General features: G+C 39.7%; 5 protein-coding genes across 6 annotated transcripts in view; 3 read left to right on the top strand and 2 right to left on the bottom strand.

Moving 5' to 3' along the window:
* LOC113162385 (SRY-box transcription factor 8) overlaps positions 1 to 2,172 on the top strand; it is a 2,732-nt gene extending 560 nt beyond the window's left edge. Inside the window, exons 2-3 of the mRNA XM_026360478.1 lie at positions 246 to 481; positions 625 to 2,172. Of these exons, the coding sequence (XP_026216263.1) occupies positions 246 to 481; positions 625 to 1,379 (991 nt within the window). The 3' untranslated portion in view covers positions 1,380 to 2,172. The remainder of the gene's footprint in view (positions 1 to 245; positions 482 to 624) is intronic.
* A 34,644-nt stretch (positions 2,173 to 36,816) lies between these two features.
* LOC113170250 (dexamethasone-induced Ras-related protein 1-like) lies at positions 36,817 to 38,172 on the top strand. The gene is made up of 2 exons (XM_026372305.1): positions 36,817 to 37,165; positions 37,287 to 38,172. Exons 1-2 carry the CDS (start codon positions 36,895 to 36,897, stop codon positions 37,808 to 37,810), a joined length of 795 nt encoding a protein of 264 aa, XP_026228090.1. The 5' UTR covers positions 36,817 to 36,894; the 3' UTR covers positions 37,811 to 38,172.
* A 410-nt stretch (positions 38,173 to 38,582) lies between these two features.
* On the bottom strand, positions 38,583 to 39,369 carry med9 (mediator complex subunit 9). Its single transcript, XM_026372429.1, has 2 exons — positions 39,260 to 39,369; positions 38,583 to 39,046 (listed from the first exon to the last, which is right to left on the bottom strand). Exons 1-2 carry the CDS (start codon positions 39,337 to 39,339, stop codon positions 38,827 to 38,829), a joined length of 300 nt encoding a protein of 99 aa, XP_026228214.1. The 5' UTR covers positions 39,340 to 39,369; the 3' UTR covers positions 38,583 to 38,826.
* Positions 39,370 to 44,607: 5,238 nt separating this feature from the next.
* On the top strand, positions 44,608 to 69,350 carry LOC113161253 (ubiquitin carboxyl-terminal hydrolase 22-like). Of its 2 annotated transcripts, XM_026358748.1 has the most exons (13): positions 44,609 to 45,059; positions 56,412 to 56,544; positions 58,121 to 58,234; positions 58,325 to 58,426; positions 59,604 to 59,770; positions 61,375 to 61,534; positions 62,567 to 62,672; positions 63,841 to 63,999; positions 65,056 to 65,182; positions 65,777 to 65,868; positions 66,351 to 66,413; positions 66,906 to 67,055; positions 67,418 to 69,350. In XM_026358748.1, exons 1-13 carry the CDS (start codon positions 44,940 to 44,942, stop codon positions 67,458 to 67,460), a joined length of 1,536 nt encoding a protein of 511 aa, XP_026214533.1. In that variant the 5' UTR covers positions 44,609 to 44,939; the 3' UTR covers positions 67,461 to 69,350. The 2 variants fall into 2 exon arrangements, with proteins under 2 accessions (XP_026214524.1, XP_026214533.1); XM_026358739.1 differs by having other exon boundaries at positions 44,608 to 45,059; positions 58,121 to 58,426.
* Positions 69,351 to 71,895: 2,545 nt separating this feature from the next.
* On the bottom strand, positions 71,896 to 75,398 carry LOC113160025 (somatostatin receptor type 2-like). The gene is made up of 2 exons (XM_026357050.1): positions 75,153 to 75,398; positions 71,896 to 73,329 (listed from the first exon to the last, which is right to left on the bottom strand). Exon 2 carries the CDS (start codon positions 73,284 to 73,286, stop codon positions 72,174 to 72,176), a length of 1,113 nt encoding a protein of 370 aa, XP_026212835.1. The 5' UTR covers positions 73,287 to 73,329; positions 75,153 to 75,398; the 3' UTR covers positions 71,896 to 72,173.
* Between the last annotated feature and the right edge of the window lie 45,341 nt (positions 75,399 to 120,739).

Here is a 120,739-nt window from a genome sequence, read left to right as displayed (position 1 = left end):
ACAATTGAACAAAAATGTAAAATTTACATAATAAAAATGTATTTGCTTTTTGAATGTAAATGATGGAGTATTGAAATAAAAAAATTGGGTTAATAAACTTTTTATTTTTTTTAGATTTTTTCCTAACCCTTTGACAAATTAATAAAGAGTTCCCTCTTAAAATGATCATCAGTTTTATCTTATTGTAGCTTAGTTTGATTATTTTTTCATACGTTGTGACATTAAATATGTATTTCGCACTAAAGCTTGCTCTCAGAGAGTGAAAAGAGGCCATTTGTGGATGAAGCAGAGAGGCTTCGGGTTCAGCACAAGAAAGATCATCCAGACTACAAGTACCAGCCTCGGCGACGGAAGAATGTTAAACCAGGTCAGAGCGACTCAGACTCAGGAGCAGAACTGGCACATCATATGTATAAAGCCGAACCAGGGATGGGAGGACTGGCAGGGATGACTGATGGACACCACCACCCTGAACATGCAGGTATGTTGTCACATGTTCTACAAGTATCAATGTGTCAAACACAACTTGTTTTTGTAGAATTACTTTTAGGCTATAAATAGTTTGACTCATTTTATATTTCAAGGGATGAATCTTAATGCTTATTTCTTAAACTTTCTTTCCAGGGCAACCCCATGGCCCTCCTACCCCACCCACTACTCCCAAAACAGACCTGCACCACGGGGTGAAGCAGGATCTGAAGCATGAAAGCCGTCGTCTTGTTGACAGCAACAGGCAAAACATCGACTTCAGCAACGTAGACATCTCTGAACTCAGCACTGATGTCATCAGCAACATAGAGACCTTCGATGTGCACGAGTTTGATCAGTACCTCCCGCTCAACGGCCACGCCTCAGGCTCTTCCACCCTGCCCTCAGACCACAGCCACGGGCAGGCTCCAGCACCCGGCAGCTCCTACACTTCCTCATACAGCCACGGAGGTGCCAACGGGCCAGCGTGGAGCCGCAAGAGCGCCATATCCTCCCCCTCTTCCTCTGCCAGCGAGGTGGCCCAGCATCGGCTCCATATCAAAACAGAGCAACTGAGCCCTAGCCACTACAGCGAGCACTCCCATGGGTCACCCTCACATTCAGATTACAGCTCCTACAATAGCCAGGCCTGTGTCACGTCGGCCACGTCATCTGCCTCGGCAGCGGCCTCTTTCTCGAGCTCTCAGTGTGACTATACTGACCTCCAGAGCTCCAATTATTACAACCCTTACTCTGGCTACCCTTCTAGCCTCTACCAGTACCCTTATTTCCACTCATCCAGGCGACCCTACGGAAGCCCGATCCTCAACAGCCTGTCAATGGCTCCTGCCCACAGCCCCACTGCCTCCAGCTGGGACCAGCCCGTGTATACCACATTGTCTCGACCTTAAGGGGACAACATACAGTCAGTTCAAACCAGAGACTCATTCAGATTGATGCACTACTAATGAAGGACAAAATGAGCAGGTGGAGAAGTGTGAGTAGGGGGTAGTAGGACACCTGTGACCATTTGAACGTGAAACAAATAAAAGAAAAAGTGCCTGCTGATTTTATACAGTTATATCGTCACAAAGAAAACACACTTAAGACTTTTTACACAAAGACAAATTATGTTGTTGGTGAGCCAAACTCCTCTGTGAGGACATGTCGCATACACCTACATCCTGTGCATCCCCCGTCTTTCCAGATTGCACGTGAGGTAAAGCAAAGGCCTCCAACCGAGTCGTGTAGGAGAGAAGAGGTTTGGCCCAATTCTGTAATGCAGAGGGAGCAGCAGATACATTGGAGAATATTAATGGGACCAGTTATGTGAATTTGCAGTAAAATTAACATTAATAGCCTGAGCTGTATTGCAGCACATCGGTGGATCAGTCTTAAGTACATGGCTCACGAATCTTATGGTGTCATTTTGGCATAAAAGTCTTATATGTATTTATGTTGATGCATTACTGGTTTCTTTTTGTTGTTGTTTTAAGTAGATAAACACATGTAATGTGGGTTTTAATAATTTACAGTACTGTCTGGCTTTTATTGAAAACAAGGTAAATGAAGTTAAGGACGGTTTAGTGCATTTAATATCCATTCCGTTGACGACTGATTCTCAGTAACATCTCCATTCCAAGTTGACAAAAAAAAAAAACCAAAAAAAAAAAAAAAAATGGTGCAGGACCAGCAGACTCGCACAAGACAGAACAGGTGTCTGAAAGCTATGCTTGGCAAATTGCAATTAGTCATGATCTAGGGTTAAAGGAAATGGGGTAAAATAACACCGCACACTCTGATTGACATGTCAGCTGGATCTCCTGCATACGCGGATGGACAACACATGGATATGTGTATGTACATGCATCTGTGTGTGTGTATGTGTGTGTGGAAGATAAAGTGTATCTGTATGCTTGAGCCATTCCTTTGGACAAGAGATACATATCCCATGGTATAATACACTCCAATGATATGTTAAACAACTAAATTTTCACTAAAATATTCTCTTTGAACATCATCTCCTACTCAGTGAAGAGTATCTAGGGTTTTAGAAAGAGAAAAATGATATTTGCCCATATTTATCTCATCAACCATCAAGTGCCAACTCTCTGCTGTAGTCTTGTGCAAAAATGTTCTTGTGCCTTCTAATGCTTATTGTCAGTATTTCAATATGAAATTGAATTATTAACAAACTTCAGGCAGCACACAATCAGTTATCCACAGCAGAAACTCCTACAGTTAACCTGCTCCTGATTATATCCTTAATTTGATATCATTCCTTTCAGCCTTGGTTTGTAATGTTCTGTGAGATGCCGTATGAGAAATGAAAGTGTCACGCTATACGTTTTGTCCACAGAACTGTGTTTTGTATATTATCCTGGTGTAAACTTTTGGGAAAGGCTGTGAAAACGATTGTTCTATTAACTAGAGTTTCATTCTCACATGCACAGCTAACCCATTCACTGGCCATTTTTTTAAAAAAATAAAAAAATACCTTTTCTTGATATTTGTCCTTGTCGTTCTTGTCTTCGTGCAACTCCTTCAAATACGTTTGGAGTATTTTGTTACATGATAATTAATTAAAATAAAATGAGCAGTGTTTATGGGTTTGTCTGTATGCTGAACATCAGCTGTTCCCATCAGCCTTGTTGTCCAGCATCTGTACTGTCAGCTACAGCTGTGCTCAAATCAGATGGATGAGGAAGTCTATCAACAAATGTTAACTACATGTTAAATTATTCTTTCGCTGCAGACATACGCTTTTCTTCTGATGTCTACAGCAAAACTACAAGCTGTTGCAGTAAATATGAAATAAATTAATTAACTTCTGAAGCAGCAGGGCCTTGATTTGACACTTAATGTCAGTATAAATTTTTACATGTTATCCTTTTACTTTATAAATATTTATATATATATATATACAGAACCACCTTCCACCTTATGTCCTCTAATAATATTTGACAGAATGAAAATGTGGTTTTCACAAAAAACAAAAATGTTCTAATGAAAATCAATGTTACCTACAGATTTCTGGACCAGAGGAACATCAGTAGCTCACAATTATGCTTGTTGAGGAGTAAATTGAAAACTTTACTAATAAGCAGCAGCAGAAATCAATAGAAAATCTTTGTAAAAGCTGAAAATAATTTTATGAAAGATATACTAAAACCCTGAACTGAAAAATGAAAACATCCCTTCATCTTTCTCTTTCAGATGTATCAAATTGTAGAGATGCGTTTTCTTTCAGGAAGCCTGAAACATGTGGCAGCAGTGTTCCCAGTGCCACAACACAACAGACGGTAAGACTTCAAGCTTCCTTGCTCCAGTCAAACATTTTTAACCATAGACGGTTTAAATCAGCTATGACTCCTTTAATGTTGTTTACATGTTGTACTGTTCTTGTTAACATATCTATCCACGTTAATGCAACAAAAAACTGCAATCAAAACCAAAAATAAGAAGAGATAATATAATATAATATAATATAATATATATAAAATATACCACAGTCAAATCATCTACTGTACATTTGCTTGTTGACATAGAGCAGGTGTGACTCATTCACGGTGCACCATTTCAAAGTGTCATGTTCTGGATGTATCCACATAATATAAAGATGTTCTGATGATTCATTCTCAATTTAGTCTTTCCCTTATTGTCTTGTGTGTTTGTTTCTGTCAGCTCCCAGCAATATGCATAAGTAGTGGTTGTTTTCTGTAGGTGAGGGTGAATATACTATTTACTATATCAATTTAAATCACTTCAAACCTTTATGCAATCATTCTCATGTTTTTGAAAAGTTTTCCAAAGTAACAGTAATTAAACATTTACAGCAGTTTTAAGTAGAGTGCATAAGCTGCTCGAATGATAGGTCTGTCAACATGTTCTGCCAAATAAATGCGAAATGCTTTTCTTTTTGGGCATTTTCAATTCATTTTCAAATATACAGGTGTCTAAAACAAACTACACCATGTTTCTGTAAATAATGTATCCATTTTTTATGACACTCTCTGAAACTTTAGACCTCACAGCGCCTTGATTTGACACTGTCTGTGGACATATCTTCCAAAATAGTAAAGTTAAGATTTTTTTTTTTGATAAACCACCAACATGAGAGGAACGATGAGAGAGCATATCTGCTCTCGTCCAGTGGATAGAATGCTCAAGTTGGCCTTGGCATGCATGCCAAGCAGCCGTCCTTAACCAGCCCAGGGAGAAGCCAAGTGCCAGGGCCGCGCTGCTGAATTTTAATGATTCATTATGCTGTGGAGGGGCCCCATTGTGTCCTTTTATCCGGAGAGCTAGAAAGGAATTAATTGGACAGAAAATGGAAGGGCAAGGGGAACTGACAAGCCATTAAGAGGGTCCTGAATGGATTAGATGCACATGGGGGAGGATTTCCCCCCTCCTCGCTGTCTCATATCACAGCGCTCCACAAACAAAAAATAACAAGAACAACAACCACAATGACCACCAGACCAAACTGTAGAAATCATATCAGCGCACATAATCTGTAGATAATAAAAGAAGATAATACCACAGCAGATGGGGTGTGGGTGGCTCAAGAACGACTTGTTGTTTTTCTTCCCTCAAAGTCTTTTTTTTTTCCACCAGTGTTTGCCAAATACTTTCAGGAGGAACTCTTGAGAAAGAACAGGAGTGAATAAAAGTGAGGCAAAAAGGCTCTTCAGGGTGCTTGGGTCCTGTTTCCCTGGAACTTGTCCACAGTTTCTGATTGGGCATCTTGAAAGCCCTACTGTAAATAGCTGAAAAAATAAACTGGAATGGGGGAATAGGGGTGGTCGGGTGAGTGGGTGGGGGGTGTTCATTGTGAGTTACATCAGCACATTACGATGAATGAATGAACATTTTTACAGTGCATCTGCAACTTTATCTGACAAAGACAGTTCATGTATGAGCTTACACTCAAATCGCTAATGTGGCCTTAAAGACACTGGCAGCACATACAGTTACAGAAGACACTCACATCCAGAGGCTGGAAATAAAAATAAAAATACAATTTACAAGAATTCGAATGCTGTTACTGCTGCTGAGGCCATGCTACATTCCAGCTGTCACACTTATTGTTGATGGAGGGAAGGGCGTTATTGGCTGGACTGGGAGTCGCGGTCTTGGACCCATAGGACATGAGAAGCGAAGCGAGATGAACCCAGTGAAACTAGTGCTTCCACCACCTGACCACATCCCATTGTTAGGAGCAGGATAACTCGTCTGGTAATAGTCTCATCCCGTCTAATGAGCCTGGCTGACTCAGGGCATGTTTCGGGGAAAAAAAGAGGGAGCTGGGAACTGTGAAAACTCTGAGAATGCGAGGCTGATTTGCAAGGGAAATGAACTGGACTTAAAGCATGGTTATTGCCTGTCACTGAACCAGCCCAGCTTGATTCCACTCTGGTGCTCTGAGTCTCTCAAGTTCTCTGAATCTGCATCCTGCAAACAGCTAGTGGCTGTAACATGAATTGTCACTTCATACTGCAATAAAAATAAAAAAAAATTAAACTGAAACTGATTAAATAAATAAAGATCTGTGACCAATCAACTTTTATTGTTGTGTATCTTTAACCTCTATCATTATTTGTTGCATCTATCACAAGTAGAATTTTTTTTAATACCATTTGGTGACGCACATTAGCAATTCCATAAATTTATTTAGCTGTGACATTTCTGTTACATGAGTATATGCAGATAAATAATTTCAAAGGTTTCTGGCAATGTATAGTACAAACTCAATCCAAAAGGCATGTATTCTAAAAAAAAAACAAACTCTGCCTCCTTTTCCTATAGTATCTCACACGGGTTCCAAAGCAAACACGTTCAAATAAGTCGTAGCCACTCCACCCAAGTAAATGACTTCCTGAGGCTTAGTTTGCATCGTCTCCTTGTTCTTCTCACTAAATAAAGGCGTCTATTTTATTATTGGTGTCTCCTGTCTTTGCTGGCATGACCAGGCCAAGCAAAACAGGGTGGCAGACAGAACCAACATTGACTTCCTCAGTTCCTCGTGGACTGGCCAACACAGAGAAGAAGTAAGGGAAGCCGAGTGCCAACACTCGGGCTTTCAAGAAGCCACTAAATTGGTGCCGGCTCCACCAAGGTCACATACGATTGGCCAGCGATGCATACATCCACCAGTTCCTGTGACGACCTGATGCTAACTTAGCTAAATGGAAATTAAACGCTTGAGCAAAAAATAAAGAACTTCTTTCAAAGTGTCGGGAGGTACAAATCCCAACCATAATGGTTTTATACTGTTTATAAAGTTTCAGTTTCTGTGTACTTCAAGGATTGAAACATTTCTTGATAAATCTAGAGGGATCATCGTAAAATGTAAAATCTGGTGCTTCAATCAGGCGTGAAATGTCAAAAAAATAAATAAAACTGAAGTAATCTGTCCCAGTGGAGCAAATGATTAGCATTGTTTACTGAAAAGATATTCAGACCTGGGTGTAAAACTATTTGCAAATAATTCTCAGTGTCTGTCTCAACCTGCTAGGAATGCCAGATGGAGACGGATTACTAGACCAGGGAAAGTCACAGAGTGTCAGGTTACTTTTACTACTTTACAGATTAATGAAACTTTTTGTTACTCACAAATGTAATTTAGGAAAATTCACATTTTTCTACTGAAAAACAAAGGTTGGGCATCATTTTAAAACAAACAATTATTTTGTCTACACGGGAGTTTATGAGCGCTGTAAAATAGTGCTAGTGTTAAAGAGAAACTGTCACTGCAGGTTTTACAAAGGAAGAAATGAAATAAAGAAATAATAACAAAAAAATACAGCAACAATTTGACATCTGGTCATGTTCTGTTCTCTTCTCTGAACAGTTGTCCACAGTCTTTCACTTTGTTTTTTCATTTGTTCTCTCGTTTTCACTTTTTCTTGGCACATCCCAATTGTGAATAGGGTGGCAGCATAACTGCTCATCTTCTTTCCACAGCTTTAAGACTTGTTGATTAGTAACTATGGCTGTGTTTTCATTGTCACAGCTTTCTGCTTTCGCTGAACTGTTGCACATGTACTTTCTCCTTCTTTACTTGAAGAGTTATCTGATCTCAACCTTTTTCTCGTCACACTTCAGGTGCCTCTGCTCATCAGAGTCACGTTACTGAGGCTATTAATGATTGACAGTAGTATAATATATGTAATATATTATTTTCTCATCTGACATTGAAACTTAATTTGGTTTTTAAGGTTTTTAAAAGCATGTTATTAGTGCTATAATGTGCTGATCACTAAAAATGAGAAGAAGCAATGAAGACCTACTCACAGTTTTAACATCATTTAAAGCAACGTTAGTGGATACTTGACGATTTTTGAGACCCACAGTCATTAATTGCAAATGTCTATGTCAATAATGGAATGTTGCTTCTAATTAAGAATGATGAATTAGCATATTACAACCCCCCTTTCTTCCTACACACATGCATTGTTACGCTGCCCCACTCCCTACACCCAAACAAGTTGCACTTCTCTGTCAGCAATGAGTCTGGGGAGAAAGAGACAGAGCCACCAGCATGTGGGATCCTGTAAGACCCTGGAATGTGGAGTGTGGGAGGAACATTCATCACAAAATTTTCATGCTACTGATGCACAGAGGTATTAGAGGTACAGGCAAAGCGAGAGGAGAGAATGTAAGAGACAAAAACATGTCAGCTAAATGTAATAGAGAAAGAGGAAAGACAAGAGGAAACGGTCAGAAGGCGAGAAAAGCTCAGGTAGAAAGAAAAGAAACAAATGTCTCTCCCTCGTTTCTCGTGTTTGTGGAGCTGCTTGGCAGAAAGTACGACAGGGACAGCAGGACCAGAGTTTTAAATGTAGCTCAGTGTTGGCAGAGCTGTGTGTGAGTGCACTCTGTGGGAGCACCAAATCTTGTCGCCCAGTGCAACATGGCGATTCAGACAAAACAGCAGAGCCCATCAAATTCTATTTACCCTGCTAGTGAATACATATCCCACAAGCCTGTGGTCGAATTTTCTATACTCTCTAGCTGTAATTCTCACAAACCTATGTACTGTAGTGCCATGAGGAACGTATTTTAAAACCATGTCTGGGATGCCACACTTTCTCTGGTTTCTAGGCCATACATAAAGGACAGTACACCGCAACATATTAGGTAACCATTGCAATATTTGTTTAATACACATATGATCAGCAACACATGACATCCTCTCACACTTGATATCTTCTGTGGTATGACAAAGAGCAGCGTAGAGTGGGAGAGGGGAAAAATAGGGAAGAGTTTGTTCTCCCATGTGGTTTTGGTCCAATCTGAGGGTCTTGGAGCCATGCCAGCCTGTCCATGGTCCAGCCTTTGATATAGATGGGGTTCATTATGTAACTGAATCTATTGTTAAAAAAATACAGCAATATGGGGCCTAGCAGCAGAGGTGTGTTTTGTATGTGTGTTTGGAGGCCACAGAAGACTTCAGCTGCAAGTGGCTGAAGGAGTATTGACACGACCCTCTTCTCTTATCAGACTCCTGCACCATACTGCTTGCAGTGAGATCCACATTGTATTAACAGCGGTGACCTAAAGGCTTCTCGCTTTGCAGTTGCTGGAATCTTTCAGAGCATTTAGCAACAAATCATCTCTCATTTTTTGCATTCCCACACCTGCAAAGAATGAGCATAACGCCTGAGCTAAATTATAGCAGTCATTACCACCTCCCAAGAACTGCATCAAACACATTCTCTCTGATATATGAACCTGCTTACCTCCTCCCTGCTGTTTCCTCTTACACAACTCACAACTATCAAGAGTTTAGACTCAACATTAAATCCAAGAATTTCATCAGCTGCACAGACTATCCCGACAGGACCACAGAAAACACAAACAGGGGTAAAACAACTATAACATTAGCTTTCATCCGTGTCCTCTCCTGCTACCCTAAGACCACTTTTTCCTGGTACTGTGGCCTCAGCAAGGCTGGGGAGCAGGGACTGAGCATGGGTAGTGAGAAAAACCTTAGTCTTTTAGTGGTCTGCTGAGTTCATTACAACCGAGCTATGGTTAGAGCAACAAACCTCAGCGTGGTTGCAGAGGTCACCCACTTCACAATCCTTTGGCACCTCTAGCCTGACACTGTGTCTCTGACCAATGCTTTCCCTCACAAAAAAAGTAGGCAGAATTGGACATACAGGCCCTGAACTGTGGTTTAGGGTGTTGGAACTGTGTCTGAGAGAGAGCAGCAGTCTGATTTGACTGCAGCAGCAAAAATGCTGTTCAATGCAAATGTTTGCAATAAGTTATATTTGGAACAGCAGAGGCTGCTGGTGATTTGAATGAATGAAAATGAGCCTCAGCGTATTTGCAGTTTGAGAACAAGATAGGGTAAAAGAGGGGGTAAAAGATAAAACATACAAACTTTGGAGTTACATCAGCTTGTTGCCACTCCTAACTTGGTGCTCTGCGATGTCAGTGGCGCGAGATGACTCAGTGTATGTAAATGGTGAAAGGTGGTGTGCCACAGAGGGTTAATCATGACCATAAAACTGTCAGTAATACTAGACTGGACTGAGGCTGGAGCCTGTGGTTGGCAGTCTTCTTCTCTCCCTTCTAGTCTTCCGTAAGGTAATGTTTGGTTTGCTTATGCTCTGTCGTTTTCAACATGGTAGAATTACATTCATCATATTTCTTAGAGAAGCAACGACATTTAACGGCACCATGTTGACTTTTCAGATATGCCAGCATTAAGTCTTGACCACCAGGTGGTTTATTTTTGGTGGTTGTGGACCCACAGCCACAACCACCAAAAATAAACCACACTTCCCTCACTATTAAATTTCTCAAAAGTCTTTTCTCTGTTCTTCTGCCAAAAGTAAAATCAAATTTAATTAAATTTCCCCTACTAACCTTCCATTGTCCAAGTTGTCTTAGGTCCCACTTTAATTCACATGTTGCAACAAAGCTAGATGCATCACTCCAGAGTAGGAAATATGTAAACTTGCCATTTGTCTTAATGATAGAGCTATGATGTCACATGGTTATGAAGTAATGGCAGTGTCGAATTTTAAAGACCTGACATGCGAGGGAAGGACAGAAGAAAAGAGTCAGCTGACTCCTGGCACACTGCAGAAAAGGTTACATATCAAACTCTTCTGCCACAAAGACGAATTATTCGCTATAGCAGCTAATGAGCTTGAACTTTGACCCCTTTGGCTAGACAAGGGAACCTATAGTGCTGCCCGGCCCTTGGTGCTCCCTAACTGTTGTTATTGTTGCATGGAGTGAGAAGACAAACGGTGAAGAGCTCCATGTTCATGCAGACACCACAAGTGCTTTTAAAATCTAGTTCAGTGCCTACAGTAGTGTGTAGCTGACATTATCTGAGCAGACACATTTACCTACTGGCTAATTTTGTACTTTTACATTGACTCAAACAAAATCATTAACTCTCTTTAAAGTTAAAACACAGACATCAGAAATTTTGAATGAAATTTTACATCCCAAATACACACAAACTACACACACACATCCAACCAGGTAGGTAGCGTTTCACTTCATGGCAGCACTGAAATGGGGGAGGTGTGCAGAGATTATATAATCAAATGTGAAAGGTGATCTGTAGTTTGGGAGGATGGCTTTTTTAATAAAACAGACCTTTCACTGCTTCGCGGTGTGATATCCCTGAGAAGAGGTGCTTTCATTGCTGCAGGGGAGGGATATGAGACACAGCACAAGGCAACCAGATGGGTTGGCTAACTGGCGAAGGTTATTAGAGGTTAGAAATCCACACAATATCTCATGAAATGGAGTGGGCAGTGATTTTTTTAGATTATTGATTAATTGATAGATCGAATTGTTTGATCAGCAGAAATAATTAAGGTTGTCATAAAACATCATTATTTAAAATACTCTCAAAGGTAAGTATAGTTGGATTAAAGTTGGATCCACAGGTTGCAGTAGGACTCACTCTTAGTGTCTGTAATGTGCTGCATGCCTGCACCATCTTTCTTACCGATACTTCCATCACTCTGTTTGTCATTTTGACCTGCAGCTTTGCATTTTAAGTGTGCCGCAGCCAAGAAATCCATTGTTCTAAATGGCCACCTTCATTAAAATCGTTAATGTAACATGTTTAAGTGTTTTTAAAGTCTACACACTTGATAGCCTCACACTGGGTAGCTGTAATATTATTTATGCTGCTAGTTGCAGTTACTCAGTGATTCTTATTTCTGATTTTATCATCATACTTGACACTTTCCTGTCTTTCTTTTTCTCTTCCCAATCATAGGGGCACATATTGTGTAAAGCGTCTGTGTATATGTGTGCACATGCCTGTCCACACACATGTAAACGTAGCTGTTCTCCCAGGATGGGACTAATCCCAGGGTGGCAAAAGTGGAGGGAGAACCAGCACATGTGCAAATCTTTCAACTGTGGTTTGCGATGTTTAGTCTTGCCTTGTCAGCATTTCTTGAACCCAGTCCAGAAAAGCTTTCATTCGGCCATAATTCTAGACTCCCTGTGCATCCTGAAGCCCAATCACCCTCCATGGGTGGAGAGGGTGATTGCCTTCTTCTCCATCACTAGACAAAGAAAATGATTATATATGATTATATATATGTCTAATCATATATAATCTAAAATAAATTAATAAATATAACTAAATCATCATTTTCAATCTAGGTAAACAAGGAGTGCCTTTGGTCTGCAGGGACTTTCCAAGTATCACTCATAAGCCTTCATCAAAAGTTAGGCTGACACTGCCATGACTAAGGTATCTCTTGCTTTTAAACTCAAAATTTCAACCCCCATCCCCACCTCCCTCCCTCATGTCCTGAGTTCTCCTCTGCAATATCTCCAGGGCAGCTGATCTGACTCGCAAAACAAGCCACATTCTGGCAAAAGGTTGATGGGGGTTTCCCCTAAATTTGTGGGCTACAGTTCATCTCAGGCTTTCCTATCAAAATGCAACCCGCAGTTAAGTAATAACATAAAATGCATTTGACAGGAGGGGAAGGTGCATTCATATCACATGTTTGTTTAATCAGATATGTAAAGTTAATGTGTTTAGCTTAGCAACGCAAATCTAATTTCAGTGAAGTTGCATAATGTGTGAAAGCTAGGTTTTGTATTTGGACAAGAGATTTTTTTGTCTTGTTTGAATCTAAATTATGCATTTGGCGTGTCTGTGTGTGTTTCTGTGCGTGTGTGATTATTCGAGCCTATCCTCAATCCACAAGTATAAACAAGAACAGATAATGGATGAAATAGTGTGTGTGTGTGTGTGTGTGTGTGTGTGTGTGTGTGTGTGTGTGTGTGTTATATGTTCTGTATATACAGCTCACTGCGCACTCACTTTCATTGTGTGATCTGCACTTCAGACAACACTCAGTGGCCAAATAGGGGACAACTGCTCAGCACAGTAACTTTTGCTTTCTTGGCCTTTGCAGCTGTCCGGTCACCCAGGTCTTCAGTTCATAACAACAGCTGAGGCTCAGCCTCTTTACTTGCAGCAACCTCTGTGTCACGAGTGGCAACACAACTTCAAATACAAACTCTCTTCTAACATGAAGCCTTTCCACTGTATATCCCCTAAATATTTAACTGTCCTACCACTATAATATCCACTATTTATAATTTATTTCACTGATTCAGGTTTCACAAGCATCATCTCAATTCCTTCTCATCAACCCAACTCAGCCAACAACTCCACCCTAACACAACTCAATAAAAGCAGAGCCTCTTACAACAGCTACACACCTAACGCTCAGTGTAGCTCTGACAGCTCATGACCCATCTCCTGCATATGCACATCCGTTCACTTGAGAGGGCGGAAGAAGAATCTAACAGACAAAATGATCAACTTACAGCTCAACATGGGGGATTTGTTTGTCATCTTCACTTTCTCTGGGAAAATATAAGACCCACAGGTGGTTAACTCTGCTCTGGAGGAAGAGATTTCCCCATAGAAATTGCAGAGTTCCACCTGTTCTCCTAGTTACCACTAAAACTAGCTCAGTAATTTGACCCTCTTAAACATGTACAGTATTACAGCAGTAGTAGAAGTAGTAGTAGTAGTAGTATATATATATATATATTAAGTCATATATGTATGTATGTATACATATATATATATATATAAACGTTGGCTTAATTACACTAACACTTACACAACACGCACTAATGGTATAGAATCTAAATTGGTATTTTATACAATTTAGATTCTACATAATTCATAATTCTAATCATTTTCAATAAAGATTAATTGTGTCATTCCACGAGTCAGGGGACATAATGCTTGGTTTACCACAAGATGGCACAGTAACACTTCTGATCAATTTTTTTTAAAATCTAGGATCTATTGCTCCACCTAGTGTCCAGAAGAACGTTCGTCACAATCTCCCTTATTTCCCTTTCACTCTTTTTTCTATGAATCTGCAGAAACAAAATCTGTTCAGTGTTATCCGGTCCAGTTTTCTTTTCCGTGTGTTTGTGTGTGTGTGTGTGTGTGTGTATTTTTCAGCCTCACATTGTCACTGAAAATTGTAATGAAACTCGGTTTCATTATAAAAAGTGGAACTGAAAAAGCAATTTCCACCTGAGTTGATGCAGCAGAGATAACCACATCAGCATCAAAAGGAGGTGAGACACAGCAGGCTGATTCATACAGAGCTCAGCTCATTTATTTTACAATGTAAGCAGCAGACAAATGACCACACTCCCTTTTACATCATTTGTAATACACCGTGCAGTGTATGTGCGTGTAAATTGTATCCATAGGGATTGTTCTTGATGTACTACATACATAAGCTAAGCTGACTGCTTATTCATTAAAATCTGATTTAATGTCAAATGACTTAATGTTATTGAGACTAGTGTTAAAGTTACAGAGCACATTACCAGCAGCAGAGCTTCCTCAAATCAGTTATGGGATGGCAATCATACCTAATGGCAATCATTGGAGGATTGAGTTGAGAACAGAGCTCAACATATTGGGCTTCATTCAAAGTGTTCTTTCTTCTTTTATCCCACATTCACCAATGTTTTCTTTCTTGGATTTGTTCTTATCTAAGAACAATGTCTATGCAAACTTGAGACCAGCACATTTCAACTAACTGAGCTTTTTGCACTTTCAACAGTTGTATAAAGTTAGATTTAAATTACAATCATTATTTTACCATTCATTTTTTCCTTCTTGTCAAAACCTGCGGTCTACATTACTCACAACTCGGTGAGATGTGCTTCTAAACTAGAAACTTTGTGAACAGACTTTGATGTGTAAAATGAAAAATCTTGTCATATCTTGTCTTACTGATGGGTTTCCAGCTGCACCATCAAACCAGACGATCCAAAACACAGCAGCACGTTTCATTTTTGATCAGCCAAAAAGAACATGCTACACCACATTTCAGATCTCTGCACTGGCTTCCTGTAGCTGCCCGCATCAGGTTCAAAGCCTCGACCGTTGCCTACAAAGTGGTCATCTTAACAGCTCTGGCCTACCTGAACTCCCTCATCCTGGTCTATAATTCCTCCCTAGCTCAGTGTGCTCGCAAGCAAACGTTTTGTGGTCCCTTCACCTCACCTCACCTCAAAAGATCCCAGGTAACAAAATATTTTCAGCTCAAAGTGTCACTTCCTTATATGACAAGTTTTGTTCCAAAAGACAATTAAATGAAAGGTATAGTTAGAGAATACCTGGTATATACGTAGGAAACAGATCCTATTATAAATTACTTAAAGCCCAGTATATAGCCTATGTAGCCTATAGCTTGTCTGCATGACACAAGAACTTAAATTTGTTTATTTTGAAAGAAAATTGGCTTTTACCCTTTATTTTTATTCTATAAAGGGTATTATTATCTAACAAACTACCCAGAATCCAATGTCTTGCAATAGCTCTAGTGTTTCAGACTCACAGTTGTTGTTCAGTGACTGAAATAGCAATTCATTTATTGTTTTTTTTTAATTCAGTGTATCAATATCACTAGTCACCATAAATCAACCATAAAAACAGTATCAATTGAAGAACGACTGTGGACTATGTGACGGAAACCAGACTCCCTCTAGGTCTGGCTCTGCAGTCTTAAAGAAATGTAACCATCGGTTTGAGACTGCAAATTTACTTAACAATGTTAACAACAATGTTAACATTGTTAAGTAAGCAGGTGTAATTCACATTGACCTAAATCTCATACTTTCCTTTCACAATTTGCCAAGTCAGCTAGTTCTGCACTTTATGTCATTTTGGCAATAAGCTAAATCACAAATAGAAAAATCTGTTTGAGCATATTGACCACACTGCTGTTTTTATATCACTTTTAGAATCTCTTTGATTTCACTTCACCCACTACTGTTGTTAAATTAGGACAATTGCATGTTGGCAAGCCGATGCCCCATTTTCATGTCTGTTCAGTGGTTTTTGTTTCGGAGCCCTGGCGTTAGGCTGTTTGTTAGGCAGCCATTTGCACGTGTAAATGCTCTGTTCCCACTAGGTAATGCAGGATTCTGGTGTAAATCCACAAATCCACACAATGCTGGTGGCTGATAGCATGTTTATCTGCCTTCCCCTGTCACTGTGATTGTGTACTGCCTCAGTCTGGATTTAGAAAAGTGGGTTAATTTGATATAAGTTGGACTGTGTGGAGGACGAGCTGGCATTTTGTGGACATAATAGAATCACAGGACTATAATGATGCCTTTGCTGCTCTGTGTGTGTTTGTACTAGAAACACCATTGCAATTGTTGAGTAGGAAAGAGTGAACAAATTAGGCAATTGCTTTAATGCTGTTACAACAATGATTTTGTGTAAGTGACCACAAGTCAGAGCAAAATCTATATTTTACATGGTAGAATATCCAAAATGGCCTTCGTCACTATTTAAACCAAGGTGAGATACATTATAAGAAGACATTTTTGATGCTTATGCTTTGAAATTCAATTCATGAACAATATACGATATGCACTTACAGCTCTGATGATATAGTTACTTTTATACTCAGTAGTCAGTCCTGAAGTATACATAAGCATCGATCCATGCCAAATGTAGATATGAATAATAATAAAAAAACAAAATAGCAATCAGGCGTGACCATCAGTTTCATAACTAAAAAGAGATTTCATTTCCGAATTCATATAATTCATATTTTATTTATACCATTTGAAATGAGGAAATGAATGATGCCAGATCATTTTGCCTTGGAGAGAGGCTTGTTCACTTTTGTAAACAACTGTGAAGAAAATGGGCAGCCTTATTGAGTGGGAGCTGAGTCACGAGTGCACTTGTTGATGTGGTTGCTCCATAATAATGGGCTGGCAATGCACAGCAGATGGCTGTTATTAGGCAGTGGATCAAGGAGATATGTGAAACCTAAAAGGAAAATTTACAATCGCAGAAAAACGTGCGCAGATAACTAACTTTAGTCATTAATATACAGTACAAAAGTCTGGAAGTTGAGTTGGAAGTGATTCTAAATTGGACGTTACCAGCTGCTTGTCACAAACGCAAATACAAGGTTGGTGTTGTAAATATCCAAGCTTAATTACTGACCCTGTCTGTTCCCAGCTTGTGCAGGATGAGATTTGAGTTTTATTGCCAGAAAAAAAGGTCAGCAGGAAAAACCGAGGAAGAGAAGGTGACAAAGATGAGGAGAAAAGCTCGAGGTGAACAGTAGTGGTTTCTTTCAACACGTAGGCCACTGTATACTGAAATCAGTGCTTAGCAACAGCTTCCAACTGAGTCCCTGTTGTCATGGAGACAGGCAGAGGATGCAAAAATGTGAGTATTTACCAGTAATCTGAACCCTCAAATCAGCATTTGTAGAGAAACAAGTTATCGGTCATCAAAACAGTTATGTCAGAGTTCAACGCTATGCACCTACAGTAGGTGAAAGAAAGTTAGGAAAGTAGCTCTTAAAGAAGTACCTCTGTGTTGACTCTGTGTTTTGAGAAGCACTTACTTATTTGTGTATGTCAGTGTTGAAAATATTCAATCATGAAAGCAACAGGTCATAATGTCGACCAGACCAGTCCTCGTGATGCCCAATTTGCCAACCTCTGCTTCTGTCAGGAAGATCTTCAATGAAGCAGCACATGAATGACCTCCACACGAATGTCAAGAGAATCCACAATGCTCAAAGACTGTTAATCAGCACGTGACTGCTGCCCCCTGTAGTGTTGACACATGCACACTCACACACACAACACAATCTTGTTTAAGCACACTGCTGAAGCATCTGTATGCCAATGCTGACATGAATGCCCCTGAATCACTACTACAGTAAATTCTGTGGTCACTGACGTGAGGGATTAATGCTTTAATCCTCTTCTGTCTTAACGTACACTTCTTTACATGACCAGATTTATTAGGTATTCGTGGTTTGCCACCAGAGGTACTTACTGTAACACCACAGCATTAACACTACAGTAGCTCTTGATGTAAAGCAGCGTTCATAAAGTTTTTTGTTAAACTGAACTTTGCTTCGTGAGGGTTAACGCGTGATCACCACCATCACCCAACATTGTGTTCTCAATATAACTACGTGGATGCATCTTCTTTGCCCTTTCCAGTTTCATTTTCTCAGACAGAGGGCTCTGGTTACAGAGAAATGAGTCACCTTGTACATTTACCCTCTTTTCCAGTTACAGGAAAAATTTAATTGTTCTGCTTCAGCAGTTTTATCTGTTGTGGATGAGCCTAGAGCAAAGTGAGTCACAGTGACAGACAGACAGACACCTGACGCTCAAATAGAACCATCCAGTGAAACGAGAAGCAGAGGATTCAGATTGAGTTCTTTGTTTAAAGAAGAAAGATAGTCATACTGAGTGAGCATGTGAGGGGCCACAAAGGCATAATTAATAACACTCAAGAGATTATTTCATCACATCGTACTGTCAGCACATGCACACCGTATAGTTAATTTGTTTCATCAAGATCTCAAACAAGTGTGCCCTTCATTTTACAATTACAATTCAAGATACAGTTGTCTCTCAATAATTGTTTTCATTGTACTGGCAGGTGATGTACAGCAGGCAGAGGTTTTCTTTTTTAATGCTCCTTATCTTTTGTTACCACCACATTTCCAACATTCTGCTTCCACATTTAAGAGTAAACTTTTTTTTTTTTTCCATTGAATTCATTTACTCTCTCTTCAAAATAGCTTATAGCATTAGCTGTGACCTACTGCCTGGAGCTGCAAGTCCAAAACAAGTTACAGCACACAGAAAATTAGCTATCACCGAGTGCCACAAACACAATCAGAGCAACGCATTAGAGCTCTCGGGCACCTAGTAACAGTTTTTTCAGTTTCAGCATTACATGTATTGGATGAATCAGTCTAATTGTGGTATATTTAGGGCAACACCTCTTCCCACTGAACTGAGGAGAAGCTAATACTAATTGATTTAATTGGACTTTAATACTGGCAACATTTTTCTCAACAAAAATTCTCTGCAGTTTTTGGTTTTCGTGCTTTTTACAAAAGGACATAAGTGCTTACACTTTAAAAATGAGTCATCAAGAAAACTGCATAGTTGCATTTTGTCTAAACCAAATTCATTTCCTTTTAAAACATCAGTAAAACAACCACAATGTGTTGAATTAATAGATTCTGCCAGACACAAACAAGTGCCAGTGGATGACAGTGGGAGCAGTGTGCAAAAGCATGGTTTGTGTGTTCTGATGGAGCAGGAAGAAAAATACTAAGAGCGTAATAAAAGGAAACAATGTGGCTTTATGTCTTGGCCAGTAAGGAGTCTACCTTTTAATAGCAAATGGAAATATAATAAAATATAATAAATGCAAGCCTAACAGCAGCCCACAGGTACTTACGTATGCAACTGAATGACTAGGTAAAAGCAAAGGAGAAAGTCTGGTATGAAGATTACAGGAAGAAAATGCATGCAGAGGAGGCTGAGTGCAGGACATGGGAGACTGTTGTTTGTTTCTTGTTTCTTTTGTCAGTTTAATAACCTCAACTGTGTGTTCTGTGACAACAGTGACCCTATTTTATCCCAAACCATGATCTTTCTCTGAGCCTAACCTGACCTAATTGTGACTGTCCAGTTACTCTGTTTTGTGTAAGTAATGAATAAAGGTTGCAACGACTCTGAGGTGAAATTAATGTTGTTGTTTCCCACACACAAACACACTGCCTTCCAGGTGCTAGTCATTGGTCTAAAAACTGTACAAATGGAGGAACTCTTAGAGCCATAGAAACCTCTTTGTTAGCTAAAGATTCAGACAGAACATCTAAATGCTTTTCCATGTGCAGGGTGATGAATTCCTCCTTCTTTCTCTAATCTCAGTGTTCTCAGTTTGGCACGTGATACCTTTAAAATGGTATGCACATGTATTAACACCTTCCTTGCACGTGCAAGTCCTATTAGGACTTTCATTATTTACTCACACCTCATCATTGATCTCATTTACTTCTGTGGTTCTGTTTTTGTGAAATGATACTTCCATTTTTAAATGATCTTGATTCACAAGTCTCAGCCTGAGGCTCTCCATTAAAAGATACACTGCCTGCCCACAAACAAAACAAAACGAACAAACAAACAAAAAAAACCTTAAATGATGCAAAGAGTAGCTTCTTATTTCTTAAACAACCGTGTCTGAAGACACATCCTGTGGTCGAGGAAAAGATGTTAATCTGTTTCAGAAGGGTCAAATTTTTGGCAAAGAAAACATCTAAGGAGATTTTTGAAAGTACTAAAGCTGGGTTAAGAACTGTGCAGGGGAAGAAGGTCATGTGGTCTGATGAGTCCAGATTTACCCTGTTCCAGAGTGATGGGAGCATCAGGGTAAGAAGAGAGGCGGGTGAAGTGATGCACCCATCGTGCAGGAAGTGTATAAAAGAGATCTTATCATTCTATAATTGTTTCTGTGTTTTCATACATGTGTGCTAATGGTAAGCTTTAGCCCATTATCTGTTTTTACCATATTGATTAATGTAATTTAAAGATGCACAGTGCAGGAACATGCAGGCACACAAACAACGTACCTTCACTGTTACAAATACCTACTAATACAACCTAATTAGCTCATATGAAAGAAACAGGGTTATATACACACATTTACATATAGAACTGTATATGCATGCACACCTGAAGTCCTGCTACGACCACTAGCTCGGCACGTGGCATACTTGTTTCTTCATGTGCCGCAGCTCTAGCTCTTGTCTAGTGACTGCCTGAGCTAGTGACTTGACCCACCTGGATCCACCTACTTGTACTCCTGTACTTGTGTGTGTCAGTGTATTGCAGACATTTGAGCTTGCATGCACGTGGTAATGTGTTCTCTGTGTACGGAACTGAGTGTGTCTTTTATCGAGAGCGATTTTGAGTTTGTTTTATTAGTGTGTCACCGAGACTGAGCAGACACACATGCCTGTGACGAATAGGACAGTCTCTGCTGCAGATGTCTGGCAACTTAACACTTTGTTAAAAGAGATTTAATCAGGCTGATAAAATGACCCATTTGTGTCAAGGCTGTAATTCTGAATTCATTATGCAACCTGAAACTCAAAGTTGCTGTGGAAAGAATGCAGTCACACAAGAAGTAATTTGTATGTGTTTAATTGTGGCTCTGTACACACTAGACTACCGTTTATTATATTTTACATAACAACACTGTCAGGACTGTGGTTGTACCGTCACCATGGGACTTCAAGCTGCACTTGTTATTCTTATTGTCATTTTCTGTGTATCATCTGTCTTTGCTGAACTGCCTTAAACTACTGGAAATCTGAATCACAGAGGTCATCTGTTGCTAGTGAAAAGCGTATTCTAAGTGAAACTGATCTGCACCTTAAAATCGGAATATTTAAATAAATTAATCACAGTGACGCTCAAGTCAGAGACCTTCTGAAGTTCACGAATAATCTGTTCAGGCTGAGTTACATTTTAACACCGCTTTATAAAAAGCAGCACTTATATAAGAAGTGATTGAAAAGATGTTTTTTTCTGTGGCAGCAGGGTGGACATTTCCCTCCAGGTCTACATGTTCTCATCCTGCTGAGGTGTCCTATTAGACATATTCTTTCATGACAGACAGTTAATGCACAAATGTTGAGTGGAAACCCACATGATATCTGAGTCTTTTAAAATAACATTTTAAAAGAGGGAAGAGAATAATCTATTCCAGTTATGTTTTCTTTGATGCACTGTTGAAAGAAATACTTCTGTGTAAAGGCCCTTGGGTTAATTTAGGATGGATTTTATATCTCTTTTTGAATTATTTAACAGAATTTGAGGAATGGTCAGAGATTCAAATCTGTGGTCAAATGTCAGCCACTTTTACATAATGGTTCGCGGCTCATAAATGCAAAACGTTGGCCTTTATGTCATAGTAATTGTGTGAAATACATGATGCATTTTCTGGATGAAATTAAGCTTGGGATGTTAAAAATTAATTTTGAATCATACTTCGTTCCCCAAGTTGCTGACTCGCTCATGCAGGGTAGGTCGAAAGTCATGAACCCATGAGATGATAATTAGCAGTCTCCACTCATCCCCTGATAATCCTGATTCTGTTGGGAGAAGTAATGCGTCTAATTATCAGGTCTTATTCCTTAAAGAGGATAAGCATGAGTTTCTCTTCCTCCCACTGCTGGTGCACACTGGGAGCTTTAAAGGATAATAAGCAGATGGCAGACCTGAATGGCAGCCATCACACCTGTGGTAATTAACTTCAAATCGGAGAGTAAAATTAGAAGACTAAAACCAACCAAATGAATCATTAGAGAACAAAAGTTAGTATTATAGTATATACAACTGTGGCAACTACAGAGGAATAAAACTGATGAGCTATAGAATGAAGCTGTGGGAAAGAGTAGTGGAACCCAGGCTAAGGGCAGAGGTGAGGATTTGAGAGCAACAACATGGTTTCATGCCTATAAAGAGCAGATGCAGCATTTGCTCTGAGGATGCTAATGAATAAGATGAGCAAATGGAGTTGAGCTGGAGGATGGATAGGAGCAGGAATGAATTCATCAGAGGGACAGAAGAGGATAAAAGGAACATGTGTTATGAATTTATATATATATATTGAATATATATTCAAATCAAATATTATGTATTTTCTGAAATGAGCTGCCTCTCTATTTCATGTCACCCACCCCTAACTAATCTACACTTCAACAGGATTAGCCAATGTGTCCAACACAGAGGCAAAGGAATAGCGTGTTCTCATACATAGACATACGGTTTTATCATCTGTCTTCCTCTGCCCAATGTGAGTGACAGAAACCACGTTCAAGATGTTACCTGTCCTTGCATATTAGTGATGGGGATTATAAGAGGTCTGACTGTGACTGTGCAGTCTGGGGAGGTGGGTGTCCCTAGCAATGAGTGGGAGTAAGATTACAGATTTCTTTTTTGTCTAAGCGAAAAAAGGGATTCTGCCTGTGATGATTGCAAACAAGAACATAATGTGTATGTTGTCTGTGTGTGTGTGTGTGTGTGTGTGTGTGTGTGTGTGAGTGTGTGTCGCTCAGCTGTTCTGACAGGGAGACAACATAGGAAAAAACAAAAAAAGAAAAACTAATCTGGAAACAGGAATCGGAAAGTGTAAAGATGTGCACAACATGCGTGCATGCACCTACACAGGTCAGACTCTGCTTGGCCCGCTGAGTCCGGAGAGAGAACAGTTTGTCCAGTATGTGTGTGTATGCATGTGTGTGTGTGTTTGTGTGTGAGTGTGTGCATTTGTTTGTGCGAGTCAGAGCTAGGCGTCCTATCCTCTTAACCTTTTCCACCACAGGTTCTACTTTCGGGCCAGGCCGTGCTAAGCGCCAGGGATAATGTTCTGCTCTGTTAATTATGCTTTGGCTGTGATGGCCTTAGCATTAAGGTCTTGTGATACTGCCACCCAGCTTATGACAGTCAGCACTTATCTCATTTGTTCATGTCTTTCTATCCTTCGCTCCATGTCCTCTCGAAAGAACAGGTTGTTATGGTCAAGCTCACTGCTATTTACATTGAATTTTTCTCTCTACTTCACGCTTCCTGAAAAGAGATTTGTTATGAGTGTCTGCTTAAAACTGTTTCATCCTGTGGGAGCTCTTTTTAGGAGTAAATAACCTTGTATTATAATGAGAAGTGAGAACAGTGACGTCAGGGAGCCTGTACACATGTTATGTCTAGTTTTTATATTTAATGTTGTTACACACTGGCACAACTTATTTTATTAATTTCTTATTTTTTTGTGGCAACAGTTTTTTCTCCACACTTTGGGCAACTATCATGTTAGCCCATAGCTTTGTAAGAAGTACATGTCTGGCTTTAACTACAGATATACATAAAACTACTACTAATCCTTTCCACTTTAGAGAACTTGCCTATATGCAATTGTTATAGGTCACTGAATCCAACTACAACATATACACCAGGGGAGGCCTACGTGAGGGCAGGTGTGTCCTTGTACTGTGTGAGCACATCTCTTGGATAACGGCCCTCCCTCCCAGCTGCTGCTGCTGCTGCTGCTGCCTTTGAAACTCAATGTTCAGTGCTGTCCGCTTCCTGTCTGTGTTCCAGCCACTGCATTGTCCTGTTTAGTCCTTGTTAATGGTAATAACAACACCAAAATGTTGTGTTCTTGTCCATGTAAATAGCTTGAACGATGGGCATTGTTTCAAGGTGTGAATTGGACAAAATGAGAACCTGCACATTTGTAGACAGTTATAAATAAAATTAATTAACAGGAGATACCAGGAGTAACGAATTCTATTCTGATTTTTTTTTCTAATTAGATGACATTAGGACACGTGTGTGCACATTAAAACTAATTTTGCTCATGCAACATATAAAGTTTAATCTTAAACTGAATCAAATGTAAAATCTATGAATGTTCCTAATAACACCAAGACATTTGCATGTGACAAATCATTTTATTGTTTGTATGGCTTTAAACTGAATGTAGTTGTCTGTCTAAATGTCTGAAGTAGATGTGAACTGAGAATGACACATTTAGCTAAGTGCTCTTGCGGGTTTAATTACAACCTCTCATGATTTAAATGCTCACATTATCTGCAGATGTGCCAAAAACACAGTTTGTGGTTAAACTGTGATAACGCATTTCATTACGGTAATTAAAACAGTAACTCGTTGCATATATGGTGCATAATTATAGCTCATAATAAACCTAGACTGCTGATTGGCATGGTACATTTTGTACATATGTGAAAGAACACATTTTAACTTGAATGCCTCTGATACAGACTGAGGTGAACAGTGGTTTGTATTAGAGATGAACACAACTAATTTATTTCCACCAACTCACACCTTCCTCATTCAGCACAGTGCCTCGAAGAGATTTTATTTAACCTGAGCATTCGTTCCAGCTGCAGACAGAGAAAACAACCGAGTTCACACTGTTTCTGTGTCTTCTTGTCCACCGCTGCTCCTGACAAGATTTTGTTTGTCCAAAGGAGAAAAAAGGGAGGGGGGGGTGCACTGTCTGTGTTTAAAATCTGAACATGAAACCAGGTTTTGTGTGATGTGTGTTATGTTTCATTCTTATTTGTGGTTTGAGATATTTTAGTACATGTGTGCAAACCAGAAGACCTCAAGGTCTTAAGCCCAAAGCTTCCTGAACTACATATGTTTACATTCAAGCGACAAAGCAGTCTAGATATCACAGCCAAGCCAGGAAAGATAAAGGTGTTGTAGAAAGACAAAGTCCGTGTAGGGTGGAGGTGTGGGGTAGTTCAACAAAACCACAGATTGAAAACACAGCAGGCTGGTGTTCATTTCCAAATGTCCTACTAAATGTGAAATCAATTCACTCTGCTGCGTCCAGCCTTCCCCTCTCCTTGCTCTGCTACACTCACTAATTATGAAATGGGAGTAAATCAAAATGTTGCAAAGACCACTAATCGAGCAGATGCTGTTGAAATCCTCTAACTGATCATAAGGACAAGCCTCCAAATTCTTCAGAAGCAAATATCTCTGCAGTGCTGTCAGATACGGGCTGCCACATATTTATAACAAAACTCGAGGGGGCTTAGAAGATGCTTTACTCTTTATTATGAAGGACTTTGGATCATCTACAGCTGGACTTCTTAATGCCTCCAGGTAGCAAGGATGATTCAGTTACAGTAGCTATCAACAGAGATCTAAACTGCACATTGGTAACAGGGGTTGATATATACTTAGTTGATAAATCCAGGGCCACTCTCATTTCATCTGTCCTTGCTTAGCAGCGTACAGACAATCCCTGGAAATAGTTTCAACTCAGGGTCACAGCAACAAACTGTTACTACTGGTGGTAGCTATGTTACCAGAGATGCATACAGCAGTGGACAGATATAAAGTACAATGTGTGTTTCTACAAAATGATCACAAGACTGTGAACAAGCCCACTTGCAAGAGAGAAAAAAGAGTGTTGATGACTTGTTACATTTAAAAATGTTCTTTATTGGATATTATAGCATTAGGAGTTGTGTATTTAATAGTTATGTAATCGTCTTTTTCCATGTCACTAATGACAAAATGTCATAGACCACACTCCTGTTTGATCTTCAAAGGCTCCAAGAAGATCCATGAAAAACGACAGCAGATGAAGGTGTGTCACGGCTAATTTTGATTAACCATCACAGGACAGCCACAGCGATAAGTGTAGCATCAAACACACTTTATAGCTCCTAACACCTCTTCTTCTGTTACATAACATCCACAACAGCTATCGTTAAACCATTAAGCTGTTAAAGGTGACTGTGGGAGGCTTATTCCTTGCTATATACATTCAGTCCTCTGTCCATTTACGCTGTACATACAAACTGCTCTTAGCCATAATGAAGAGTCAACAAGGTGACCTCATTCAACAGAGGGACTGAATGGGAGAACAGGGGATAATTCAGAATGCTCTATCTGCCCTCCATCACCTGACTGTCTGTTGGCGTTTGTATCCAGGGATCTTGTGAGTGCACATGTTACAATTTTACAGAACATACTGTGTGAAAAGTTTGTCCTATGAAAAGGAAAAAACACACAAACTGAAATGAAGTTTTACAAATTACTTTCAACACTACGTTCAGCAAAGTGCCCCTAAAAGATCTCTGCGCCTCTTTGTGCCTGAGTGAATTTTAATTGTTCCAACCAATTAATCCCATAAAACAACAAGGTATTCCCAGGTAACACAAATGTAGCCAGATACACAACCGGTACAGTTTGTACTCGGTAAGGCTTAAATAGCAGGTTTCCTGAGGCCAGAGAAACACTGGGTGCACAGACTTGTTCATCATGGATGTTGATCACTATCATGCTCCATAAACATTGTTAGTTAATTTAAGATATGAAGACAACGGTTGCCATGGCATAGCGTGAACTCAGGTGGCTCAGAGGTTGTGGAGAGACTTCAGGTAAGACAGTGACCTGATTTTCACTATTTGCATGTGATTAAGAGTCCATAAAAAACCATAGACTGTAAAATATAACTCAAAATTACATGTGACAGAGCTGGACTAATAATTTATGCTATGTACAAACATGCAATTTGAGTTAAATGTAATTTGTTGAACTCCTTAGTCACATATTGAGCATATTGATTTGGTTCCTTTTCTTAAGTTCATATTAAATTGTTTGCAGTGATGCTGTGAATATTTAAGTACACAAATTTAGGGAAGAAAGTTAAGAGTGTCAATGTCATTAGCGTTAACTTGCATCATTATCACGAATCGAAACCATCATGACGTTTCTTAATATGCATTAACACAGCAAGCAACTTGTTTGTTTACTTCAAACTATCATAAAGGAGAATTTATAGTGGTCTGAAAATAAAAAGTTCAAAGATAAATTAAATAAACTAACTAAAAACTAATTCCTTAATGATGAAGTATTTGTGCATTCTGCATCTGCTTGTGCGGTACGTGCCGTATTTGCACCTGTTCACCTCTCCATCCAGTTTCACTTTAGAGAGCATCAGTTCATCAGATTCATCCCTGGAGTTATCATAGACTCTGAGTCACTAATGCACTCAGAGAAACACTGGGACCAATTATACATAATTAGCTTGGTGCTGTGGCTAGGCTAAGAGGCAGCTAGTATTGACCCAATCTGTCATTTAGTCAGCACACTGTGTGCTCTCGCTGATGCTAATGGCTGTTTGGGGGCCCACAGTTCCAGGTAGGCAGTGACACAGACTGTAGGACGTGGCCTGGTGTTCACCTGCTTCGTCAAATGGTCCAGTACCCTACAGACATTACCGCCTGTCTATTTTAGGAACAGGAATGTGTGAGGAAGGTCTATTTTTGTTATTTCCGTGTGGACTATTAGATCATTTTAACCTATCCAAGCAACGGTAACCTCATTGCAATTTCTTTTCTCTCTCCTTAAATATGCCTCGATGTGTGCCTTTGTTCACTCATTGGTATTTACGTTCAGTTCTCCTTGCATTCATCAGCACACTGAGCAAGTCAGATGAGGTAGAGATGACCTCATCTGCTTATCACTGCACCTTACTTAGTTATCCCCTCTTCCCTTCAGCATCTTGCACTTACCTACTTGTATTTAAAAATATCACCTACTGAAAAATATCAGTAGGTGAAACAACAATCTTTTAGATTAATGGTCTACAGGCTTATTGTGCCAAACTGGAGAGACCAGGCAGACCCTTTCGTGGAAACAGTAACCTATATAGTTTTATACAATTAGCGAAAAATATTACATGTACTCAGTGAACCCTGGATAGGTTAATAAAGTACTGTATCTGACTGACAGATGCACAATAGAAACAGTAATGGTCTTTTCTCATCATGTCTGCTCATGAACAGCATGTCTTTCTATTTTCCAAATTATACTGAGGGCACATACACTCACTGACCTCTTTATTAGGTACACCAGTACAATCCAATCCAATCCAATACAGCAGCTCTGTCATGAATTCTACTTTTTGAAGGTTATAATTTCTCTTTTGAAACTGTCAGAATAGAGATGAATGTGCTATATGTTTATTTTTGAAGGCACACGGACTGACAGTGCTGAAGTTGTACTGGAGTTCATTATATTGTACACCTTAAGAAGTGTGTCTAATGTTGTGTTATTTACCTAAACAAAAGGGGCCAAAATATTAAAAGCATATCCAACTAGCCTGACTATTTGTGCATTGTTTAAATATTTTTACATGAATATTTCCTGAGATCAGACATTTTCTGCATGTCTGTAAAGCAGTTAGTTAGTGTCACCAGTCACTAGCCCTTGTTCTCAAGACTGAGGGAATGGCATCTGGATCCTAACATTGTTGAGCAATGATATTAATTCAACAATATTGCAACCAGGTAGAAATTAAGAATAGTCGTAGTAATTGGCATGGTTAGATTTGTAATTTGTTTATTTTTTTTATTAGTTTTTCTTTTGTAAAATATCATGTTGACATATTTAGCATTACAAACTAAAGAAAGAAAAAAGAACAAAAACTACTTACTCCATTAGCTTTGCACCTTCTGTGTACAGGTAAAGTGTACGTGAGTACATAGCCACAGAGATTAGTACAGCTGCAGTTATACAGGTGGGAAAATGAATAAATATTCATTATTCTCGCTGTAATCAGACAAAATGCCAGGTCCTGGGGGACAAACTGTATCTTGGATGCTCTCAATGGAAAATGTCAACATTCATGTACAACAACTAAGGTTCGACTTTTTATAGGAGTTTTGCAACGAAGGGAAACTCATGTTACACAAACTGAGCGAACATGAAATCATTTGTTGAATGTAATTTGACATTAACCCAGTGGCTGGATTGAGAAAAGACTGAATCGGATAAGGAAGCAATGGTGCCTCAGTGGACGCCTGCCACTGCCAGAGGTACAAAGGGAAGTATAAAGGTGAAGAGTCTGACTGTGAACAGCGGGACACAAGCTTTTCTTGCTGTGGACTAATTAGCTGTCTGGCAACTGAGAGGTGAGGATAAGTCTTCCTGTAAGCATTTCCCCATTGACCTTCTGTCAGCAGCTGAGGAACTGTTTAAAAGGATTCTGAATGTCTGCTATAATAATATATTATTATTACTATTGTAATAGTGATAACAGTGATTATTTCACACACCTTCCATTATAAATAGTGGTTGGTGATATTACATCTCAAGCTGCTGTATCCATAGTAGGTGTTAGTTAAATAAAAATGAAAGCATAAAGTCTGAATAAGTGGCCTGAATAATTTCTAACTATATATTTTTTTAAATATTCCCCAGGATTAATGTGTTGTGCCAATCACCTCAACATTGGAGCACACAGTGCATGAAAACAGAATTACCTGAGACTCCATCAGCTTAATGTTTGTCCACTCAGGTCGGAACCTCCTGAAAGGGCTTAAGAAATCAAACTAATATCCTGTAGCTTTCACAATCCACTGTGATTATTTAGAATTTAGGATCAGCTTTTCAAACACTTTCCATGATGCAAGGTTTTTCCAAAGGTCAAAATGTTTTTTTTTTTTAAAAGTCACTTCTTCATAAGCATTTTCTCCAAACGTTGTCACCTCCCTGTCATTTTATATAAATTGTCTTTTTACATTTTCACATAAATACTGTGGCATTAGTTTTTTTTTTTATTTCTGTGAGTGTGTTGTGTAATTGTGTTTGTTTCTAGTCAAACCTATGTGTGCCTTGTGATCCATGTGACAGCTTCCTGTTTACACTGTGTCTGATCAAACATAAAACTTGTCACAACGGATCAAAACAGAGACACAAACACACAGATATCCGAGCTGATTAGAAAGGCTGAATCATGTGTCCAACTTGAAGCCCACTGCACCGGTGTAGTGAGCATGCCTGTGCATGCTGCCTATGTAATTATATGAAAAGAACGTGCATATATGCCTTATTAGCCGAACAGTAGGAATGTCCGTGTTAAGCGCTGGGCACTAACCCTCTCAGCAGTTGGTGGGATTGGCATCACACTGAGTGAGACTGGACGCTGGTTACACAGCATAGAGGTAAACAAAAACAGAGAAAATGGGTGGTACAGGCCATGTACATGATGTGGCCCAACTTATGTTACGAAATCCTGCTTTGCTGATCTGGCTGGAGAGTTGTTGTCTCAACAAGAATTGAATGCAAGATTTTGCAAGGGAACTCAGACATCACGTTATTGCTGTCCAATGTAATCAACACCCCTCCGAGTCCGATGATTTCTAATTATTCAGAGGAACGGAAACATTAATAAGTTAAAACAGAACCTTTTGAAGCTATATGGTGTTAACATTGTCTTTTTGCTATGCTTCAACATAATGATGCAAATGTAATATTGGATACAGTAAGTTTTTAGTTGGATTACCCACTCTCTATTCCACAATTATCAGAAGCCTCCTATCAGCTAATTAAGAATTTCAGCAAATCTAATTGTCTTACACTTCAGATAGGAGTTAAATGTTGAGTCCTAAACTATTCTACAATTTTACACAGCCCATGTATCTTAAACGTTTCATACACCCTCTGAGGTCCCTGGTGGAGGAGTTTATGTAATATTAGTTGGTGGGTGGGAAGGGGATTTGGGGGAATGTTGACATATCAGCCTGGACAGTGGTTCAACCCATGTTATTAATATTTGGTATTAAAGGTGTGTGCGTGTATGTGCGTGTATGTGCGTGCGTGTGTGTGTGCGCGCGTGTTTGTGAGGTGGAATTAAATTAATCAATCCTCGCCAAAGACTTTCCTTTGCCTTTCCTCCCTGCCTCTCTTTTTTGTCTCTGCGTGAAGCCATTAGAGTTACGCAAACAGGGCTGCAAAGGGCAGCAGCTCACTGACTGACGTCTAAGGTTAAGTATTTATAAGATCACTCAGAGGTAGTCACATTTCCCAACTACACTGCTTGTTGAAGAAACACAGGTAAGTCTGCAAAATGCCTCATGGAAACAGTAAAGCACCTATGGCCAATTTTCCGAGAGCGCTGTTCACTGAGCTCCTTTGTCTGCAGCCTCCCAGTGAAACAAACGAACACACTTCTCAAACAGATAAACAGCTCGAGGTGTAGATAGTAAAACTACATTAACTGTGTCTTATGAAACATTACCTTGACTCAATGTCAAACTGTGGCAAGATAATCAATATAGTTATACGGCAACCTAAATGTACACTTACCAATTCAAGTGTCCCAGTGTGGTGCCTTTGTTAACTATGCTGACTTTTAAGCAAGCACAACAGCACAAGACTTCAGCAACAGCTAATAAGGTTTAATTTACAACAAAAACAACATGTCAGCATCTTTTTTTTTTTTGCTCATTCTCACTTCCTGACCTTGACTTCTAGGGAAACTAGAATTATTACAATAATCACAGGGCTGGTGGTTAGATCGTGGTTCCCGCTGGCTCCGCAGACCAGCACTTTACATGGTAGCTTTGCCATTGTTGGTGTGTGAATGAAAGGCAAATCGAGAGGCAGTCCGTTTACCATTAAAATATACTAGCAACTCTGCTCAGTAGCCACATACAGAATGCAGCTTTACCACATAACATTTCCGTCTGATGTCATTAACATGAGGCAGCGGTGACCCTTACAACACCATAGCATGGCTAACACATTGCTGGGATAATAAATAGGGCTTGCTCTGATTAAGCGGCTAAGCAGGTAGCATAAAGTGAGTTTATTAAAAAATGTTTTTCCTGCTGTCACCAAAATAGCAAAATCACAAAACAGTGAGAAACTCTTCATAAAGCTGAGGAGAACTGCAGAGAATTCAATGCTATAACGGGCCCCTTTCACACTAATTAGATCCTTTGTTAACTAAAATATAGATTAGATCAGCTTTAGAGTTGGCTTGCAGACAAAGATAAATGCTATTTTTGTTTGTCCTCGCATACTGTAGATAGTGTTAGTGATAGTGCGTCGTCCTTAAGTTTGTTTCAAGATGCAAGCATGTGGATCTGACTGATACCCTTCCAACATTGTGACTCAGGTCTCCAGGTTCACAGATCCACCTAGTCAGATGTGGCTGTTTGTTTGTTTATTCACTGCTCTTCAATCCATTATGAAAATAACCACCTGGCCAGAAGAGTTTTAGGTCAGACAGGTCAGACAAGGAGACCCACCATGTGTTCAGTATATGTGAGGTTATTAGCCAATGCCAAATAATGTTTGATATCATTATCTCTCAGACTGCTAAAATGACATGATACACTTCCTATTCTGTTTCCCTTAAGGTAAAATTAAATTGTAACCCAACACGGTCATATTTAGGTCATCTCCTCGTGCCACTTTACTACTGTATGACTGCCGTATAATCATACACAGGGATGTTTTGTTTTTATTTACAACCTTATGTTGTACGTCATGCCGTGAGTCCAACATGAGCTTGCATGTCACACATAAAAACACAGTTGACAGATGGTTGGTTTATCAAAACATACAGGTGGCCAGTAAACCAAACCTGGACTGCGGCCAGGGCTCTGATTGGCTCAGAAACCTGAGGCTTTTGTATTGGAAAGCAGGGAGTCATGCTTCATTCAACAGTTTCCCTGCAAGATGGCCCAGCCTGTCACGCAACAGCCCCAAGTCTCACGCCATATAAACACGGCATGATCCCCTCCTTCCCTCGGCCTACGAGATCAGGTGGCCTCTCTTGCACCAGGACAACCGAATTCATCAAGACTTGTCTCTCCACACTGGAAGATCGTATCTCACTAAATTCAGCTGAACAACAGTGACGCTTTAAAGAGAAAATTGATAGTTTAAACAAATTATGCCTCCATGGAACATAAGTTGTACTTCCCAGAATGTTCTTTTCTTGGTTTTCCAATAGCTGATTAGACTTGCATGTCTCTCAGAATTACACATAGGATCGAATAATTACTTTGAACCAGAATGATTCACTTGTTTTATTGCATTTTTCTATCTTGTCAGTTAAAAGCAAACTTGGTTAAGTAAACAAATCTCATGGATACAAACAGCTCAGTTATTTGGAGTCCTTCTGTGAGGTCAGAGGTTTTGAATGTTATGGAGACAAAAATAAATCCATATCATTGACTTAGTCTTTGACACAGTTTACCTTAACTTCATAGTTACACAAAGGAAGGTATCATACTGTGTGCTGCAGGTAAATAGTCCCCAGGTAGTGCAATCCTTCTTCAAGGCTGCATAAACCTTATTTATGTATTTTAAAAATAGCATAAGAAAAAAAGAACCTGCAAGCCCCACCATCAAGAACGTCAGCTTGTACCCAACTGATGTAACTCTGGGCTTGTTCTGGGACACACACCTGTGCTGAGTCATTTGCATTTTGCCAGTGCATTTGCTAGATTACTTGGATGTGCATAAAATACTGATACCATATATCATCACAAAACAGAGAATTTCCATTTACATCTACTGTTATGCTACATACAGGCATGTCTCCTTGTGCTGAGCTTTCCTTGCAGTGCATTTTGTGTTTAGCAAACCGTTGGGTGCAGTTGTCCACAATTAGTTTAAGAGTTATGGTCATTTTTGTCATTTCTCTATGTTTAGCAGAAAACACAATGGAAAGCTTTTTGAATAATACATAAAACAAAACACTATTTTACCTTTTTCAAGTTTGATTAAACACATTTTGTATAAACTTGGTGGACCATTGATTTAAGAAGTGGAAAAACTCTTAAGCAAAGAATGTGCAGTGGCTGCATTGTGAGGAACAGTTCGTCAGTGTGGGTCAGCTCTGTGTATCTCCACCCACATAAACAAAAACACAGTCACTCACAATTGGACACACTCACATGAACATATGCTGGCTGATTGTTAATTTGACATTTAATTTCAGATTACCACACCTGGTTGCTCGTGTGTGACCTGTCATCACACAGAACAGAAGGTGAGGACACAACACCACAAATTTTGCAGCTTTGATGACGTGTATGGTAGCACATGTGCTTTGATACAATACACGTCACCGCTTTTTGTGAAATTAAGTCAGTCGCAGTGTTTTTTCTGCTAGTTTTGTTCTTTAGCCACTTAATGCTTCGTCCGCGATACTGCAAATAGGTCACATTACAAAGCAGAATAAAAAAACATCTCTGTAGCTCTCAGAATAAAAGACTTTCAGCCTTATCTCCACTGTCTGCTGCATCTGTGTCACTAGACCTATTTAATTTTTTACAGGACCAGTTGTTTCACAATAAAACATGATTTTGTTTCGTCTATAATAAAACTGAAACATGTAATATGTAGGTTTATTGACACCAGTTCACTCAGTTCATCAGAGCAAAACGCACAATTTTGATTTCACATTAGCTGTGCATAGGGCTACAGTGTGTGTCTGTGTGTGTCTTTTATTTTTTATCTCTTCTGTCCTCTTTACTAATTGATGAAGGCAAACATGGCTGAGAAGGAAATTAGTCTAATGTGTATGAGTGGCCATGGCCTGGGTGGGATGCAGCTGGTGTGTTTACGCTGCTTGAGGGCCACGTTGCCAGGACAGTGCATGTGTCGAGGTCCAGTCATGTAACAGAACAGGCTGCAAACAGACTGGGACAGAAACATAGTTCAAGACAAGAGTTAAGATGCACATGGGCAATGATGATGTGCCTGAAAGACACATCACACTGTCTTTACAGGAACTTTATGCCCAGCAATAGCTGTGATTTCCTTTGTATGATAATATAATATTTTTATGCAGGCACTATTAACAACAGAGCCTTGTTGTACAAGCAAAATCGGCACGTGTGCTGCTGCACGCTTCACAAGAACATACTGGCTTAGTTACCGACCAAAAATGACCAATAGTAAAGGAGGTGTAGCATCGGTTCACTCCACCCAGATTACACAAGACTCGAACAACCAGGCTTAAGTACACCTATCTGATTTCTCATCCTTGACACCCTACAGAGGACTTAGAAAGGTTATCCACACACGTTTTAGGTTTCACATAAAACCAAGTCAAATACCAAAACTTATGACTGTGTGTCATTTAGAGCTGTTGTGGGCACTGTGTCGAACTTGATTTTTAAGTCTAGTTAAATTATAGAGGGAAGTAAAAAAGTAAAGAAAGAGCCGAATGACTTTTGACCTGTTTTAACTTGTAAACAAGTAGAAAAACAAACAAACAAACAAACAGAGCCCATGGACATAAACAACAGGTAAAGAGGAAGTCAGGTCAAGTGGTCGCCAAAGTTCCAAAAAGAGACAGACCCACTAAATTACAAAACAGATCGTTTATACCATAAACACTACAGTGGATGTTGCACTGACACTTGACAGCGGAGGTAACACGTGAATCATACACAGAAGACTTTTAGAAATAATCTTCTCTCTCTGCACTGATTCACAGGTTAGAAGACAGGTGAAGTAGGCTTGAGTCACGAACAGCAGACTCTATATTTAGACCCTCTGTGGTACTTTGATTAACACATAGGAGAAAGTCGATACAAACTGGATTGGCTGGCTTCCAGGCACCGGTTACACCCAACTGTTGTTCAGGGATAGTATTTTTTTGCTTTTCTTTTGACATTGTTGCTGTCTTCACTGGCAGAGATGATGAGCCTTTCTCAGATCAAAATCATCCTGAACCACCAGCATTTTACAGGATAATGATTATTTCATAAGATTTGGAAACTTTAGTCATTTAGTTCATCAGGACTGTATATAAATGTTTTCATTCTTATGTGATATGTGTCATATAGCTTCTTTATGAGGTTTCTATTGTATTTCTTGACATAACAAGATTCTTTCTGCTGGAGTAATGCTGTTAACCATAATGGATGACTGACAAACTGGTAAAAGAACAGACTAATGTACAAGAAAAAAAAAAAAGAAGAAAAAATTCAAATCCTTTTGGTTAGGTATGTAAAAATGTCAAACTCAGGCATGAAAACATTGTCAGCAAAAAGATTGTAGGAGCAAAAGACACACTTTCCCCCTTTGACATGACTTGTGCGCACAGCTGCGCCCCCCTCCGATTTCCTAACCTCAAAGAGCCAGCTCCAGCTGCTCGCTCTCCAGAGAAAGTCTAATTACTAGTGATTAGGAAACAAACGAAGCCTGTTACTGCAAGCAGTTTGACTTTTCTTTAAGCTGAGTAATGTGAAATACATGTGTGATTTTGTTTAATGCTATTAAAGCTCTTTGGTTTGATGTAATGAACTTGGGCAACTTTGTGCATTCTGACTAATCTAATAAATAGGATCTTAAACTTTCCACTGATAAGTTACCATTTTGTAAGTAGAGAAAGAGTAAGATGAAACAATCAAGCACTACATTTGAAAACAAGCCCGTTCGTATCGTTCCCGTTTACCGTGGATGAAGAGTGGACAGGGCTGACGCACAACAACAGCCATAGTAACATTATAATTTCGGGTCTTGCTCCAGCGCCCTAAGCTGGAGCGTAACGCATGACGCATTGGGGAGGCGCGACGAACTTCTCCCATAAATTCCCTGCCAGGTCTCATCTGGCTTCAAAGAGCCAGCCGAGGTTAGACCCCTCACATCACTGAAAGGATTTAATACTAACTGTCATAGCACCGCTGCTCACCGGCTGCAACCGCTGCAAACATGATTAAGAAAATGTCACCATCCGAGAACGAGTTCGACATACCGGCCAAGAACTGCCACAGGATGGTGATCCTGGGCTCCACTAAAGTTGGGAAGACTGCCATCATCTCTCGGTTTCTGAACGAGAAATTTGATGACCAGTACACACCGACTATTGAGGACTTTCATAGGAAATTATACAGCATCAGAGGAGACGTTTACCAGTTGGACATTTTGGACACATCTGGAAATCACCCCTTCCCTGCCATGAGAAGGCTTTCGATTCTCACTGGTGAGTTGAGCTTTAAAACCACTTTAAGCCTCCATCACGCTGCTCTCTGCAGAATTCATTGTCATTGGTTGTTTTTACTATTATATTCGGTACTGAACATATCTGCTCTTGTGTTTTTCAGGTGATGTGTTCATCCTGGTATTTAGCCTGGATAACAGAGACTCATTCCAGGAGGTGCAGCGCCTGAAACGTCAGATCTATGAGACAAAGTCCTGTCTGCGAAACAAAACCAAAGAGAACGTGGACGTCCCGCTGGTGATCTGCGGCAACAAGTGTGACCGGGACTTTTATCGTGAGGTGCAAGAGGACGAGATCGAGCAGTTGGTTGGCGGAGACGAGCAATGCGCTTACTTTGAAATCTCAGCAAAGAAGAACACCAACGTTGACCAGATGTTTCAGACTCTCTTCACTATGGCCAAACTGCCCAATGAAATGAGCCCCGACCGTCACTGCAAGGTTTCCCTGCAGTACTGCGAGGTTCTGCACAGAAAGTCATTCAGAAACAAGAAGTGCAAAGACGGTCACGCGTACGGGATTGTGGCTCCGTTTGCGCGGAGACCGAGCGTGCACAGTGACTTGATGTACATAAGAGAGAAAGCTGTAGGAGGCAGCCAGGCCAAAGAGAAAGGATGCATCATATGCTGAGAACTCATTTGCTATTATGCAAGAGACTTTCTGAGAAACTTTCCAGAGTTGCGTCCAGCCGTCCTGCAGACTTCAGCACCTGCAGAGACAGTGACACAGTGGGATCGAAAGGGACACAAGGCATGAGTGGCTCAGCTGATAGGCCAGTCCCTGTGTAGTGATGCAGTAGATGCTCTGAAAACAAGCTGTAAAATCTGCCTCTATATTAGCTTACCAAGAGAAAACGAATGTTTACATTTTGCTATTTTTTTAAACTTGGCGGAACTTGAATGCATCATGAACAAATATGATTCTGAATGTGTATTTATTACAGTATGTCTGTCAAATTTTCCATAAAAGAATAAAACCACTTGTTACATTCATAGTTTGTCCTACTCTTCTCTTTCCTTTCATAGAAAACATGGTAAAAACACTGCATAAATTGTACAATTTCCTGCACATTTCAGGTCACAGCTTCTGAATATCTTCCATTAGTTAAAATTCATGTCACCTCACCCTGTTGCCTCATACACACTCTACTGTTCAAACTATGACGCACTGAAGGGAGAGCTAGTTAGGGACCATAATCACTCAATTCACTCAGTTGCCATCAGCTGTGTACCAAATCACTGGATTACTAACTCTAATTCCTCTGTTTAAGTCTAAAAACAACCACAAAGGGATCAGTAATAGTGTAACTGAGTCCAAAAGATGCTTAATTAATGAAGGACATGAACGTGTACCTCTAGCCGAGTCAAAAAGACGTCAAGGCAGTTAGTTCTTAAGTAAGTCGTTTTTTTTTTTTTATTACAAAATAACAACATAACCCAGTAAGAAAATGACCGAACAATTAAATGTCATACAAATACCACAAAAGCCAGTCTTCATTCTCACAGAGACATTTGACTGTCAGTCTGTGTCCTTTCCATTTCCCTGAACGTAAGCGCCAAAAGGTTAGGATGGAAACAAGAGGTCCTCCTAGCACCTCGACTGTCTTTGAGCTTATTGCAGTCAGTGTAGTTCTCCATATTCCAGTGTCATGATGGCTTTGGCGCGTCAAACATGCACAGGCTTTTGTATTTCTGCAGCAGCTGGTTCTTGGTGCGGACCTGCTCCCGCAGCGTGGCGAGCTGCTGCTGCTGCTCCACCGGACTGCTATCTATCCCGGGCATGTTGGAGATCTGTTCCCGAGCCTCCTGGATCTTTGCCTTCAGTTTGGCCAGGTCTTGATGGACATCCTGGCTGTCCTTGTCCATGCTTAGAAACAAAGCCAAGTAAAATGAAAAGCAATTCTAGTATTTTGTTATGAGACTTTATTCATTTTGAGGCTATTCTGTCATTGCTAACGTTAGCATTAGCTAACACATCAACAAGCTCGGCCACACCACCAAATGATTGTTTACGTGTAAAGAAGGTGCTGCAGGGCCGCGAATAAACATCCCACGTAACATCAACTGTCAGACATCTTACCATTTGATAATATCATGAACTAGAGGCAACAAAGAGCAATCCTCGCTCTCTTTCTCCAGCTTCGGTTGAGCCTCCGCCATATCTCCGGTTCGCGTCGCAGACAGTTTACGTCATCCATAGGATGAAGACGTCATCACTCAGGAACTGTAACCTCATTATATGGGTGCGTTGTTGAATGGGGGCTACAGATTTACCAGTTATTCTCCTATTATAATTTCCAAATAACAGGCACAAGACAAGCTATAAACACAGATAAGCCACAGCTGACCTACAATGGCAAGAATTAAATCAATCAAGTTCCAATATCTTGGCACCTTAAACATCTGCATACAACTAATTAAATGATTTGAATTTAACCATCTCTGTCTACAAGATATACACAATGTGCAGCACGTCTGTACAGTGTATTGAAATAAGGTAACTGCTGTTAAGCATTTGTGTGCATGATGGCCCAAAATCTAATGTAATGGATGACAATGAAATGTCTGCCCTATAGATCTCAGAGATGTTGTATTCAGGTCATGCCTGTGTATCTGGGTGTCCCTCTTCGTATTTGCCTACATGCATGGCTACTTCATGTTGAAATTAGGTTAATGACACAGGATAAAAGAAAACCTTACATTTTATGGACAGGTTGTATCACTATAGCTTCCTGTCTAATGCATTTCGGAGCAATAACCTACTACCTCTCAAACACAGCTGATAACGCAAACAAATGCAGCAGTCCATCTCTGTCTGGGTATTACCATAATGTCAATAATAAAAGCAATACCTTAGCTTTGCAAATATTAACCTAGTTGATTCAATGTTTTCTCTCGCTTCTTTGACCCATTTTCATGAAGTCTCAAACTTTAGTCCGCCACAGATTTCCATCTTCTTAATGCCAGTTGCAAGCCTCATTTGTCTCGAAACTGAATTGATTAAACTGCTTCACGCATTGTTTGGTCATGCTGATAAGTCAGAGTTTATTAATACTGTTAAAGACCGTGTTCAGGGCAATATCTGTTGAGTCACTTATCATCTACCTCCAGACAGAGGGATTATGTAGACACCTGCAATAATCACTTACAGATTACAAACTGTGTTTATGATGTAGTTAACTGACCTATAAATTATGTAAGTTTATTGTCTTTTCAACCAAACTAGATGTTGACATTTTATGGATTCTTAATGAATTAGATTTTATCCCTTGATCTTTTAAACTCACAGACCTATATTTTATCTCACCCATGCATTATGTTCTTCTTCAAACATGACCCACTTCTGGTAAATAGTGGAGAGACACCTTCTCACAACAGAGACACTGCAGCCATGTCATCGTCACAGAAAATGAAATAAAGGGTAGCTTTAATGAGAATTAACCACACAATGAGATGTGAGGCTTTTTAAACCTTTTGTTTGGTGACACCTTAAACTACATGTGTTGATGATCATATTTTAAACAATCACACAGTCATCTCCAGTATCTTGAATGACCTTTAACATTACGACACACATAGTAGGGCTAAAACTTATATTTAGCAAATGTGACCCAGATCTGAGTTTGTAGGGCATTGTGCACCTCAAGTGTTTTGACATTTTGGGTCATGGGGAAAGCTTTCATACCTCATATTTATAAATTGTAAAAACTAGGCAATTTGCTAACCCACCGAACTCATCACACACAGCAATTGGACATATTGAGCTGGAATAACATGCACATTGTTACTGCGATTTGAATGATACTAGAAAATAACACGTGTGGCACAGAGTAAAATGATGTGGGTGGCAGTAGAAAAGCTAAAGATATATATTTTGTTTAATATTAAGAATTGCACCATGTCACTCATTCTGGTTTTTGAAACAAGGCTCAAAAGTCCAGTACAGCTCCATCTACAAGGGAACAATGATTCTGCCACTGAGTTTCATCACAAAACTAGCTTAAACAAAATGTAATTTACATTTAGTCTACAACTCTTTACACCCCCTGGCGTCCTCACAGTTCTCACAACTTTCCCTCATCTTGACAATTGGTAGAGGATCGCAGGTTGTTTTTATTGCACAGTTAATTTAGTGTGATATACCTCCTCTTAATTTAGTTTTTATGTTAATGTATGAGTAGCGTTCTTACAAGTGCATATATTCCTTCTACTTTTTTCATATTTCTTGTCCTTTTTTTATCCTGCATTACGCATCTGTCTTAAAATACTTTATTCCTTTGAAGAAATACAGCTAAAAACTTGTAAAATTAATTTAAAAGAAATACTGTGGACACATTTTTCTCAGTTTATATCATACCTCTCATGAAAATCACTTTATGTGAATGCAATGTCAACCAATAGTAACATGAGTGACGGTCAAAAATGTTGTGGTATGTTTGTATAAATTCTGGCCCCTCACAGAAATTCCCATGTAACCTCAGACGTGAAACATTAGCATCTTTCTGGAAAACATCGCGTGCATGCCTTAGAGTTAACTTTTGCTTTAAGACCTACTAGGGAATTGTACATATCCTTTGGGTCCTCAGTGACTTCAGGACACTTCCAGCTGAATCCCTCTGCAGCACATCCCAAGCGGCTAGCCTTGCCCCACCCAGCCACTGTGATGACGTGAAAGGATGGCTGACAGTTACCAGCAGATGTCTCACCTCTAGTCGTCTCTGGCAGAGAGATGGCAGGATGCAGATGCCCTGCCTGATGATCTCGGGTCTAATCTTAGCATTTTCTCCATGTAAAAGTTAACCTAACATAGTGAGTCACTGATGCTGTACATCATTTCATTTCATTACAACTGACATTTGAGACAAACTTTTTTTCATTACACACTGTGTTTATCATACGATAAATATAACAAATTAGGGAGCATCAGATTCATTTGGCAGGAAGTTGGGAGGAGCTTCTTGGAAACAATCTTTTATCGGTTGGCTTTATGGGAACCATAAACAAAGTAGCTTATCCGCTGCTCATCAGCTCTCTTCCAAAGGCACATTTAATTTAATAAATAATGCTTCAGAGTCTTGCATGTTTGGAGAAAATCAAGCATGAAATCTTCTACGTAGAGGAAATTGTTATACTGTCACAATAGGGTCCACTTTGCTAAACATTTATCCTCTATGTACTGTAAGCACATTATGTGATCAGTGAGTAACACCCCTCCTCTTCCCCCCACATTTTCCCATCTATTTGGAGAATTGAGGCACAATTTGAAAGTTTGCTCCAGCAGCTATCTATGTATCTTGGTCATCTTTAAGTAAATATAATAATTAACTGTAATATTAAACATTTCCCACAACTGTCTCATATTCATTAGTGTCTGTTTGGGCTTACAGTTTTTTTAGAAGCAAAGACTTCAATTCCATAGAGGCCTAGATAATCTGACGGTTTTATCAGGCCTCTAGTGCCATAATTCCATTATAGCTGGTGTTATTGCTGCACAGGAGCCTTGAAAGCTTTGAACAAACACTGTAGTTGTTTCCTGATCAAACAAATCTATTAAAGAAAGGCTATTACAGTACTGCAAAATAAGTACTTACTTTAGTGTGTTTATGTGAGTGAGTGTTTGTGTGTGCTTACATATGCCAAGAAAAGAAAATTTGTATTCTGTACTTATTCCATTAGTCATTTTGATATAATTTTCCTAAACACCACAGGCTTGATTAACACCAAACTGTAAACTGAGAGAAACAGACAACAACATGTGCTGTTCCTTTGCTGGGATGATCTTCTTTGGAAGATATCTACCTATATGTTTAGAGCCCATCCTTCAAACTTTTCCAACTGTCTAAGAAAAGAGCAAGCACCTTTTTTTTCAATCAGTGTATTACAAGCAGAATCATTTTAGTCTCTAGTTCAAGCCACCAAACATCCCAATGAAAGCTTGTTTTGAGGAATCATGAACATGCTTTGCGTTTTCCTGTTGTCACTGTCTAATTGCATAACGTTTAGCTTCCAATTATTTTCCCAAAAAAGTAATTAATGTTAATGAAATAAATGAAAAAAAAAAACTGAGAAAAGTGAGAGTTTTTTATAGCTATAATGTAAAGACTGCCTGACAGTATAAATTCAACCTATTCAGATAAGTAGACCTGCAGTGCCCCCAAGTGCAATTTCAAAGTAAGGTAATCAAAAGTAGACTAGTAATTTTTTAAACTTATCCTACAAACAAAGCACACACAATCACAAACATACACACAACCTTAGTTCCAACACAGTTGGGATGCTATATAAAATCTGCTAATCTCATAAACCCATATCTCATTCATAACAGAACACAGAAAATGTGAGATTCTACAAACTTTAACAAAATTAATGGCAGCAACGCATCTCAAAAAACATGGAGTGACATGGAATGGGCAACTTGCAAATCTCAAAAGGCACCATCAACACAGAAGCGTATTGTTTTATTTTAATAGATTTAAGTCCAGGTTTAAGTGCAGCATATTGTGTGTAGGCCAGCACCTGCGTGCAGTCACAACCTTTCACCAATTGAAAATATTCATTTACAGGCCGATTAAAAAATGGGGTTATAAGATTTCCAAATCATTGCAAACTGTTTTTATGTAGATTTTACATGGCGTCCTGACTTTTTTGTATTTAAAATTGGAATAGGGCATTCTCATGTTTTAGCATCCTCATTTGTGCAAATAAGGTGACGAAAACATTAGAAAGCAAAAAAACAGAGCTGCTATATTGAATTGCATTAGACTGTACAGGTGTACCAAATATAGTGGCCAGTGAGTTAATGAGGTTGTCATTAACAAAGAAGCCTGCAGGTCAGTCAACAAGGGCCGAGGCTGTGCATGTACATACATAATTTAACCACTAGATGACGGACTTTAATTGATGATACTGTAAAGTCTGAGCATATTGTCGATGTTTAAATGAAACTAAACTATCAATCATAGTTTACACTTTTTAACTGTAACACACTAATATAAATTGCAATAATAGAAACAGCATACAAAATACACTTTTGTATGCATGGTGAATACCTATCAAATACATAAAAAATGCATTACAAAAGTGATTAAATCTCTTAGAAATAACAGTCAACAATGATTTACATAAGGAAGAAGAAAAATCGACTGGGTTTCTCTTGGCACAAAATTGGAATCGGCTATTTATTTTTCGACAGCAGCAGAAATAGCAAGTGTGTGTTTTTTTTTTTTTTTTTTTTTTTTTTTTTTTAGAGGCAACGTCATCGATGCATCCTGTGGTTTAAATCCTGAACCTGCTCGGACGGGACACCCCTGGCTTCAAAACAAGCGCACCCAACGTGCTCCAAAGTCAACGTGATGACGTGAGCTCTTTGTCTCGGCAAATCACGGTGCACGCTGGGCGGGCATTGTGAAGCTGGAGTGGAGCGTTAGCAGGCTAACTAGAGAAAGAAAGCTAACTAATCGTGAGAGTGGAAGTGCCGCTAACGTTAAAGGAAAAGGCAACTGTCAAAACAGCAAGGAGAACAGGGATTTTAGTCAAATCCAAATTCTGTTAGATGATTACATGAAAAGAATTGTAGCTAGTTAATCAAAGACCGTGTTTGGCAGATGCCAGAGGAACATTTTGGATACTACACCGATTGTCCCATTTCTAAACGGAAACCATTTCTGGACAGAGAGTTCGTGCTAGCTAGCTAGCTAAGTGAATCATCCAGGAGACTTTTCATTGTCACCTAAAAACCCAAACTGAATGTTTTGTCTGTCATGAGTCCGGCCGGGTGCTCCCATGTGAACGGTTATAAGGTGGATAATTGGAAACAAAATCTTCGAGTCATATACCAATGCTTTGTTTGGAGTGGTACTGCTGAGACCAGGAGACGCAAGGTAAAAACACAGGAACTGCAACGTTAGCTTCAGAAAGTACAGTGAAATAATTTTAATGTGGCACAGACAGACACTAAAGTGGAGTGCAAACGGTGTCCCGCACAAGCACTGAACGGGTTGAACAAAATTAACTATGTTGTTACAGAAACAGTTCTCTTGCAGCAGTAAGGAGGCTAGTACTGTCGTTAGCCAGCTACGTTATTACCGGTAAGTTAGCTAGCAAGACTCTGGAGACCTGATAACACTGGTCGCTTCTTTGCAGTCGTTGCAACGCTTAATTTCACTTTACAAGATCAAGCCATGACTGTACACTGCTTCCATTCTGAGTCAGTGGGCTAGGTTAGCTGAGCGGCTTACAGATGCTGAACAGCTAGCTGTATGGCTAAACTTGGGCTTGATGAGAGTTGTGGCTAACATTGCCACACCAAATCGACCCATTGTGTCTCTACACACGCAGACTGCCTTCACAGATGATGTGGGTTTTCTCCTGGGCATCCCAGCTCCGTGTGTGTGTGTGTGTGTGTGTTTTTTTTTTTTCTGCACTGGTCTTTCTGTCACGAGTTTGTGTGCTGGGACGTCATGCCATGACTTTATTGCCCATTTCTTTTTTGGTTCACCACACACCTGCTCGGCCTACACTGCTGCGAATAGCTCTCAACAATGTGATGTCATCACTAGACTGGGCATTGCATTTTCTCTCACTTTGCCTCTGGTTCTCTTTTGTCAAGTGAAATCTCTTTTATGTTAACATTTATGAGCCATAATGTTCGTTTTGGGGGGGGGGGGATAAAGAAACAGAAGCACCAATTTTGATAGTGGTTAACAATAAATTGCACATTGTTTTAATATTATCCACAGAAATAGATGCTTCTCCTATGTACATGCTTATGCCATTGTGATAGAATAGGTTATAGGATGGACAGCTAGTGAGTTGATGCTCATCTTCACTGATATAGGTAGTTAAGATGCTTTCATTCTTCTCCCTGCCTTCCTTTGTGTCTCAGTGCATTTTCATTTAATATACTGGATTTTAGATTGAAGCCTACATAGTGGAGGAGGTACGCCTGTGTGTTGTCTTTCCTGTAGTGAACTGTTACAGCCAGCTAGCTAGATTACCTGGTGGAGGGCGGACTGTGAGTAAAAAGCAGAGCTTGGTTGCATTGCAGGCATGTCAAAGCAAATAACGAGTGCAAATTGGTCTATGACCCCACTTGTTTGTACAGTGTCATAGTGACATGCTTTGGTTTGAGCACTTTATTTTTATTGTCTTTATTAAGGCTTTATAAATTGTGAAGGAGGCCAGACTAGAAGCTGGAATAGAGCATCCAACGGTGTATGAGGCAGTCCTAAAAGGTTACCAGGCATGTATAGTGAGTTACAGTACAACGTGAATGAGTCCTAATTTCAACTGTCTAGTGTCTCTCACTCTACCTAAGGAATGTAATCAGTGGCAGCTCAGTCAGCACTATCTGTGCCAACCTCAGTCTGCTACCTTTTTTGCTAAGATGATGTCTTTCACAAGTGCGTCAGCAGCCATCAGCAATCTTTACCTTGGATTAACCTCTATCGAAAACTCTCATGTCTCTGCCTTGTTGGGGGAAACATGGGATATGCTGAAATGTTGTGGCAGTTCAACTTGTAGCTTGTGCTGCCATGAAATAGGCTTTTGCACCCTTTAAAGTTGGTGTTTGCACATTTAGACTTAATTGCATTGTATTGTTATGGTTTGTTCTCCATCAGTCGATGTCATCTGTCACTGCAGTTATTTTTTTATTGGAAAACGTACCATCCAAGTTTCTTTTGCATTTCACTGCATCACAATATGCCTCTGGCCTTGGACTGTTGAAGTAATCTTGCATAACTGACAGTAGCACTTGTTATTGAAATATTGCTGTATAATGCTGCCACTGTATCCATCTGGTGATGTTTAAGAGGTCGTATTACTTTTTGAATGGATATCTGCCTGTAATTCAAATGAAAAGAGAAGAATTGAGCCTCAGGAGTCGTTTAAATTTTAGATTTAAAGTTGGCTTAGCGTACAAGTTGTGTAACGGCTGTCTGACGCTGATGGTCCAGACCACTGATACAGAGAAAAAAGGCAGCTTTTACCTATTTTCATAATTGAACCTTGGGACAACTGTATGTTTTGTTCCCTACATCTTCTTTGTTGAGCGTCTTTAACCACCTAACTTCTCCGACATGCAGAACAGGTGTAGTGCTGCTTCAGTAGTAGACAGGCTGTGTATTCTCATGAGGTGAAGCAACAGTGTCTTTTGTTCGGCTTTGAAATATGAGTTAATTAGCTAACACTCTAGACTTTAATATTACAATCTGGTATCTGAATAATTTTGAATAATTCATGTAGAACTAATAAAAATATACAAACATGTCCATGCTACCTGTTTGGTGAAATGGTTATTTCCTTAAATAATGTGTGGGTTACGCTGAATGTTAGCATGGATGACAAAACAAGATTATAATCACACTGCTTACTGCATATTAACCTTACAACATTGTAAGATTAGGGTCTAGAGGGATTGCATTTTGATATTGTATTTAGACCTGGTTTCAGTAGCCAGTGCCTTTTATCCCAATTTTGTGTTTTTCATCTCCTCTTTTTTTTCTCAGTTTCTGTAGTTTGTCCTCAGCAGCCTCCCTTCAAGCTGTCATCCTCTCTACTGCAAGCTAAAATCAATTCCCAGACGATGTGCAATAACACTGGTGGAAAATCTGTCACCTGATCTGCATGCACCATCTAAAACCCATACAGGCAACAACAAATGGCAGAATGAATAACATAGTTGAGAATTTCCAGAGATAACACTGTAGCGCTGTGTAGCTTGGGAGCTCCCATGTTTTAGTATTATTTATTAGGACAATAATTCTTTTGCCATGTTGATGCTTGATGAAATACCCCATTAGTTGAGAGTGCATATGTAGTTCTACATAAGGGGTAGGTAACCCTGATGCTAGAGAGCCACAGCCATGCTTGTTTTCCAAGCAGGACATAAAGAAGCAACTGCCATGCTTCTTTATGTTCTGCTGTCTTTTGTAATGTAATGAGGATTGTTTGAGTAATAAGAATTTGTTTGTACACTATTCTGAAATTGAAATTTATGCATAGTATGCATGGCATACTTGCACAGAAGAATGTCAGCATTGCTCATGCGTAGAAACCTTTCTTTTCTTTTAACAGTTAAATTAATTCCCCTTAAGGCCCCAGCTCCTGCCATATTTATAATTTATATTTTGTGAATGGCTGTGGTGGGGAGATGTGAGAGTGTGAATATTTATGAAGTCCATGGTTATTTATTCTATGTGCTACTTCCAGCATCCATCCAGCAGGATCGACTGTATTTATCTCTAAAAGGGGTTTTTGTATCTACCATGAAGGAATCTACCATGCAGCTAAGGCAGAGCTATTATCTCAGGTCTAGTGGAAATTGGATGACATGAAAGTAGGGTGGGTGGGGCTGGCAGAAATTTACAGCCATAACTGCTTTGAAGAATTTGCTGTTACTTTAATTACAGGGATGAGGATTGTCATGAGACAGCTGACTGAACTCTCTTCTAGTTTTGATAAATCATATATGCTCAGAGGAATCATAACCCCACTTTCCCACAGGAGTAAATCCCCTTTCTGTCTGTGGTGAGAAAGGAATTGTGTTATTTTCAAGGGCGAAAAATATACTTCCGTCTGTCACCCTTTTCTCCCACTTCACATTTGCACACACTCGCATATAAAATGCACTGAAGCATGGCCTATCCCTGGGAGCAGCTGATTGTTGTGTTCTGAGCAGCTCTTTGTCAGATCGGTCTCCATCACATCACAGGCCTGTTCCCTGATTCATCAGCATACGTTTGTAGCATCAGGATCTATTCCTCCAGCCTCTTCATAGCCCTTGTTTGTTCCTCTTCTGCGCTGACTCCCACGCTGCTTCTTCCATTTGCTTGCTTTCACTTTTTTCTGTTCACAAACCTGCTTCAGCCCATGGTTCATGTTGCCTACAGAATATCTCATCACATCTATGATATAATATACATATTCTGTATAGGGATGAGATTTGATATCATTGTAATTAACAGTATTCAGAACCAGTTCCAAATCATCAAATTTGAACCCTTTTGAATCCCTTATCAAGTTTTTTTTGTGGTTGGAAATGAACACACATTGTTTTATTTCACTCAACGAGGCTCAGAATTTTTATGCAAAAAAATTATAAGATACAAGAACCTATAGCTTCTTATAATCAGATTAGTAACCAGACGAGCATGCCAGACACTAAGAGAAAGCTACTAGCTTACTACTGCCATTAAACCTTTTCATATTTTCTTATACTTACATCCTCACTGGTGGCTGCAGCTGTAGAAGACATACATACGTAAGACGTAACTGTGTGTTATTTAAAAGACTAACAATTCTCATATTCATATAGCCTTTTCTAATGTGGCTTTTGGTCTGTCAGTCACCGTAGCTGTAGCTCAGTGACTCAGACTAAAGAAATGGTACTGGGTTTGAAACCTCCTTTCACAGTAATTGTGGGCCTGGTGTGTCACAATGTGGTGTCCCTTTTGCATGCAGTTTCCTCCCAATTTCTGACTGCTGTGCCTCAGTGCCCTCTATAGGCTACCTGCTATTTATTTTTTGATCAACAGTACTAGGAAGTAGGCATTGCTTTGCTAAATGTTTTTCGTTGTCCAACCTCTTTGTCTATGCTTTTTATTATCTTTCACATGGTAACAATGCGGGAACAATTTGGTGGAGGTATACTGTTATTATAAGCCCAAATCGACAGTGTAAATTGAAAAATGTGCTGGCATGGTGAAAAGATGCAATGAGACTAAGTATGCTTTATAAAGTTTGTTGATGGTTAGTTTTAAATGTGTGACTGAGGACTATCATGACTTTGCATTTTGTTGATGCTCATCTCTCTATAAGCTGTGTCCAGCCCCTCCTGCTCAGACAAGTTCACCTTGGCTGATTTCCTCTTCCATTTCTCCCTCCCACTGACTATTTCTCCTTTTTGCCCTCCCTTCTAACTGTAGATTGCTCTTCTCATTTGACTGTCCAACGTGCTGCAAAACACACTGGTCATGGCCTAAACCAGCCAAAAAACCTGCTGTCCATCCCTCCCCTTAATACTACCATCTGGCTAATGAGCTGTCAGTCATTCTCTAGGGGCCGATTGAGCCCAAAACCAAGAGGCAATCCATCTCTTCTAGTGACGTTCAATTATTCCCTTTTGTTAAAACCTTGGACAGCTTTTCCTGCATTTTGTCTAGAAATTGATCTATGTCCGTGTGAAAAAGGGAGAATATTGTAGCATTTCACCCATGATAATTTATTTTGTCTACTTAATTTTAAAGACACTGTAGTGCAGTAGTAGCCACACTGTGCCTCTTTGAGCATTACTTCTGTAGGTAATGCTCATAGATTTTCCTGAAAGTAATTGTGAAGTCTCTTCAGACACTGATTGATACCAAACTTGGAATCAGATAAGATCTCAGTCCTAGGGGACCATTCAGAAGTTCTGTGCTGTGGGTGTCAGTCTCTTTAGTGTGTGACAGTGTGTTTTTGGTGGAGCGGCGTGTTTGTGGGCATCTGGTAGCTGCAAGGCTTGACAAATGATCATGCAGGCCTTTGTTAAATTGGAGCTAGACTGTTAACCATCTGTGCAGACACACAAAACACAAAGTACTGCATGATCTTCCCTCTTACCATACATACATACTTGTCAGCGGGTTTACTTGTTGATTGTTTGATTTATTTTTTTGCAATCTTGGCCAGTCTGGTTTATTGGATAAATGTTGACTTGGGGCGTTCTGCAATCTTTCTCATTTATTTCTTGATGCACAGCTGGTTTCTAAGCATTTGTCTTCCACTTTGCACTATGTGAAACACAGCTGACACATAGCGCAAACTGTCTAAAACACATTTACTGTGGAAGGTGAGATTTCAACAAGGCACTTTTTTGTTAATTTCATTTTCAGGTGCACTTTAGGCAGATTTTGATTTTAAAAACAAAGACACTCCATTATGATCTCCCTCTTTCAGCTGTCTGCAGCCTTTTGTTATGTGTGTGCACTCCCCATGAGAAATCTTACCTGGTGAAAACTTTTATACTATTGAAATAGCTCCCTTTTTAAGTACTAAATCGTCACTGGAGGCCGACAACCTGCTCTTGCTCTCAGACATTATGTCTGTGTTGTTGTTGTGCGCACTAGGGAATATAAATGCATCATGTTTCATCATGCTGCTATATCGTTGATATGCAAAATGACACTTTTAACATGTAAAAAATTACACCAGTGCTATAATGGATGATATGATATGGCACAGCTGTACTGACAATCTGCCTCTGCCATTGCCTGTTTGCCTCTCTTTTTTTTCCTCCCCACACTAGCTGATAGCTAGAAATCAAGAAAGTCAGTCAAACGCTGCTTTATTATAACATACACAACAAACTCGTGCAAAGCACTGGATTACATTGTTAACATGAAACTGTAGGTTTCACAGTTTATCAACATGTTATTCAGTTTTATTGCCTTTTCTGGAGGTGGGAAAAAGAAATACTCTATAGGCTGGGGTTGGATTTAGCTTTAATGTCATTAAAAAGTGTGTGACAGTATGAGGCCAGACTACACACTCCCAACCTTTCTTAATTTCTACCACAACTCGGATTTGTTTGGATGAGGTGGGAAACTATCAAAGCGCAAAGACTCCACAGCATTGTGCATTTCAACAGAGGTTAGAATAAGCTGATGGAGAACCGGTGTGAGATAAAAGTGTTAGAATCATGTTTTGTTTGTCTATTGAGCTGCTCACTGAAACCGAACTCTGGACAGCGTCTGGAGAATCCGGTCCGGACATGGTTCGAATCGCTTTTTCACACAGCAATAGATTGTCAGACGGGTTTTGCATCACATTGAAGCAGAACCAGTTGCATGATTACGAACGTTATGTTACGTAATTAACCCTGGTTTTCTGACGGAGAGACGTGCAAAACAACACTAGAAAGCATTGTAAATATTTCCTATACTTTCTGGTTTTGTGCTAAGTGGATTGACTGACACCCACTTGCTCTCTGTGAATTCTCTGGACAATTCCCTGTTGTTTTCACACATGGGCTCAATCAGACATTACTCAGACTTTGTATAGGGAACTGGTAGGGTAATATCCATTTAATATCCTAGCTGACTGACTTGGGCATTTGCGTTCTCCCATATAGCTCCTCTGGGTAATGTATAGAGAAGTTCAGATGGCAATATTGTAGGACAGGCATTGCCACATATAGATTGCAGGGTTGGGGGTGGGTGGGGTATCAGGATCATCCTGCCAAGTCACTGACAGGCTGCAGCCCTATGGGGTCATTCGGCAGCACGTTCTGGAGCATTGCCATCAGTCTCTTTTCCCAGCTTCCCCAGCTTGTTCATATTAAATATAAAATTATATTATATTATAATTAGTTATTTAAAAACAAAATTTAATAATGGCTGTGTAAATAAATGTGCATGCATGCTGAAGCATGCAGTAACATATGAGTAAGAGGCAGCACAGTGAGCCATTGCTCTCATATCTGTGAGAACTCTGCATTGACTCTCTCTCCCCTCCCTGGCTTGTTCTTTGCAGCAGCAGGAGCGTGCTCAGTAGAGCTAGACCTTTGTCCACATCATAATTGTCATCGTCATTCTTTCTCCTCCTCAGTTACAGCTCATCACATTACTGACTCCAGTTGCATAAATGAATGCATTAACCTAAATGCTGAGGAATAATACAGCCAGAATGCAGGAGAAGCTGAGTTTAAAGCGCCGAGGTTACTTTATTTATATGTATGCAGCTAGATTGCGAACTGTGGAGGATTTGTGGCCCTGAACCATAGTAGCTGGCAACTCAACAGTCTCACTGGATCCATGGAACGTGTAAAGCTATCTTATGTTCATGTTAAAGATGTATTGAAGATCTAGCCATCCAGGTAATCCCTGCATATCTTCCATCAATCAACAGCTTTGTGCGTTAGTGGGTCATTCCCTGGCCACAGAGCTCAGCCTAACTAGCCTTAAAGAGACCACCCCAGATAGGGGATGCAGTCTAGCACAGCATGACTGTGAGCTTGCTACCTGTCTGACACTTGTTCCAGTCATCTGAGCCAGCGGCTGATCAATAGTAGATCTAATAGAACATTAAAAGCCCTCGGCTAAGAGAGGCACAGGGCTTCTGACACTGAGGAATAGACAACCTGTGAAATAGATTTTCTGCCTGCTAAAGGGGGGGGCGTAAGGAGGAGGGCAAGGCGTGGCACTGGCAGGGTTTCTTGGTTTTGACATGGAGACTTGGTGCAGTGGAGGAGGAATGGGGATTCCTCCTAAGCTTCACTGCTTAGGCAGTCTTAAAGAGGCAACCAAAAACATAGATTTAGAATTTGAAGAACTGTTTCCGCACAATGCGTGCCTCGTCTTTTTAGCTTCAGTCCATCACTCTCTACCCTTCTAATGTTTTCTGTGTTTTTATTTCTATGGAATTCAATGACACAAGCTTAAAGAATCTGCGTAAGATCTCAGTCTTGATCTTTTAGAGTCAGTCAACACACTGTCCATCAGAGTGCTGTCCCTTCGATGATTCAGAGCTGGTTGGCTAGTGGACCAATGTGAGTGAAAACAGAGCTTGGTGTCTGCGGCCCTGAATATCCTCCATGATGTGATGTAATCACAATCTAGTCGACATCTACTAATTCTTAGCCAAAACACAGGCCTGTTTTGCAGTTTGTCTTTGGGGTGCATAGTAGCATATTTGTTTTTCTTGTTCCATCCATCCTATGCATTCTTAGTACCATGATACAAACAAATGTGCAATTTAAGATCTCTGTCATCTGGTCTTTGCAAATAGAAGTCAGCATGTGACTTTTATTTCAATCTTGCACCCACCTGCTCATTCACAACTGCTGACCATTTCCGGCCACTCTCACATATGAGCCATCTCAGCTGTGCAGAAATTCAGGTATTTTTCCTCATGAATGTCAGTTCAATATTTCCTGTGAGAAAAGTAATATACATTCTAACAGAAAGGAGGTTACCCATCTGTTTTTAAAATCAAGCATCATTAAACACAGTTAAATGTAATAAAGCATCAAGCAGCAAATAAAAACAACACATTTCTCAACAAAACCTCATAATCGCTCAATTAAAGGAGCAAAATGGACATTTATTTGAACACAATTATAATAAAGACAAACAAAATGGTACCCTTATGATACCTGACTGCCCATGTCCAACCATATTAGAGAATATATTGCACCTCCTTTGTTTCAATACTTGTGTTAGGTTCTTGTGAGAATCAAAAACTCCCAAACAAAGCTTTGTGATAAAATTACCCTAAGATGTTATGGCCTTGAATGTTGAGATATTGAGTCATTCTGCGGGTTGCTAAGTGATACAGTCATTGCCTTATTATTCCGCAAAAGCAGTTTAAGGTTCGGTTATGTAGTCATGCCATTACACAGCCTGTGTAATCCAGGGAGAAGGAAGGGAAACAGACTGGCACAAAGTCTGATTTCTCTCTCACAATAAGCTTTAATGCTATTCTGATGGGATCACATTATACTATTGTGTCTCTAGTCAAAAGAAAGCAATAGGCAAACAATACAGTACAGGGTTGTTGAGTTTATGTCCGACAACTATAGGTTGTGTAGGAGTGTGTGAGTTTATGTTATGAGCTTGTTTCACACAGTGTACAAGAAAGTAAAAAGTGGGATATCTCTGCTGACAATAGTTACTTTCTCATTTTGTGCCTCTTCACCTTTGCCTCACATTTCCTTTCCTTCTGTCCTCCCTGTATGAGTGGGCGACTCATTGCGGCAGGTTCTGCACCCTGAAATGCTTTGATTAGATCACTCTGGGTTCCCTCGCCCACGGTTTCTTCTGTTATTCAATTTCTCCATCTCAAAGCAGGCGTGCTGACAACTTTCTGGTGTACTTTCACTCACATTAACTACAGAACCGTTGGCATTTGCTGGTGTATATTGAAGCTCTATCTGCACTGTTCAGACATTGTCGCTAGGGCTGTGTATTGGCAAGAATCTAGCGATATGCTACATTATCATGATACTGGGTTTTCAATTCTATATCTTATAGTCTGTAAGTGATTCTGTAAGCAAAGCGATGCATTTTTAAGTCTAATTTGTGGTCATAGTCTAAAGAACAGATCGTTATACGCAGCAGTCTTAATAAACGATTAAACACAACACAAAAACAAACACTGCTTACAGCAAATCTTTGCTGGTCGACTGTTTAAAGTCAGTACAGTGCAAAACAAAATATTGTGATACTCAGGTGTATCGGACACTTCACATCAAAACCTGGAGTTGTAGGTTGAGATAAAAGAGCACTAGACACCAGTGGTCCTGAAGCCTTAATAATTAATTAAGACTCAAACGTGTTTACGTGTGCACAGATACTAACGCACAACATCTCTTACATTGTTCCGAAGAATTTGTGACAGCGTTCACCATGTCTACACTTGTATACGGCACTATATTTAGTTTGTAGTTTCTCTACATACTACATTTGTCTACACAGCTTTTGCTTGTTTCTTTGATTCTCAGTAACTCAGACGATTGCTATTAAAAAATGCTGCTGATGAAAAGGTAATAAAGCTGATGACAGTTATTAGGACCACAATGCACATGTGACTTCAGCAACTCCAAAGATGTTAAATGCCTTGGACTTCCCCACCAGTCAGAACCAAAATCAGTAGCACCTTCTCAGGGCATACACTCCTGAACTGATGATGCATTTTGTTTTATGTATGTTCAGTATAGCCTCCGTGCGCAGTCTGAATTGTGAATAAGTTGGCGACCTGCGCTCCTGTAGTGCTCACTTTTGCAGACTTGCTGCATATGTCCGGCGTCATACTGCACTATTTCTCCAATCAGCTCTGACTGCTGTAGTCAAGTCACACACACTTCAGCTGTTGCTAGTGTGTACTTCAGATGGGTTCTGCTTGCCTCCTTTAGTGTACCTGCCAAGTATTAAATCCCATCATTCCCTGCATGTGTTAGAGGGAAAGATTCAGTGTGGAAATATGTGTGCTTTGGATTTGTCAACAGGTCCAGCAATCTTTATACTGTCTGCATATCAGGTCTATTCAAGCACCGTGTCCTCTGAAGTGTTTGTGTGACTGGAAGATAAAATTTTAGCTGGCAGGGAGTTCCACTCTGTCCCTGCTACTCTATATTAGAACTGAGGACAGTCCTGCAGCAGAGGTTTTTCTCACCATACTCTTTCTTGCTCTTAATTTCTTTTCCCCATTTATTGCCATCTCAAATCCCCTCCTCCCTTTGTTTTTTTTTTCTCCAGGCCAAGTCGTGTATCTGTCACACGTGTGGCGCCCACCTGAACCGGCTCCACTCTTGTCTCTACTGTGTCTTTTTCGGCTGTTTTACGAAGAAACACATCCACGAGCACGCAAAAAACAAGAGGCATAATCTAGGTAAGCTACACACTCAGACGCACTTAACCATGTCAGAAATTATTCTTATTAAACATTTTGCTTTATTGTTTTTTAACTAATTAAATTATTGTGATTCTAAATATTTGTAAAAGTCTTTAAATGATAAATTGTTAAAGGCTAAGCCCCCTTCATGTCACGTCTTCACATGCCCTACAGCCCACTGCAGAATCAGCTATTATTATCAGTGATGGATTACGGCATTGCTTTGGGCAACATCCTACTCCAAGTAGACATGGAGCTCAACCTCATGTTAACTGCAGCACATTACCATTCTGGTGGTATGCCAGTCAAATGTCATGGGTTTAAGCTATTACACTTGCTTTCATACAACAACAAGGGAGGGGTAGACATTGCTAATCCACAGCTTGCAGGAAACCACTAATTATGCTAAAGAAGACAATGACACTAATGAACAAGATTTTGATACATCCCTGCCTTGTACAACTATATATGGAAACTGGAGACAGTAGGGTGGCTTTATTTCATTTCATGCATTTTGGTCACACACACACACACACACACACACACACAGCTACAGGCTTAATTAGCTTTGAACTTTTCACAGGAGCCGCTCTGACATTGGCACTCTGTATTCTCCACTTCTAATCAAATTAATCCGAACTTTCCTGTCCGCTGCAATCCCTACTCGTCCCCCACCTCCCACCCAGGTCTACTTTTACATCTTTTTCACCTCCTATTCCTAACCATCTCTTCTCAGGACCTCATCTCTCCCTTCATATCATCTTTCCTTTTAATCATTCTCTGTTCCCCTTTCGCATCTCTTCCCCCTTCCATCTTATTGTCCTCTTATTCTTTGCCCTCACCCTTCACTAAAACAAGCTAATTTTTTGAATTCCTGCCCACATCTTGTACAGTACTTGTTCTAATTTTTCACTCATAACTGGGTTGCTGGTCCACAGAGGAGCATCCTCTTCAGTGCACAATTGCCAAATGTGACCATGCTTTATGAGTGAAATGAAAGATGACAGAAAAAGATGATCATATTTTAATTTACTATATATTATTATTATTATATTATATATCTATTTTGATGTACCCTGTTCCCAGCCCTACTCTTAACCAATTACAAAACAAAACATTATGACAAAAATAATATAATAACATGTACTAGTCAGGTTTTCTACTTGATATGCTAGCTCACTTTGTCAGTATGGGTAGCACCAAAAACAGAAAAATGTCTGATTAAGCTAAAAATAGGTTGTCACGGCAACAGAGCTGCGGTATTGCTGCTGCAGAGTTTGAGAATGAAAGAGGTTGGTGTGTTAGTTGAAAGCGCAGGTGGGGGTGGGAGACAAATACACCTATTTCATCATGGCTCCCATCTCATCTCTTAGAATTGTGTAGTGCGGGCAATGACATAGAAGCCTATTGTGTTGGCTAAAAGATTTAAGTTGGAAAAGACACTTGTTTTTAGGCTTGCAGTGCCAGTAAGGTTGGACAGTAATAAAATCCATTATGTATTACTGTGCTTGAACATTTATTTGTAATTATAGTGCAATCTCTCTTTATCCCTCTCTTTTCCTCCTGCTTCCAGCTATAGACCTATTATACGGTGGAATATATTGTTTTGTGTGTCAAGACTACATATACGACAAAGACATGGAGCAGATTGCCAAAGAGGAACAGCGGAAATCCTGGAAATTGCAAGGTACAGCTTTTTGTTTTCTGTCCGAGAACTTAATGCCTTTTCAAAAATGTCTGTTTACCGCTGTCACATTTGTTTACTTTGTACCACCAGGCATAGGAGAGAAATACACAACATGGGAGCCAACCAAGAGGGAGCTAGAATTATTACGGCACAATCCAAAGCGAAGAAAAATCACTACGAACTGTACCATAGGTGGGTAGCGGACTGCGCTGTTCAGTCTGTACATCTGAATCAACACAGATAGGGATGGAAAAATCCCCATGGTGTGTGTGTGTGTGTGTGTGTTAATGTGTTTATCTGAGCATGTGTTGGGGTCGCTCATGAATTTAAGTGGGATACCCAGGTTCGCCCTTCAGACAGTGCAGTGGGAGAGAGAAAACGAAAAATGAACTCTCTATTAGATGCAACCACAATGGGCCTGAATTGGTCTGTGGCTCCACAGAACTTGTTTTCTCTGATTTTCTCACTTCTCTGTCGTTTTGATGTCTCTCTGCTATCTCCATTTTCCTCTGATTCTGTACATGTATTTTTGCTGATTATTACCCTTCCTTTTGCCTTGCTGTCTCTTGCCAATTGTAACCCCCTTTTTGTCTTGAAACAGCTTGCTGGATAGCAATGATTGTCCAGTAGACCATGTGTGTTTATGGGTGTGCACACCATGACTAGTCTAAAGTGTTTAAGCTCTCGCTGAGCACTTTCTTCTAGAACCAACCCTAGCTCAGTTGGATTAGACCCAAAACCTTGCTGTGTCTCACCTGTTCAACTGGCCATCGTGTGAGGACTGTAGCTTTACTTTCTCACTCTAAATGAATCCATTCACAGCTTTGGGGTTTGCTCCAGGATCCACACAGCTTTGCTGGCAGACCTGACCCAACACCACCATATTGTTAACTTTCCAGTCTGAATGTCTTATGTATAATTATTACCTTGGTGTAGTTCCATATTCCACTGCAATGAGCTAGTATAATTATTGTTCGGGCTATCAATAGTTTTTAAAATACATTAATTGTTTGGTTTCTAAAATGTCAGATAATTGTTAAAAAATATTTGTCAGAGTTAAAGCCCAAGTCGCCCAAAAACACAAGGCACCAAATTCTCACAATTCACAATGTGCTACTAGGTAGCATTTGGCATTTTGGCTGGGTATCTTTGTTTTTTTGGTTACAGCCCAGGGATTCTGTCTTATTTTGATGGTGTATAATAAGTAAACCACAGCTAAGAATCATTCAGCCCAGTTAACCTGAATGGTCAGATTCCAGTGATGATTCATATTCCCTCCATTTTGAGCAGTATTAATCAGAAGCACTGTCATGTTTAATCTACATTGCTGTGTTGTTCTCACTTTTCTTTTTCTCTTCTTGTCCTGCAGGTTTACGAGGCTTAATAAACCTGGGCAATACGTGTTTCATGAACTGTATTGTTCAGGCTCTAACACACACCCCACTGCTGCGAGACTTCTTTCTCTCTGACAGACACAAATGCGAGATGCAATCAAACTCCTGTCTGGTGTGTGAGATGTCGCAGCTTTTTCAGGAGGTATGATGCATAGTGTGCGAACTTGTTACAGAGGTTTGTTTAATCCCACAATAACAAGAAAAAAACCTATGATTTTGGTTAAAACTGAGCCATAATTTGAGAGTTTTTGGCAGCCATAAAATACAGAATGTAACCCACTGCAGAGCGCTGAGTCACTGTCTTACTGCGCTCTTTTGTCGTGTCTAAAGAGGGAGGCTGAGAGGAGGGAAAAATCCTGCCTGAAAGGAATGTACAAAGCATTGATTCTCCAATTTATGAACAGAACAGAACACAGTAATTACATATTTATTGAATATGGTCAGTCAGTCATTTGCTGGATTTTAATCCCAGGTCTTTGATACAAGTGTTGGGCATTCTATATCAACCAAACTTATAGGCCCTGAACATTATGTAATAGTTTCCCCGTCTGCTCTTGCACTAGCTGATTTTTCCTTACACCCTCTCACGCCCCAGTATTTAAGGACGCACAGATGACAAGCAGTGCTATGACGGGTTGAGTCATCACTGATCCACCCCCCTCTCCACGACACACATGCGCATGCACACACACACACACACACACACACACACACACACACACACAGCCTTCCCTTTGTCAGATGGTTTTACTGTTCAGCTACATAACACATGAAGGTAATCGCTCACCTCTGTCTCCCAGGATGGCAGACATTGATTGATTATTCAAAATTCCAGGTCTGCATAACAAACCAAAATGAGCTATTTAATCACAGTTTAACACAGTTAACACCTTGCCTTACCTTTTCTCCATCTCTCTACTTTTGTTGCTTCTTTCCAGTCCATCTCCATATCATCATCAAAAGCTGCTCTCTGACTCTCTCACACACACACAGGCGAATAGCTTTTTAGTTTTGAAGGTTAGTGGCACGGCCCGCTTTGATCAGCCAGTCTCTCCCCTTCTCTCTTTCCCCCGTTTCTACCTCATCTTGTAGCATCTTTCATTTGTCAGCCACCTTCAAACTGCTGAAAAAGAACAGTCTGTAAGATTCAAAAGGGACGTCAGCGTAGCATGTTTTCCCCTCTCACAGCTCAGTCAGACGTCAGAGAGAACTGTGGAGAATAAAGTGATTCGTGCATGACATGTTCATGTTGAGAAATGAAAGCCCTCTGTAGCATTAACAAGCTCTGGTTGGAACTTCATTCTAGTTTTATCATTCTAGCTCTCTGCTCAGCTCTGTTGCTTTCTTTCCCACATCATCTGACCCCGACCAGGATTGTCAATCACTCCTGTTCCCATGACTACTCAATGACTTTATAGGCCTACATGATTCTTTTTGTTACGAATGATCCCATTTTCCAGCCACTTTGTCATCTCTGTCTTGCACCCCGTTTCTGAGGATGTGCTGTCATTAGAGCTGGTGCTGTTAGGTGACCTGTGGTGGAATTCATTTTCCATCTGGTGAGGCTAAAAAGAGTCACATAATCACCTTGACTGACAGAACATTTATGTTATGGTTCAGCAATGAATTATAGATGACACTGAGCAATGTGGCTATGAGACTGAGAACGAGGTGATAAAATATAACACCTGGAATAATAGGCTAATCACCCCTCCTTTTCACTCCATTTCTCTTCACTGCTCTCAGTTCTACTCGGGCCACCGTTCACCCCACATTCCCTTCCGGCTGCTGCACCTGGTGTGGACCCATGCACGCCATCTCGCAGGCTATGAGCAGCAAGACGCCCATGAGTTTCTCATTGCAGCGTTGGATGTACTACATAGGCACTGCAAAGGGGACACCATCAGTAAGCTAAACCTTATCATTTAACCAATTACAGACCACGTTTCCAGAAACCAGGGACTTGATCTGAACGCAATTCAGATTTAAATTTTGTCAGATAAATAAAGGTTTAAGTTAATAAAAAAAAACATTATTTTATTTTAGAAAAGACACCTTTTCTGGAAATGAGGTTTGCACAATCTTTAAAAAAAAATCTATGAAACTTGTTTGAATGGTTTTCTTATTGTCATGTCCATTCACAATTTTTTCTTATTATGCTATAATCAAAAACACTGCAACGAGCAGTGTAAGCTGAGACTGTGAGAAGTGTGTCTAGTACTGTGACTGTGCTTACATGCACTTAAGTAACGAGGTTATTCAAACAGGTTTCTCTGTTAATACATGGAGCAGACATTGCTCGATGGACTTTATTTAAAAACAAGGCAGCGTTGCTCCGTGTAACAATTTCTGCTTTCATTCAGCCACTTGTGTCTGCAGGCTTTGTCCTGCACATGCTCTCTTAAAAATATGATTAGACACCTGGTTACGTGTACACATGGAAGAGAAATCAGGGTTCTGTTGGATAAATCTACTTGGGGAAAGCAGGTTTCGTCTTTCAGATTCCTTATCCTGATCACAGAAACCAGGTTTCCCGAAATCAGCTTATTTGAGGAAGCTCACTATAACCTTGTTAGTCATACATGTAAACACTCAGATTGATCTATACTCCAGAGTTACCCACTGTTCCTCACTACACTAGAACTTGAAGGAGACCAACAATAGTGTGTACCAAAGGGCCAGCTAGAAAGCAGTGCAATGAATGTCAATAGACTTTGCTGCAATGCAATGACAGGGTGACTCACTCACAGATTCTGCAGTAAGGCTTGCTGTGATTGGCTATAGAGGATTCAGTAGGTGGTGAAGTGGCAGAGATACTTTGCTGCAGGGGAATGGTAAAGTGAGAAAGAGTGCCAGGCAGAGTCCTTCAGAGGTGATTAAGAGGTTGTTGGTGTTGTCGGCATGTGTATTTATACCTTGTGCTGTCTGTGGCCCACAGGAGATGACAATGGGAAGAAGGCCAACAATCCAAATCACTGTAACTGTATTATTGACCAAATCTTCACTGGGGGCCTACAATCAGATGTTACCTGTCAAGTTTGCCAGTAAGTTGGTCTTCTGACTATAAAAGTGTGAAATAAAGTCCTACCTGAGCTGTTTACTGTCCATTTATTTCAATAAAGCCCATCACCTATATAGCACTAATACCCCTCCTCCCTCTTTTCTTATATTTATTCATTCATCCATCATCCCTCTATTCCTGTTGTCCTCCGATGCTGTAGTTGCCTCTCACTGCCGGGCTGATCGATTTGGACACCACCTGTGGTCCCAGAGTGGGTGCACCACTGCTTGTGTCCTCTCCACCATTCTTATTTAAAGGTCCTATCCCTGCAGAGCTGCTGTGAGGGGGGTTGTCTAGACAGCAGCACAACCCAAGCGTTGCCTGCCTGACTGCCCGCCCCCCTAGAGCTGTCCTGTCACATTAGCACTAGCACGCGGCACTGAACTGCAAAGCACCTTGCACCAACTAGCAGGCAAGCCAAGCCCACCTCTACAGTGAAAAGCAAAAAGAGGCACTGCTGATGTAGAGCAAGTGATGTTGCCTTTTAAATCATTCTGCCCTGTCATTAGATATTAGTCGTTAGACTAATGACTAATATAATAACATTATTTAGTAGTTTATTTTCAGCCCCCCCTACACACACACACACACACACACACACTTAACAAAATGGTACCATATTGTTACCATATTTTTGCAGGGTTGCCATCATAGTTGTGTGCCCACTTGCCTTAAAAGCCACCTGGTGGTTAAACTGGCTATTACAGCTCAATGACTCATCTAATTGACAATGATAATGTATGACAGCCCATGCCCTGTGCATACTGTATATGTAGTTATATTTACTATGTACATCGTATACTGGGAGCGTCCATTTTGCCCAGCCTCTAGTCCATTGCAGTTATTGGACTGTAATAATACAAATTTCTTATGTACAGCCAATTTTCTCTGATGTAACACTTCATTGAATTGCAAATGGCCCTGGAAGAGCAGTGTGGATATTATGCATTTCCACACAGTCGATCTCCCAGCAGGCTTAGCCCAAAACATGACCAGAATCTACACAGGCTGTGTGAATTCAAGCTTCTGTGTTGCAGTCTATGTCATCATCCTTTCATCATGACCTATACTAAGTGATACACAAACATACACATCACAACACTATTAAAACATCATAATGGGACTCTCTTGTCTTTCGTTCCCCTCTCTAGTGGGGTTTCTACAACGATAGATCCATTCTGGGACATCAGTCTGGACCTGCCTGGCTCATCTACGCCTTTTTGGCCCCTCAGCCCTGGAGGAGACGGCAGCACAGTCAATGGAGAGAGCCACCTGTCAGGGTCCACCACGCTCACAGACTGCCTACGCAGGTACACCCTCAGTCTCTGCTGAAACACAAACCAGTTGCCTTTTCTCTGGCCATTTTTTGTTTTGTTGTTTAACCATTGCTTTTTCTAAACTAACTAAAATTAATTACCCAATATCAGGGTATTGGATTTTTGAGTAAACCTAAACCAGCATGGCTTTTTACAAAGAAACCTAGAGGTCAGATGCCTTTGATATACAGTCCTACTGCTAGCTGTAATAAATAAACAATAATATGATACTGTTAAAACTTTGTTTGATTAAAAATTAATCAAGCTCATACATTTTTGAAAAGAAAAGATGTGTTGCCAGTCAGTATCCATACCCATACCCATTTCTTGCATCCCCTCCTCCACCCCTCCAAATTCATAGGCATCAAATGTCTCCACTAGTAGTCAAATCAATTTTATTTAATCCTTCACTTGTACATCTGCTCCCTGTTATCCCTGCATCTCATCTTCTCCCATCTCCAGGTTGTCAGAACAGGTGTGACCTCACATATCTCGTCTAGTGCCTCTTCAGTCTTGCAATTTCTTTTCCCCCTCTCCTTATCTTATTTCATTCCCTCCCCTCTCTCCAGCTAATTCCTTTCCCCCAGTGCCCTCACCGTCTACCTCTTGCATTCATCTCATCCTCCCCCTCTCCTTCTCTCACTTGCTTTCTCTTGCTGACTTTTTTTTTTACTGCAGCTCCTCACACACCCATGTGTGCTGCAGCAAGTCTCTTAAAGGTACAGAACTGGTGGATGCTGTTGCTGTGGTGATAGAGGTGTTGGCAGTGCCAGCAGGGCTTTGGTTTGTATGGATTGGCACACAAAGTGGCTGACCCAAAGCTCTACAGGCAGACTTGTAACTCATACCCTAAGATTAACTTTAAACCAGAGCCCTATGACAGGACAAGTGTGGTGATGTGCATTTCTTGAATCCTCGGTGTGACATAGCAGATAACGTCCATACAAAAAGCATAAATGGCGTCCTTCCTCTTTCTCACAATCGGCCCACATGTTCTCTGCTCTTACACACTCTATTCTCTTTTCTATTATTCCAATCCTCACTCTGCAGGTTTACGCGGCCTGAGCATCTAGGAAGCAGTGCCAAAATCAAGTGTGGTGGTTGCCATAGTTACCAGGAGTCCACCAAACAGCTGACAATGAAGAAGCTCCCGATCGTAGCATGTTTTCATCTCAAAGTGAGTCACCCACCAACAATAAACAATTAGATTATTTCTATCTTCAGTCTTGTACTGTTTATTGTGTTTGGTCGTAGGTGGATAAAATGTCCTTTACGAGCGTCAGTCTACACATGATGGTTTATATGTACATTGTCTGATGAAGGCAGAGTTCGGCTTTTGCAGTGGCTTAGTTGTCTGATATATTGCTTGTGCATAGGTGCGTTCATGATCTGATTCAGTTGCTGGTGCATAACCTCCTGCTGTGTAGCCCATCCACACAGTGTCCCAGGACACCTGTGATTTGAATGAGTCGTACAGTCCTCCACATGTTTTATTTATCATACAGTGTTGAAGGCCTTTAATGTATTTATGATATTAACAAACGGCGAAAAGACGTAGACTTAGACCTGTTTTAAAAAAACACGTAAATGTATAACAGTCATCATGAATTTCCACTTTGCACAAAGTATAATGTTGTATGTATGTTGTAATAATAATGTTTGTAATCCCCCCATCCTCTCTCTCTTGCTCCCTCTCTCTCTTGCTCCCTCTCTCTCTCTCTGTCTTCATTTTTCTTCCCCTTCCCCCTCTCCTCTCTCTGGCCATCTCCAGCGCTTTGAGCACTCTGCTAAACTGCGGAGGAAGATCACTACATATGTTTCCTTCCCTCTAGAGTTGGACATGACGCCTTTCATGGCATCCAGGTTAGACATCCATAGACTCCACTTTACTGTTTTACGTTATCTATCAGCCCTTTAGCTTTTGTATACAAATATAAAATGTTGTCATTATCCACATAGGAAAATATGTATTTATCTAAATATCCAATTGTAGCTTAACAATTTTCTCATTAATTCTCATTCAAGCTTAGAAATACACATACATGCATGCATAATGTGCTTTCACACATCCGCATCTATGCCTCTTTTAAATGCTCCCTGTTAGTGTATATTAGTGTCAGTAGAGCATGCAGCAGTGGTCCTGCCCCACCCCTGTTTGTAGCATCTATTCAGCTCTATTCAGAGACAGAAAGATCATTAGTGGTACAGCCAGGAGAGATGTCTGCTTTCATATACTGTATAATCCTGCCACCTAGTGGATATTGTGTTGAGCCAGGGTAGCATGTTTCCACATGTGTGCAGCCTGTAAAATGTTTTGGTGTTTTTCTTTGTCCTGTCATCTACAGTAAAGAAAGCAGAATGAATGGGCAGTATCAACAGACAGTTGATGTATTAAACAACGACAATAAGTGAGTACTTTGAGATACTTGTACTACATTAAACTTATTAATCCATACTCCATTTTCTGCACTGCTTTTACAGGAGAGAGATCTTCTTTAGTTCAGCAGCATATGGTAATGACCGGACGCACCAGGTTGTGACTTCCAAAGATTAAATCATTTTGAAGCCTTTTAAAAGCTAACACGTTTTTTTTGTCCATGGCAGTTACAATAGCTTTCTTTTTCTAGGATATTTGCAGGAAATGTACTGTCTCAGTGTCATTTACAAGCTGTTGTGGCAAAGACAGAATTTGAGGTTTCCTCTGATGTGTAAACAATGTTTCAAAAGAGCAAAAGTATGTGGTTTATGAATTAAAACATCCAAGTATTAGCAGGATAATGAGAATTTGTTACATACTTCTGTCAAAGTAATATTAGACAACAAAACAAAGTCAAAGAAGGAGGACGTCAGAAGGACATTTATCCATATCATCACGCCTCTTCATCTTCTTTTATTTCCAGGTATTCCTTGTTTGCTGTGGTCAACCACCAAGGCACATTGGAGAGTGGCCACTACACCAGCTTCATCCGCCAGCACAAAGACCAGTGGTTCAAATGTGATGACGCCATAATCACCAAGGCCAGCATTAAGGATGTGCTCGATAGTGAAGGGTAAGAATGCAAAGAGACATTTTTCTCAATATCTTTGGCTTATTTATTTAATCAATCATCCTGATGTGGTCTGTTTTGACAATGAACATAAACCAATGTTAACATGGTGAATAGTAAAATGTTTCGCTGAAAAGCAACTAGACTATTTAAATTAAAAAGATTAAGGAAACTAATATTTGTTCAGGTGGTACTTTTATCTTTTTCTGAAATGTTTTAAATAGCTATTTCTGGGTAAAGAATGATAACCTTTATGTTACATAGAAGTTATTAAATGTGGAAAATGTAACAAAACAATTCACTGTACCATGAGATGAGAGTGTACATTTAAAATCCTAAATTAAATGTTTGTTTCCCTCTTTCAGGTATCTCTTATTCTACCATAAACAGTTCCTTGAGTATGAGTAGTCTTTGTAACCACTCACCATGAAGAACCACTGCTTCTAATGAGAGAGCCAAGGGACTGGGGGCAAGAGGAAACACAAATACACAAACCTACCTGAAACTCTTTGAGTACCAGTCTGCTCCTCCAGCTCTGGAGGAGAAAAAAAAAAAAAGACATGTGAAATCATGCAACCTTTCAAAAGAGAAAAAAAAAAACAGGCACTGAGCTACTTCTTGGCATCTACTTGACAAAACTGAATGAAGAGGAGAGAAAGAGGAAGAATCAGGATTTGTCGGTTCCAGGCTTGAGCAGAGGGAAGAGGCCTCACACCCCTCACTCTCTCTTCCCTTCACCTTTACTGCTGCAGGGGCAGAGTCTGAGCGTGACTGACTGTCATGTTGTTTGGGCACATCTGGATTTTTCTTACAGTATTCTGAACCCCTCCACCCCCCACTACACCCTCTCCATTTCTCTCCCACGGTGCTCTTGTTTCAACTGACCAAGCATTTCACTTAGTCATGATTGAAGACAGTTCGTTGTCATATGCATATGGGACTGAATGCAAAAAAAAGAAAAAAGAGAAAAGAAAAGAAAAAAGAATCAACATATTATGAACTTTGCAAGAACATTTTTAAAGGTATGATTATGATTCTTATCATTTGTGAATTTAGTTATGAAATACTGTACGAAGTTAGCATACATCTATTTTTAAGAGCAAAGAAAACATGGGAGAGCATAGAGACGCTGCCATGGAAACTAAACAGATTTGGACCTGAGTGTGCTCATGTTCCATTATTTACTGTGTTGATTATTTTTAAGTCTGGTTGAGGGCAGGGAATATAAATTTTTTTATCAACTCATTGAATTTCAGTTTTTGTTTACTGTTCTTTCAGTGTCCTTTTTTTTAATTTTTTTTATTTTCAGTACAGTCACATGTCCCTCGCTGTCCTAGTACTGGAAATGTTTTTGATCGTATTATACTTTCATTCTTGTGGAATTGTTGATATAATGATGGTAATGATTAAATTGGCTCACCTTTGCTGTTTATGAATTGTATGTTGAATGTGAGCTTTGGGTTTTGTATGGCATTCTGAAGAGAAGACTCTACACGAGGTCCTGTATTACGTGAGAATGCTGTGGTCTCTCCTCATCCACCACCTTGAATGCTCTGTGCAAAAGAAAAAAAAAAAAAAGCCAATTTAACAACACTGCATGCGGCTGGGCTCATGGTTATATAATATGTGAAAGATTCCCCTCAGTACTGCCTCGAGGCCTGCTGCCACTCGTGATTGTAATTTGGGCATTGGAAGGTGATCATATGAGACGTATAGAGGGTAAAAGACATTGCACATATATGGGCGCTGCGACCACAGCCTAGCTATGAATCCATCAGTGTTAATATTCTCCATGGCAACTGTGTGGCTGCTGTAGACAGGTGTGGTTTGTGGTGTGTCTTGCCTCTACAGTTCAGTAAACCCAGTGCTCTATTCAATCAGTATGCTGTTAAGTAAGACTTATAAGATAATGCACATACACGTCAGGGTGTTGTGGTCTGTTTATTCTGAATGTCACTGATTGTGTATGTATAAAAAAAAATACTCATTCATGTATAAGATGAGGGCCCTAACCGATTACAAAGTAATGCCACATAAAACCACAACCTCTGGCTGTTTAGCTGCTCTGTAATTGAAATAAACATGCATATCCTTTGGTCTGCTGCAGAACTCAGCTAGAGGACAATGGTGGGTTTCTGAACAGTAAAATGAAAGACTTGTGAAATGGTCGCACTATGGTTTTGATGTATCATGGAGCAGTTAAGACCACCCAAGGACATTCAGGGAAGCAGCTGAAACGTAAAAGAAGAGGAGAGCTTCATTATCCGTTTCAGTGATTAAACTCAGATCAAAACTGGAGTTATCTGCTGTCTTTTTTTTTTATGATTCTTCCATTCACACTTCCCCTTCGTCAGGACAAACTATATTTCATAGAAGTGAAGTGCTATAAAAACCTTGACTGAAATTTAAATCTGCCTACAGTCCTTAAAAAATCAGTAAAGGAAGTAAAACCCATGTTTATCCTGATTTAACATGGAAAACTTAACAAAATGCAGCGTTCCAGGCCTTTGGTCGACACTTGGTTAAGTATTTGATTATGACGCCACTTTGTGGTCATATGAAGAAGTACAATGGGGGGGAAATATAGAGAAAAGGTAATCAAGCTTGTGTTCAGGTTGCTGTGCAACTCAGGCATGTAAACACAATCCAGAAAGAAAGATGATAATAAAAGGTTTTTATGTGCCATCAATGAAGAGTATCACAGTACAGATTGTTTGTATACTATTGTTATAATAGCTGCACATTTCTACAATAATTAGAAGTAGCTTGTGGAAATCCTTGATATGTGGAAATCTTAACTTAAATGTATGCATAACCAAGAATTTAAAATAAATTTTTTTAAATTTAGCATTTTTCGGCACAGAATACATTATTTCAACAAAAGATTTCATTCTTTATTTAGTTTCAGCACAAGCTATACACAGTGTTTCCACCGTCAAACTCGATGTTTCAGTGCTCTTTAACAGAGGTGAAATGAAAAAGTTTCTTTTAACAGTAATAGCATTTAAACATAAAAAACCAAAAGTTCATAATAATACGCACCAGACTATTACACCAGTGGAACAAACAAGTAGAAAATCTGCAATATAGTCTGAAAAGAAATATTCGAGTTTGAGAACTTTCCCAGAGTTCGATGATATTGTATTTATGGATGTCCTGTAAATATTGACTGCTGAAATCTGCTGCTATAATACATAAAGCAACATTCTGGACCATATACTACCACAAAATCACCAAATTACATTTTAATCTTAATGTAAGTGAGGTGCTGGGTTTGCAGCTTGGTGCACGGGGATCTTGCTGCAACCAAGTTTTTACATCTGAAGAATGTTTATATGCAAAATTAATGTCCAGAGTCGTCTCTCGATCATTATTATGCTAATGAATGTAACCGTGGGACCAGCACTCTTGGTCACTGTTGCTATGGAAATATCGGACACTAGAGGTCTGTCGAGTCATCTAGTGGCATTAACGTGTTGCAGGCTAGGCAACTAATTCAGCAATACTTCAGAGGCAGGAATGGTATGTGAAAATGGATTAGTCATGGCTGATAACTCAGTGTGTTAGTGTGTCATGCAAGACTCACACTGGCTAGCAGGGATGTTGAGATCAATGCTTACAGGATGATGTGTGGACTCGAGGAACAGCACAGTGACTACAACAGAGTCTCTTAAGAAGTATTCTAGCCCTTCACAAGTTCATGTCTCTGAGACACTTGGGTCAGAAATGACACTCAAAGTGTGCCCCCCCCCCCCCCCCCATATGCCATGGATTGTAGGAGGAGCATGCATGATTAGGAGTATATAAAGTTTTACATGTTAAGTGTCAAGAACGAGAAATAGAGGAGTAAACAACAGACACATAACAGTCTATAAAACCACAGTGAAACAAAACCAGACTGAACAGGGAAACTGGTCAGCTGCTGGGTGAGCTGTGACACACTCACAACCCTCAGGGAAAAGATGGAACGGAAACATGGGTGAATGAAATATTATCTGCGCTTTCATGCTCTTCGATTACATAAAAAGACCAAGTGGTATTTACATTGAATAATATAGCATCATGTAGTCTGGCATTGAAGGTAACAACTGCAAACAACAAATGAAACATTAATGCGTGATAAATAATGGAAAATAATATGAACCAGTACAGATGTTAAATCCAGTTTAACATGACACCCAGTCATACGGCGGCATTACTTTGTTTAATACGATACAACAATGTAGAAGAATTTCTATACATCTTAGCAGCACTTTGGTTAGAGGCTGGCTCTGTGTCTCGACCAAGCCAGTATCATTAAGGTAATATAAATAATGCATGTAGCTGCACTGAAGCGGGGAAAAGTGACACAGGACAAAATATTTGCCCATTCACTAAACATTGTATTCACATTTACAGTTCACACGTTTGTATGACCAGTAAAACTAATAAGACTGCTGCACATGACACCGGACTTCACTGGCTTTACTTATTTACAACTAGGAGTTTAAAAAATGACATTGAATTTTTTTCTACACTCTTTTTGCCTGTTTTCTGAAGTCATATACACTGAAACCACTCTCCAGAGAAAATAACATACAGACAAAGCAAGGATAAAAATAGTGGAATGACAACAAAGCCAGTTCAATCAAAAGCATGTTGTTTTGTACAGCATGTGAGCACATTGTTATTTTTACACGGCACAGACAAGTGAAACTCGGCTGCTGTAAACTATAGATATTGTCTCCAGGAGAGATCATGTCGCCCGGGGGACTATTTGTAAGTGGACAGTGATGTCCATGCTACCTTACGTCAGAGTCAATACACAGAGGACAAACAGTGAAACACGTGCATTTCATTTACAGGATTCATTTACAGAGCAAACAATTGTATGGACTTGTAATCATGGCATAATAGATTTGTTTACAGTGAGGGAATCCTAAAATTAGTCGAAGGAAAATACAGTTCCTGTCTTTCTGATTTTCAATTTCTGTTGGTGCTTTGTCCTATTTAATTAGTGCCATGCTCCCTTGTAAAGTCCTTGTTCAATATTTAATAATGCTCCCGCTGCTGTGACTTTAGAAATTGATAGGAAATGACTGTCCACATGAAAGTGCAGACAAGTCTTGCAACCCTTCCCTCTCAGATGCTGGTCTGCAGGTCACCATTCAGCAGAGTGCTTTGTGTCTCCGTGGGGTCGTTCATCATGCGAGATTTATCCTGCCGGCTATCGCTGCGCTCAACCTCGTCCAGTCCTCCAACCTTCTTGAGACAGAGAACGTTCTGGAAACTCTTCTTGAAGTTCTCCGACAGGAAGGCGTAGAGGATGGGGTTTGCGCAGCTGTTGGCGTAGCCTAGCACCACCACGAAAGCAAAAGTGCTTCTAAGGATTGGCGTGGTGCTGATGGTGCCCGTCACTGAGGTGACGTTGAAGACGTAGAAAGGCAGCCAGCAGAAGACAAACACCGCCACCACGATGGACACCATCCGAGTCACCTTCTTCTCGGAGCGCTTCCTCTTGGAAGAGCCCACACGGATGCCTGAGGACTTCACCTTGATGATGATGAACAGGTAGCAAAGGCAGATGACCATGAGGGGCAAGAAGAATCCCAGGATAAAAGTGTAGAACATGAATGCCGTGTAGTAAGCCTCCTGCGGCTCAGGCCACACTATGGTGCAGAAGCAGACATCATGCTTTGTGATGATACCGCTGTAGATAACAATGGGCAGATTAACCATCAGCGACACCCCCCACACTGTTAGGTTGATGGTCTTGGCCATGCGAGGCTTGCGCCACTTTGTGGACTTAATTGGATGCACCACAGCCAGGTATCGATCGATGCTCATGACCATAAGGCAGAAGATGGATGTGAACTGATTCAGGGAGTCGACGGTCATCACTACCCTGCAGAGCACTGGGCCGAACGGCCAGTGGACCAACGCCAACTGGATGGCAATGAATGGCAGGCCCAGCATGAAGAGCACGTCAGCCACTGCCAGGTTGAGGATGTAGATGTTAGTGACTGTTTTCATCTTGGCGTAGCGCAGGATGACGTAGATGACGAGGGCATTTCCACAGAGCCCCACGGTGCAGACCAGAAAGTACATGCAGGTGATGACGACTGTACTGGTCCTGGTGAAGCTGTGGTCCGTGTGATTTCCATGAAGGTCGGACTCATTGCCCTGCATGAAGCTGTCATAGATAAACTTCTCGGACACGTTCACTGGGGTCGTTGGGAAGATCCAGGAGTCCATGATCTCTTACTCTCTGTCTCTCACGCTGGTTATGGCATTCCACCTGCATACACGGAGACCTATGTCAGTTAAAGTTGAATACAGTATTAGTAGTAAATTACCTCTTTATTATAAATTAGCTTTAAATATCTTATAGTTACTGTCTAGTTGATAGAGATTAAAATAATTAATCCTTACAAACAATTCATTTTGATCTAGATTTAATGCTCTGCAGAAGAGAGATCCACAGCCATCATTTTTATATTGATATTGATATTCATGTGACATGATGGCAGACGTTAGTTATGTTGAACCAATTGAATGTAATGAGTAGCCATCACATTTTGCAATAACACTGCGCACGAGTGACCAGGCACAATACAATAATCTCTGTGACATGATGTTATGAACTACAACACTGCGTTTAATCACGCTTATGGCAAACACTTCCTGTGGGAAATTTATAGATTTTACATCTTAAAGTCTCCTCCTTGAGAACAGAGCTGATTGATGGTATGTATAAAGAAGAGCACCTCAGGATCTCAGGCAGTGATTTCTATATGAGGTCAGATGTTTCCTTTGTGGTTTTTTTTTTTTTTTTTTGTGGGTGAAAATTGGTACCAAGGGAAATCACTCTGCACACCCTGCAGTCATAAGCTCTCCATGGGGAAATTCTTGCCATTCACATGCAGCTAAATGATCAGCCACAATGGGTTACACCGGCTGACACTCTTTCCTTTTTTATTTATTAGGGGGTGGGCACAGATGTAAATGAATCCCAGCCTAAGTAATTGAATGGCTATGCCTTGCCAGAGTCAGAATGAAGGACTTGTCACTGTCAGTGCACAGGAAGCAAACATAGTCTGACAACTTAGTTTGGTGCCAGTAACATAAGTGGGCTTATTTATTTATTTATTTTTTTTGCCAGTTGATGATTTTCACTGTGGCAGCAGGGGAGGCTGGACACTGCCTGCAGTCTTGTTTCTGTTGAATAGGCGACTAAATGTTGGTATTGGTTTGAGCTGAGTGACAAAATAGGCTGCTTATGTAGTTGAAATGTTCCCTGTCTGAGTCAGATGGATGGACAGAATATTGCATAATGTCACAGTTGGAAACACAATGGGAGAAACATATTTTGTTTATCTTGCATAAGAGAAACATACATACATAATTAATCATTCAGAAAGAGAAAGTGAGTAGAGACACTAAATCAATAAGCCCCTTTAAAGCCCTTTAACTGCTGAGGCCACCTGTGAATTGTATATATCAAAAATCACTGTTGGTGTGAATCATATTTTATATTACAAAATATATTTTTTATGAAAGGTTAAGGTATTGTGCACTGTTTCATAGACAGCCTCACGACAGTCATCAAAAGGTGAACTCAGATAAAAGAAACATGCCATAAAACCAACAGGTGAAATACTTTTTTTTTTTTTTTTTTTATTTTTTTTAATGAAATTGACTCTTAAAGCTACTTTTTTTTTCAGGTATTGTTGTCTTCCTTAGCTGCTCAAGGCCATGAATTCTTCGCAACCTTTGCTTTTAGAGGCTGGAAGGCAGAAGCTGGATTTAAAAGCTCAATAAATTACTACATTCTCAGATAATCATGCAGATTGGGCTCTAGGAAAATAAAATGGGTCAAAACACGAATTTCATTAACAACGTTAGGGGACTGCAATCAAATTATTTTCAGTAGACATGCAAGAACATCATTTTTGCATATATGCACTGGACACTGGAACATTTTGAGTCAACTTGATATAATCACATTAACCTTGCAATGTAGCAGATAAGATATTTATGTGCCACACAGCTACTGACCAACGTGCATCTGTGACGATTCTCCATTTACTCTACTGTAAATCAACAAAAGTAACGTCTTACCTGTAGCTGGCTTTAATCATTCTATCTACAATAATCCTCTTCTGTGCAGGTGAAAGTGTTTCAATGTTATTAGCAGATTCATCCTCTCCGGCTCCAAATATTCCTCAAGTTAGTCTCGGAGGACATGTCTGTAATTTTCCTTTCTAAGTCATATTGCAGACTGCATTACTTTGGCAACGCAGACTGAATGACATCTGAAGATTAAAAGACGTAAAAGTAAAAGTAAATGAAACAGAAACGTCGCTCGGCTCTGAACAAACCACCGATGCGCTCGCGGTGCGGTGCGTGCGGCGTCTGTGTCCAGCTGGCGAGCGCGGAGATGTTAAAGGACGCACATGGCAGCGATGAGGAGGTGCTGAACACACTCACCTCGGAGAGCGACCGTCTCCTGTGACACGGATATCCAGAGCTGCATACAGATGGAGCTGCTTTACATGGAGCATGCACTTTCATGACACTCTCGAAATTTCATGACGCGCGCAGTGAAAAGCGTTTTAATGCGGCTTGATGAGAAAGTAGCAGCAGTTTGGATAAGGTAATAATTAAGTCGACTGAAAGAGAAGAAGAAGAAGAAAACAAACAAACAAACAAACAAAATAACAACATAAAATTCGCACCGACGTGTTTCTCTAAAGAAAGAACTCTTGAATGAAGCTGTTTCTGTTGCAGAAGCCCGTAAATGCTCTTTTACGCACGCTGGAATAAACAGATTCCGAGTTTGTAATATAACACAGACCAACTATATTACTTAACATCATCATATTTTACTATATTTATTAATGTAAAAGTAAAGAAATAGGGGTAAATAGCTACTACATCCCACATCATCACTTGGGGCCAGATGGTTTGTTCCAAGTGGACATTCCATCAACCTCGTTTAGCATCCAGCCAGCAGAGGCAGCACTGAGCGAGTGTGTGCAGAGGAAAAAAACAACAAACAAAGCTAGTGCATAAGGCCTCATGTCCTTCATTAGTTCCAGCTGGAACTTGCTTTCCCAAATATTATTCAAACAGCTAATTATGTTTCTCCAAAAACCCGAAGACCCTCAGGGACCAATTCGAGAGTGCACCATCTTCAGGTAGAATAAATGTGACATCTCTGCACCGATGATTAGTTTAATATGATAGATACAATTAATGGGTTAAATCGTTTTGACAGTTTTATTATACCATGTTATTAGTTTTATCAGGATTTCCATGCTGCATTGCGCTTTTCAAGTGTTACTGTGACCACTGTTCGTGAGCAGGAGTTGTTTGCAGCGTTTTAACAGATGATTCTAGTTATTTCTGTCAACTGGCAACACATGGAAACTAAGCTGTATTTGTGGTAGAGCAAGTGTTTATAAGAAAAGCAACAAATGTCCTGCAGGCATTGATCAGTGTGAGGGAATTGGGTGCTGCTGACATGTCCTCTTGAAGAGGGATGTGTTGAGCTGCCTTCAGTGGCCTGATGCTCTCCCACTGTTCTCTTGCTGGTTGTTGATGTGCAGGTGTTAAATTGAGTGAACTTGAAATACCTTTAAAACACGGTTCTTCAACTTCTGCACTTACACAGGTCCTGAACATACGCTTTTGCAGCGCGACAGTGACAAAACACTGTTAAGTTAAACAGTGCACACCTGCTCGCCTGTGAGCAGCTCTGCTCGGTTTAGTTGATCCAGACACTGGATCGACACCTGCAGTGGCTTTTTCATGTCATCTGACGACAAAATGTCAGCTCATTCAAGCTGCAAGTCTTATCTGTAGTCACTATGGAACAGCTGCTTAGCTGCCACTACTCGCTCGACAGCAACATTAAACCGAAAGGTCCCTCACACAGCTTCGTACAACAGCACAGTTGCTGAAGTTATGAAAGGATGGAACCATCCACCAATTAGCTATACCAACAGAGGGGTAAACAACAATATGACAATGAACTCAATCAAAGCTACCGACTTGTGTTCGGACAACTATCCATTAATTCCAGTAATAAGATAAAAACATATTTTCCCATAAATAGTAATTCAGGGACAAGAGGGTGCTTGAGAGCTGTGTTATCAATAGATGCTTGTTACTGAGTGATTCCACTATATTGTTGCTTTGCAAAGTATTGACATGAGAGCTTCAAAGCAAGCACAACTTAACTATCAAAGACAAACAGTTGTAGAAAACGACGGGAGTCTGAGGTAGCCTCTCTCACTCTGCGTGGAGGGTTTATTTTGTTTTTTATGAAGCCAGTACGGTGTAGTCAAAAAGGTCAGAACAGATAAGGCAAGGGAAGCAGTGATTTATTAGAAGTTATATGGTCACAAGGAACAATCGATTGGCCCATTAAGTAGACTTGGTGTTGGATGCAAACTAAAGCTGTGTTATATTTTCTGTTTTAACACTGATATTTTAACAAGAATACATTCTAGATTTTCTCATAAACCAAAGTGCCCATCAGGTACTATTGTTGTTTACCAGTGTTTTCTCAGAGTGGAACAATACATATACATATTGACACTAAGCGATGTCTAGAGTGACGTCTTGACGGCACCATGGGTTGATTGGCTAACTGATGTAGCAGTGATATAATGCAGGAGAGAGCTTAAAGCTCAGGTCTTTACTTTCTTTCTAATTACTGAGGCATGATCAAGCACCTCTCCGGCTGAAGCCCTGAATTGAAAACATTGATTATACATCCTGCTAGGGTAAACTGATAAACAGTTCGGTGGCCGTGGGGCATTTGCAAAATATTCAGCGAATGGTACTGATGCTTTTGGCATTTTGTAATGATTCTGTTATGAGGGAAGTAAATTACAGCAGGCGTATTGGAAACTGCTGCAGTGTGTTAGTGCAGAACAAAAATCTAATGTTCTTCAGTGGCTTCGAGGGAACGTTCATTATGGGGGTGGGGGGGTGGGGTCTCTTTAAATCTGCTTCAAAGATTATACGGCAAAAAAACAAACAAACAAAAAAAACACTTAGTTAACCTTCAAAAACTGCAGGACAAGCAGGAAACAGTATACGCTATTATTGTATTATCATTAGGAGTCTATTAGTTTTCTGTTGAACAGCTAATTGATGAATTGAGTAATTGTCATTCCTGCATTATTTTTGTATACCAACATATTTCAGAGTGTATTAATATACGTATTTATATGCTGTCTTACCTGAAAAGGTGGAGGCTGTGTTTATACAGTATATAAATGTACTGAAGTTCAACCCTAGACTGCTGGTTTGTTTGAACCATTGCAATATTTGATTGAATATAATTATGTTTTGATTAGATTTAAGTTTAATTTGTCAGCCAATCAGAAACTATACTGTGCTATACTATACTGTGGCCACGGAAAAGATCCGTGGCCACAGTATAAAAACAACAACAACCTCCAATCATGCTACCTTATTTTGAAAAAAAAAGCAGTCTCAGTCATAATCCTCAGCCAACTAATACAGTCTGCTCTGTGTGTACTCTTTACACATTGCTGTTTATTTACACAAAATAAATCTGGCTGTTGTGATAAAGCCTGCCGAGGCCAACTACAGCACCTAGGAGACACAGTTGTGGTGACCGGGTGATTTTGGAGGATGTTGATTTGGTCCAAGGTTGGTGTTTTTCCAGTTATACTGTTCAGGAACCAAGAGAGGCAGGAATGTGCCTCTACACTAACGCTAATCTTATACTAAATGAATTTGTTTGTCATATCTCTGCTTTTGCAACCTGCCCTTGAGACACAGTTACACATTTGACATATATATTTTTAACTTTTTTTTTTGTATCAGCTTCAGATATAAACTGTTCTGGTGATTTAAAAGATTTTTATGAAGCCTCTGTAACTAGTAGAGCTCATGACTTGCACTTTATGTCACAGTTTTGCTGCAGTATGAATCATTTTTACACTAATTTAAATAAGCACATTATTATTGACTCTGAATATTCTTTATTATTAAAGTTTTTTTTTTCTGCCATAGATAACTTTGAAACTATTTTAAATTCCATGTATAACTGATAAGTGGATCTTGTATTAAGATATGTTTGCCAACTTTTTTATTTTTCTATCACTGGAACTTGTCTGGATCTTTGCTCCCTGCAAGAATGTCTCAATGATGAAGAATCAGAAAATACAGTATAAATACTAATTCCACATTTCCCATAATAGATCTACCCATGACATTTGACAAATTAGCATGTTTAATCCAAATTAATTGGGCATTAATCTGGAGGCTTGTGCATCCTCATCTAAAATTGGCTTTTAAATTGGTTCGTGACTGGATTTGCAGTTAAAGTTGAGATGGTGCCACAGTAGAAGAAGTGTTGCACTTGAAAACGAATGCCTCTTTTTAGAGCGCTTAAAGACTTTAAATGGCTAATCAGCTATACTAATCTACCCTATGGTGTGGTAGATTAAATCAAACACTAATAGGTAGATGCATATTGCCACACATAGCAGTTTGGGGTTTCTGTCACAGCTGCAGCTCAGATGTAGTTAAAACAGGTTTTGTAATTGATCATACTACATAATAACACAAACACTAAACTGTGAAGAGTGTTGATTTCAGTGGTGCGTCTGCACAGCTGCTGTTCAGACTATTGTCACCTTTTTGTGTGTAATAGCTGACAGCTGGTCAGTTTCCGCCGTGGCTGTAACTGTGCTCTCGGAGCCTCCGAGGCTTGTCACAGCCTGTTATCTAGCATACAAAACAGCCGCTGCTCAGTTTTTTTTTTTCTTTTTTATTGTTTGCGGTGCAGTGGAGCTAAAAGAAAACTGCTTGGTTCAAGACTGTTAAGTGTGATTGATTGTGTTTGCCGCAGATTGTGCCACCAGACTTCTTAAGCCTCTCAGATAGCTCTCTTTACTCTGCTTTTTGTAGCCATCGCGGGCAGTAAATCACTTTCATTGCATTCATTTTCACGGCATTAAAGCTCAAAAAGAAAACATGTATACTTAGTGAGAAAGACGATACATTAGAAACTTGAACATGTAACTCCATGATTCAGTGTTATTCTTGTGTTTGGACCCCTTGTGGAGCTCATGTGTTGGGTGGCAAATGTGTTTCTCTTATTTGGCTTTTAATACTCACTATGTTATATTTTTCCCATTTGATTATGCAAACACATTTTATTTCTAGTACAACATAGTAATTAAAATGTAAATGAAGACTCTGAATACTCAATACTATAATCATACTAACAGTCACCTCACAACAATTTGAGCGTATATGTGTTGGCAATGTTTTATTCCAATGTGTCTTCAGGGTTAGTGGCAGTTCAGTGTGGTGAACCACATTTTCTTATACTGAATATTTTTTCATTTGTTATAGATTTAAATGGCCTTAACATTTTTTTTCGCTCATTTTTCACGGCGGGCTTCAGAGAAGGTTTTAGGAACTTCTGAATCGCAGCTGTGACAATGTCTGACTAACTTTTTCTTTTAAGGATTAATGGCTGATTGTAGCTCAGAAATGACAACAACATTTAGATCTCTGCTAGATAAAAGATTTCAGCAGTGCCATATGTTTAGTCGTATGCCACTTTGACTAATAGCATATTGCTGCTGTAAGAGCTAAACAGAACTTATAATATATGTTACTTTTCAGTACCCATTATGGTGTGAATGGTAATCCACATTGAGGTGTATGTATTCTCAATTAATGTTCAATTTTGTTTTCTACTAGTAGTTTAACCCTTTTCTCAAGGGAGCACTCACAGACGCACCTTTTGGGTTTACCATTGCATGCGAGAGTGCAAGCCTAAGTACCGAAGCCCCTGGTCACTCTGTGCAGCTTTCTAATCTCATGAAACCAGAATTGTTTTTTTTTTCAGAGCCATGAGATGATAGATAATGTAGCTCATGGAGGGAGGCAAGCGTCGCCTCAGATTTCTCAGGTGTGCTCTGTTTGAATGAGCTGTCAGCGGCACAGACCACATTGCTTGGCCATCTGTGACTCATCGGACAGTAGCTGGCAACATCCCCTCTCAGGAGTTATAATCTTAGAAGGACTCATTGCAGATAAACAAAGCCTCCTCATTGATACGATGGCGTTATTTTTGTTTCACATGTCATTTTAGATAACTGCACTGGGTCCAAACATGATATTATGCTCTACAGAGATCTTCTTTTAAATAATGGCAACCTGCAGCTGCAAATTTATACCTACACTTATCTTTTACATCCAAAATGAACTATTAGAAGTATAATTTTCTCCTAGTAGCATTGGAAAGTTAATTAAATTCTGTCACCTGAAATACTAATTTTCCTGACGCCTACTAACACATCAGCAGGAACTCTTCAGCAAATATTTTTCTCCTGGTGGACTGCTTACATAGTTCAGTAAAATGAATATGTGTTTTATGGACATTTTATGTATGAACTGGTGCTGGAGGAGAAGTAATGGAGTAAATAACACAACACTAATTTTGTTCCTCCTTCTAAGATAGATTAAAACTAAATCATATCATAAGAACTGAATATTATCTAAGCTACAAATTAATGGTGAAACATCAGACTGCTAATGCATATAATATTATATATGAGGGACAGAAATTATAATTAACTTCAACTAGAAATCTATAATTTTTCATATAAACTGACAATGAATACCTGTTATGCTACTGATCTGATGACCTTTACATGCAGTACAGCAGTCAGCCTTCACTATCCAAAGCATCTGATATTTCATTGATCTGACTGTAAACTGGCCAAAACAGAATTAACATTAATCACTGATGACATTAAGTGTTGGAAGCAGCGTTAAAATGTAACTGCTGTGATTTGAGGTTCTTACCCAGAGTACTGTAGCGAGACATGACATTACAAAAAGTAAAGTACAAACAAGCAAAATGTGATCGTGTTCAAGGCACAAACTCTGAACGCTAAGAGATGCTCAAAGACAGAGTTTTTTCCTTTTTTGTTTAAGACTTCACTTGATTTTGTGAATTATTTTCTTCAAAGAGCCATCTGTATTGGTACGTGCGTAAAAGAGGCTGTGGTGCACTTCATATATTAGCATTGAGACTGGGGCAGTGGAGGCAGATCTGGGCTGCAGCACTTGTCTCAAGGAGAGGTGTAAACAGAATGCGGAGCCATCTGCACAGCACAGATCTCTCCTATACCAACTATTACTGAAACACCACCTGCTATTCAGTTTGCTGAATTATCACCTTAACTCTGATTTTACAACTTGACTTCTGGGCATTTGCACCTATTTCATTGTAACACATTTAGAGCAAGGTATTTAGAATATGACTTGGAAAACATAAGCCTCACACACTGTCTTTTGTCTCAACTTAACTTTTTTATATAGGTAGCATTTGTGCTTGCCAGGGGACGTGTTGTACCCTCCTCTCTGAGTTTAACTTAATATAAAATCATTGTATCACACTGAGTAGAGAAAGAAATAAGTCATTGTAATGCATTATGCCAAAGGACATCTCAGTCAGCTTTGTTTTTATTGTTGTCATCCAGTTGAAGACTTAAAGAATAAAATGAACAACTAGTCCACTTAGATTTATCTGCCAATAACAATGCTGACCTACAGTATACAGTGGCAAGAGGATCTGATCTTCATCTAAGTCAAGAGGATTAACAAATATAATGTTCCTAAAATAATAACACAATAAATTCAGATCTTTTATGTCTTAGTATAAACCATACCATAAAAACAACTATAAAAAACTCACAGTGCCCATAGTGCAGTTCCCTTTTTACACCAGATGTGGTGCTGTGTGTACCTTTCAAATAGTTCTTAATTTCATCAGGTGCTGCTGTGTAGTGTCAATGTGCTCTTTGGCAAATATCAGGCGTGCAGCCATGTTCTTTTTAGTAGGCAGCAGCTTCATTCATGGTGTCCTGCCATAGACACCCTGCCTGTTCAGTGTTTTACCCACTGTAGCCACAGTATATCATTTTCATATGTATATACATAGCTTCATTGAATATTGACAGCTCACTACAAGAATATTAATGTTACTAAACAAGCTAAATAAATCCTTGCTTTTTATTGATATTTTGATGGGGCATCATGTACACAATTGGTCCGAGTGCAAATGAGAGGATTGATCTTTGATATCAAAGCCTTTTTCGACTGGTTGGGCAAAACTGTGAAAATGGCCACATGTCTGTAACTTACTTTATTCCTAAGCATGCCTTTGCTATAAATATACAATATCTGGCTTCTGTCTTTCAAAACCCAGCCAGGTGTGAAGGCGGTTTGTCAACAGAAAAGCAGGAACAGGTGCAAGAGTCAATGTTTCATCTACATTTATGCAGTTTTGTTCACTCTGGCAGAAACGGTTTATTCTACCTTTTCATTGGCCAAAATTCAGCACGGTCAGTGTTTGAAGAATTCATAATGCAGTGGCACGACTACTGATGTTAGTAACATTACTTACGTCTGTATTCTGAAAGTGTCTTTATTTTTTCCAATTAAACCTTTTTAGCTTTTCGCTGTCTGTCTTTCTTTGGAGCAGATGTTGCAGATGTCTCTGGCAGATTTAAAGAGACCTCTTTGCTTATGCTTATTAGTTTTTTTATTCTGTAATGGTTCAGTCCATTTCTTGTGAAGCCTTTTGTGTGCCTTTTATTGTTTCAGCTCATTAGGCATTCAGGACAAATCTCTCTTTAAAGGGGCCATATTGTGCTTTTCATGGTCTAGAGTTATGCATATACTTTTGTGCATTTAAGTGCCCATGTTACATATAATCAGAGACCCGAAGCTTGAGGTTAATGAGTGTTTGCACGCTGGCTGGTTCAATCTGGCCAATACGCTTTGTTTTCACAGGTTTTTTTCAAAATGCTATACTCTGATGTGTTGCATCGGCCGAATCCATAACTGCTTTGGGCTCCAACACTGTTGATTGCTGTAAGCTGGCCAATCAGAACAGACTTTTTAGTCTCAAGGCCAAAGGAGCTGTTTGGAGGGAGGGATTGTAACATGCATTTGCAGTTTTTTTTAACTTCGAAACCAACATTAACTTTTAACATAACTACATTTTATCAGGGGAAATGATTACCTTTGTCACTGTTTTAAAGCTCTTTCTGTGTGTATTATTGCAGGTTGTTCACTAGAATCGTTTGTTGTAAGGACAAACAATCATTTCCAGCTGTAACAAATCACATTGGTGAGAATTGATGACCTGTCTTTGTATATCCTTTTTATTAAGCTACATGAAAAGTAGCAAGCTGCAAGTGATGGTTTCTATTTGTTCACCTGTGTGTGTGTGTCAGTGACGGGTTTCAGCTCTGGCTGTATTTGTGATTGTGATGTGCACCCCGTGGCCCCTTGGGGATTATCTCGCAGTGCCATGGATGTGCATATTTATCCTGCTTAAATGCCACTGGCATGCGGAAAGTAAGATTATGATACAAATAATGTATATTCCTGCAACTACAATTGCTTGTGCATTTGTTTATATAGATTTTTGTCAGGTTTTTAATCAATACATCTTCTATTAGTGGCTCTTATTTAAAATCCCTATGAGTAAATGCATGGAGACATGGTCGGCCCCATCACGTGGCTGGTTCATCGAGAAATTGTCAACACTTGTCCATCACACTCTTTTTTTCTCAAGGCCAGGGCTGGGTGATGTTCGCTGTGTGAGTGAGGTTAGAGAATTAACATTACTAGTCTACACTGACTTGAACCTTTTTCCTTTTGCATACCATCTACTGTAGATGGGCACATCAGCAGTCAAGTCAAGAGGTCCTTCAGCCTGAAACACACTGATTACATGCCGTTATTTACTTTATTATATATCATATATATATTAAGTGTAAGTAATAATGTGTTTATTTACATGTGGCTCGTGAGTAGCAGCTTAGGATTTGGGATTTGAAAACTGGATGCATGTACTGCACCATGTTTGCTCAGCAACACAGATCACAAAACACACAGTCCAGTGACAGATGGCTGTGAAAGGAGATACAGAAACATGACAAGGAGGAAACTGAGACATGGTGCATGAGAGATCTTTACTGTCTCTGGCTCCAGAAACAACCCCTGTTGCAATAAAGCATCCCTTGCTTCTTAATTAATCTTTTATAGCGAACAAAACAAAACCATTATTGGAACCTGATGTGTATTATGTACTGTGTCAAGTATAAGGTGATTTGTAAATGTTTCCTTAATGAAATATGTATAACCAGACATTATTTTAAACAAAACACCATCCATTTAGCTATATGTATATATTTGGATTTAGTATACACTGCCAGTTTCACATGAATTGTTAGACATTAAAAGACAATGCATTGCAATCATGGTGTTGTTGCAGTAATTCAACTACTTCGTGTGGCTGTAAGTCAACAGTGACAAATCAGCACAGGAAACTAAGATGTATGGTGTAGCTGTGAGCGCTTTCTGGCTGTCTGACTAAAAACAATGCTTGACAGAGAAGTCTGCCCACTCTTTTCACACCAAATGCTACTCAGAAAGACTCCCTTCAAATCATTGTCACACTACACCACTGAGAGTGGAAGCATCCGATCACTGCTCGTGCTCACATCACTCTGTGATAATTTAGCAGCGTTCGACTGACTGATCACTTGGCCGACTATTTGGATGCATTCGTTGTAGTTAACTGTCATCAACTTATGTTTGTGCTCACATGGCCAATGGATAAAAAATGTCTGCAGACACAACTGCAGGCAGCCCTGTCAGTATGGCGCAGTATGTTAGCGCTGGCGCTTGTGTCAATTTTGACATTATACAACAAAGATACTTTATTTTACCCAGATGCCAGTGGGAAATCTACAGCTTACCCGATGCATTTTCTGTTTCTGCTACTGGCCATGATAACCACACAGTTTGACAGCGCAGATCATAACAAATATAATATCCTGGAGGTTTCTGTGCTCTTTAAAATATTCAGGGTAGATGGATTGTTGTTTCATGCTGTAGCTGAGTAATGTCCTGTTTTTCATTTTAATACTGTATGTTCTTCTAGATTACTGCTGGGGTCACTTTAACTTAGACCTGCACGATCTCCGTCCGCTGCTGTTAATCTTTTTTTGTGATTACTCCATTGCTACCATCCATGGATTATGGGCAACCTGAGCAACAGAAGCAGCTCAAATAGGTTATTGGATTCTACAGTAATGAAGACAATACTTGTTCATGGAGGATTTATAGCCAAATCCCAACAATCCAATTAGATCTTTTTTAGTTTAATCAATTTCAAGTTACTATTTCTGAAACAGTCAACAGAGTATTTTAAAGCTGGTTGATTGTAAGAAACAGCTTTGATGCATTGGTAGGCATACAGTACTGATTTCACCTTAAAATGTCACATGTCTTCAGAACCTGTCTCTAACATTTCAACCCTCCCATGTTTCTTTTTTCAAAGATTCACACATAGAATCATAAAATGAACACTGAGCAGCATTTAAATGGGACATATCATCATTTAAACTGCTAGGATTTGTGTCTTATAAGCAAACGTGATTGCCTGCTTTGTGCAGGGCATATTGTTCAAAGTGACAGAGTAAATCTGCCCAAGAGAAAATATACAGTATACTGGTATTTTGAAGGGACTGTAGATATAAAAGCATTCATTGCTTTATAGCCCACTGTTTCAAGCTAGCACTAAAATTGTTTTATTGGCAATAGATTTGCAGTGATGAAGGTTTGCAAGGTTTGATTTTCAGATGATCTTTCTGGCTCCTGAAATCAGTTTTACTTGGTTCCTGTTTGCTTGTAATTAAGCTCACCTCTTCAAAACCTCTCATTATCCGACCTTACATCACCTCTGATCCCAATTACTATCAACTACAACAGCAGTAATAACTCCACTTATGCTTTTATCTACTTTGAAGACAATATTAGTCTGAGAAAGTCTATTAAATTTAATTTAGCCTCAATGATACATAATTGAACATGCTTGTTTGGAATTAAACATCCACTGTTAGTTATAGTTATATTTAAAAGCACTTTATCATACATATAAGTGTTAGAGTAAAACTAAAACGTTCAGTATGACTATGACAAGTCACTGATGACTCGAACTGAAATAAAGTTTGAAAAGTTTATTTGATTTAAAACTCTTGGTGAAGTGCTGTTATATTAAAAAAAAAAAAATCTTACTAAAACTAATCTCAGTGAGATGCATTTCCAGGCACAAATGAGTTGTCTTCTTCACAGACCCCATTACAATTCTCATTACCATCTTTCTAATGAGCTGATAAATTATATATTTTTTGCTGAAATTTTTCATGCAGTGCTCTGCGTGACCAAACTCAATATCTCAGAGTGTCCTGGGCATAATTTAACTGAAAATGAAAGTCAGAGGGCTTATCTGGAGTATACCCGTTGAGAAAGAATCATTAGATCCCAAATGGGACGTTTACGTAGCGGTCAGGTCTGTTATTGGAAGAATTTTACATGGCTAACAGCATGTTCCTACTGCACTGTGAGCTGCTTAATGTATGTGGTGCAGATGGACATCTGATCAGTCTGTCACAATAAGACCAAACGCTGGCTCAGTGGGTCTGCATGAAATGTGACTGTGAAGTCGATCTTACAAAGATTTACAGAGCTCACACTGTTTTTACCTAACTTGGTGGTGAGAATGGTTATCAGAGCAAGACACACACTGATGACTGTGATTGGGGAAAAAAAAAAGTCTTGAAATATATTGGGTGATATTAACATTTTTACATAAAAGTTAACTTTATTGGCGATTAAAAAATGATGAATCATATGTGTAACTACAAATTAAAAGAAATGCAATATAAAAATCTACTTAAGAGAATAAATGTCATAAACTGTACATACAATTCATGTAATGTCAGGATTCATCAGTCAATTTAAAGTTATATCTATACTGCAGACTGGGGGGATTATGTTTCTGAGTACCCGCGAATTGGGAAAACCTGCAAATTTTGGGTGTGGTTTAAATAATGCCCATAAATGCCTATTTCTGAAACTCTAAATATGCCCACAAAACACTTGCATTTTAAACTCAAACAGCTTAATACATTATCCTACAAAAATACTGGATGTATGTAAAGGAAAACCTGTATATAGTACTGTACTGCTGTTTCCAGCAGTGCTAGAATGTAACATATCCATGTTACCCTCTATAAGCTGCAATTCATGCAAGCATATTATCTTTGGTATAAGTAGAGTAAATACAGTAATCATTTAATTAATATAATTGGGATTTCAGCATCCCAAGCCGCATTTTCCTCTATGTTTGCTTTGTGTTCTCTCTACAGTACTAAAAAATTTATATACTACATACTTTATATGGAATTTTTGCTGAATTTACTTTAAAAAAATAGTGCCTTATATTGTTCTTAATAATTTACCTTTAAACATATAAAAAAGAAGTTGCCACCAAATAAAACACAGCAGTGGTATCAAAGAAAACATTTGTGAAAGACTGAGGCTGCAAACTCTGAAGCACAACTTCCCGATATATATACATCTACATAACTTCATAGAAAAACAGTTGTTAATGAAAGTATTCCTCAACCTATTTTGAGAGGTATTAATGGCAAAATGTGCTGCTGAGTATATCAGTCTGATAAGCTGGGGGCAGCAGAATGGGTTTTTTTTCCCCCTCCCCTTAATGATATTTAGGTCCTTTTCAATGTAGAAACCTTTAGGGGGTTATCAATAATACTTTCAGTGATATATATTCTTATATATTATATATTCCCAGTGCATTATGTCAGCATGTTATCACATATCAAATATCTTAGATAATATGGGAAGGACATTGGCCAGATCCTAAGCAGCAGTCACCCTCTGTCTAACATAGGCCCTGAATAGACCAGTGGAAAGAGGCTTTGTTTGCAATATAAATGATGACAGTTTTCCTATTCTTCTTATGAAAGGTTAAGGGTTAACAGTGTGTTTCTTGACATCCATTATGAGCGCAGATAGACGGCTTGATGATAATCACTTTCATTAAAACTTTCAGTGAGCTGTGTCCACCACAATTGCTATATGAGCAGCTGATGTCAGAAATACACAGACACGGCCATTGCCAGCAGTGTAACAATGGGCTTTGATTTTCAGGCTGAGGAAGATAAGGGATTCTCAAGGTAGCAATGATAGCATTGTACCTTTTTTTCATTTTACCTGTTATATTTTTCCCTTTCATGCTGATAGATTGCCAGTCAATAGCAAAGCAAAGAGGTTTTGTCGGGTGGAATAAAACAAAAACTTCTACTTCCAGATGTATTTATGAATGTTTATGTGTTTATGTTTGTTCAGAACATTTGCTTATAAAGATTTTCACTCATCACGTTCATCCTAACCATAGATTTACTGATCTATGTTATACTGAGGGTGGAAGCTTGGTTGCTGACCATGTGTTGAAGTGTCCTTGGTCAAGATGCCGAAACCCTGTAGTAGTGCTGTCATCTGTCAGGCAGCTGTCCAACAACAATTTACCCCAGGGGATTGATAAAGTATGTCGTTATATCACTATTAAGGACATATGCATATTCACTGCATTTGATTTTTAAGTATGAATGAATAATTTCATACTGAATCAATCATTTAATCTCCCAAGTTTTTAAGAAACCTTAAAAACCTTATGATCATCCTTAATGTTCATTCACCTGAAGTATTTATTATTAATATCTTAAACGTGCATGAATAAGAGCCTTTTATCAGCTGTTGGAGGGTATGAGATAAACTCCTCACTACTCTAAGCACTGACTTTAATGATGATCTGCTGTTTGTGTTACCAGTAATACTGCATAAATCCGCCTGAGCTCACATTAATTGCAAACTGTCATGTAGGTGCCAAATGACTTCAGTGATTTGAGTCGATAGGCAGCCACACCTGAAGTGGAACTCAAGCCTATCATTAATTCATAGAACATCTACTGATCTGTCTGCAAATTAATGATCAGAGTATAAAAACAACCCAATCCAGTGATTTTTGTAAACAGGAAACTCTTATTTACAGATATAAGTAATTGCTGAAAAAATGAAGATCATGTTTTTTCTGGTGAAGACCTAATCTGGGGTTTCATGGATTTATTGTGCAACATAAGCACCTATACAAATCACTACTCCAGTTCCACATGCTGGAAATGATTGATGCTGCCTAAGGCTGGACAGGTGGTGGTTGAATGTTGGCATCAGTATTAAGAGCCCAAAGCCGTGCGCTACAGTACCTTTGCAGCCAGCTGGACTGATAAGCATAATGATTAATGACTGGTTTCTATGTAGCAATATTAAAAGAACGCACCTGATTTAGCTCATCGTTTTCTATTGTTGTCCAAAATCAAAACGTTGGTGAGCCACAGTACTGCACTGGGTAATATTTCTTTCTTGCGGAAACTGTGAACATCTTTATCTTTTGCCGTTTCAAAAGATAAATCAAAAGACTAAGAATAGAAGAAGCCAGAGTTGTCAGAAGAGAAAAATGAACCGGCTCATGCTGAGAGGAAAGACTGAAAGCAACAGCAGCAGACACTCATACTGGCACCCATAACAAGACAACAAGTACTCCAAATAGGAGTACAAGCTGATGGTGCAGCTGCAGTCAATGTTCAGCAATGCCAACTGATGCAGAATGTAGATGCTGCAATGAATAGGCCATTTTGGAGCTTATGCAGGATCTGTACGCTGGTAGAGATGAGAATAATGTTTTACCCCAATATCCCAGCACACCTGAGGCCCGGCGTGTTGGATACTTTGTTTAGGGTGGACAAAATAGATTGGTGCAGAAACTGTGTCCCAGCTGGACCTGATGGCCTACTGTGGGATGAATAAGTAATTCAATTTCAATAATTATTGACTGGAATTGCCTTCTTACATTTTTTTTTCTAACATGAAGGACCACAATGGAGATAGAAAAGAACAATGGAAACAAAGGACAATGAAAACTTTGAAAAAAAAAAATTAGTGTGACGTTTGACAAGATAGATGACAGATGAGTGAGCTTAACTGAGTTCTGGATTCAAAGACGTTGAGTACATGTAATTCAAGCTATATGAATGGAGAAGAGCAGGGTAATAGCTGGGTAGTCCTACATAATTAGCAAAGTTATCCTGATCCTGATTTATGTTGTTTCTTGAAGGAAAAATAATAGACCTCCAGACAACATTTTCTGCCTACTTTTTTTTTAATCCCATTCAATCAATAGAAATGTTACGTTACTAATTTTCTGTTAAACACACCTGCATGTACAATACACAATCATGCACTGATTTTTGGCACGAATGCAGACTATTTTGAAATTATGAAGGGAGGCCATCCTTAAGAACATAAACAGTGCTTCTTTTAGCATATTATCATCAGTAGATTGATGCTAGTATGGCTCAGATTTCGATTTGCACATTAAGAAGTGTTCCATTAAAAGTCAGAACCTGTAAAAACTAAAGAAAATATAATTGTCAAGAAAATAAATTATGCAATAACTTAGTACAAGGACACACAGACATTAAAGACCATGCACAATGTGCTGTGTAAGTGGTGCAAATGTTTTACCTCTCACCAAATGTTGCACCTTCTCCCTCTATATTTCACACGTATTGTGTCAGTCCATATTGATGGACTGACATAGCTGGGGGTCATCTAATCTCCAACAAAAATACATCTTGCTTGTCAGAATATAATTATCACATTAGTATGATTATTACAAATTAATTGTGGCACTTTGCAGTCAGGCACAGTGAATGTGCTTCAGTTGTATTTAAAGCATGTGTCAGCAAGGTGAGAGGAGTCCGGACCAGCTAAATGAAAGATTGAATAGAATGTGTCAGAAGCAGGTTTGATGTTAGTCTGCAATTTCCTGCAAAAATACTGTGTTATTTGCTTTGCACACTACTCACATTAAGATGCATATGCAAGCATTTCATATATTATGGCTTTTTATAGTAAGTTTCATTTTGAAACTTACTATCAGTGTCATTATTGTGCTCATTCCATGTACTGTAGATGGCAGTGCGGTACATACAGTAGACCTGGAACTCTCCTCTCTTGTTTGCAAAGGAAACCATTCATTGTGTTAAGGGAAACCAGTCATTTCAACACAAGTGTTTTCACACCAGATATTTTCTGTAGGTGTGGCGGCTCACCCAAAATTGCTTGTGGGTCGACCCCATCTGGGTTTCATAACCAGTCTCAGTGATCCAGCTGCCACTCTCCCTTTGTGACCAATAAATCCTTACTCGCAGTTCTCACGCTGCATTTCTCAACAGTCACTCTGACTGAAAGACAGCTTGACAGCGAGTGAGCTTGTCAGTCAATCAGCAGAGAGAAAAAGCAATATTTTCAGACTGACTCTCATTTCTTCATTTGGAAACCAGTGAGGCCAAATCTTCACTTCACGTCACATAATGAGTCATTATAGTTTTTTGGATGTACAGGCAGACAGCAGAAACAGAGAGCATAAGATATTTGGCGACATGCCCATTCTTTACTCTGTGTTAACCAGCTGAGACATCAGGGTGCACCATATTACTCCTTAACCTTCACTGTTAGCCTCCAGACACTGTTTCACTGCAGTGACTTTCTGTTGTCATCAAATGTGCCAAAATCCTTCTCCTGGCTTCACAGGGTCATCACCATGGTAACTTGATGACATCCATGACATTCAGGATCTCAGTCTTACTTGAAGTCTTTTACAAGGAAGTCAGACCAGTTGGCAAGCGACAGAAATTTCTCACCTCCTTCTCTCCCTGTCAAGCCAGCTGCCTCTCAGAGTAGACATACTGTACTGTACGCTTAACCAAGTCAGTCATAGAGCTACGGGACTATACACAATGTTCCACATAACATAAAGTGCTGCTTGATGAGGTATATGACCAAACTAAATGATTATGATAATAGGAATGACATACTTTATTGATCCATTTGGTGATATTGCTGTTGCAGAGCTGAGAGACAGTACTTGTTAGCACAACTAAGGGATTTTATTTATACCTTTACAGTGAGCCTGGCATTCGTAGACCACTGCTCTACCAACTAGCTATCCTGAAAGCCATCATATCACCCTAGGGTTGCACAGTTTGGTAAATGGACCTTGCTTGGTTTTCATGAAAAATAGGGATACTAATGATAATTTTAAAATGTGTAATTCTCACCTAAACATAAGAACAAAAACTTTAATTCAAAGGTCTATACTTACTATAGGATAGGCTGCTATTATTTTAAGCTGGTATCATCACAGCAATAAATGTCTAAATCCACTTCTAATTACAAAACTGTGTCTGTTTTGAGAAATTAACATTAAACCCAAAAGGTTATATCAAATTTAAGAAGAAAAAGTAGAAATAGGTTACAGGAACAGTGGAGGTCATCTTACTTATTGGTCATTTTGGCAAATTCACAGCAATTTATTCTGGCTTCTTGCTTTGATTTAAAAAGCATTTGCACTAACACCATGACCAGCTATTGCTATGGTGGCTATGTGGCAGAATGAGCATACATGTAGTGTTTCATACCTCTTTGTCATTGTGAACATGTCTTTTTACCTTTTTTCATTTGATTTTTTTTAGGACTTAGATGAAATGTAAGTGCAGCCTGCTGTGTTGTTGGATAAATTTAGTTTAATTTTTGTAACAACATGGGTTAATGTGAAATGGTCCCACTGGCAGCAATCTCCAGTGTTAAATTTGTTTGCTAAAACCAACAGAGGATCATCAGTATTCTTGTTGACCTGTTGGGGAGCTTTCAAATAAATACATTTTTCCCTCTGTCGCCTGAGTGTGTTTTATTTTCTACCGTCACATCCTGATGAATCTTGGTTAAGTTTTTATGCCTAGAGTAGAGTCAGAATGATCTGTTGCAAGGTAACACTATATTGGCAAACAACAGCTAAAGCAATACCACAGGAAAATGTAATCAACCTGATAAACCCATCATATTTGACAACCACAATGCTCTAAAGCACCACTCAAGGCAAAGTTGCCAATATTAAAAATGTGGCTTCCTTAGATACATATATTATATATATTTTTAAAATTCCAACCCTTTTACTGCATATTGTAGATAGAATTGCCTTTGGAAAAGTATGATTATAGTTGTTTCATGGTGTCACCAGATAAATGCCAAGGTACAACTTCCTGCCGTACTGCCTTGATTTGTTATCATCAGATTCATAACAGGTCCTCTAAATTCAATCGCCGCCAACTCAAATGCAGACTAATAATGCATGTTTATTTTACAATTTTCTCTGACCCTAGGTATTACTGTGAAGTTATATAGCAATGTAGCAGTGGATATTTTTCAAATCTCTAGACCACAGTCTCTTTTTATGCATTGATTACAACCTGAATCTCAGTAAGGAGGAGAGTGTGCAAAATGTTCAGTGGATACACAAATATATGATGAATGCAGCAGGTAAAAAAAAAACTGAACCAGGATATTATATTACAAAATGTTTTGACTACTCTTGATTAACCTTTGATCACACCTTCATCTTGCTATTGGCTCTGCATACCATCCAGCCAATGATATCCTCACCTACTCATGATATAATGTTTGTTTGGGGACAGGGACAATATGCTTTCATGATTCATACACATTCACTGTTCATGTACTGTTCTTTGGTTGTGTAAAGCTGCTTTGTGACAATGTCAATTGTAAAAAGCGCTCTACAAATAAATTAAATTGAATTGAATAGAATTGTTTGCCGCCTTTTCTGATAAATACTTGGTGATGAAGCATGTGGGCAGGAGATGAAAAAGGTGAAGTGGAGCTGAGTTTGTTTCCTGTGATGTATTTGTACTTGTTGATGTAGTTTATAAGGCTACAACTAATCAGTCAATAGGAGGTACAATTTGAAACTCAAAAATATTATACTATATAATATATAATGTTTTTAAATAACTACAGTCATTAATTAGGGTGGGTGAAGTGTTAAACGTAGTGTTAAATTCATACATTTCTGTTAGTACTTGTTCTCCTTCTCCCTCAATATTACAATTATAGACATTGTTCAGTGTTTTTGTGATAGTTTGAAGTAAATGAGATTTCTGCTTTGTGAGATTATAGGAGGTAGAAGAACTGAAGAAAACAGTCACAAACACTTTTTAGAGATATTGACTCGTTTAAATTTGCCCTTCTTTCCTGAAAAAGAAAGTAAAAGAAGTGGATGTTAAATAAAGCTTGTAAACTCACACATTAGTTCTCAAACAGAGAACAGATTTTCCCTGTATTGAAATTGTGTCATTTGGATGCATTGTTTTTGGGGATCATGCTTATCACATATTGCTTTACCAGCTGAGCTCATGATAGTGCTGCAGCTGTGGGAATTTTACAGCTTTGCAATTACCTGACTAGCTATAAACTCAAATGTCAAGCAAGAAAGGAGGCTATATAAAGGCAGATCATTAAAATAAAACTCTGCTCATTAGCTTTTGTTGAATGCCACAGTTCTGACCTGATGCTCTTTACTTTTGCTGTGGATGAACAAACAAGAATAAGCGTCTGCCATGCTAGCTACTCTGTAAAGTTCGACTTAAGCACAGTGCTACTTTGAGCAAAGACAAACATCAGGTGCACAGTGACAGTATTAATATTTTGATGTTTAGCCAAGTTCTCTTAACCTAAATAACCAGGTTGTTTGTTGCAGAACAGCTCTCTGAGGCAATCAAATAATAAAAAAAAAAAATCATTGTGGTTTAACAAATACTACTATAAAAGTTTGGTAAGGTTTGGTATTCATCCTGCACAGACTGTCACAAAGCTGCATGTAAAAAAACAACCACGATCATTTCTTTTTCTCCCAAACCTGCTTGAGAATTAAAACATCAAGTCTCAAAACCCAAGGTCAGGTTAGACCCTTCTGCTGTAAACTTACTGTGGGGTTTTGCGGATGAGTTCTCACTGCCTGTCCTTAGGTTTAGCTTTCTGTTTTTGTGAAGTCCTCAGAATGAACAAAGAACTGTGGAGTAATTTGACAAAACTGGCTGCTAGAAAGTCAGCACAGCTCGCTTGGTGTTCCACACTTTATTGTTAAAATCAATGAAACAAATAGGAGAAAAGAGTTGGATGGGGGAAGGCAGATGGTGGTTTTGGCTGCGGGATAGTTACTTGGATCAATCCTCAGAGGGCTGCGAAGATAGCAATGGCACAAGCCTGCATTAATTACGGCTTGTTGAAATATGCTCTCTGTAAAACAGTTTCCTCGTTTAAAATTTGGTGAATTCCATATGGATCATATAAACTGTTTCTAACAAAAGCAGCTTTTCTCGCATAGATTTTCATATGCAATAGGCAGCACAGCTGCATGAAAATGATCTCATGACCATCACAATTTGCTGAGTTCAGTGTGTCAGTCAGAACCCGACAGACGGCAGCCACCCTCAGATCTATGGGAGGAGATTTTCATCTGTTTTCTTTTCTAGAGGTTTCACACATGTCGTGTAGACGCCGCTTTGTGATGTCAGAATTGATCACACATCAATGTTCTTTGAATGCTAAGTTGTGTCCATCGTTAAAAAAAATACTTATGACATGTTCTGCCCCTGACAGGGCCTATAAAAGCAGGAGTAACTCATGATAAACAACGCAATATCCCCTAGTCATGTCCAGATATAGCAGTATTGATCACAGGAATAAAAGATTTACAAGGAACAATTTGCAGTCCATTTCAGCACTGTTATTTTCTTTAGCAGACAGCTTTGAGAGCCCTACACATCTATCTGGGAAATTTGTTCACTCTGAGCGCGTGGAGTTTACAGCCTATCCTCAAAGATTTATAAGGTTATCAACAATCTGGTACCACTTCTGTGGGTTTCAAGCTCTTGTACCGCATCAGAGCAGAGTGTGATATCTTTGCAAAGCTGGATGGATGCCTGTGATCTCCCACTGATCTAGTGAAGCCCTCTGAATGTGAAGTGATCTCTCATACATATATATCTCAGTGTGCAGCCTGCAGGCGATCTCAATCTAAACAAGCCTTTCATGTACCCGAAAGGAGATTTCTGGTTGAATTATAGATTAGACACTCACTGCCCACATTTGTTCTGCATTCACGTTCGGTTTCTGATCACGGGCTGGACAAATATTCAGCGAGAAACTTACAGAGCAATTTGATGATTTGGGCCTAATCTGGTGGAGAGAGGCAAGAGATGGTTCCTAGTGGTGGAGGTGCTGTTTTACCAGGTGTGTTTGGAGTCAATGCAAAGAGTGAGATTGTCAGTGGAAAGAGTTTTGATGTGACACAAAACAAAATATTCACATGTAAGACAACTGCAAGAAGAGTAATTATAAAGCTACTCTCCCTCTGAAGTCTTTCTTACTTGCAGATTTAAGAGGCAACGTTTCTATTAAACATTTAAAATATCTAATAGGGATGGAGACTGTGTTGTTGTGAGTGGTGGTGTGGAAGACCTAATTGATGCTAATGAAGCAGGATGCTGGCAAGAGGCTTTAGAATTCCCTCAGACGAGCAGCATTTATCAGAGCATAATGTCACTGTGACTCTGATGACACAGAACTGACGAAATGATCAGAGCACCATCCAAGAGAGATGGATCCTGTTATGGGTATAGATTAGCTCACTTGAGACAGTCAGTACAGAACATTAAATAATGCAACGATAGAGTTGATATTTTGAGGGGTGTGACAGTTTTGAAACTGAAACCACAGCACAAGACCATGGACTTTTGTATCATTTGAAGACATAATTTTATTTTACCTTCCTTGTAACCAGTTGGATTTTTAGGGTTTTGATGTATTTCCACATAGATAAGTTAAATTGAAATCACAGGAAATTCAGCAGCACTTAACACTTAACACTGTCTGTAAGACCCCCCTTGAAAAATCCTTTTCCCTGTGTGTGTGTAAACAAGTGTTAGTCCATCTCTGCTTTGTGTTGATGCCCCCTACTGGATCAACTCTGGCTATACACTGTTTTCTGATTACAAATTAAAACCCCTTCGATTGCCCATAAAAGTGTGAGACAAGGCTTTTAACTCATGCACATCTTTGTAATTTAGCCCCTGAGACGTGATGTGTATTTGCACATCTCTCGTGCACTAGATAAAGCATTCCTTTATTAATATAGCACTTTACAGCTGCCTCAGTGGACTTGTGACATAGTGGATAAAGACACTCTCTTCTCTTCTCTTGATTTAGCTAAAGTCCTGTATGAATTTGCTTGAACACAGATTGGATTTCAGTGAGATATTTCAACTTGGTGACTTGATAAGTCAACAGTGCTCAACAGGTGGTGGCCATCAGTCTCAGAGCTGCACACCTGCCTGTGACTTAAATTCCTAATGAATCACACCCTGTGTAGTTCACCAGTCTCGGTGTCCATTCTTGGCTATCCCATGTTTTCAAAAAGGAAAACTAAACGTAGGGGGAACAAAGAAGGCACTGTGTCTGCTGGAAACGTTCGTCACCTGTGGTAACACTATGATGTAGTGGAGCTGGGATTACATGGGTTTAGGAATGCGAAAGGTGACAGTTTGGACAAGATGACTATTGTTGAAGGTAACACTTGAACTGGTAGTAGAGGTGAAAACTGATCAGGAGGAGAGGATGAGATGGCTGATCTCAAGGAAACATTCCAGCAAAAAGTCCAGGAACATGTGATCTTTGTGTTTTGAATGGACAGCAAAAGAAAAATGTCCAAATGTCCATGAAAGCCACAGCTGACGAGGTCACGGCGGCCAAAAGGAAAACAAACACCAAAGAATCTGTTACACAGGCATTGTTTTATTGTTGTATGGGGTATTTTTAAGTATTAAAATCCAGGTTTTAACTTCACAGTTTTTGCCTGTGGGAGATTTATGAGGATTCACAAGATCACTGCATTCAGAAATATTGTGGCGATAAACCTTTTAAACTGTCAGTAGAACAGAGTTGCAATGGTGAGTTTCAACATATTGAGCTTCTCTGAGCAGAGCACTGTTTCCAAAATCATTGCACAGTCATATATTTTTTTTAAATAAGACACACTTTAAAACTTCAGAAAGCCCCGGGGCTCTCACAGCTGCTCTGCTAAAATCAGCTGCAACAGATCTAGGTAGGAACTTTGGGAAGAGTGGATAGTATTTCTTAATTTCCAGTTCAGATGGGATACATTAGCGAGTAGACCTGGTTAAATATACAGAACTCTTTTACTTCCAACCCTTAAATGTGGTTTGTGCCCTGTGCATTGGGTGGCCGGCGGCTGGGAGTTTCAGATCTTTGTTTTTCAAAACAAGGAAAGACATGAAATAACATTTGCAGGGCTGACTTTTTTTTTCCCCCTCACACATATGTAAGGTGCATGTTACGCAGACTGTTAAAGGAATGTGAATAGAGCAATTGAGAGTCGTGGGACCCTGAGAAATGCACGGGAAACCACCGTCCAGATGTTGAGTGGCAAGACAGGCTGGGAGAAATCAGTAGTGGTGGTTGGCGTGAAATCAGTAGTGGTGGTTGGCGTGTACCTGTGTGGCTAGAACGCCCATTGATGGATGGACTTTTTTGCGTGCAGACTCTGTCACTTGATTCATCCTGGTGTTTATTCTAGCATCAGATCTATTTCCATGGTGTATTTTCTGTATAATTTTTATAATTTTTTTTTTATAAAAATATACAGTGCTCTCTAAACTAAGTTGAAAAAAATGTCAGTTATATGAATATGTAAAAATATTTTATGTATTAATGTGTATATCAACCTTGCATTCAAAAACTGATGGTGAGTCATCTATACACATAGAAAAGGTGAAAGTCTGTTCGATTGTATGCCAAGGGTGTGTTGTGTGTGTGTATGAGTGTAGTGGCATGTCCATGTGTATCTATGTTTTGTTTAACAAGTAGTTGCTTGTGTGTTGCTCTGTAGTTATTAAAGGCAGTAAGAAAGGACTCTTTGTCACGGTCATCATCTAAACCCAGTCACATGGACCATCTTGTGCCAGAGATCCCAACTGATTTTTTACCACTGCATTCCTCGGCTCTTTGCTACGCCTATAGGTGTCCTTTCCCTTCTCTCGTCGTCCCTCTCTCCGCCTTCTCTCGTCTGGATGCCTCGTTCCATCTACATTTGGGTCCTAATGGGAGCATTGATCTCACATACTAACTCATGATTTTCTTGTGTGCTGGGGAAATGCCCTTGTTCACAGTCAAGTCAAGCAAAATGCCAGGTAAAAACACAGCTAAGCAGAGAATGGAAGCTTACACATATTCAGACACGTTCCCTGTAGGGAACCTCAGCAGTCCTGATTACCTCACTGGGCTCTGGTCAGTTGGCGCATGAAGCAGTAGGGGACTTTATGTTTTTCTTACAGCCAGATTAAACATCACTATTCTGTTATTTGCTCCACAGCGGTACCTCCCTTCTATTTTTACCTCCGTCCATCAGTTTCAGTTTTTACTGTAATCACTTTCTCTTTTGTCATCCACATGTAACTCTTGTTGTTTTTTTGTTTTTTTTTTATTGCTTCTGTGGCTATTGTGTTGCTCCCTGCAACGTTTCAGTGACTCACAAACAAACAATCCATTCATGGGATAGTGAGACTTCCCAAGAAACTCAACCTTATGTTTATACATTCTTTCAGTAAAAGACCCTATTTGCGGTTGAGCTATTCTCGTTTCCCATGTTTCGCTCTCTCCTGTTGTCTCTCAGATATATTTTCCCAACGTTCTTTCTTCTTCCTTCTCTTCCTTGTCCTGTGTTTGCTTAATTCTTTCCACAACTCTCTTTATTTATAAAGTTCATGTACATACGTTATCCGTTATGGGCAGAGAACATGCTTTTTAGCATTTATACACTTAAAACTCTTTTTTGGACTTGGACACATTATCTTTGAATGACTTCAGCTGAAATGTATTGGTTAAGGCAGTAAAGGGGGTTGAGTTACTTCTAAAATAATGTAGTTAAACTGTAGAATTGATATAATATCAAAGCAGAAAGTAATAATGTAACCCTAGATAACTATGATATACGCACAGCAAAAATATAGTTAGAAAAACTAGACCCTCAACGACTCCAAACTTCAAATCTAGTGAACGAATAATAGAATTTGCACACACCACTTTCCTACATGATTCCTATTTTCGATTTGCCACTTTCTGAATCCAGTGTCAGTCATTGTCAATATAAAACTGGGTGTGCCAACTCATACATTATGCTAATGTTTGCTGAGCAATACAAAGTCAACTATGATACCATGGTTACAATATTATGCTTGTTTAATGGCTCCGGTGGGTTTAATTGCACGCAGGTAAACATGCGTGAGACACATCTACATATCATTTAGCTTGATTTGTTTGATGATGATGGTGATTATTGATGATTATTACCACCCCATATAATTCCAAAGGTATAAACTCTCCTCCTATACTGAGCAGTTTCACATTCCTGTAGTTTGCATGATTATATCTGATTTGAAACAGTCTATATTTTAAATGTAAGTATCCAAATTATTCCTGACAGCCAGTTAGAGTGCCTACATGTAAAAACCTTTGTTCCCTGAAACCTGATCAGACAATGACTAGGTCTGTAGTCTGAGTCATAATACCTGTTTGAGTATTATTCACACTCATTCGACATTTAGTATTTTCTAACTTAGTCTAAGTAATCATATCTTTTAACTATATTTATGCACCTTATTGTGCAATGGGTGTTTGTCTTAACACAAGCAGTATGGGTTCCCACAGGTCATTTTTTGTTGTTGTTTTTTTCATTACTGTGCAAATGTTATTATTTTGTAGGGATTGTTTTTACATACTCAGATGTTCAGCGTGCACAGAGACACTGGGTGAGCATGCTTGCAGTTTTTGTCTCTTGTTTTTTAACTGTCCAGACCTGATGAAAAGATTTCATCAGTCATATCCCACTTTCTGGAAGTCTGTCTTCCTGTATTTATTAGTTTAGTTTCCTTTATAAACAGACCTAATCAGTGGATTTAACTTAATCTGTGGGGGTTCACTCCTGCCTCGGCATGCTAATGTTTTGGTCAGGCCTGGGCATATTGCATGCATCCTTGTGACATCCCAGCTCTTGCGTGCGTTTGCCTTGGCAGAGTACGACTTATTTTCTTGATTCTTCTGTGGAAATATCTTGACAAACCTGGCTGTAAAAACAGCATATTCTGTAATACAACAAGTGCGTTGTACCCTGGTTGACTTCAGAGCAGTGGAAACAGAGAGGCTCAGTTCCCTTGACTCTGCAGGTGCTGCGAGTGCATTTCATAAACACCTGCTGGAAGTTTGGAGTGTGTGGAACTCTGAATCCTGGCCGATCGACAGTGGACTGTGTTTGTCTGGGATCGTCTGGGATCGTGACACACTGTCTGGATTCTTATCTTTTAGCAAGTTAAACTAACAGATAAGTTAACTTTTCTAGTTGTATGTAAGACATGTGCAGTGAAATTCAACACTCTGACTTATCAGCATTCATTGTATTTTACAACTTATTTGCCCTTTACTTGGGTGGAGGAGTCAAGGTGGTGCTCAAAGTATCCCTGGGTGGTCACTTTGAAGACCCTAGCCACATCTCTGGTCCGAACTCCAGCCACCAGCTCAACCCCAACTCCAGCCTCAACCCTCTGACAGTTTAGAGAGCGAGAGGACTGAGCAAGCTGACCCAAACTTCCCAGGATGAGAAAACTTTAAATCTAAATGTTATTCTTCTGTGTCCTCAAAGGATACATTGTGTGGGGATCCAGAAGGACATACCAGACTGTGAAAGAGGCTCTTTCTTGTTTTCTGCCCATTGGCCCCCTCCCAGTCTCTCCGGGTTGGCCTGTCTCTCACTGACAACAGCTGCTTGCTGCTTGTGGAGGCTGGGGGTGAGCGGCGCAGCTCCAGACATCTGTAGGCCCTGGCCCGCCTAGCTCTCTCTTTCTTTTTTGCACACACACATACACACATACATTGGAGCCCACAGTCTACCCAGCACAAAGAACTACATTCATCCCCTCTCATACAGTCTACTGGTGAAGAGGGCGTCTGAAGCTCCCAAGCTCTCACTCTTTTCTGCCTCTTCTCTCTCCTTCTACATCTCCTATCGTTCTCTGATACTCCCTCCCTCCTCAAACTGTCTCTCCATTTTCGTCTCTCGCAAAAGGATGTTCTTCCATTCAAGTTACAGAGAATCACATAATCACTAAACATTCTGAGTTGTGGCTAACCAGAATGACAACGAGGAGGAGAGTTACTCTTCATTTTTGGAAGCACGCTGACCTACCCTTGGCTTTCAGTTCCAACTAAACGTGGGTGTCTATGAATGATATGTGGGAAAGTGTATGTTTGTGTGTCTCACTGTGTGCATTTTACCCTGAGAACAGGCATTCCAGTGCAGAGGACTTGCCGACCAAGTTCACAAAGGGATACTGAGAGAGGCCTGAGCGAACAGAGATCCTTTGTACAGAATGAATGTGGCCATAAGAAGTTTGGGAACAACATGGTTTGAGAAACATCACAAAGTTGCTTTTAAAAAAAGCCCTGCCGATAGGAAACCAACTTCTTTTCCCGTAGGAGCTTCAAGGAGTCAGTCACAGCTTAGTGTGGGAACTCAAGCAAAAGTCATATATACAATCATCTTTCTTAGAACAATTAGTTTGTGAAGGTGCAGCGAGGTGTTTGGTAGCAGTTGCGGTTGTATGAACTGTGCTTTCACTGGACAATCTGTGTCTCCAAATGCCTGCTGTACTAAAGTGACTACCAGCAGCTTGTTGCGTACTGTGGTGCAGCTGAATGACGTTTAGACTTCAAAGTGCACAACTGGTTTCCCTCTGGCTTGTGTTTTGCAGCCCATGTGTACTATGTTGATGTAACAGATGCTATGGGACCTATTAATAGAATTATTGCATTGAACCCATTGCATTGAATTGTTTAAGTGAACACCTCTATTAGCTCTATTTTGTTGATGTGGAGTTTTTTGCCTTAGTATTTGGAAGGTACTGTACATTTATATAGTATATATTAGTATTTTTAGTATTTGTTTAAATGTAATTTTCACATCCAAGACTTGAGATAGAAGTCCTATTGCACATGGAACGAGGGATGCCTCTATTTGAATTTAAACGTTTTTGATATTGGGAGCATTGCAAGTATTAAATGCTACTGTTAAATTGTTTACACAGTTTACTGCTAGGCTAATAGTGACGAAGTACACTCTGAAATTATCTTCATTCCTCTCCCATGAGAAAATGTTTGTGGTTGTTCCTCATTTGACCTATGGGTGGCACATGGCTGTGTTATATTTCCACTGTCAGTGCTCTGGCTCAGTTTCTGCTTTTTGTACTAGATGACACCAAGAACCACCACTCCTATTAAAGTGCATTTGGCCTGACACACACAAGTTTTGTGTATATATGTTTTTGTTTATTATTGACTTACTTTATTACTTTTTATTCTGACTCAGAAAGTGACAATGACAACGCTGTAATAAATGCAAATATTCCTAGATGACATGTCTTGAAATTATAGTCATATATTGACTGTTGTCATTTTTAATACAAATAACATGCAGAAATCACTTACTGCTGCATGTTTTACATCAGCATGTTGTGATCTCTACATAACCCCAGCCATGTTCCATTACTCAGCAGTAAAACCCGTCGACGCTCTGCTCACACAAACATACACATTTGTGATCGTACATGGTCACTCACACACACTTAGCCTCGTCAGGCAGGATCGCTACTTGTCTGTTCATCTGCATCTGATTAGTGACGACATGAGCAATGCCAAATGGGAGATATGGATCTCATTCCTCTGCAGACAAAGCCTCATTCATTGGCAGAAAGCTCAGATGAGGGAAGATGATTACTGTGACTTGGATCTGAGCCGGTCCACTACTTCTGGGTTTTATGTTGTCCTGTGAACAGGGGGTTATACCATATGTGTTTTGATGGATTGGACTGTGGAAAGGTGGACATTCACACAAAGCTGTATCCACATCTCATGAGTATAGGCAGTGTGCTTCATTCTAAACACTATCCTTTAAGAGCACTAAAAATTTACAACCTTTGATGCTAATGAATATCAGCTGTATCTTCAAATTGTATGATACAATGCAGTTTTATAACAAGGAACAATTGCCTACATATTCTAATGTTGTACTCATTGTACAATGAATCTTTTCTATTAGCATGTCAGACTGATGTGTATGTTTTGGATCACTTGCAGAATACCCATAACATTTTCATTCATCTTCTTGTTGCTAATGTTGTGTTTGGCCAGTCAGAGGGCATGTCAAGCCAGAAGTCAGTGACCTGCAGACGAGTCCTTGACAGATGTAAATGTGATGGCACACCTTTGGAAGACAGGCAACCTTTTGATGATAGTTTACCCACAAGCTCTCGTAAATGCCCCATGTGTGACTCATCGTTCAATAAACAAAGAAGGTGCCAACATTTGGGTGAAACTTTGAGCTGCGCTTAATATAACAAATAACAAATAATAAAAAAAAAAATGCTATAAAACATAAAGCCTTTGTCCTCCACTTCTCCTATACAGAATGATGTCACCCACAGCAATGACATCCACAAGTCATGAAAAGCAATCAATACCTTGTTTCAGTGTGATGAAGTCCAACAAAGGTCATATTCTTCAGTTTCAACAATAGTTATCACCTCAGCAGAACAATGACTGTAAAGCACTTTACTACAACTGCCTCTGGTTTATGGTGGCACAGTTGACACTTTGCCAGACATTCAGTGTTAGAGTGTTCACATCCATTTTCAAAATGCTTTCTTTTTATTTCATATTCTTCATATTTTCCCCATATGTTATTTACACAACATGACAGAACTGTGCACTGTGTGCAACTCTTAGTTTTCTGAGACTGGCAGTGTGATTATCTTACCCAGAGGCTGTTGACCTATTGTTCAACAGCATGTTGATGAAATACATCATAGATATGTGCCTGATTAGAAAGTCTTTGTTCCTCACAGGTGTGCGGTATCATCAATTTCACAAAGCAGCAAAACAGTCCTATTGCCATAGTTACATTACATCTGGGCTCCATCTCTCCATCTCCTACCCCTCTCTCTTCTTCTTTCCCCTTCTCTGTCTTGCCCTGAATCAGAGTGCAGTCCACTTGCCAAAATGTTTGAGGGAAAAGTCATCATAAAGTCATTTCCTCTGCATCACATTAAGTGCACATTTCCGAGGGGATAAAAGGTCATTGCCAGTTTTATTTCAGACCTGGGAGGCAGTTTGGGTTGATTTTTGGATCGTGCTGCAAACCTCAACCATGGAAATGTCAATAGGAGGAAGGGTTTTCTCAGTGTTGCTCAGTGTTGTATCTTTTGGCTTGCAATGTTATACTGTGTCATATTGTTCTAAGGTGTTAACTCAATGTTGACATTATTCTTTCTGTTAAGGGTTGGGTAATATGATGATAATTTGAGCTTGACAGACACTTGTCAGCCACAACGCTAAAATTGTTTTTCATTATGTCGCTCTACCTCTTCTAGGGTTGTACCCTAGATATGGTTGCCACAAGACCTCTGCATGTGTCCTCTGGTATCTGGCACCAAGATCTCAGCAGTAGATCCTTGAAGAATTGAGAGGTTGGACCTGTATTCATGGACTTCCATAATGCATCCTATTGCAACCTCTTCCCCAGGTAAACTACACACATGTATCTGACTGACACGTGAAAACGTGACTCATCAGACTGGCTCATCTTCTTCCATCCAGCTTCCAATAAACACATTTAAAAAACTGACCATTCATTTGCTGCCTAATGTATCCCAACCCAAGATAACGAGCGTTATTCACTTGCAAATCAGGTTATAGTAATCTTAAATTTACATGTTCCTTGCATGACTGTAGTGAAATATTTTACCTGTTGTTTATCTCAAAGGGTCTTACAAATGTTATTTTGGCTGACCTCTTACATTACAAACTCAAACTTTCTGAAGCTATCAGATATGGTTGGCTGTACATTGGAGAAAAAAGTAGTTGCTTGTAGAGCATTTAGAACTACAGTATGTACTCAGTGTAAGTCAATAGACTGTCAGCTCAATAAAAACAGATACCTGGAGGGTGTGTAAGTGTGTGTGCATTATACATGCACTTTACCAAGAAGGAACCTAGCGGCGTAGCCCCTCAACTAGATCTGAGTACGGCACCACCAGGTTTTCTATAATCTGCGAAAACAAGCAAATGTTTAGGGTTTTTTCTCCTGGGCTTTCCCCTCCTTTCGCACCGCATGGCGCAGGGTTCATTTGAAAGGCTCTGTTTGTTAAGGCTTTAGCGGTTAGTAAGTGCTTCCTTTGTTTGGTGGGAGCGTGAAGACGGGGGGTTAATATCTCCCAGGGAGTGCATACAAAGAGGGCCTTCAGCTCTCCTGCCCAGAGCGGGGTGGCTAGATGGATGAGGCCAGGCCATGGGGCAAAGGTGCCAGGGAGGGCACAGGAGGGTGTGGAAGTGCACTGGGGCAGGGGATAGTCTGGCAGCTCCCAGGGCGTAGAAAAGAGAAGAGGGCAAGAGGAGAGACAAAGAGCAGTTAACTTTTCGTTAGTGGGCAGGAATGGAGAAGTGACTTGGAGGCTTGGGGTCACCGTTAAAACAATTCCACTGCATATTTAATTGGAAAGCTAGTGAAGGTCTAACAAGTTAAGAGCTGGGTGATTACAAATATTTTAGGTGGGGATCTTGAAGACGTTGAGTGTCAGCACTCTCTGTATTTGCTCCCTCTGCAACCGTGGTTTATGCGGTTCCTCAGGCCAGATGCCCAGGTTGCAGTAGAATAGCAGAAGGTAAAGTGGGAAGCAGCGATAAAATCACACTCCCCAAAATAGAAAAGACCTTCATGCTATATAATAATAATCAAAACACTGTATGAGGACTTCCCATACATTTCCCTGAAGGGCAGAAGGAGTGATGGATGAGATCAGTGGAGAAACTTCTGGGAACATTTAAAAATTGGGAACAGGAATGAAAATTAATGAAACTTCTGTTTATAGATTTAACTGTTGTGAATATTAACACTTAAGAGCTCATTCAAGGGTTACAAATTGCTCTTGAAAAACACGGCAACATGACATTATTGTATTATGTATGTCAATCCTCCACTGTCCAGTCCACTCTACTACTCTGAAACATCTTAGAACATTTAAAAGTGCATGCATTTGTGAATGTCTGTACTGTGTCTAACAGAACTGCAGAATCTAACAGTAGAGCTTGATTGTGGAGGGTCACAGTTCAGAGAACAATGGGATATTTGTAGTAGTTTTGGATCAGATTGATGGTTTTATTTCATGGGAATTGTGTGATGTGTGCTTTGGATTGCAACACGTGTTGGCTTGGGTCATGATACAGATAAAATTAAGAGAGAACTTGGCCATAGTGAGTAAGTCTTATTTTTGGATAAGCATTTGCCAGAAGAAACTTTTCCAGGTGTTGATACATATGAGATTAATAATACAACTATCCAGGGTGCTTCATACATACAGTCGTTTCTATCCAACATTACACATAATTAACAAAACACAATTAAAAAAGCATGTTAACAATTACAGATAATGTATTCCAGAAGTACAGTTTAATTTCTTTTTAAAAGCTATATGTTCTAATGTTTGTATATAAATTCTTTTACCTTCCCGCTAACAAAATTGTAATTGTGCATATCTTATGTTTAAATGAAATAATACCTGCACTGAATCATTGAGGGCCACTTCTAAGAAATTTTTTGTGATGTCTCCATCCCCTCTTGTCACAAACCCATTGAGAAGAAGGAGAAAGATCTGTCTCATTGAGCTCCACTCTTCCCACGCAACTCCAACTGAATCAATGACCAATCTGATGGTCCCTTTATGCCCGTTCATCAGAGTTCTAGTTCCCCTAGACAGTTACCTCTCTGTGCCCTGCAACCCAGAAGCAACCAACATCTCTCTTCCTTGTTATGAGACACTGCAGAGGAAGATTTGGGGACAAAACACTGTAGTAACTACTAACTGAAGTAACTGTAACTAAAATACTGAAACAACGCAGTTCCTTCAGTCAGTAGTTTTTGTTCTCACATCTCTACACGTCCATCATCTTGTGCTGTGCAACATTACTCAACTAAAGCTGTGATGTATTATTTTCAGAGATTATTTTCCCTCCTAATTTCTCACCTCCTCACAACTGCACATATCCAGTGTAAGGTGGACATACAGTGCATCCAAGTGGCCTTCGTCACCTATTAATGGAAGACGCCACCCGGCCAAACTAAGCAATTGAAAGAGTCATACCTTAGTCAGGGAGATGACCAAGAAATCAATCGCCAAGTTTGCCTAAATGCACCTGAAGGACTCTTAGACCATAAGAAAAAATATTCTTTGGTCTGATGAAACAAAGATTGAACTCTTTGGCCTGAACGCCAAGCATCAAGTCTGGATGAATCCCGGACTACTGGACACATGTTGAGATGTAGGACCATCATATACAGTACTCTAGGTTTAGCTGTCCAACAACAATTTACCCAAGGGGATCAATAGAGTGTGTTATTCTTTATAAAAGAAACCTCATTAAACTGAGCCTAAAGCTGGAGACAAACTTTACAAGTTTAACTGAATTGTTTTCCACATGGGTCATGTTGGTTTTATTCCCTCTCTTGGATTCTCTGGAACTCAAAAGTTCAGACATACTCAGGTGAAGGAATTCAATTACAGATCACAGATTAGTTCAAGAACAGAGGCCTATTTGCTTCCTTGTTCATGACTAATCTAATATGCATCTGTTGGTCTCAAATAACCAATCCAGCCAGGGGAAAGAACACATAAGCTGAATACCAGCCTTTAAACTGAATTAACACTATGCTCTTATAACTCAGTCATTTTAATCTATGCAGAGTTATTCAAAGTGACTTTAAGAATAAAATAGTTACTGCTGGTTTGAAGTTAATTTGAAATTAACAAAACACATGAGGCTATCTGAATATGATGCTGGTATAAAGCATTAATTGAAACTACTTGTATAAACCAACCTCACAGCCAGTGACCATGGGGTGCTGTGAGTATAACAACGGTCCACTTATGAAACTGAAGTAATTATCTAAATGAACCAGATTTTGAAATTGGGCTATAATAAAAACAAAAGCCTCCCTCTCTCAATTTATATAATGTTTACAATGAATAAGGAAAAGACATGAAAAGCTTACCAACTTTGCTCCTATCTCCAACTGTATTCAGGCCCTTCCTGCTTCACAGTCATACTAGTTTCCACAAAATAACTTGCATTACAGGACTAAATGTCTGCAGATGTGTTGACCTGATGTCTGTGGCCAGGAGGAAGACATTCACCACATTGGCATTGCCTTATGAAAGACTTTTCCAGCTAGGCAATAGCTAGATTTCCTACTAGAACCTAGACGGAGACTGCCCAACATCCTGCATTGCCTTGTCCCTCAGTTAGTCAATAAATCAGAATTTCCCTCGATGTTTTGAATCAACAGAGCTAAAAGAAAAAAAAAAAGACTTTTAACAATTCACAATTTTGACAACTGGGCAACCTCCATTAAGCGATGAAGACAATTTAATAAGTCACAGAACAGTTATGACCTCATAGTGAGATTGTTTGCCCAACTTGATGATTAATTCTTTCTGCAAACACAGATAACAGTCAATATTTATCTGTGATCCACAATATTAGTAGAAGAGCATTCCTTTCAGCCTAGTCATAGAAAAAAAACAAAAATCAATGAAGATATTTATTGCAAATGCTTTTAAATCATTGTTATGAGTTATGGCATGTTTTCATTTCATTGCCAGCAATTACTGTCTCGCCTGTAATTGTTGTGGATTTGACAAAAGATGCTATTGAACCTAAAGTGAGGAAATGTGTTGCCTAGCTTAAATTGACCAAAAGCTCATAATCAGGAGGAACAGGCCCCAGCAATATCACATATTCATAATATATGTAAGATTTTCCTGATTACCTCATCTAATTCATACATCTTTATATAAAGTGTAAGGTGCTGATTCAAAGCAGTTTAGTCAAAGAATAATATTTATTCTCTTTAATCCCTTTCTCCACCCCTGCATATTCCCTAGCCTATAGTACTGCAGCAGTGTGCCAACAATAGCAGCCCTCCCTTGTTCCCTCTTTCCCCACTGCACACTTTGCTCACGTCCTGGTCATATTATCAGAATGGGTGGCAGGTGTTTGGGTAGAATTTCTTGTATGTATAGCACTGTGCTTAAAAGGGTGTATAGTATATAGTATAATGTACTTCTGTAATACTGTACCTGCCTTAGAGCATGTATAGCAGCTATGTATGAACACTAGTTCAGTGATAACACAGCTGGGTATAGTATAGTATATTAACAGTATATTAACAGATAAAGTGCGGAAAGGTACCATTGGTTTCAACTGTTGCTGTGTTAAGTTAATTTCCTCCAGGTGCACCAATGAAAGTAAAGGGATTCAGATAGTGACATACTACAGCGTAGATGTCTTTCATACTTTATTAAACTCTATAGCCTTATTACTGTAGATTAAGTTCCCTCTACAAGGTGCTTTTACATAGTTCACATAGAGGAATGCACATCAAACAATGGAAACTAGACAAAACCTCAAAAGGGGATTTGAAGGCTAATTTGTATGCTATTGAGCATTTGCATTAAGTTAATTATGTACAGCAGAATTGCCCAATATTAACAATATTGGACCTAGAGTGTGACGTTAATACAGTTTATAGTTTAACATTTCAACCTACTGTGTTACAAAGTCATTTTCTGTGCTCAAAGAGATGCTCTCTGCCTGAAAATGGTTTTAGCTTTCTTTCATTCTTGTGGTCAGAATTGCCTGGCACCATGAGATGGAGCATTTTATAGTACCATGCATTATGATGGAGGAATCCAGCATGTCTCCCAAATGAAGTAAACAGCTTTGGAAAACAGACACACATGCTCTTGTTTTCTCTGTTGATTTGAGGAATCTTTCGCCTGTCTGGCAAACATTACACACAATCATTTTTCACCTGTAACACAAAACTCAAGCTTGTTATGAACTCTGAAACGAGTGAGGTCATCAGCTGTGTGGTCAGGAAATGAAAGAAGAACTCGGGGAGAGTGAGTTCACCGTGGCCTAGGCTTGCCCTGGAGTCCAGGACTTTGGTTTGGGGTTTTGGGCAGGAAAACAAGAAGAGAGGTCAGCCATGGCGGCATCACACTTTCCTCAACCTTTGGCTCATTCGTTACAGTGGTTGTGATCCAGAATAATTTTAAAGGAATCTCTGTTTCCCCACTGAAGAACCATTTTGCAAGATGCAATGCTTGCAATTCTCCACCCTTCTTAGTGTACACAAAGAACTCTTAAGTACAATACATCACACTAAGTGAGGAAAAACAGTGCACTGGATGAGGATTCACACCACTGTCTGCCCCGGCGTCATTACAGCACAGAGAATAGATGTCATGTCTAGACCTTAACCAAACAAAACCTGTGTAATCAGCTATCTCTCACCTTACGTAGGATTTGACAGAGGTTCACATATGGAGCGTGATCATAGGTGGAGGAGTAGGGTGAGGTTTTTTTGTGAGTTAAGTGGCTGTCAGAGCTGGATTAGTGGGATGAAATTAAAGGAAGAGCACGTCCATTCATTGTATTCACAGTGTTTACAACTTACTATGAATAATTAAGAGGATTGCATTAATCTGTTTTTGTGTGCGTCGAAACTCTTACACACACAAACAAACACTCATACCGTCTCCTATCACTCCCACTTCAACACAGCAGCTTCTCACCTTTGTTTTCCCACCTCCCTCCCTTCTCTCTCTATCTTCCCTATCCCACTGTATTCCTCCCTTTTTCTCTGTGCTGCTGTAAAGCCTTTCCGTGACTAGCTGTCATTAATCTTCCCTCTCTAGGGGCAGGATTTTGACTGCGTGCCAGCAAGTGCTCATACAAAGCCAAGACAGCCATCCAAAAACAGAGCCGCTTTTCTTGTTTCCAAAGCACCACATAGCACCTACTCATGCTGCTGCAGCCCTCAGGGAAGAACTGCTCCACACAACAAAGGAATGACTCTGGATGCTGCCTCACATATCACACCTAGGCTAATATTCATGCATTTAGATACACACGCAGGCATGCAGATTGGCGCGTATGAACTTTTTTTTTATGTCTCACATTGAATCAGTCTCAATCTCATATGTTGGATTTTGTATTTGGTGTGTTATCTTTTTGCAAACTCTATCACTATTATATTTGTAGACGTTTTATTTAATGTCATTCATTAGTACCTGCAGCTTCAGCTGGTTTTGAAAGGTTAAAAAAAAATTATTGCAGTTACTGAAAATACATGAGTCAGTCACTTAAGTGTGATTTTATCAAACTGTACACAAATATGTAGCAAGAAGAAACACCCACATACCTACATACAGCAAAAAATCCCTGGAATTCTTTCTCAGGACATTCAAAGTACTTCCACATATTTAATGTTTAAGCAATAGCTTTAGAAGAGCTCCAAGTTTTCTGTTATGTTATACATTAGATTTTTATGTTATCTATAACAGTGCATATTTTTTATTTAGGGTTAAAATCCGTTCCCACCAAGTGTTTGAGTAATGTGCTCTGACTGGTGTTCAATAGGTGAACCAGTGCTCTGCGTCATCCTCAGTGTGTTGGCAGCAGACTCTGGACTTTGTGTCTTAGACAGGAATCACACAATGCAGCACTGGGGAGAAGAATGAGTAGTAACAGGTTACCTGTCATAAAAATACAGGTCCTTCACCATCATAAAGAGCTACTGTGACGTTAACAACCCATTTTCTGGAAGTTGAGTCATGGCAACTGAGCCTTTTTTTATTCTCTAACAACGTTAACCTCACCTGGAAAACTCAGATTCGTCATTGACTTAAAAACACAGCCCAGTGTTGTTTCTATAACCTTCAGTCAACTGAAGGAGATAAGTAGGAGATTTTAAATTCAGCAACAACTTTTGTTTGTAGTCAACCATGAGCATGTGGTTCTTATACTGTATGTGGGCACATGTGTGCCTCAGGGTCTTAGTATTTCCTATGAATAGGCGGGATCTTTCTTTGTCATCTTATTGCAGCCCTTTCTTTAAACCCTGGCTCCAAATGAAATGACGTTTCTAGACAACTAAACTGAAATAAATGTGAGAAAGGTGGTTGCAAGCATATGTTTACAATGAACGCAACTGATCCAAATGCATGGACACTTGACATATCAATTAAATCAGGAACCAAAATATTCCATCTATAAATATCTTTTTTTCCTGCATGACTGGGTTAGGGACTCACAGTACGGGTCAGGCTAGGACTGCGTGCTGAATAAATAGAGAAAAACTAACAATCACTTTACACACAAAGTCTAGCTAAACAAAAACACAATATTTCTCTAAGACCTTTCTTAACTTACCCTCTTCTGTTTGGTCTTAGATCCTTTATAGCACATTCACACTTGACCACCATGACTTTCCATCCTTTTCAGTGATCCAAAGCCAGGAACCACACGTGTAACTGAATAAACAGAAAATGATAGCAAGGGTGATACGCTTCTAAAGACTTTACACTCTTTATATGTTTGCTTTTGCTGAGACCCACACTGTCTTTTTTCCTGCATACGGGCACACATTACTGTGGGTGTGTTGTTGATGGTGTGAAATATGTTGCAAACTCACTGTCGCTTGTGAAGTTTGTGAGAGTTACATTGATGATGCTGAGGATGATTTAGACAGCTGTTCTTTGCCATAAACATGAGACTATTCTGTTATTGTTTTCACAGTCAATTAACAACAGCTGTACCCTTCAGCTTTATCTTTAAAAATCTGTAAGTCTTTGATGTTTGAACTCAAATTCAAGATTAGGCATGTACTGTAAGTTAAAAGTTACTTATTGCGAGAACTTTTACTTTGTAAGTTGAGGACTTAAGTACCTATGTTATGTACAGTTAGTAGTGACACAAATGACAGCAATAAGGCATAAAGGTTTTAAATAGAATTTAGAAAGTTTTCTGTCTGCCCAGAGGCAGGACTATTATATTACAATAACTGCTCTGACTTCTTCAATACAAAGTTAAAATAAGCCTTATGTAATTACTTTCCTAGCAAAGGACTTAAGAAAACCCACAAAATGTTGTAGCGAAGAAGATTCTTTCCCCATGCCTAATGTTTTCTGCCTCAAGGCAGTCAGTCAAATCTCATAGTGTTTGTCTGAAAACACTGATTGGTCTCGACTGTCAGGCTAGTTCACAGTTTAGTGAGTCGGCGTCAGCAAAAAAACCAAAGTTGGACGTCAGCATACCGTTCTCACACATCAAAGGCAGGCTAAAGTGGATCCATACACCGAGCCTCCGTGGTGTAGTATTCACATATTTAAAATTGTTTCCTGACCAGTTCTTTTGAGCTGGTGGCTGCTTCAAACGCAATGTAATGACATGTAACCGCACTCTCTTGCCAAGTACCCAAAAAGGCAATAAGGACAATTTAATTGTTAATGCTAATCATACTGGATTTGCCAGTCAGAGAGACACTTTAATGTTCCTTTGAAGTGGTTGTTGGATGTTTTACCTGGGTGTTCTTTCATAACACAGGCATAGACAGTGAAATATACAGTTACTGCCCACTTTATTAGGTACATTTGTATAAACTAATGTAATCCCATACAACAGCTTTGCTTTTACAAGATCTGCCAATCTTGTAAAATTCTACTTTTACAAGATTATAATTTCTCAGTTTTTGTTTAAACTGTCAGAAAAATGATACTTGTACTCTATGTGGAATAATAGAGAGAGCCACTGGCAGGGTAGACCTTATAAAAGCAGAATTCATGACAGAGCTGCTGTATTAGATTGTCTTAGTTTGTACAAAGGCACCTATTCAAGTATAAAGTATATGATAATCCTATTCAGATGTCATGCACATGTACTGTAGTCATAATTTAGTGTATACAAAGAGATGCAAAAAGTACAACACATGTTGCCTACAAGAAAACTGCAAACCAAATACCAGCATTTGGTCCCTGTGTTCTCAGATTTGATGTATTTAGAAGGGCACTGAATTAATAAATTAAGTACATTGTGTTGATAAATTAATGAACGTCACGCTTATTAACACATTTCTCTATAGAGACCTCTCTAGAGCTACACATGAGTGGGGTTCCATGATTATGCATAAATATTCAAATAGACTGAATGCCACAAACATAAAGAGAAATAAAAGCTCTGTAGTTTTTACCCATTTGTTACTGAGGAACCTGCTTTGTTAGTGCTGTTCTTTTCTCTGCTAGACTCCTGCCAGGAAGCAGGCATTGTATTCTAGCTCTTCAACCCTGTCATTATGTGACTGAGGTGTGGGGAGGACTGTTTACCGACAGCTGCCAGACAAAACCAAAGAGAAAGTGACACACACTATCCAACACATGCCACTTGTTTGTCAGAGCTTGTGTGACTGGATGATATTTTTCATGTTGATAATGCCTAACGGTTAAAGTATTTGAGCACTGAACCACAGCAGGAAGATCTGCTTCTACCAATGTAGTAAAACACCTGTAGAAGGCATAAGTGTTGTGGATCTATGGAAAAATACAGCAACATCTGGAAGCATTACACCAGCTTTGCAAGGTCCAAAAACCATCTCCGGTGTTACGTTTTTTTATGGTTCCGTACTAAAATATTTCATCACCCACTTGATGTGGGCTATGAAAAGGAGCAAGGGTCCCTTCTCTGTAAATTCGTACAACGTGGTACAAATTTACATAGAAAATGTGTTTCTTCATTACAATGCCACCTTGTTGGTCTGTCTCCAAGCACACCTTGCAGCGTGAGGAGTGACAATAAACCTCTTTCACAGCTCTGACCTACATGTCACACCTTATATCCAGGACATCCATTGGCTTGATGAACAAAAGCAATTGTTCCTAGTGAGAGCAGAGAGTGGCAGAAATCAATGAAGCATTGAACAAAAGACACGTCCATGGAGAATGAGTTGAACACTGCGAATTAACTGAAAAAGGTTATCAAAAGCTACAGAACATGTAGGGTGTTGTGAAAGTTGGGTGAAAGTGGGAATTTCTGTTGCTCTCTTTCGATCAGGGTGTTTGTGTGCCTGCATCCAGCGGTCCGATGAAAACAGTGGAGACTGTAGGAAGTATCCCTTTATCCTACGACACCAATTGCTTCATATTCCCAATCAAAAAGCCCCTTTGTCTCAGTGTTTCGTCCGAGCACAGGGAAACAGTGCACTGCATTGACGAGACGCAGACAGATTATCTTGTTTGAATGGCTTTTCCAGAGCAGCAGAAATGGCAGCACAACAATAGGTAACTTGTTGTGGGCGCAACAAATCTAAAATTAATTTAACATAGCCTTGTTGTAGGCTACTCATGGGGCCTGCTCATACTGGTACAGTAACTGCTTGTATTTGCATAATACACTCCACCTCAGCAGGGTTACTAATTGGGCTGGTTGGAGGGAGTCAAAAGCCCCTGTTGAAAGAGATCAACAGCCACAATTATCATAGGAGACACAACAATCTAGGGATTGAAATAATTTAGTTTATGCCCTCATGGGAGTACGAGCTCCTCTCTGAAAGTCTGTCTTTTCCAAATCTGAACTCTTAAGTTCAGAAAGTAATCTTAAACTAGAGAAATGAACAAATGTGAGAACACATTGAATGCATGCAGTTTGATCTGAATTTGATCTGAAGTCCCCACGCAATAACCCAACCCCACGTCAGGGTTTGTCAAAAAGAAGCACAAGAGTATTTGTGCAGACATGCAAGTGTGGGTGGGTGTTGTGTTGCACGTGTGTGTGGTTGATATTTCTAACAAGCCAAAAAATTCTTTTCTGCCCATACGTTCATTAGCGCTGATCATAGTCATATGTGCTGCTAGTAACATTGGCAGAGAGGTTTGTGTTTTCTCTACTTGGACACGATAGTCGTCCATGATGTATCGGTGCCAGTCAGACCTTAGAGTTTGTGCTAGAGTGCAGCTTGAGGGATGTGCGTGACTAAGATTGGCATTGTTAACAGAACTGGAGTCCACAGACCAGATTTGAACTTGTTTTATTACCTTTCCTCAGTGTTCAACATCTGTTAGATCACAATCATTCACACGCAACAATAAATATTTTGGGTGTTAATCACACATATTGTCTTTGAATAAACTGTACTTAAAGCCCTGTGGCAACAGCACATGGATTACCAAACTAAATGTTTTCCGTGTTGTATGATGAAAAGCAGAGCGACGCCAACTGTTTTGTTGGCCATTGTCTAATGCAAAATTCTCTTGTCTTCTCAAGATATGGCCTACAAGCTTTTTCATTTTTCACAAGCAAACTTCATTGCTGATGTAGACACAACAGTATGTTTCCTAATGGTTGGTGAAACATTATCTTCAGAGGCAGCTGATGTCTTATGGCTGGTGTGTAATTGGGGTTAGTATAGGCTGCTTTTTTTCGCTTGAGCGTAAGGTTAACGCTTTGGTTACAGTTCGAATTTCTTGAACGTGAGAAAACTTTGACATTTGGTGCATGTCATAACAAACCAGAACATTTAATTTGATACATCAGACATTTAGAGACTTTTGGAAAACACCATATTAGGTCCAAGTCATTGTGAGACGCAGACATTAATAAAGTTCACTAAGACAGAAAGTAGAGAAATACCGGACAGTGGCCATGTGCTTTCAGTCAATGAGAAACTCAGCCAGTCACTCAGCGACAGAGAGGGGGGGGGGGAAGAGAGTGAGACTTTATACTCGCCAAAGGAAACAGGTGCTGAGTCAGTGAGGAGAGGAATGTCAGAAGAATGGGGAGGGAGAGGTATCACATCAGTGTGTGCATGGGCGAGAGAGAGAGAGAGAGAGAGAAAGAAAGAAAGAAAGAGAGCGAGAGGTGTGCGTTCATGTGTGGTGAGTGAGTTAGAGAGTGTGAGTAACGCTGAGTGGAACAAAAAGGGGAGGAGGCTCTCTGGAGATTGCGTGCGGACATCAAATGTTTACCTGTAACAAAAAGAAAGGGGAAGGTGTAGAAGGGAAAAAAGGCAGAGGGAAAAAAGGCCGTGGTTTACAGGGGTGGGCGGGGACCCAAAGCCTAAAGCATGAGCTTCGCACGCAACACAACAATACTACCTTTATGAAGACTGTATTGCGTTAGACAGTGAGCACACACACACACACACATTCACCTGAGATACCACTGGCGTTACACACACACACACACACGCAGGGAATTTAACAGGAATAGATAACTAACTGATGGCATTTAGGCTGCAGCTATTCATGTCAAGGCATGGAAAAGAAAGGCTTTGTGACTTGCAGATAATAGAACCGAAGAGCCCTGGACCTTTGCAGCCACACATTGCACGCCAAACGGGCCCGACTCCATATGTGGAACACCTGGAGTTTCTGTTTGACAGAAGGGGTACTTGTGTCCAACCGAGCTTAACCCAGATCAAAAACTTCTGAAAGCAGATGTTCAGCGTTCCCTCTCATCCCTGACCCTCTCTGCAGTTGTCCTGTTCATTTTTCATCATAATTGCCCAACAAATCAAGGCAAAATGAGAGTCAGCCTGTGTTGGGGAAACCACAGAGAGCTCTAGAGATTTACGGCCGGTCGGCCTCTGTCTTGTTTTCTCTCTCTGGGTCTCTGCCTGTCTGTTTCCCTTTCTCTATATCTAAAGTATCATGGCTCTTCATCTCAAGTTTGCCTTATCTATACTCAGAAACAAAAAGGCTGGAAAAAGCTGGGCTGGTGTGGGACAGACACATCACAGGCTTATATTAAGATGTGATATTTATCATAAAGGACCCTCACAGCACACCTTACTGTGAGCCAACCATCTGTATGAACCTGTTTTATAAGATACTTGTAAACATACTCTGTAATACATACATTTCACATAACATGTTTTCAATCTATTACGCATTTTTCCTTTTTTCTTTATGATTGGATGTAAAATTTGTCCATCACACACCTGATTGGCAGCTTGCGTGTAAAAGGCAGAGTTATTGGGATTTAGCCCAGGGCGCCTGCGGTCACCACGATGTGTGTACTATAAATAATTTGACTGTGTATGCTGTGTGATTGTTTGAACAGGGAGAAAGAGAGAGAGCTACACACACACACTGGGCTCAGGGCTTCCTCTTCTGTGAGTGTCTGCAGTCAGAGCGCAGGTACAATAGGGAGCATTGTTCAGCTGGCAGGCCCCTGCGTGCCCGCCCCCCTTCTCTACCTGAGCACAGAGACAGGTGTATTTCTCCTAGTCACGCATAGCCCTGCCACACTCCCAGCTGCCTACACACTATTTGCCACTGATATCACACTCACACAGACATGCATCCACAGACAAAAGCTAAATCCACTTACAGTACATGCTGGTTACAGACAATCACTTTATTCTTCACAGGCGATCCCTTACCTACTTTAAATGTCTGCATCTGTAATTTACCCTCAAAGCATAAAAAAACATAAATTTGCATGGCTGTACTGCACAATATTTTCCTGCAGGAATTGTAGTTTTTCTTTTTCAAATATTCTTTGCTTTATCTTTTGATGTTTATATGAATTACACCCAATAAACCAGGACACTTGCACCTAAAGTCCAGGCTACAGGTTCCTTTTAATGTCTCCTTAAGTGGGAAACATGTTGAGCAAACATAGGAATCCCTGGTACAGTTTGACATCCTAATGCAGGTCAAGAGGGAAAAGGTCTTAAGTGAACAAGGGATAAAGTGACACGTTTGCAGAATAAAGGAAGTGATTTTACCGAGATCTTTACAGTTAGCACCAATCTAATGTGACAG

Source organism: Anabas testudineus, chromosome 8 (assembly GCF_900324465.2).
Source record: "Anabas testudineus chromosome 8, fAnaTes1.2, whole genome shotgun sequence".
Classification (NCBI taxonomy): Eukaryota; Metazoa; Chordata; class Actinopteri; order Anabantiformes; family Anabantidae; genus Anabas; species Anabas testudineus.
This window is presented reverse-complemented; position numbering and strand designations above follow the sequence as displayed.

What these genes read in the sequence shown, in the direction of transcription:
- LOC113170250 (XM_026372305.1), top strand. Translation starts at nt 36,895, where the DNA reads ATGATTAAGAAAATGTCACCATCCGAGAACGAGTTCGACATACCGGCC. An exon ending in AAGGCTTTCGATTCTCACTG is followed by an intron (nt 37,166 to 37,286) that starts GTGAGTTGAGCT and finishes TGTGTTTTTCAG; the next exon opens with GTGATGTGTTCATCCTGGTA.
- med9 (XM_026372429.1), bottom strand. Translation starts at nt 39,339, where the DNA reads ATGGCGGAGGCTCAACCGAAGCTGGAGAAAGAGAGCGAGGATTGCTCT. An exon ending in GTTCATGATATTATCAAATG is followed by an intron (nt 39,047 to 39,259) that starts GTAAGATGTCTG and finishes TTTGTTTCTAAG; the next exon opens with CATGGACAAGGACAGCCAGG.
- LOC113161253 (XM_026358739.1), top strand. Translation starts at nt 44,940, where the DNA reads ATGAGTCCGGCCGGGTGCTCCCATGTGAACGGTTATAAGGTGGATAAT. An exon ending in CACTACGAACTGTACCATAG is followed by an intron (nt 58,427 to 59,603) that starts GTGGGTAGCGGA and finishes CTTGTCCTGCAG; the next exon opens with GTTTACGAGGCTTAATAAAC. An exon ending in ACGCCTTTCATGGCATCCAG is followed by an intron (nt 65,869 to 66,350) that starts GTTAGACATCCA and finishes TGTCATCTACAG; the next exon opens with TAAAGAAAGCAGAATGAATG.
- LOC113160025 (XM_026357050.1), bottom strand. Translation starts at nt 73,286, where the DNA reads ATGGACTCCTGGATCTTCCCAACGACCCCAGTGAACGTGTCCGAGAAG.